This window comes from Trematomus bernacchii, unplaced genomic scaffold (assembly GCF_902827165.1).
Source record: "Trematomus bernacchii unplaced genomic scaffold, fTreBer1.1, whole genome shotgun sequence".
Taxonomy (NCBI): domain Eukaryota; kingdom Metazoa; phylum Chordata; class Actinopteri; order Perciformes; family Nototheniidae; genus Trematomus; species Trematomus bernacchii.
In genome coordinates, this window is record NW_022987558.1 from 61,272 (window position 1) to 188,778 (window position 127,507).

Below are 127,507 nucleotides of genomic sequence, written 5' to 3' on the forward strand. Positions count from 1 at the left end.
AGACGGCAGCTGTTCCTCTGCACCGACCGGATGAATGGCTCAGATGCGATTTAGGGTATTCAAAGAGAAGAAGGGGGGAATTTTTAAATGTTTCCCTCACCTAGGATGCCAGATGATGGTGTCGGTCTTCATGAGCTGCTCTGTTCCCTCAAACACTCGCAAGTTGTGATCGCCCAGAATGACCTGCATGGAATAGGGACTGAGAGAGGAGGTACAACGTTATAGAAACATGTGGAAGCAGTGAAAGTTTTCACTATTCTGTACTCTAATATCTCTACAACACTCTTAATCTCTAAATGTTCTGCATTTTTCAAAGACTAAATTCTTTTTTTTAAGATATAAAGCTAAACACACATTTAACGTGTCTGCGATACAGCTCATTGATTGATCTTAAGATTTTTTTTTTAAATGAAGAACAAAAAATGCATAATAATAATAATCTATAAAAAAAATTACAGATCTTTGGAACAAATTCCATACCGCATATTTTATTTGAGAGTAATATTTTTCCCATCAATGCTTACTTACTTGTACCAACAGTGGGCAACAGAGAGCACCCACTGATTGTTGATCAGCACCCCGCCACAGAAGTGGTACCCGTAGTTGAGGGAGGCCATGTATGGACGAGAGTGAGGCGAACACTCATAACCGCCAATGATCCTGCCATCTTCACGGGGAACTGCAGCAGCTGTTGCAGCTGTTGCCGCTGTTGCAGCTGTTGCCGCTGTTGCAGCTGTTGCAGCTGTTGCCGCTGTTGCCGCTGTTGCCGCTGTTGCCGCTGTTGCAGCTGTTGCAGCTGTTGCAGCTGTTGCCGCTGTTGCCGCTGTTGCCGCTGTTGCAGCTGTTGCAGCTGTTGCCGCTGTTGCAGCTGTTGCAGCTGTTGCAGCTGTTGCCGCTGTTGCCGCTGTTGCCGCTGTTGCAGCTGTTGCAGCTGTTGCCGCTGTTGCAGCTGTTGCAGCTGTTGCCGCTGTTGCTGCTGTTGCAGCTGTTGCCGCTGTTGCCGCTGTTGCCGCTGTTGCAGCTGTTGCAGCTGTTGCAGCTGTTGCCGCTGTTGCAGGTGTTGCAGCTGTGGCAGCAAAAATCAATGCAGGTGTTGCCGCTGTTGCAGCTGTTGCAGCTGTTGCCGCTGTTGCAGCTGTTGCAGCTGTTGCCGCTGTTGCAGCTGTTGCAGCTGTTGCAGCTGTTGCCGCTGTTGCAGCTGTTGCCGCTGTTGCCGCTGTTGCCGCTGTTGCAGCTGTTGCAGCTGTTGCCGCTGTTGCAGCTGTTGCAGCTGTTGCAGCTGTTGCCGCTGTTGCCGCTGTTGCCGCTGTTGCAGCTGTTGCAGCTGTTGCCGCTGTTGCAGCTGTTGCCGCTGTTGCTGCTGTTGCAGCTGTTGCCGCTGTTGCCGCTGTTGCCGCTGTTGCAGCTGTTGCAGCTGTTGCAGCTGTTGCCGCTGTTGCAGGTGTTGCAGCTGTGGCAGCAAAAATCAATGCAGGTGTTGCCGCTGTTGCAGCTGTTGCAGCTGTTGCCGCTGTTGCAGCTGTTGCAGCTGTTGCCGCTGTTGCAGCTGTTGCAGCTGTTGCCGCTGTTGCAGCTGTTGCCGCTGTTGCCGCTGTTGCAGCTGTTGCAGCTGTTGCCGCTGTTGCAGCTGTTGCCGCTGTTGCCGCTGTTGCAGCTGTTGCAGCTGTTGCCGCTGTTGCCGCTGTTGCAGGTGTTGCAGCTGTGGCAGCAAAAATCAATGCAGGTGTTGCCGCTGTTGCAGCTGTTGCCGCTGTTGCCGCTGTTGCCGCTGTTGCAGGTGTTGCAGCTGTGGCAGCAAAAATCAATGCAGGCGTTGCCGCTGTTGCAGCTGTTGCAGCTGTTGCCGCTGTTGCAGCTGTTGCCGCTGTTGCAGCTGTTGCAGCTGTTGCAGCTGTTGCAGCTGTTGCCGCTGTTGCCGCTGTTGCCGCTGTTGCAGGTGTTGCAGCTGTGGCAGCAAAAATCAATGCAGGTGTTGCCGCTGTTGCAGCTGTTGCAGCTGTTGCCGCTGTTGCAGCTGTTGCAGCTGTGGCAGCAAAAATCAATGCAGGTGTTGCCGCTGTTGCAGCTGTTGCAGCTGTTGCCGCTGTTGCAGGTGTTGCAGCTGTGGCAGCAAAAATCAATGCAGGTGTTGCCGCTGTTGCAGCTGTTGCAGCTGTTGCCGCTGTTGCAGGTGTTGCAGCTGTGGCAGCAAAAATCAATGCAGGTGTTGCCGCTGTTGCAGCTGTTGCCGCTGTTGCAGCTGTTGCAGCTGTTGCCGCTGTTGCCGCTGTTGCAGGTGTTGCAGCTGTGGCAGCAAAAAACAATGCAGGTGTTGCCGCTGTTGCAGCTGTTGCCGCTGTTGCCGCTGTTGCAGGTGTTGCAGCTGTGGCAGCAAAAATCAATGCAGGTGTTGCCGCTGTTGCAGCTGTTGCAGCTGTTGCCGCTGTTGCAGGTGTTGCAGCTGTGGCAGCAAAAATCAATGCAGGTGTTGCCGCTGTTGCAGCTGTTGCCGCTGTTGCCGCTGTTGCAGGTGTTGCAGCTGTGGCAGCAAAAATCAATGCAGGTGTTGCCGCTGTTGCAGCTGTTGCAGCTGTTGCCGCTGTTGCAGCTGTTGCCGCTGTTGCCGCTGTTGCAGCTGTTGCAGCTGTTGCCGCTGTTGCAGCTGTTGCCGCTGTTGCAGCTGTTGCAGCTGTTGCAGCTGTTGCCGCTGTTGCAGCTGTTGCCGCTGTTGCAGCTGTTGCAGCTGTTGCCGCTGTTGCAGCTGTTGCCGCTGTTGCCGCTGTTGCCGCTGTTGCAGGTGTTGCAGCTGTGGCAGCAAAAATCAATGCAGGTGTTGCCGCTGTTGCCGCTGTTGCCGCTGTTGCAGGTGTTGCAGCTGTGGCAGCAAAAATCAATGCAGGTGTTGCCGCTGTTGCAGCTGTTGCAGCTGTTGCCGCTGTTGCAGGTGTTGCAGCTGTTGCCGCTGTTGCAGCTGTTGCAGCTGTTGCCGCTGTTGCCGCTGTTGCAGGTGTTGCAGCTGTGGCAGCAAAAATCAATGCAGGTGTTGCCGCTGTTGCAGCTGTTGCCGCTGTTGCAGGTGTTGCAGCTGTGGCAGCAAAAATCAATGCAGGTGTTGCCGCTGTTGCAGCTGTTGCCGCTGTTGCCGCTGTTGCAGGTGTTGCAGCTGTGGCAGCAAAAATCAATGCAGGTGTTGCCGCTGTTGCAGCTGTTGCAGCTGTTGCCGCTGTTGCAGGTGTTGCAGCTGTGGCAGCAAAATTCAATGCAGGTGTTGCCGCTGTTGCCGCTGTTGCAGCTGTTGCAGCTGTTGCAGCTGTTGCCGCTGTTGCCGCTGTTGCAGCTGTTGCAGCTGTTGCCGCTGTTGCAGCTGTTGCCGCTGTTGCAGCTGTTGCAGCTGTTGCCGCTGTTGCAGCTGTTGCAGCTGTTGCAGCTGTTGCCGCTGTTGCCGCTGTTGCTGGTGTTGCAGCTGTGGCAGCAAAAATCAATGCAGGTTTTGCCGCTGTTGCCGCTGTTGCAGCTGTTGCCGCTGTTGCAGCTGTTGCCGCTGTTGCAGGTGTTGCAGCGGTGGCAGCAAAAATCAATGCAGGTGTTGCTGCTGTTGCCGCTGTTGCAGCTGTTGCCGCTGTTGCCGCTGTTGCCGCTGTTGCAGCTGTTGCCGCTGTTGCCGCTGTTGCCGCTGTTGCAGCTGTTGCTGCTGTTGCAGCTGTTGCAGCTGTTGCTGCTGTTGCTGCTGTTGCTGCTGTTGCCGCTGTTGCAGCTGTTGCCGCTGTTGCCGCTGTTGCCGCTGTTGCCGCTGTTGCAGCTGTTGCCGCTGTTGCAGCTGTTGCCGCTGTTGCCGCTGTTGCCGCTGTTGCCGCTGTTGCAGGTGTTGCAGCTGTGGCAGCAAAAATCAATGCAGGTGTTGCCGCTGTTGCCGCTGTTGCAGCTGTTGCCGCTGTTGCCGCTGTTGCAGCTTTTGCCGCTGTTGCCGCTGTTGCCGCTGTTGCCGCTGTTGCAGGTGTTGCAGCTGTGGCAGCAAAAATCAATGCAGGTGTTGCTGCTGTTGCTGCTGTTGCAGCTGTTGCCGCTGTTGCAGGTGTTGCAGCTGTGGCAGCAAAAATCAATGCAGGTGTTGCCGCTGTTGCAGCTGTTGCCGCTGTTGCAGGTGTTGCAGCTGTGGCAGCAAAAATCAATGCAGGTGTTGCCGCTGTTGCAGCTGTTGCCGCTGTTGCCGCTGTTGCAGGTGTTGCAGCTGTGGCAGCAAAAATCAATGCAGGTGTTGCCGCTGTTGCAGCTGTTGCAGCTGTTGCCGCTGTTGCAGGTGTTGCAGCTGTGGCAGCAAAATTCAATGCAGGTGTTGCCGCTGTTGCCGCTGTTGCAGCTGTTGCAGCTGTTGCAGCTGTTGCCGCTGTTGCCGCTGTTGCAGCTGTTGCAGCTGTTGCCGCTGTTGCAGCTGTTGCCGCTGTTGCAGCTGTTGCAGCTGTTGCCGCTGTTGCAGCTGTTGCAGCTGTTGCAGCTGTTGCCGCTGTTGCCGCTGTTGCTGGTGTTGCAGCTGTGGCAGCAAAAATCAATGCAGGTTTTGCCGCTGTTGCCGCTGTTGCAGCTGTTGCCGCTGTTGCAGCTGTTGCCGCTGTTGCAGGTGTTGCAGCGGTGGCAGCAAAAATCAATGCAGGTGTTGCTGCTGTTGCCGCTGTTGCAGCTGTTGCCGCTGTTGCCGCTGTTGCCGCTGTTGCAGCTGTTGCCGCTGTTGCCGCTGTTGCCGCTGTTGCAGCTGTTGCTGCTGTTGCAGCTGTTGCAGCTGTTGCTGCTGTTGCTGCTGTTGCTGCTGTTGCCGCTGTTGCAGCTGTTGCCGCTGTTGCCGCTGTTGCCGCTGTTGCCGCTGTTGCAGCTGTTGCCGCTGTTGCAGCTGTTGCCGCTGTTGCCGCTGTTGCCGCTGTTGCCGCTGTTGCAGGTGTTGCAGCTGTGGCAGCAAAAATCAATGCAGGTGTTGCCGCTGTTGCCGCTGTTGCAGCTGTTGCCGCTGTTGCCGCTGTTGCAGCTGTTGCCGCTGTTGCCGCTGTTGCCGCTGTTGCCGCTGTTGCAGGTGTTGCAGCTGTGGCAGCAAAAATCAATGCAGGTGTTGCTGCTGTTGCTGCTGTTGCAGCTGTTGCCGCTGTTGCCGCTGTTGCAGGTGTTGCAGCTGTGGCAGCAAAAATCAATGCAGGTGTTGCCGCTGTTGCCGCTGTTGCAGCTGTTGCCGCTGTTGCAGGTGTTGCAGCTGTTGCCGCTGTTGCCGCTGTTGCAGCTGTTGCAGCTGTTGCCGCTGTTGCCGCTGTTGCAGGTGTTGCAGCTGTGGCAGCAAAAATCAATGCAGGTGTTGCCGCTGTTGCAGCTGTTGCCGCTGTTGCAGGTGTTGCAGCTGTGGCAGCAAAAATCAATGCAGGTGTTGCCGCTGTTGCAGCTGTTGCAGCTGTTGCCGCTGTTGCAGGTGTTGCAGCTGTGGCAGCAAAATTCAATGCAGGTGTTGCCGCTGTTGCCGCTGTTGCAGCTGTTGCAGCTGTTGCAGCTGTTGCCGCTGTTGCCGCTGTTGCAGCTGTTGCAGCTGTTGCCGCTGTTGCAGCTGTTGCCGCTGTTGCAGCTGTTGCAGCTGTTGCAGCTGTTGCAGCTGTTGCAGCTGTTGCCGCTGTTGCCGCTGTTGCAGGTGTTGCAGCTGTGGCAGCAAAAATCAATGCAGGTTTTGCCGCTGTTGCCGCTGTGGCAGCTGTTGCCGCTGTTGCAGCTGTTGCCGCTGTTGCAGGTGTTGCAGCGGTGGCAGCAAAAATCAATGCAGGTGTTGCTGCTGTTGCCGCTGTTGCAGCTGTTGCCGCTGTTGCCGCTGTTGCCGCTGTTGCAGCTGTTGCCGCTGTTGCCGCTGTTGCCGCTGTTGCAGCTGTTGCTGCTGTTGCAGCTGTTGCAGCTGTTGCTGCTGTTGCTGCTGTTGCTGCTGTTGCCGCTGTTGCAGCTGTTGCCGCTGTTGCCGCTGTTGCCGCTGTTGCCGCTGTTGCAGCTGTTGCCGCTGTTGCAGCTGTTGCCGCTGTTGCCGCTGTTGCCGCTGTTGCCGCTGTTGCAGGTGTTGCAGCTGTGGCAGCAAAAATCAATGCAGGTGTTGCCGCTGTTGCCGCTGTTGCAGCTGTTGCCGCTGTTGCCGCTGTTGCAGCTTTTGCCGCTGTTGCCGCTGTTGCCGCTGTTGCCGCTGTTGCAGGTGTTGCAGCTGTGGCAGCAAAAATCAATGCAGGTGTTGCCGCTGTTGCTGCTGTTGCAGCTGTTGCCGCTGTTGCCGCTGTTGCAGGTGTTGCAGCTGTGGCAGCAAAAATCAATGCAGGTGTTGCCGCTGTTGCCGCTGTTGCAGCTGTTGCCGCTGTTGCAGGTGTTGCAGCTGTGGCAGCAAAAATCAATGCAGGTGTTGCAGGTGTTGCAGCTGTTGCAGCTGTTGCAGCTGTTGCAGCTGGTGCAGCTGTTGCAGCTGTCTCACACACACACAGACACACACACACACACAGACACACACAAACAGAAAGAAATACATTTGTGTTTTAGAGTTATCTTCAACCACAACCATTAATCTTTTTTATTTAATATCTTACACTACAGTATGTTTTCTATGTACTGTTTACTGTTTGTGTGTGTATCTTTGTGAATGTGTGTATTATAGTGTTAATTGCGTTGACTAAAACTATGACGAAATATGTTCTACAACAAACTTTTTTTCCATGACTAAGACGAGACGATGACGAGACGGCACCGACGTCAGTAAACAGTAACTGTAACGAAATGAACATGCAATATCGTTGACGAAAAGTGACGAGACAAAATGTAGTTTACTAAATAAAAACGTTGCCAAAATCTCTCTTTACTTTCGTTGACGAAAAAGGAGGAGACGAAATATTATCAAAGATAACGTTACATCTGATAGTCAGTTTTTCACCCAGCAGTTCCATTTCCGGTGCTGCGGCTGGTCAGCAGTTGTGTGTAGTGATGGGAATTCCGTCTCTTTTTAGTGAGCCGGATCATTTGGCTCGGCTCACCAAGAAGAGCCGGCTCTTTCGGCTCCCAAACGGCTCTTCATTTGACCACATATACCTTTTATAATTGAATCAAATGTAGCCCTGTTTTGACAAATGATTTATATGTGTACACATATATCACTTAAATTATTCAATACATCCTTTGTAATGAAGTATTCAAAAGTAAAAATTACATTTTTAATATAAATGATTAAGATGATAAGAAATGACAGCTACTGTATCGACCTTTTAAAATTGTATTTAAAGAAAAAGCCCTAACAAAACAGCAGGGCTCTATTTCAGTATTAACTAAAAGGTCAGCTACAGCTGACATCAAATCTTCGCTGAGCCTAAAGATAATCATAAATAAATATCATAGTGAAAATAAATATATTGCAATGCTCAAAACAGCAGCATCCAACCGTCTCTAATCCTTGGATATGACATGTCACTGCATGCATGCAGCACCCGTAGCGCGGAGATCATCATATCATTCTGTCTAATATTCCCCCCGTCCGTCAGCGCGAGTGAGTGACGAGTTGTGTACAGACCCGACAGGTAATAATGGATTATGACGGAAATGTTACGATCCTGTCCGTCAAAATGACTGACAACAAAAAAGTCTAACGCCACCACTGCTTGGGAGAAAGAAACGAGGCGATATTTGGGCCCATTTTCGCTACAATGAGGCGGAGAAAAAAAGTGAATGCATTGTTTTATCAGAAGGGAAGCAATGTGGCCATAACACAGCTGGTAAAAACATCACAAACCTGACCAGATAATCTCTGCGAAGCTGCATTCTTAATCATTCAACCTGTGTTTTTCATCAAATAAGGATAAGATATAATCTTATTGGGAAATAAGTTTGACTAAAATGACAAATTGTTGGTTTTGGCTAGACTAGTTTGACTGAAGTTTTCTATATAATCTGATGACTAAAAAAGACTCAAATGTCAACAGTTTTCATTAACAAAAAGTAGACTAAAATGCTCAGACTTTTAGTTGACTAAATCTTGACTAAAATAGTTACTGTTTTCTTTGACTAAAATATGACTAAAATGCTCAGACTTTTAGTCGACTAAAATTTGACTAAATAAAAACAGGATGAAGGTGACTAAATATGACTAAAACTAACAAGGACATTTGATACAGGACTAAGACTAAGACTAAATAAAAAAATAGCTGACAAAATTAACACTATTGTATTACTGTGTATTTACCAGCAGCTCCGATCAGCAGCAGCAGAGCCAGGAGTTTCATGGTGTCAGGTGAATGTTCAGAAGACTCCTGCACACACACCTCGGCTCAAATTTATATCCCAGCAGCCCTACAGTGCTCGTCCCCCTCACCTGACCGCCCCCCGCCTCCCCGTGGTTATGTCATCTGTGCCCCTTGATTAAAATGTGGACCAAGGTCTCCAAACATGAAACACCTGCTTTTTGTTTTTCATGGGTCACTCATTGTTGGCAGGCTACAATATCATACAGAACATTTTGTGCTGTCATTTTATTGAATGTGTTTGATTGGAAAATGTTAGAAAAAAGCTGTAAAATAACAGTATTCTCCCTGTAGAACTTTAGGTTCTGTATTTATTTTAGTGTTTGATCATAAACATCTAATAAAGAAAATGTAAAAAACAGTTTTTCTCATCAGAACTTTATTTAAGGTATTTGAATGTAACATTTTAAGTCAATGGATTTTGAAAAGAGAGGAAACATCTGTAACATTACAGTGTTTTCCTGTAAAATCTTTAAGGACAATTCCTGTATATTAATTGCTTTTACTTACATTTATTACTTTAATTTCTTTTTACTTTAATTTTTTTTCTGCCAGTCATTTCACCGTAGTGAAAGTATTAGTGCTGTACTTTTATTAAAGGTTATTGATTTTAAAAAGATAGGAACAATCTGTAAAATTACAGTATTTGCACGTCGAAGTTTTTGTGCTGTAATTTTATTAAAGGTTATTGACTGTAAAAAGATAGGAACAAATCTGTACAATTACAGTCTTTGCCAGTAGAAGTATTAGTGCTGTACTTTTATTAAAGGTTATTCACTGTAAAAAGAGCAGATAAATCTGTACAATTTCCTGTAAAATCTTTAAGGACAATTCCCGTAAATTAATTGCTTTTGCACTTTATTTCAGTTAAAGTATTTTAATTTAATTTAATGGTTTTTGCTGCCAGTACTTTGACAGTTTTCTTACGATTTTGTTTTTTTACAATGTAACTATCTTTAGCTCTTGGCCCATATACAGTGTACACTGTAGCAGGAAAAAAGATAAGATGTCCTTGAGTAAAAGCCAGAGAGGTGAGAAATAAATCATCTGTTGTCTCTGAAACCTAAAACAACTTGTTTTTTCTGTTTCTGTGTCAGACAGCATCAACACCCATTAAGCTTAAACATTTTGTGCTTTTGTAGATCCACGTTGAGCTGTAAATTGTAATGCACATGCAATGATGGTAACTTGGCAGACTGAATATGCAAAATCAGACAAATATTGTTGCAATTGCCCCTACAGTATAACTTCAGGCTGTTTATCATCTGTTTTGCAAAGGCATTTATTTTGACAATTTTCAGAAATGTTGATGCACTTCTTTACACTAAAATACAGGGAAACATTTGGAGGTGTTGTTATTTATCATGCAATGGTTTTACTCGTCAAGGCCACAAAATAAAATTGGGATGAATGTGGCACGTGAACAAAAAAGTGTTTAACAATGCTGATCTCTGCTCTTACGTTCCACCATTATGAAATAAAAAATGTCTGCTAAAAAAAAAGGGAGTTACACACCACTTAAAAAAAATAGCCCCATGTATATAGGTGGTAGGTGCAGAAAATGATCTGTCAAAAATAGAGTATGGAAAGCAGTCTGCAAGGCCAAAACGATGCAAGATGTGGCTCACTTATTAACTGAACGGATGAACGTGGCACATAAGAAGATAAGGTTATTTTTCAGGGATTTGGGTGGGAGGATAAACCAGGGGGGGCAGGTGGGTAGAATTGTGTGGAAATATGGAGGAGTGGAGTAGGAGGGAGTTTATTGACAGATACAGAGGGTATATAAATTGAGTGAGTGACAGATCTTTCACCTCCAGTCTGGTCGCAGGAAGGCTTGAGTAAAGATGATTGGCCTGATTGTTCTCGCACTCCTGGGCGCTGCAGGTAAAGCACATCTGCACAACAATTTTAGAATAAGTAAGAAATGTAACTTTGATAAATATATGGATTATTGTTATTGCTTAATACCACAGCTGCAGCACCTATGGATGACAAGATTGTGGGTGGATTCCAGTGTATAGCCCACTCTCAGCCCTGGCAGGTGTCTATCAATCTCGGCTACCACTACTGCGGCGGCTCCCTCATCAACGACCAGTGGATAGTCTCTGCTGCCCACTGCTGGCAAAAGTCTGTGTTGTCAGAATCAGAAATCCTTTATTCGTCCCACAGTGGGGAGATGTACAGTTTTAGAGCTAAGGGACAGTGCAGACAAAAGGCATAAATAGGATTAGCAGAGTAACATATTAAATAAAGAATTTGAAATCAAATATGAGGTGCTTTATAAATGGAACCCATTATTATTATTATTATTATTATTATTATGTTTATTATTAAAGAGGCGTTAATAAAAGGATATCAAATGAGTAAACATCCATGGAACAAAAATACGTAGCAGCATTATAAAAAAGTAATAGTAGTAGTAATAGTAGTATAGGTAGCAGCAATGGACAACATTTATAGTGTGTAAAACGTAAACAGTGTATAGTACACATAGCACAATCATCCCTTTAACAGTAGTGAAACAGTCTGAGGTAGTGAGGTGGCGTACAATAGTAAATATTGTACATAAGTGTTATTGCAGAGCAGTGTGTTAGAGTCCGTATAATTGAGTGGTTGTACAGTCTGACCGTTGCAGGCAGTATTTATATTAACATATACAAATGTTTTTGTCTGTTCTGTGTGTTAAATAAACTATGCTAATGTTGTTCTGTGTATCTTCTCTTAGCCCTTATTCACTGATTGCCATTTTGGGTGACAACCACATCTGGATGAACGAGGGCACGGAGCAGTTCATGTCCGTGGACGCCATCTACTGGCATCAGAGCTACGACTACCAGACCCTGGACTACGACATCATGCTGATGAAGCTGGCGCACCCCGTCACCGTGAACCAGTACGTGAAGCCCGTCGCTCTGCCCAAGGCCTGCCCTGCAGCCGGGGACATGTGCATGGTGTCCGGATGGGGAAACATCTACACTGATCAAGGTGAGTTGTGCCTGATCCTCACATTAAAGGTCATCAATATGTAATTTCATCATTTTTATTCTGTTGTGATCCTATTGTTTCTCCTTGCTGTGGTTGAGATTGCGGCAAGAAAAAAAAAAGGGTAAAATATTGCACCCATGGCCTTCCATAGCTTTAAAACGTATTATAACAAAAGCCTTTAATAAACCATTGAGTATGGATAACAGTAGTTTCTTAACTGCTGTTAATTCATCTACCTCGGATGCAACAGACCACCATAGCTACTGGCGCAAAAACCTATAAAACCTTTATGAAATAAAACATGTACCAAGAGGAAAACATATAACAGTAAGCAATCATCTAATGCTTAAGACTGTCTCATAAGAATGTATTTGAGAGCAAACATGATGTATAAAGTTTGCTTGATGGCAAAAAGAATATTGTAGCTCACCCTATGATGAGAGGAAACATTAAAGCACATTTCCCTACCGTTCAAAAGGATTCACCCAGCTTTTATAATGGCTGCTGGATCCTTTCCCTCAGTTAGGAACCATCCTAAAAAACTAGTGAAGCCAGTATAATGTTGGCAATGCACTTGATGGCTACACATACTGCATGAAATGACTATATAGTATTCAAAATCCAAAGCTCGCCAGGCTTGTCCTACCTAGTTATGGTTACTGTATGATGGCAGATTATTTAAAACCAAATAAATGGTGATGTTGGCCATTTAAGGTAAACATATTTACAGAAAACAAGTAAATTGAGAAATCAAGCTGGAATAGAGTGATGCTATAAACAGCACAGTCAATAAATGTATGTTTCTGATAGTCTGGAGTCACTCATGCCTCGGTGCATTTTAACCCCTGATATAAGGCTGAATTGGGGTGTTTTTTGTGTCCCTCCTAATCATTTTGTCTCGCTCTTATCTGCAGTGTTCAACCCGTTTTACCTCCAGTGTGTGGAAGTCCCCATCCTTTCTCACAAGGACTGCGATGGCTCCTACCCCGGCCTGATCACTGACCGCATGGTGTGCGCTGGATATCTGGAGGGAGGAAAGGATGCTTGCCAGGTATTTTTGAAACAATTACAACGCACATAAAATGAGTTTATATTGAATGAGGTGGAGGGAATAAAGTGATGTCTCTCTCCTGCTCAGGGTGACTCTGGCGGTCCTCTGGTGTGTAACGGAGAGCTGCAGGGTGTCGTGTCCTGGGGCCAGGGCTGCGCTCAACCCAACTACCCTGGCGTTTACACCAAAGTCTGCTCTCTGATGCCCTGGATCAACGATATTCTCTCCACATACTCCTAGGCTGTGATCTCCCATCACAGAACTACAGGAGAGGGGAAATCAGAGGGAGATTGAAATTGAAGGAGACAGGAGGCGGCGGTGGGACGTGTTGAAGAGAGAGGCAGCGGAAGAGAGGCTGAGAGTGAGACACAAGGAGAAGCAGAGGGAGAAAGAAAACAACATGCGAGATGTGAGATGTCAAGGCTCAATCAATAAAAAAATTTACATTTTGTGATGCAACAGTGTGTTTATTATTGTCTATCTGCTCCCAGTGTAGATGTACTGTTTTATGAGTACTGGATTTCAATTCAGGGGTAACATTTCCAACAAAAAACAAATATAAACCACAGTCAAACAAGAACAGCTAATGTCAATAAACAGAAACATTTCACAAAATTGCATTAGCTTGAGGGCAAATTAAGTGGTTTTGAAAAGATAAGCTAAGATAAGTCTATTAAATGTTCATTATCTCAATTTGTTTTAAAGATTTTCTTAACGAGTTTGTAGTTTCAAAACATATTTTTCAGTCTTCAATACAGCAAGATGTTCCTTTAGTAATCTATGGTCCCATTTAAAGTACATAGACAATAAAGGATGTGCATGGCTTCCTCTCCATGTTTATTCCTAAAACCTTAATCCCTTTTACAGTGTTTTATTTAGTTAATTAAGGTGTATTGTAAAATGTCTTGTTTCAGTGTTGGGTTATACTTAGCTTCAGCCTCTCGTGTCATATCTGGTTAAAAAACAAACAATATGTCAATAGTCCAAATGCCAAACTCAAGGCTTATTCTGCAATCCACTGACTTCACAGTGATTATGTCCAATTCTTATCTAAAGTGTATTGTGCTTTTCCTTAAACACACGTTGCCAAACAACCTCTCAATAAGATTTCCATCAAAATAAGACACACAAACTGTAGCTTTTACCAGTTAACCTCTGCATAGATACGGTCTATCTGAGAAGTCTTGTCAACTACAAACATTGACAGTAGTTGAAAGACCACTGTTTTGGTCAAAATGAGATTAAGTACCTGATAAGAGAGTGATTTATGACCCCCATAAACCTTAGTCCCACCTCCAAATCCCTTTGATGTGGCACCTGTCCCACAGAGAAGCGCCTCTTCATCTTACCTGCTTCTTGCGTATCACAGGAATGAAATGACCAGCCAGCCAAACTACACATATTTGAAGCTTTGGCTTTGCAGCCAGGTGTTTTTATTTACATGAAGGAGTGCATGTATGGCTGTGTATGTCTGTTTGCTAAAGAGACATTTTCAAAGGACTTTGAAGTTCCAAACAATTCAAAACATCGAGGTCAAGCTGGGTCAAGATCATACATATGTTTACCTCAAAGACCAACACACTCTCACTCCATAAACGTCCAGGAGCGACGCTTGGTCAGGGTCCCGAGGCGTGCAGTTGGGACGCTCCTAGGCTCCTTCAGCTTCATAAACAGACGCAAATAGCTTTCAACTGATTGCAATGTATTCCCATCTGCGGCGGGATTTGACGCTCATGGAAGCACGGCATTAGTTTGTGTCAGAGGCTTTTAAAGGCAATGTGAGCGTCCATTCCCATTGGATAACGGAGAATTGTACACCCGGAAGTAAGTATTCCCCTTACTGTCGATTGATTTGACAGTGATATCTCCACTACTCATCAACTCAAAAACACCAGATTATCCTTGTTAATTAAACAACATTGATAGGTTTTAGTGTGTGTACAATGCTTTTGTCACGTTTTCCCCTTCAATTCTGAGAAACAAGTAGTTTTCTATGAGTTTTGGATGGCCGAAGACATTACATTACCCACAATCCTCTGTAGCAACCATAGACTCTATATTGCAACGGCAACAGCTTTGGTTCATGTTAATTTACAAACTCTTCAACTACAACCCGTAGTTATATTTAAAAACATGTTAGAAGGCCTCACGAAATACTTTAATGTAAATTAAAATGTAAATGTGAAGGAATGTGTGTATATTAACTGTGGGTTTTTCTCTGGAAGTTTTTCCTTGTACGATGTGAGGGTCAAAGGACAGATGATGCCGTTTTTCTCATACTAATATTTCACTATGCACGCTGGGATTTGGTGTTTATGCGATGTGAAATCCGAAAACATTTAAAGAAAATTAAATAATACATTATTCCGAGTGTGCTTGCTTTTCTCTTTGAAAGTCATCACATAACGGCATTGTAATACACGTTTCGGCTGCATTAAATATTACATATCTGCTGTAGTTGTCTATTTATAGAGCCCTGATGACAAGACTTCTAGACAAACAGGAACTGCTGCCAAAACTGAAAACTTGACGTGGATCTTAAATATATAAGCAATTAAACAACATCTTACATTTCTTTTCACACAATACGTCTCCTTGCAGTATCAACACTAATTCGGCTGACTTTTATATTTGATCCAATTGGTAGATAGGCTGTATTTACGCCATAACGGTGCACAGCTGATAGAAAGGGACACCTACTGGTTAAAGCACGTTATTGCATTTTATGATTTTATTATTAGATATTAATAGGATCCCTATAAAGTATATTCTTTACTCGTCGTTATTCTCTACTAATAGTTAATTAAAGACTGTATATAATGACTATTTTGCACATCCCATTCAAGATTTCAAGATTTTCTAATGTTTATTGACATTAAAGACTGTATATAATTACTATTTTGCACATCCCTTTCAAGATTTCAAGATTTTCTAAGGTTTATTGACATATCATATTATACACAACTACGGTGTAGTTATGCAATGAATGAAATACTTGGGTCGCAGGTTCCTCCACAGTGCATTACAAGACATCTATCAATATGTGTGTACCATATGAAGAATTAATTTGCAAACATTGATTAAAGCCAATCTTAATATTATTAAACAAACGCCTGTTTGATATGGAGGACGGAACATGACTTAAGTATAAATAAATAAATGTGTAAATAAATGTATGAAGAAATACAGGAATAAATAAATAAATACGTAAATAAATAAATAAATACAGGAATAAATAAATACAGAAATAAATACAGAAATAAATAAATGTTGAAATAAATACACAAATAAATAAATAAAATAATAAATGAATAAATAAATGCATAAATAAATATGGAAATAAATACACCAATGTATAAATAAATAAATAAAAGTCGAAAATAAAACAGAACACACGTTATTATATATCTTTCATATATTTCTACATTTACGCGACATACATTTATTTATTTATTTATGTGTCCATATGCTAATGAGGTGGGCAGTCCTAACCTCAGTCTGAAGCAGGATTCGCCAATTGTTGGAGCCAGGCAGAAGCAAGAGATTCGTGGCAAGTCACATCTGTTCATTCTGTGTACAGTGTACACCCACGGCAACTCGCTAATAATGGCTTCTTTAATAATTGTTCTTTCGCACACCCGTTCGCGATGTCCCCAGCGGTGTGCCCCCAACAAAGATGTGCTTCAATAACGTTTGGGGGCAACATGTAAGATGGACGCCCAAGGGTCGCCTCCTCTGTTTCCGAGAGGATTTCAAGTTGGCGGGCAACCTCTTGAAGACTCTCAAACACAGCTGGGTTAACATCTACATCCATGTCGAGCTGAGCCAAGTCCTCTATACATCGTTCCACATGAAACTGGACATAGAGAGGACATAGTCTTTTGGATCTCCGTTCTCTAAATGGTCCGCGAATGATCTCCAATGGCTCTTAAACCAATAACCATAAATAATCCTTACAACTGTGGATAAACCATGGATGTATAAAGATAAGGGCTAAACAGTAAAGCTCCTGCATTCGAATCAGCGCGGTTAGCCAGGCGTTAGTATAGCCCTCTGCCAGAAATGATCACACACTCCTGTAACCAATCCTGCTTCAGACTGAGGTTAGGACTGCCCACCTCATTAGCATACGGACACATAAATAAATAAATAAATGTATGTCGAGTAAATGTAGAAATATATGAAAGATATATAATAACGTGTGTTCTGTTTTATTTATTTATACATTGGTGTATTTATTTCCATATTTATTTATGCATTTATTTTTTTATTTATTCTTTTATTTATTTATTTGTGTATTTATTTCAACATTTATTTTTTTATTTCGTCATTTATTTATTCCTGTATTTATTTATTCCTGTATTTATTTATTCCTGTATTTATTCATTTATTTACGTATTTATTTATTTATTCCTGTATTTCTTCATACATTTATTTACACATGTATTTATTTATACTTAAGTCATGTTCCGTCCTCCATAGTTTGAGACTCCTCAGTGCTTGGAGAAATAAATATACAGATATGTTATTGAAAGCCACCTTGAATATATTGTCTTAATGTTATGACATGTATTCTCATAAATGACACACACACAAAAAAAAACACACACACAAACTGTGACTCTAAATAGCAGTTTGTGATTTTAAGGCAGTGAAACTAGGCAGTTGTTTTGATACATTTACTGATTTTTGCTTAATTCTCTCACCAAGGTACTGAAATATACACTTGTACTGTATGTATGTAGGCAAAACCTTAAAACTAGAAAAAATAAGTACTTAGATGTTCTTTAGGAATATGATTCTTAAAGCACTTTGTGATTTTTAACAGTTTTTCAGTGAAACATTGCCGTTTTTGATAACTTTAGTGATTTGTTGCTGTTTTGTGTTACTAAGATACTTTCAGTTACAGTGGCGAGCCGTGAGCTTTATACCTAGGCCCTCTGACCCCCACCAATTCCCTCGAAAAAAAGAAGTTATTACGTCACAGCGTATACTTCAGCGGAATATCAAAACAACGGCCCAGGGTGCAAAACGCATCAATGACAGCGACCCTCTACCACACAAAACAACACCTGTGAACCCAATTTGTGTTCTTTGACATTGAAAATGATATTGCATTGTGTTTGTTACTTTCGTTGCAGTTGTATGTCTTAAGTGTAATTTGGCATGCTTTTATTTTGAAGGCGAGTTCACGCTGTTGACAGGAAGTTGTTGTTGCTATGGAAACAAGAAAAGTTTCACAGCAGGCGGAACTTGTCATAAAGTCCGCGATAATAAAACCCACCCATTTAGAGGGAAGATATGATTAGTCAATTGTACTGTCATTTGACATTACTCTCTCGTTCAGTTACTATAGCGGGCCCTCTGTTAATCGCAGAGAGGGCCAGACGAGCTTCTTTCATGTAACCCTTCACATTCAACAGAGACTGAACAGGCAGATTCGAAGGATTTATTTCTTTGGAAATGTTATTTTAAATACAATTAAATCAAGTTTTTTTTCGGTAAAACTAATGAAAAATATAACAAAAATAATATTAAACAAATATATATTTAAAAAAAATATATATTTTTTAAATGTTTTTAAATATTATTTTTTAGAATATCTTAGGCCCTCACAGAGGGCCTAGAGGGCCCTGACGGCTCGCCACTGTTCAGTTACATTTTGATGTATGTAAAACTTTACATATGGTAGAATATGAAGTACTTTGTAAGGAACGGGGTTTCCTTAAAGGTAGGGTAGGTAAGTTTGAGAAACCGGCTCGAGATACACTTTTTGTTATATTCCATGGAATGCTCTTAACATCCCGATAGCAATGAATATCTTAAGTGCTTTGACAAAAGATCCATAAAAAAATGTCATCTGTGGAAGCCGTAATACTGTAAAAAGCACGACCAATCATTTTAGCCGGCCCGGCTAAAATAACTGGATGGCCTACCTGCCTGTCAGCCTTCCATCTGTGCACAAACTTATCTCGTGCCTTCATTGGTCATGTGCGCGTTCGTGTGTGTTGGAGGAGGGGCTCTGTAAGGAAGTGGCAGATTTTCTCCAGTTGTGTATTTTCAAATTCTTGCGATCTCGAGCCGGTTTCTCAAACTTACCTACCCTACCTTTAATGGCAGTTTGTGATTTTTAACACTTTTTCAGTGAAACATTGAAGTTTTCTTTTGATAACTTTACAGATGTCTTGCTGTTACTAAGATACTTTCAGTTACACCTTAATGTATGTAAAACTTTACATCTGGTAGAAATATAAAGTAACAGTGTTAGTGAAAATCGTTTCCCTTTAGTCTTATCAATGTTTTTGAGAGAACAGTGTCTCCCATTGTCTCCCCACACACACATAAACACACATACAGTACACACACACATGGGCGCCGCAGCCATTATATGAGGGTGGGACAAGTCCCCCCCACTTTTTCAAATGGTTAGTTTAGACCCCCCCACTTTTACTATGCGGAAAGTCCGTGAATCGGTCTATCCACTCGCCGCACTTTGTAGAGCGCTGTGTCAGTGCTTCACTATCAAATGAAATCCATTCCACTTGCTTATTGAGAGAATGCCCAAATCAATGAAACTCCGTACCATGTTTTCACTGCTACTTTGTACCAAGCCAGATTCTCACATAGCGCGCGCATGTTCAAGGAGTGTTGTCATAGTTGGACAGCTCAGATCTGTTGTATGAAGCGATGCCGGTAGCGGAGGTAAGGCACACACACCAAATGTTCAGGAAATGGTTAATACAGCGAAAATCAAAGCTGACGATCTCTTGGTTTGATATGTTTTCTCCCCCAGACAACATGGACATAAGAACATTTTTTTCAAAGAAGAGGAAAATAAGTCATCAGCTGGTAGCAGTTAATCAGTTAACAGTGATGGCGGCGTCTCACTTCTGGAGAGGAGTTTCGTCTTTATGTCATGATAGAGAAATACAAATACTGAATAGTTTAGATGAGAAAAAGGCATCGAAATGCCAGGTTACTAGTATTTATCATGTAAACAGGGAACATGAATAACCCGATCTCTCTGTGCTCATGTAAACACCATATCCCCAATATGATCATAAGCAGGATAATACTCATACACGGCTTACTGATGTCCATGTAGAGACGCAGTCAGTGTGTTTTACTGGAGCCTCAGTTCGATAAGAGATTATTTTCTGAGTTCTTTAACTTAGGTACTCTCTCTCAAAATGGTAATGTGCATTATGTTTTAATTATACTTCTTATCATTCAGAAGCTTTTTGTGTGTGTTTATATTTTACTGAGTGCTTATAGGCTATTTCCATCCCAGTATTCAGTTAACTATTTATTTTCTGTGCACATTACATAGAATATTCTACCTACTGCTTGGGACTTTGAGTCTTCAAAATGTCCAATGTCACAGACTGCGACTTACTTTAGAGTCAGTTGTATTTACATTCAGTATGACTTGTTATGATTCAATGTGAAAGAATATACTGCTCAATAAATAATTATCACTTCACCACCTCTCTTGACATCTAGGCACTTGAGAGTGAGTCAGAGGCAGAATACAGGGACAGTGGAGAGAGGTCCATTGCTGAGGTGAGTGATGAAAGGGAAATGACAGTTGAGAGTAAATTGTGATGTGGACTCTCATCCCAGGATTTTAAGGAAATCAGTGGGGATATTGAACAGGAAACATTTCAGTCAAGGGGCATCATATGGCCAATATAGACAGAAGAGCAACATTTATTTGAACATTTAAGTCAATGATACCATTCCTAGGTGAACTTAACATCCGTATGGAGTCAGATCAGTCTCAATATTAATAAATGCTCACAGAAGGATTCACAAATGTATTTTGCGATTTATATATAAATGACTCTCCACAACAATATCTCTCAATGCACTCACAAATAATTATTGTTGTATATAAATGTACAAAAAATGGGCATTTAAACTGCTTTTTATTAATTCAAAGACGGCTCTGAATTAATAATCAAATATGTTTCCTTTCTTTACTACTGGATGAAATTACAAAATGTACCCATCATTTTCCTCATGCTAGTATAGCCACATAAAAGTATCAAACCACCTGTTAAAATGCACCAGAATACAGGAAATCTATATTTGTTTTCGCCCCCACACCCCCCGTTAAAAATGTCCCCCCCACATTCAGGATGCTTCCTACGCCCATGCACACACACACACACACACACACACACACACACACACACACACACACACACACACACACGCACACACTAGACTGTTACTCTAAATGGCTAGTTTTGTGATTTTAACACTTTTTCAGTAAAATTGCAGTGTTTTGATAACTTTACTGATTTTGTGTTACTAAGATTCTTTCAGTTACATTTTGATGTATGTAAAACTTTACATCTGGTAGAATATGAAGTACTTTGTAGGAAGGGGGTTTCCTTAATGGCAGTTTTTTTATATATACATTTAATGATTTTTGCTTTTTTTCTCTCACCAAGGTACTGTAAGATACACTTGTATGCAAAACCTTAAAACTAGAAAAAACAAGTACTTAGTCTGAATAGATGTTCTTTAGGAATATGACTCTTAAAGCACTTTGTGATTTTTAACAGTTTTTCAGTGAAACATTGCCGTTTTTGATAACTTAGTGATTTGTTGCTGTTTTGTGTTACTAAGATACTTTCAGTTACATTTTGATGAATGTAAAACTTTACATCTGGTAGAATATGAAGTACTTTGTAGGAAGGGGCTTTCCTTAATGGCAGTTTGTGATTTCTAACCCTTTTTCAGTAAAACATTGCAGTTTTTTTGATAACTTTACAGATTTCTTGCTGTTTTAGTGTTACTAAGATACTTTCAGTTACACCTTAATGTAGGTAAAACTTTACATCTGGTAGAAAATTAAGTACTTTTCTGAATAGATTTTCTTTAAAAATCCAACTCTAATTGGCAAGTTAGTGATTTTAAGGCTGTTTCAGTGAGACAATGCAGTTTTGATAACTTTAATAGCCTGACTTTTTTTAAGTGTTTTTTTTAGATGCTTTACTGTGACTTCTTTCATGTTATTTTAACATAACATTACTTTTTCAACATGCTGTTTTCATTTTTTACAGAGATTTTTATCAACATACAAATATTACAACATACAACTCACTTTTTATGACATTTTTCAACAGACTTTACTTGTACCTTCTTTCCTTTTTTTTTAACTTAAATACGCTATGCAACGTTGGCTAAATACTGAGAAGTATGGTGTGAATATAAAAACAACACAGAAATAAAAGCTAGGTCGGGGCTAACGTAATTAGCAACTCTTGTGTGGTATCAGACCCTGACCACCAGAACATAAACACAAACCATTTGGTCACTGTCAGTCATCAGTTCCAAGCTTCAAGTAGTTCGATATGTCCCGACATATCCAAGATGCCCGACCGCAAATACTTGTCAAAGTCATGATACCTGGATATACCATACTATTACTTATTGTTTTTGTTGTTGATACATTCTAAAATATTATAATGACTATTTGACATATACCAGGGCTATGCGATTGGCGAAGGTAATATATACCGGCCCTTTGAGTAGAATGTTAAAAAGTTTGCAAAAATAAAATGTCATGACTTTTTAAAGATCTTTTTGACAAACTATACTATGACTTTCTTTCATATTTGTGCTATGTTAAATCTCTGTTGTGTTCCTCTCCTGCGCTAGCTGCTCCATGTTTTGATTGACCTTTTATGCTCCAAGTACTGTAGATGCAAGCCAGGTCGGAGCAGGTGCGGTTTTGCTCCAGCGTGACAACCAAGGGGTTGTGAGACCAGTCAGTTTCTTCTCAAAGAAGCTTAACAGTTACCAAAAATATGACTCTGTTATTGAGAAGGAAGCGTTGTCACTAATTTGGGCGTTGCAGCATTTCAATATGAATGTGGGAGCAGGAGGACCAATTTTGGATTACACAGATCACAATCCGCTGACTTTTTTGCATTCTATGAAATGTCCCAACCAAAGACTCACAAGGTGGTCTTTGTTTCTTCAGGCTTACAACCTTGATATTAGGCATATTAAAGGATCGGAAAATGTTATTGCTGACGCGCTATCAAGTGCTCCATTGCACTAGGTAGCTGTTAGTTTGGCCTTGAGTTTAATGTATTGATTTTCATACTGTTTGATAATCTTTCTCGCTCTGCCCATCTTGTTAAAATGTGCTTTTTAGGTACCTGTCATGCTGAAGATGTGGCTGGTAGTTGAAGGGGGGGTTTGCAGGTGGTATATATATATACAATTGTGGCTTCCTTGTAAGTAAGGTGCCATGTGTATTTTTTGTTTTGTATTACTGTTTGTTTGTTATTGTTTGGGATGGGATGGGATTGGTGTGCCGGTGAACACCAACTTTAAGGGGGGGGGGGGGGGGGGGGGGGGGGGGCGTAACGACCCCTGCTTTACTCTCTCCTATTGTGTGTGTATGGCCCTAACGGTCTCCCTTCCTCCCTATCAGCGCTGATTGAGGGCACCTGGCCGCCGGCACCGGAGGAGTGAAAGGCTGGAGGATCTGTTTTTGAGAGCAGCTACCTGACTTATATACTTTTGTTTCCCTTCCTCTTAGTTTTGGCATTCAACACCTTGCACCACACCACGTTCACACACCTACACTACTGATCTTACTGATTAATACATCCCTTTGTGGTAGCTCTTTTGTTTAGTTGTTTGGTTTACAATAAATATCTTCCTTATATCGTGTCCGTTACACGTTTTTGTCATGGCCAAGAGCCAGGCCATGACAACTGACATTTCCGACATGCTATATAATATATATAATATATATATATATATATATATATTAATTATTTTCTACATACTGTACTAGGACTTTTTTTTTCAAGATACTTTTGACATACTATACTAGTACTTTTTTTCCGACATTCTACAGTGTGACTCTTTTTAGATGATATATTTGAAATACTATACTATTTTTAGTTTTCAACATACTTTACTATGAAATGTTTTCATATTTAAAAAGAATGATGTATGTATAACAATTTTCTTAATATTTTAACATTTGTCGTAACCTCTTTATGATATTTTGACTTTCTTCATGACATTTTCATAATACTATTATTTCACTTCTTTATCTCTATTTTCAACACACTATACCATGACCTTTTTTGGACATACTTTATTATTTACCTTTTTTAGATATAAATATGTCTTTATTCAAGATATTTTCGACATACTGTTACACACATTTCATCAATATATATATATATATATATATATATATATACTATACTATACTATACATATACACACACTATCAGTGGCGGCACCAGAGTATTTTTGTTGGGTAATCTATGGTAGGGCTAACCCATACAGTGGTGGGGCTCAAGTCAGTATTTGCAATGTAATTACATACACGCTATATCGCAACCCTTGACAGTGAAACGCCACGCGTGAGGTTTAGATGTATTCCCTGTCTCAATCCAAATGGAACTGTATGAAATAAAAAGGCACATTTGTCTTGTGGTAAATAAAAAGGGCGACCTGGAGCCAATCCTGCAATTTCCCCACAGGTGAAAGAGTTGACATGCTGAAAACCCAACCCCTGCAGGGGGGTCTGGGGGGATTATCCCCCAGGAGATTTTTTGAAATACTAACATAAAATACACATTCTGGTACTCTCTTGAGAAGATAAATAAATAAATCTATTACTACACATTTAAAAAAATGAATGCCATTTTTGTTTTTTGTTACTTACTTTGTTCTGAAAGCTGAACCTGCTGCTCCTCACAGAGAGAAGAGGGAAGAGGCTGTGTGAATTACTTTACATTGTGGATAAGGGTGGATAGCCCCCATTGTTCTGTGTGTCAAAATAAAAGACAGCCCACACACCTATCAATCATCAAACCGTGGGGTCTTATTTCATTACGTGTTGATTTCTATCAACACGTAATGTTGTATCGATGTATATAGAGGTGTACTACCGCAAAATAATTATCCGTCGGGACTTCCTGCAACAACACCACGCCGTTATCGTAATTCTGATTGGCCAGAAGACATTATCAAAGATGTTTTATTGAGAAGACGATCACTACGTGACAAAAGTTTTAAAAACCGTTTCTAGTCTTCGGTATTTCCAGACAAGTGGCTACTGAATTCAATCTTACTAACTGCTGTCTGTGCAATTTACTTTGCGCGAGTTGGCGGACTTTATTTTGCTTACTTTAACATCATTTTTCATGGTGGGGCTAAGGTGGGGCTAAGCCATTTCTTGGTATGGCTGTAGCCTACCCCAGCCATACCCTGGCGCCGCCACTGCACACTATACACAAGTAATTTTTTAGGGGCCAGATTAGACTTTAGTGGAAAGTGACAATGTTAAAAGGGGGAGATAGAGGGGGTGACACGTGTAAAGGGGCAGGATGGATTTGAACCTGCGTCCCTTGCCGCAGGATTTAATATTTTTAGACGTGTTTTATTTTATGTTTTTTCATGATATTTATGAAATACTATACTTTGACTATTTATTTATTTTCAAAATGTTTCAACATAGTAGACCATATCATTTTCATGATTTATTTTAAATACGATATTATCTTTTATTTATTTTTTATTTTCAACATGCATTATGTACAATCTCTTTTTGTGTGTAGGTGCAGCAGCGTGGCTCGGACCCTCCAGCCCAGTCAAACAGAGACAAAGACGCAAACAGAGGGAGGAATGGAGAGGGGGGGGCTCAGAGAAGACAAATGTGACCTGGAAGAGATGACGAGAAGAATGTCGTCCTGACAGAAGAGCACCTTTGCAAGATAAAGACTCTAAATCAAAGCGAGAAATACCTGAAAATCAGCCCTCAGTGAAAGTAAAAATAATTTCTGGTGTCATGTTTAGCTGTAATGAGTGGGTGGGACTGACAGGAAGATTTCTCACTGAGGCCTCCTACTGTTCAATAATTACACTGCCATTATCTCAGCAGTAGGTTCAGCACTTATTCTTTATAATGAAAGCATTTTATGAGCCCCCCTTAAATAATGGAAATCATTGAAATGCTTGACATTATAATTATAACCCTAACGGACCGTCCACACAGCAGCGTTAAAAAAATCTTGGAGGTGGGCGTATCTGAAGCTTGGGGATTTTTTGCGAGCAAGGCACCAACAACCAATCACATGAATCTCCCACCCCCGACATATGAAGCAAAACATTTTGAAGTAAACTGGATATAAACTCCCCAAACAGGCGAAAACATACCACTGTCTCTGCCACCTCCCTCCATGCCTGGCTCCTCCGGTTTATATCCCGGTAGGTAAATAGGGACTGGTCATAAAGCACCGGGTGATTCCCTACCGCTAATTTCTCCTCCATTTTTTGGAATATGAGGAAATGACCTGCGGTATGTCTCTCCCAGCATACACGCGGTTTGATTGGCTAGCGCTTGAACTGTCAGATTTGCATACACAGGATTTGATTGGCTGACGCTTCCACCTCAGCTTCAAAAGTTGAACATTGCTCAACTTTGAATCCTGAAAATCCTGAAAATCTCCGCTCGCCTGCCCACAATGCAGTTCGGCGAAAAGTGAGGCAAAGTGACGTCACCCCATTCAAAGTGAATGGGCAGAAGCGTTTCAAGATTTTTTAACGCTGCTGTGTGGACGGTCCGTAACCCTTATGAAAAAGGAAGGGAGCTATCACATGACTGGGGAGAGAAATGTGCTACCTCACTGTTTAACCCATACCATGAATATGTTCCTTATAACAGCTTTTAAACCCTCTACTGCAGTGGTTCTCAACCTTTTTACACTAAGTACCACCTGAGAAAATAGTTATCTCTCCAAGTACCACCATATGACCAATGTTAAAATACAGTCTATGCACAGTTCATGCAGGACTCGGAGGCAAATGTATTCATAATAACATTATTTATTGTCAGCCACAGCTACATGTACAAAGGGCAGTCTCTCTCTCTCTCTCTCACTCATCACTCACTCGCTCACTCGCTCACTCACTCACTCACTCACTCACTCACTCACTCACTCACTCACTCACTCACTCACTCACTCACTCACTCACACACCACAAGTGAGAATATAAAGAACAAAATAATAACTTATTTTCACACAACGAATGACAACTGTACATACATGTCATTTCCTATACCAAAGTGTGAATGTAGGCCTCCTGCAACAACCTATATTGTAACAGAAAATGTCCTATTGGGAATTCAGTTCCACAATAATAATGAAAGCCTCCAGGAGCAGATGAGCCTAAGGGCTAATAGCTCATCTTCAGTCTGCTGATGTTTGCTATTGCCATTTCTGTGGTGGCAAAGAAAAAGAAAAAAGATAACAATTAAGGACAAGTGTGTGCTTTTTCAGCTTTTGACCTCGGTCACAGCCTTCTCTCCATTCTTTGCGCAAATGCCTTCTTCCTGAGTCACTTCTCTCATCCATCACAGTGTTGTGACTGTGCATATCACTTTTGCGTTGCTGGCGGAGCCTGCGCTTGTGCTCGGTTGATGACTGTCCTCCTCCTCATTTACTTTCGCTGGTAATATTCTCCTCTGTACCTCTCTCACAACATCATTCAGCTTTCTTCTTTCTTTAGCTTGCTTGCAACGTTCGCTAATCGTTCGCGGGTATTATAGTCGTTATAGAGTGCCACAGTGACGCGTCCTAAAACCCGGAAGTAAGCTTCTTCCGGTTCCCTCGACAAAAAAGCAATGCAATTTCTCCATAGGATTTTGGAAAATAGCTCGAAATAAGGTCTGTGGTTGACACACATTTAAGAGACGGATCACGTTTTGTTCAGTCGGATAATCTCCACATGTCTACCCTACTTTTATAATTTTCTAATCATGAATCTAATCGATAGATTTATGATTAGAAAATTCCGGGTTTTAGGACGCGTCACTCTGGCACTCTATTAGCAACGCCAGAAATACATTTAAAAAACGTTTTCGTTTCTAAATCTAGAAACAACAATAGCCTATTAGAACTTATTTAAACCACAGTTTCAATTATCTCAAGCTTATTTTCATTCGTTGTAGTATTTTGATAGTATGATTTATTTTTTAATTAATGTTATTCAATCAAGCCTCAAACTGATGGCACTTGTCCCTTTAGCCTGTTTTAAATTGAAGTTGTCTGAGGTCCTTACCACCAGCTGCTCTCGCAGTAACAAGTAGTGTACCTTACTGTCCCAAATGTGCACAATGTAGGGACTGCTTTTCGTCTTTTTGTTTACTTAGTTGTGTTCTCTGTACTTTATATGTCTGTGTTATGTGTAAGAATGTGTAACGTTGCTGCCTTCTTGGCCAGGTCAGCATTGTAAATGAGATGTTGTCTCATTGTTTTCATCTGGTTAAATAAAGGTTAAATAAAATGTAAAATTATTATTTATATGTCAGATTCCTCCGCGTACCACTAGCGGGAGCTGGCGTACCACCAGTGGTACGCGCACCACAGGTTGAGAACCACTGCTCTACTGTATATCAAAGCGATATAGCACCATCAAACTGTATTAAATCAAATACATAAACCTGTACCTAACACATACTTGAGCTTATAAGTGATTAGTGTATGTTTTCACATTATAGACATGAACAGACAAGTGAATACCAAGTGATTTTATTTAGTTTTCAACATTCTGGCACATGTGTGTTAAGAGTCTTGATTGGCACCAGAGAGAAGACAGAAAAATAAAAACCAGGGCTGTGAACCAGTGGGAGAAGTGAAGAAAATAAACTGGTAATTTCTTTAGACTCCCAGGACCTCTTCAAACCAGGAGTGGAACTCACACAGTTTGACGTAGACCCCGGGGTAGTTCGGCTCTGCACATCCCTGACCCCATGACACCAGGCCGTGCACCTCTCCGTCACACACCAGAGGGCTGCCGGAGTCACCCTGGGGATGAAACACAGAGTGTGTGAGCATATGATTCTTCCACACACACACAGCTGAGAAGAAGTGACTGTAAGACTCACGTTGCATGCGTCTTTGCCTCCCTCCATGTATCCGGCACACACCATCCTGGGGGAGATCATGCCGGGATAGGCGTTCTCACAGACCTGCTGGTCCACTATGGGCACGTTCAAACACTGCAGGAGGGTGGGCATGTAAACTGTAACACACGCAACAGAGGACGTCATAGAAAACTTTAGAAGATAGAAGATTTTTAAATGTAGTGAAGTAGAATTTTAAAGGTCACCTATTATGCTATTTTTAGGCAATAGCATAGGTCTCAGATATATAAAAAAAATATAAAAAACATGTCTAGCCATGCCTCATATCCCTCTAGTTCTCTTCCTGTTCCAAAAGTGCTGATTCTGGGTATAAACAGGTCTCTCTTGAGAATGACACTGTGTCTCGATGAGATTTTCACCTGTATTAAAGAAAAAATAAATGATTATTTTTCTTTTTTAAACTGAAAAATAATAAAAAAATAAGAGGGGGCGGAGCTTATGCGGGACCTGGCAGATACTGTCTAAAATGCTGCGGTGATGAAACGCAAGGATTATTAGATCAAGGATTATTTCACCGACCATATTACGTCCAAAACAGTCAGGCATTGTTTCTGATAGCAACGTTTCTGATAGTGCTGTGGGTCCGCTGCCGATATTACGTCATATCGGCCGCAAATCTGGATCAGCTCCGTTGTATCCCAGTTTTTAGAGATTTGGGTACGGAGGAAAAGAGAAAGGGTTTTATTTTCTGACGCTGCGTGAGTTCCCTGACACACCAGGGACACATATTTATGTATAAAATACATCAAAAAGTGCACTTTTACACATGTTTAGTTTGAAGGTAACAGCTTGCAGGCCGATTACCTTCAATTAAATGTACCTTTGTTAAAAATCTATAAAGCACAATGTGATTCAGTGAAGTTTCTGGAAAACAACGGAGGTCAATGACGCACAAGAAAAGCTTTATCAGACTTTGACTTGTTTTTTTGTTTTTTTTAACAATAAATTCACTGCTGCATTTGAGCTTTTCATGGACTTTTTGACAGTGAGAAAGAAATACAGACTCTGGCCAGACTCAGTTAAGCTTAAAAGGTCAACTTTGACACCCCCAGTGGAGGATTGTATGGAAAGAAAAACACTGTTAAACCTTGCTGTCCAGCTTTGACCTGGGGAAATGAATGGTTTGAAAACAACATCATGATCTGTTCACTGGGATGGTCTCATTAAAGGTCCCCTATTATACTGTTTTTCATCAATATATTACAGGTCTCAGATAAAAAACATGTCTGTGAAGTGTTTGGCTGGAAATAGCAAACAGATCATTGTAGCATCCCATAATCCCCTCTGTTTCAGCCCTGTTTCAAAAGTGCTGATTCTCTGTCTGTTACTTTAGGCCCCGGCTCCACGAGGACGAAAACTGGTTGAATCCACATATTTCTCATGCGTATAGCCCTCTAAGCTCCACGACGCCGTAAGGGAAACGTAGAAACAGACCCCGCAAACGACAACGGGTCCAAAGGTGGATAGATCTGGGAACAGAGCGCTCTGGGGGGTCCAACGGGGCCGTGGAGTCGCCTATACGGTCATTCTTTTTATAGCCCCGCCTCTCCCCGCCTCTCCCCCGCAGGGTTGCTATCGTGCTCCAGTCGCTACTGACCATGCTACAGTTCTTTGTGCAACATCTACAGGAGCTCCTCCTTGAATTCAGATTATTTATCTTTATCTCGATATGGACATAAACGCGAGTGAAGTCTAATCTGACAGGACGGAGACACGCAGCTCCTGCCGCTGTGATGCAGCGGGAGCAAAACACACAGTTCAAGTCAGATCATCACCCTTAGCTATTTTAATTACCTCTCAAACTACCTAAACTAGTTATAAATATGTTCATTTTTACTGTCGGGTCACTCATTACAGGATCAGCTGCTGCATGAGACAGACACTGACGCTGTGAGAAGAGAGGAAAAAGAGACAGGCTCTGTGTATTTGATGATTATATATCATTATATAGTCGTTATTCATTTGTTTTAAAGCTCAATAAATAACAATGAAGACCTTTGACCGGCACTTTTATAATTTTGTCCGGAAGATTTCAACTTTAACACACGCTGACCGGCGAAAAACTCTGCCCGGTTCTGTCGGCCCCCACCGCGGAGAATACACAGAAGTGCAGCCATGACAACCATTCTTCTTCGCTGATTTTGTGGAGGAAGTTGCTGCTTTTGTGGAGGAAGTTACAGCGCCACGTACAGGTTCGGCATATGTACTGTAGCTTTTCCAGCGTTTGGATGTAAACGGAGCCGTCTCGTGGAGCTTGACACAATCCGGTGTATATTGCGTGGGGACGGAAGGTTTTTTGTGGTTGCATTTGCGTTTCTCCGATGCGTTTTGCCGTATTTGTCCTCGTGGAGCCGGGGCCTTAGATGAAAATAAGGAGCCCCTCCCCACGCCCCTCTGAGAGATATTTGGTTAAAAAGAACTCAATGGTGCTCTAGGAGGAGATTCAGGTGAAAAGGTGGCGGGGGGTTACCTTGGTTGGTGATTGGCTAATGGTTACACAAGACAAAAAATTCGTAATGACATCATAAAGTGGCCAAAATCTGATCAGCTCATTTTCAGACAGGTTTTTATATAAATGGATCAGGACAAAAAGTGAGAGAATCTTTTTTCCTGAAACTTTCAGAATCTCTTTCCACAGAGGGGACACATGTTGATGTATAAAAGATATGAAAAAGTGGATTTTGCATAATAGGTGACCTTTAAGTCTGTTGTTAAGCTGTACAATACAACACATAATAATCAACCCACCCTCTCCTCCAAGGTTGGTGTTACCCCAGCCGGACACAGAGCAGGAAAGCCCTGCATAGGGACGCCCTGTGGGCAACGGGATGGGGGCGACCGCCTCCGTCACCTCCACTGGGTGGTACAGCTTGATCAGCATGATGTCGAAATCCAGAGTCTGGTAGTCATAGCTGCATACAGAAAATACAACACACGCTTTAGACGGCAGCTGTTCCTCTGCACCGACCGGATGAATGGCTCAGATGCGATTTAGGGTATTCAAAGGGAAGAAGATTATTTATTTTTTTCACTCACCTAGGATGCCAGATGATGGTGTCGGTCTTCATGAGCTGCTCTGTTCCCTCAAACACTCGCAAGTTGTGATCGCCCAGAATGACCTGCATGGAATAGGGACTGAGAGAGGAGGTACAATGTTATAGAAATCTGTGGAAGCAGTGAAAGCTTTCAATATTCTGTTCTCTCATATCTCTACAACACTTCATCTCTCAATTTTCCAAAGACTACACTATATTTTCTTTCATAAAGAAAATAAATGCATACATGTCGAGCAAAATAAGCTGTACAAAAAATGTACATGTTACACATCAACATGTACAATATTTGAAAGTAATATTTTTCCCATCAATGCTTACTTACTTGTACCAACAGTGGGCAACAGAGAGCACCCACTGGTTGTTGATCAGCACCCCTCCACAGAAGTGGTACCCGTAGTTGAGGGAGGCCATGTATGGACGAGAGTGAGGCGAACACTCATAACCGCCAATAATCCTGCCATCTTCACGGGGAACTGCCGCTGTTACACACACACACACACACACACACACACACACACACACACACACACACACACACACACACACACACACACACACACACACACACACACACACACACACACACACACACACACACACACACACACACAGAGAATAAGATACATTTGTGTTTTAAAGTTATCTTCAACCACAACCATTCATCTTATTTCTTAAATATCTTACACTACAGTCTGTTTTCTATGTACTGTTTACTGTTGGTGTGTGTATCTTTGTGAATGTGTGTATTACTGTGTATTTACCAGCAGCTCCGATCAGCAGCAGCAGAGCCAGCAGTGTCATGGTGTCAGGTGAATGCTCAGAAGACACCTCCACACACACCTCGGCTCAAATTTATATCCCAGCAGCCCCACAGTGCTCGTCCCGTCCCCCTCACCTCACCTCACAGCCCCCCCGTCTCCTCCTCTCCTCTCCTCTCCTCCCTATTTCTCTGGACCCAATCTGTGTCCTCACAGTCTTGGCACTCAGTTTCAACCCAAATATACTTTCTTATCACACACCTCATTTTGTGTTTGCCCACTTCGGCCCAATCGTAGCACAACACCCCGTGGTTATGTCATCTGTGCCCCTTATTTAAAATTTGGATCAAGGTCTCCAAACATGAAACACCTGCTTTTGGTTTCTCATGGGTCACTCATTGTTGGCAGGCTACAATATCAAACAGTGAAAACTGTTTTATAACCGTCTTTTAGCTCTTGGCCCATACAGCAGGAAAAAAGATGTCCTTGAGTAAAAGCCAGAGAGGTGAGAAATAAATCATCTGTTGTCTCTGAAACCTAAAACAACTTGTTTTTTCTGTTTCTGTGTCAGACAGCAATCAACACCCTTTAAGCTTAAACATTTTGTGCTTTTGTAGATCCACGTTGAGCTGTAAATTGTAATGCACATGCAATGATGGTAACTGGACAGACTGAATATGGAAAATCAGACACATATTGTTGCAATTGCCCCTACAATATAACCTCAGGCTGTTTGTCCTCTGTTTTGCAAAGGCATTTATTTTGACCATTTTCAGAATTGTAATGCACTTCTTTAGGCCTACACTAAAATACAGGGAAACATTTGGAGTTGTTGTTATTTATCATGCAATGGTTTTACTCGTCCACGCCACTTGAGATAAAATTGGGATGAATGTGGCTCGTGAACAAAAAAGTGTTTAACAATGCTGATCTCTGCTCTTATGTTCCACCATTATGAAATAAAAAATGTCTGCTAAAAAAAAAGGGAGTTACACACCACTTAAAAAAAATAGGTGGTAGGTGCAGAAAATTATCTGTCAAAAATAGAGTATGGAAAGCAGTCTGCAAGGCCAAAACTATGCAAGATGTGGCTCACTTATTAACTGAACGGATGAACGTGGCACATAAGAAGATAAGGTTATTTTTCAGGGATTTGGGTGGGAGGATAAACCAGGGGGGGCAGGTGGGTAGAATTGTGTGGAAATATGGAGGAGTGGAGTAGGAGGGAGTTTATTGACAGATACAGAGGGTATAAATTGAGTGAGTGACAGATCTTTCACCTCCAGTCTGGTCGCAGGAAGGCTTGAGTAATGATGATTGGCCTGATTGTTCTCGCACTCCTGGGCGCTGCAGGTAAAGCACATCTGCACAACAATTTTAGAATAAGTAAGAAATGTAACTTTGATAAATATATGGATTCTTGTTATTGCTTAACACCACAGCTGCAGCACCTATGGATGACAAGATTGTGGGTGGATTCGAGTGTACAGCCCACTCTCAGCCCTGGCAGGTGTCTATCAATCTCGGCTACCACTACTGCGGCGGCTCCCTCATCAACGACCAGTGGATAGTCTCTGCTGCCCACTGCTGGCAAAAGTCGGTGTTGTCAGAATCAGAAATCCTTTATTCGTCCCACAGCGGGGAGATATACAGTTTTAGAGCTAAGGGACTGTGCAGACAAAAGGCATAAATAGGATTAGCAGAGTAACATATTAAATAAAGAGGCATTAATAAAAGGATATCAAATGAGTAAACATCCATGGAACAAAAATACGTAGCAGCATTATAAAAAAGTAATAGTAGTAAATAGGTAGCAGCAATGGACAACATTTATAGTGTGTAAAACGTAAACAGTGTATATTACACATAGCACAATCATCCCTTTAACAGTAGTGAAACAGTCTGAGGTAGTGAGGTGGTGTACAATAGTAAATATTGTACATAAGTGTTATTGCAGAGCAGTGTGTTAGAATCCGTATAATTGAGTGACTGTACAGTCTGACTGTAGCAGGCAGTATTTATATTAACATATACAAATGTTTTTGTCTGTTCTGTGTGTTAAAGAAACTATGCTAATGTTGTTCTGTGTATCTTCTCTTAGCCCTTACTCACTGATTGCCATTTTGGGTGACAACCACATCTGGATGAACGAGGGCACGGAGCAGTTCATGTCCGTGGACGCCATCTACTGGCATCAGAGCTACGACTACCAGACCCTGGACTACGACATCATGCTGATGAAGCTGGCGCACCCCGTCACCGTGAACCAGTACGTGAAGCCCGTCGCTCTGCCCAAGGCCTGCCCTGCAGCCGGGGACATGTGCATGGTGTCCGGATGGGGAAACATCTACACTGATCAAGGTGAGGTGTGCCTGATCCTCACATTAAAGGTCATCAATGGGTCATGGTACAATTATTTTTATTCTGTTGTGATCCTATTGTTTGTCTTTGCTGTGGTTGAGATTACTACAAGAAGAAAAAAAAGGGTAAAATATTGCACTCATGGCCTTCCATAGCTTTAAAACGTATTATAACAAAAGCCTTTAACAAACCATTAAGTATTAATAAACAGTAGTTTCTTAACTGCTGTTATTAACTAAAACGTACTTAAAGTGGACTTCGTCACCTGCAACCAACAACCATATCTACTGTCACAAAAAATTCTCAAACTTTTGATGAAATAGAAAATATATCAGGCACAAAGACACGATGATAACAGTAAGCAATCATCTAATGCTTAAGATTGTCTCATAAGAATGCATTTGAGAGCAAACATGATGTATAAAGTTTGCTTGATGGCAAACAGAATATTGTAGCTCACCCTATGATGAGAGGAAACATTAAAGCACCTTTCCCTAGCGTTCAAAAGGATTCGCCCAGCTTTTATAATGGCTGCTGGATCATTTCCCTCAGTTAAGAACCATCCTAAAAAGCGAGTGAAGCCAGTATAATGTTGGCAATGCACTTGATGGCTACATACTGCATGAAATGACTATATAGTATTCAAAATCCATAGCTCGCCAGGCTTGTCCTACCTAGTTATGGTTACTGTAGTATGATAGCACTTATGGTAGATTATTTAAAACCAAATAGATGGTGATGTTGCCCATTTAAGGTACACATATTTACAGAAAACAAGTAAATTGAGAAATCAAGCTGGAATAGAGTGATGCTATAAACAGTACAGTCAATAAATGCATGTTTCTGATAGTCTGGAGTCACTAATACATCGGTGCATTTTAACACATGATATAAGGCTGAATAGGGGTGTTTTTTGTGTCGCTCCTAATCGTGTTGTCTTGTTCTTATCTGCAGTCTTCAACCCGTTTTACCTCCAGTGTGTGGAAGTCCCCATCCTTTCTCACAAGGACTGCGATGGCTCCTACCCCGGCCTGATCACTGACCGCATGGTGTGCGCTGGATACCTGGAGGGAGGAAAGGATGCTTGTCAGGTATCTTCAAACAATTACACGGCACATACAATGAGGTTATATTGAATGAGGTGGAGGGAATAAACTGATGTCTCTCTCCTGCTCAGGGTGACTCTGGTGGTCCTCTGGTGTGTAACGGAGAGCTGCAGGGTGTCGTGTCCTGGGGCCAGGGCTGCGCTCAACCCAACTACCCGGGCGTTTACACCAAAGTCTGCTCTCTGATGCCCTGGATCAACGATATTCTCTCCACATACTCCTAGGCTGTGATCTCCCATCACAGAACTACAGGAGAGGGGAAATCAGAGGGAGATTGAAATTGAAGGAGACAGGAGGCGGCGGTGGGAAGTGTCGAAGAGAGAGGCAGCAGAAGAGAGGCTGAGAGTGAGACACAAGGAGAAGCCGAGGGAGAAAGAAAACAACATGCGAGATGTGAGATGTCAAGGCTCAATCAATAAAATATTGAACATTTTGTGATGCAACAGTGTGTTTATTATTGTCTATCTACTCCCAGTGTAGATGTACTGTTTTATGAGTACTGGATTTCAATTCAGGGGTGACATTTCCAACAAAAAACAAATATAAACCAAAGTCAAACAAGAACAGCTAATGTCAATAATCAGAAACATTTCACAAAATTGCATTAGCTTGAGGGCAAATGAAGTGGCAACCCTTGGTTTTGAAAAGATAAGCTAACAAAAGTCTATTAAATGTTCATTATCTCAATTTGTTTTAAACATTTTCCTAACGAGTTTGTAGTTTCAAAACACATTTTTAATGTACAGCAAGATGTTCCTTTAGTAATCTATGGTCCCATTTACAGTACATACACAATAAAGGACTTGCATGGCTTCCTCTCCTTAAGCTGGCTACACACCAACCCGATTTTGGGAGTCAGAGGCCGTCAGAGGCAGTCGGGCATTCGCGGTGCCCTGCTCAGGTTGGTCTGTCCCGCACCGTTGTCTCTTTACGGCACCTTTTCACACCTTTCTCTTTCTCTGACCTCTGGAGGTCACAGAAAGTCGGCCCAAGCAATCACTCTGATTGGCTGTTCACACTACCGCTGCCTGCTTGTAAGGACAGTTATTGCCACTCGTCGACTGAAGTATTTGCGGTGTGTTCGTAGGCGGGCGGCGTAGCGGGCGGCGTAGCCGACGCAGGCGACGTAAAAGTCGGGACCCCTTCGGTACGCGTTCTTTGGTCTCAGGTGGGTGTGTAGTGGCCTTAAGACCTTAATCCCTTTTACAGTGTTTTAGTTAGTTAATTAAGGTGTATTGTAAAATGTCTTGTTTCAGTGTTGGGTTATACTTAGCTTCAGCCTCTCGTGTCATATCTGGTTAAAAAAAAACAATATGTCAATAGTCCAAATGCCAAACTCAAGGCTTATTCTGCAATCCACTGACTTCACAGTGATTATGTCAAATTCTTATCTAAAGTGTATTGTGCTTTTCCTTAAACACACATTGCCAAACAATCTCTCAATAAGATTTCCATCAAAATAAGACACACAAACTGTAGCTTTTACCAATTAACCTCTGCATAGATACGGGCAATCTGAGAAGTCTTGTCAACTACAAACATTGACAGTAGTTGAAAGACCACTGTTTTGGTCAAAATGAGATTAAGTACCTGATAAGAGAGTGATTTATGACCCCCATAAACCTTAGTCCCGCTTCCAAATCCCTTTGATGTGGCACCTGTCCCACAGAGAAGCGCCTCTTCATCTTACCTGCTTCTTCCGTATCACAGGAATGAAATGGCCAGCCAGCCAAACTATACATATTTGAATCTTTGGCTTTGCAGCCAGGTGTTTTTATTTACATGAAGGAGTGCATGCATGGCTGTGTATGTCTGTTTGCTAAAGAGACATTTTCAAAGGACTTTGAAGTTCCAAACAATTCAAAACATCGAGGTCAAGCTGGGTCAAGATCATACATCTGTTTACCTCAAAGACACATGAAACAGCACAAATGAAAAACAAAATGCCATGAGAGCATACTTACTCCTGTCTCATTTTCACACACACTCACTCACACACACACACACACACACATACAAGGTATAAGGAGGTTTAATATGTACGAGTGTGTATGAGTTTGGGAATGAGGGAGGGAGAGAAAAAGAGACAGAGAGAGAAAGAGAGAGAGAGAGAGAGAGAGAGAGAGAGAGAGAGAGAGAAAGAGATATGAGGCGAAAACTGCGAATTGCTTTAAACCAAATCTACTGTATATTGTTGTCTCTGTACACACACACTGTACATACAGACACACACACACAAACACACACATTTATCAGCTGATACCACTCTTCCACATCCATACTAACACACCTACATCATATTAGTTGCATATGTAACAGAGTTATAAAGGTTGGTGTAAAATCCTGGTTAAATTGGAGAATTACGCCATCTGGTGTAAAACGTAACACCAGATGCCGGGCGCTGTACAATAGCTGCCCACTGCTCCTAGTACTAGACTCCTGGTACTAGGATGGGTTAAATGCAGAGGCCAAATTTCACTGTGTGTGCTGTGTGCTCTGCATGTGTGACCATTAAAGAGGGTTTCATCCCTCCCAATTCTATTCTATTCTATTCTAAACGTGTGCCTGCATTACTGTAGCTTTGTTACGGCAATGGATTGTGGGAGATTCTCATAGCGCGTGAGGATCTCTTGAGAGTAAGGTGCTATTGTATTATGTCGGTGGACAAAATGTATGTTTTTATTTTATTAGGACAATATCGTTCTATTGTGTTTGTTTAGTTTAATGTTAGTCGTTTAATGCTCACAGCCACATGTTTTTGTGTGATTGGCTATTTGTTTTATATGATTTATTAATGTAATCATCAATAGCTAATCTGAGCTAATAAGCTAATGTGAGCGTGGTGCTATTTCTCCTACAGAACGCAGCTCACGTGTCCTTTTTATGTTGTCCATTGAAACGCAGGAAATAAACGGAAGTAATCACCAGCTCTGAGTGATCTGTTGCCGAGGGGACACTACACCGGGGTTACACATACATGTATTTCAATGGCTGGCAGGGCCCCATTATACAACAGACTCAGAAACCAAGAAATGACAAGCATGTAATTCAACACATCTGGTGATATACAGTAAAAAGGACAAATTGAACTATTTTCCTCCAAAATAAAACCCTGACATTACAAAATGCATGATTATATACCGGTATGGCAGAGAGATCAAAAGATGTGGTTATAATGGGAGTCAATGGGACATTTTTGTCCGCGAGTGGCTAATATGTTTACCGAAACAAAACACAAGTCTCACAAGAAGCGTCTAAATGAGCCCTGAGCGAAAAAATGCTAACGCACTCTAGGTATAAATCAATCGATATACTTATCGGATATGCACAAACAAGCTTAGCTAACAAGCTGAGATTCCACAGATTCTAGAAATATAAGTATCATCACTGAGCGATCAGAACTCGCGACAGGGGAAGCAAATACAGACATCACACAACGTAGCTTTAGGTAGCAAAACACGGAGATATGCTCACTTTTTGCTGTTATTCTGATCAAAAACGAGAAAAACGCGGCTGAAGGTTAATCCATAGGTTAATCCAATGTGTCTGTCACTTTGAACAAATTATTGATAATCCATAATTCAATTTTTATGTCAAAAACGGAGTTTTCATAATAGCTGCTAATGATAGCTTCCAGAGTGTATGACAGCTTCCTGTTTTGTCTCCTTGGATACGAGTCCAAACAACTCACAGATTGCACCGGGCGCCGACGTAGGCGCCCCTGTGACCATCAGATTTGACGACGCTGATTGGCTGAAATTATGTTTCGGCGGCATAGTTTAAAGATAGCAACAGTTGGCTTCTGCTGCACTCTCGTCTGGGCGCTCTGCATAGCGCCCAGACGAGAGAGGGTAATGATACACGGGCAAGGCCAGGCAGGAAACATGTGACTTATCAGTAACTTTAGACATCGTAACGCAATTTTAAACGAGATTTTATTGTAGATTATACATTTTACTGATACCAATTATATAATATTTACCTTGTTTATTAAAAATAAAAATAAAAATAAAAAATATATTTTTTAAATATATATTTTTTAATTTATTTATTTTTTTAATGTGGGAAGAGGGGGGGTGGCGCCCCTAGCGCCCCTATGGGCCGGCCGCCACTGGATGTGCAACTATATTTAACTTTTTGTTTTACATAATTTTTTTATAAATGATTATGGGAAGTGCCCTTTTTCTCACTTGAGCACCCGCCCCCCAAAATGTCTGTGCACGTCCCTGCTCCTCAGTGCACGCAAAAACCTAACTTGGAGAAATAAATATACGGATATGTTATTGAAAACCACCTTGAATATGTTGTCTTAATGTTATGACATGTATTCTAATAATTAATTATATTTCAATAATTGAAATGGAAACTGAGCAATCTGGTGCCACTAAATGTTTTTAAAGCTCGGTTGGATGCTACTGAATCGGAAGCTGTTGGTACCTGTTCATGTGGATAGTTATGTAAATTGTAATCCCTGTAATGATACTGTATGATGTCCTTTTGTTGCTCTGTTTATGTTTTTAATGTTTCATGTGGAACCTACTTGAGCAGGTCTCCCTTGAAAAAGAGATCAATGATCTCAATGGGATACAACCTGGATAAATAAAGGTTTGAAATGAAATTCTCATAAATGATACGGGAGCATCGTGGGCAGCACTCCCTGGCGAGGGCTACCCCGCAGGAGGAGTCGGAGGATCGGGAGCTCGACGTCGTGGACGTGGGCGATTCGGAGAGCGAGGAGACGTCGTTCCGGTCCTCTCTTCCATGGGACCAGACGGGCTCGGTTCCGATGGAGGACGAGGAGGACGCCTCGCTGACCGGAGGTCCAGCTTTCAGGTCCAGCTCTCAGGTCTGCGCGGAGGGATTTCCCGGCGGTGATGACTCTGGCGGCGGAGCGTGTAGGTTTACCGCTCCCCCCACCGCTGCCACCGAGGCCTGTAAACCGCCTGAGATTGGGGTTTTACGGCCCGGTGCGTCCGGCGCAGCCGACCTTCGTTTCACCCCAGCTGCCAGAGGTATGGCGGTGTGTGGAGGCGACATGGCAGCAGCCATTAAGAACGAAGGCCCCGATAGCCGCCATGGCGGGTATCATTAAGGTGGTGGATCGCTCGGACACGAGATGTCCAGGTGTGCCCCCCCTCGATGTGAGCCTAGCGGCCCATCTACTTCCGCGGGCGGCTGGTTGGGCGGAGGGTATACGTCCTCTGCCCCCGCTGCCCCGGGACCGAGATACCTTGGAATATCTGGATAAAATGTTCAAGGTCGGTACGCAGATGGCGGCTGCGGCCAATAATCTTGGCATGTTGGGCGTCTCCCTGATCACCCCTCAGGCAGATGCCCCCGCCCTCACGTCTCAGGACGAGAGCGATTATTCGGACCGCACTGTCAGTCAGATGAATAATCTGATTTATGGCGTGGCCACCGCAGCAGGGCGGATGATTTCCCTGGCCACAGTGGCGTCTCGTCACGTGTGGCTAGGACTCACTGCCCTATCTAAGAAGGACCGTGAAGATCTCCTCGGAGCCCCCGTGTCCACGGAGGGGCTCTTTGGGTCGGTCTCCTCTAGTGATGGGAATTATGGCTCTTTGAAGGGAGCCGGATCTTATGGCTCCGTTCCTTTCAAAGAGCCGTTCAAAAGAGCCGTTTTTTAAAAGGGGGCTGGGTTACTAGGTTTATCTGCGAAATAATCACCAGGATAATGATTGACTGTATTGCCAGACCTAATGTCAATAATCGGCATTGTAAACATGACACAATGTGGCGCCATATCCATGTCATCATGTCAGTGAATGTACTTTGAATTTACCCTCTGTATGTGTTAAGTAAATAAAGTTGCCTTGCCTTGAATGAAATTCACGCAACTCTTAATATTAGATAGTGTGTTTTTAAGTGGCGATGGAGATTATTTGTTGACCCTGCTTTAAAGGATATTTTGCCTTTACAAATGGTGCGCTTTATCACTGCCTGGGTTTTGGTTGAAGTGCATCCAAATGCTGCTGCGTTTTCGCGTTTGGCTCATTTTCCATCCGAAAAACACGTCGTCTACCTGTCCTGTACCACTTGTTATGACTTCTCTCTCTCTCGCGTATTCCGTTAAGACCAACCCCATCTCACTCCTCGTGCTGAAACCTACCAATCAGAGTAGGGGCGGGTCTTCACAGAATACGTTTGGGGGAAAAAATCGAGGCGAGTGGATTTTGGCAGGCAGTGAGTGCGGACCAACGATTGAACAATAACAAGAACGGCTCTCACCAAGTAGGACTCGGTTCCCCTCGTTCGTACCAAAGAGCCGTTCAAAAGAATCGGCTCGTTCGCGACTGACACATCACTAGTCTCCTCGGTCACCCAGCGCTTCAGCCGCCTATAGGAGGAGAGAGTCCAGCTTAGCCGCATGCTACCGCTGGCTCCTCCTCAGGCCCCGCTACGTGCCCCCCCTCGCGTTGCCATGCAGGGGAGGGAGCGTAGTGCGACAGTGAAGCGGAGGGAGAGGCGCCGGCACAGGGGTCCCGTAGCTGCGGCGCCCTCCACCTCTACGGCCCACCCCGTGGCACCGACATACCGGCAGTCACAGGGAAGGGCTGCCCGACCGAGGCAGGCTCTGCAACAGCAGAGAGCACCCGGGTGGGGAGCTCCATCGTCGCGGAGTTGTCTAGCGGGGGGAGGTAGCGCCTCGGTGGGGGGGAGATTCTCTCTACCGGGGACGCAAGGGCGAATCCCGCCTCCTCCCTAATGCCCAGATCCCTGTCAAAACTTTTAATAATAAAGATGGTGTTGATCTATATCCAAGTCTGAGTGTCCTTTGTTTCCACAATACACTTGCACATGTTGATGACTGTACAAATTCCCCACTCGCCGCCCCAGCTATAGCTCCCGTTAGGGGGGAGGCTAGTGGGAGTGCGCAGATGAGAGTGATAAACCGCAGGCAGCACTGTAACGGCCCCTACACACGGCGGCGTGCGGTGACTCTTCAACGCTTCTGCCCATTCACTTTGAATGGGGTGACGTCACGATTCGCCGAACTGCATTCTGGGAGCAAAGCGTAGCTTTCCTCGCGGTGCTCGCTGCAAAAGTAGAGCATGTTCTACTTTTGAAGCTGAGGCGGAGGCGGCAGCCAATCAAATCCCGCGTATGCAAATCTGACAGTTCACGCGCTAGCCAATCAAACCGCGTGTATGCTGAGAGAGCCAGACCGCAGTTCATTTCCTCATATGCCAAAAAATGGACGAGAAAATAATCGGAGCGGTAGGGAATCACCCGGTGCTTTCAGTCCCTGTTCACCTACCGGGATACAAACCGGAGGAGCCAGGCATGGAGGGAGGTGGCAGAGACAGTGGGTGAAACTGCTAGGTTTTCGCCTGTTTGGGGAGTTTATATCCAGTGTACTTCGTTTGAATGGACAGCAGGCATAGACAGTATATTTAGCCACCATGCAATGTTGCATAAAATAGCACCATAGACATTAATTAAAAATCGCTTTTTAGACATTAATGTCTATGGTGAGATTCATACACGGGAGCCTTTTAAAGCCTTTTTACCCCGCTGCAAACAGAACCCCCCCCCCTTCCCATCACAAACTTTGCACAGACCCCCCCTTCCAATTATCAACTTCTGTATTGTTTCCGCAAACTCTTGTGTCCTGCAGCAGCTAAACGTTTTGCAAGCCCCCGTTCGTTTAGTACCTAAAATAATAGACATCGCTTTTTCCAGCTGACAAACGCGACTTTCTGGTCACTTCTTCAATTTTCCAGCCCTTGGGGAGAGACACGGGAGATTCATGTGATTGGTTGTTGGTCGCGTTCCTCGCGTAAACTCTCCAAGCTCAAGACACGCCCACCGCCAAGCGGCAACGCACGCCGCCGTGTGTAGGCTGCGTTATAGTGCGGTGCGGGTACAGGGACATTATGGCCGACGTTTTTTCTGTTAGAAAATACTCTATGCCTGAGGCTAAAGGCCCGGACACACCAGTCCGATTTTGGGAGTCAGAGGCCGTCAGAGGCCGTCAGGCATTCGCGGCGCCCTACTCAGGTTTGTGTGTCCCGCACCGTCGTCTCTTTACCGCACCTTTTCACACTTGAATCGGCCGCGGGAGGCGTCGGGAAAGTCATGTAAATTTTGCAAGAAGTGGCCATTATTCAGATAGTGTTTCTGTCTGCCCCTCTATTCTTTCTCCCATTATCCTCCACAATCTGCCTAGAAGTATTTTAACGTTGTAGCTGTTCAAGATGGTCATTTTAAAATGTGTTAAAAATATACTGTTAGTAGCAGCGACGTGCAGTCAGTGGAGGCAGGGGAGGCAGAGCCTCACCTGTCATACTCCAATGTAACGGAAAAACAATTAAAGAAAAACGAAATAATAATAATAATAAAATGTCTCCACTGATCTTGTGTAAATGTGATTTCTGTATGATTCCAATCGCATTTTATAGTCAAAATCAGCAAATTTGCCGAGCTCCGCTACGGGAGCGATGTAAGCCCACAGTAACTTGCTGGAGCGCGGGCACTAATTTAGCGCGGCCACTTATTTTGTGAGCGCGCTCAAGCCATTTACGTAGCCGACGCAGCCGACGCAGGCGACGAAGCTGACGTAAAAGTCGGGACGCCTTCGGTACGCGTTCTTTGGTCTCAGGTGGGTGTGTAGCGGCCTTAAGACTCCAAATAATGCTGTTTACCATAGTGATAGGGGCTGCATTATAGCAACGCCCGCACTTGGAAAAAGGCGCGTGGCGGTGCGTTCAGGGGCCTTAGTAAAACACACTACGCCGGTAAAAGCTCCGGTTAATGCTGTTTTCCATAGTGATGAAAATAGCATTATTATGATGGAGCGTGCGCTCACACGTGAGCGTGCGGCGGTGCATTCAGGGTCCTCAATAGATAATCGTCCCTTTCTGTTTCGACCCCCCACGGGCAAATCTTCCCTTTACGGGGAGTTTTGCGGTGGAGCGGGTCATCAGAGAGTATCACAGCTTTATAGCTGCGGCCCCACAGCTGAGGGCTTGCCCATTAACACAATGTTATGGGGAATGGAAACTCAGCTGTGTACTGACAAGGTGGATGGACAGGACGCTGAAACGGGGCTAGTCAGTTTTGCAGCGTCCCACCTCCTTTTATGGGCATGCGAGAGGTAAATCTGTCTTCCCAGGAGGAGATGGGTTTCCTCTCAGCAGAGATTCAGGCTCGGGTGCAGAAACAGGCTGTGTCTGTTGTGCATCCTCAGCACAGAGAAAGGGGTCTTTATTCCATGTATTTCCTGGTTCTCAAGAAAACAGGGGAATTCAGACCTATTCTAGATCTCCGCGGCCTGAATCGTTATATTTCCAGCAGGAAATTCCGCATGTTAACTGTGAAACAGTTACTGGGGCTTGTGCAGCCAGGCGATTGGTTCACCACCATCGACCTGAAAGACGCATACTTTCATGTGGAAATTGTTCCAGAGCACAGAAAGTATCTGCGTTTTGCCTTCCAGGGAATAGCCTACGAGTACAACAGGCTGCCGTTCGGTTATTCCCTAACCCCACGCACATTCAGCAAATGTGTGGCCACAGCGCTTCAACCGCTGCGCGCACACGGCATGAGAGTTTTCTTTTACATAGACGACCTCATAGTCATGGCTGGGTCCCGGGAACAGGCAATGTTTTGCACAGCACAGTTGATCACACACCTAACCAAATTAGGTTTTGCGATCAATTGGAAAAAGAGCACCCCCATACCTCGCCAACAGGCATTGTATTTGGGTGTGGTGCTCGATGCAGACGCGCTGTGTGCCACCCTGTCAGAGAGCAGACGTGCGTCCCTTCTCAGGGCGGTGCACAGGCTGCGACAGGGGGCAACAGTGACAGTTTTAACTGTCATGCAGACTCTGGGTCTCATGGCGGCTGCTCACATGGGTTACTACATATGCGCCGCCTGCAGAGGTGGTTCTCCAGCCTGCGTTTGGACCCCAAGAGGCACAAATGACGGCTGTTGACCATCCCCCCCTCAGTGGAGGGCAACCTCAGGTTTTGGGGGTCTCCGGACCACCTCCGGAGGGGGTCTCCACTGGGACGGGTGACCTCCTACATCACAGTGTTCACGGACGCATCCAGAACAGGATGGGGAGGGGCCTGCCTGAAGAGGGCTATAGGTGGGCGCTGGGCTCTGACAGAGTCTCGACACAGCAACCTCCTAGAGCTACGGGCAGTAGTGTTAGTCCTCCGGCATTTCATGCCCCTAATTCAGGGGAGACATGTAATGGTCAGGAGCGACAACAGCACCACAGTGGCTTATATCAACAAGCAGGGCGGAGTCCGCTCCGCCTCCTTGTTGACCACAGCGGAGGAGCTGTGGTTATGGGCCTCAGAGGTGGTGTTATCTCTGAGAGCCCTCCATGTCCCGGGACTGGAGAACAGAGGGGCCGACCTCATGTCGAGGGGCGGCCCCCTGCCAGGCGAGTGGGTGCTTCACCCGGAGGTGGTGAAGCAGATCTGGGCCCAGTTCGGGAGAGCGGAAGTGGACTTGTTCGCCAGCCGGCGCAACAGCCACTGTGCCCTGTGGTTCTCCATGGCCCTGAGCGACGACCCGCCCTTGGGGGTGGACGCGTTTGCACACGAGCCATGGCCAAGGAAGCTGATATACGCCTTTCCACCGCTGCGTCTCATTCTCCCTCTCCTGGGGAGAGTGAGGCGAGAACGTCTGTCAGTCATCCTAGTGGCTCCGGACCGCGTCGGGGCACCGTGGTACTCAGAGATGACACAGATGAAGGTGGGCCAGCCCTGGGCGGTTCCCCAGTTCTGGGGGGCAATGTCTCAAGAGGCAGGTGCAATCGGGGCGTTACCCATGCTCGGCCAACCTCTCCAGGCTTGGCTCCTGAGAGGGACAGGCTGAGACAGGGTGGATTGTCTGATAGTGTTATTCAGTCTATCCAGGCAGCTAGAGCTGGATCCACCACAGCCTGTTACAGGCCAAAGTGGCTGGGATTCCAGCGATGGTGTGAGGAGCAGAGAATAGAGCCCCTATCTTGTGAGCTAGGCTCTATTTTGTCCTTCTTACAGTTATTGGTGGACAGAGGGCTGGTGCATTCCACAGTGAAGGTGTATGCAGCAGCCATCTCGTCCTGTCATGAGGGATTTGGTGGCAGGTCAGCCTTTAGTCAACCACTGATGTCGCAGTTTTACAGGGGGTTAGGAGACTGCGCCATGTAGTGCACGTCTCCACCCCGCAGTGGGACCTGCCCCTAGTGCTCGAGGCTCTGGCCTCGGGGCCATTTGAGCCTCTGGAGCTCTCCCCTCTGAAAGCATTGTCGTGGAAAACAGCTTTGCTTCTTGCCTTAACGTCAGCCAAAAGAGTGTCCGAGTTAACTGCTCTGTCGGTGCACCCGAGTTGTTTACTAATTCGGGGTGACGAGAGCGGCGCAACACTTAGACCGAACCCCTCCTTTGTGCCTAAAACCTAAGGAGTGCGTTCAGGTCAAGGGCTATTCAGTTAGGGGGTTTTAGTCTCCCCCCATGGTGGGGCCGGGGAGGCTAAACTGCACCTCCTCTGCCCGGTGCGTGCGCTAGCATGTTATGTGGAGCTACGGCTGCCCTTAGACGCACCGAACAGCTGTTCGTGTGCTTCGGGGGCGGGGTGATCGGGAAAGCTCTGTCCAAGAAACGCCTGGCAGGCTGGCTCTGCGAGTGCATTGCACATGCCTATGGACACGCAGGGAGAGCCTGCCCCACGGGGATTTGTGCGCACTCCACACGGGCTGTAGCTGTGTCAACAGCGGCCCCCCCTGCCGAGAGGCAGGGGGGGGGGGTAGCCCCCCCACATTTTAGTCCTCTCACACTCTGCACGGGGTCAGTGCTTGAGTGTGAGGCATGGGCGCTGGCGCTCTCCCTGTTATCCTTAGGGATTCAGGAAGGCAGGTGCGTAGTAAGCCCATACGGGGCCGAGGGGGCTCTCCCCCCCCGTCCGGGGGGGGGGGGTCCCCCGGCACTGTTTTTTGAGCACATTTTTTGAGCACACTTTCTGCGCGGTAAGCGCAGCAGGGTGTGCTCTGTCAGCCGCAGCCCAGATTTCTCCTCGGTCACAACCGGGTTAAAGGAGAATGTGGGGCAGCAGCTGCTGACCAGAAATGGTGTTGTTGGACGACAGTGCGCGTATACATCAGGGCTCCACCCACTGTACCCATAGAGTCCAGTAGAGGGCGGAGCCTGTGAGAGATATAACGGGGGGTTACGTATTGTAACCCTAGTTATATAAGCACAGACGGAGCCCTCTACTCAGGGCACTGTCTGTCCTATTCCGCTCGCTGAAGAGAGGTATAGGATGATAGTCAGGAGGCAAGGCCTCCTTTTATACGGTGTGATGCGCGTGCATTCAGGTAGGCCCGCCCTGGGCCGGCTATGTCTATAGAAGTCTCAGTGGGAGAATGCACGCAGGATAAGGTAGTACCCATAGAGTCCAGTAGAGGGCTCCGCCTGTGCTTATATAACTAGGGTTACAATACGTAACCCCCCGTTTTGATACATTTACTGATTTTTGCTTAATTCTCTCACCAAGGTACTGAAAGATACACTTATATGTATGTAGGCAAAACCTTAAAACTAGAAAAAATAAGTACTTAGTCTGAATAGATGTTCTTTAGGAATATGATTCTTAAAGCACTTTGTGATTTTTAACAGTTTTTCAGTGAAACATTGCCGTTTTTGATAACTTTAGTGATTTGTTGCTGCTTTTTGTTACTAAGATACTTTCAGTTACATTTTGATGTATGTAAAACTTTACATCTGGTAGAATATGAAGTACTTTGTAAGGAACGGGGTTTCCTTAATGGCAGTTTGTGATTTTTAACACTTTTTCAGTGAAACATTGCAGTTTTCTTTTGATAACTTTACAGATTTCTTGCTGTTACTAAGATACTTTCAGTTACACCTTAATGTATGTAAAACTTTACATCTGGTAGAAATATAAAGTACCAGTGTTAGTGAAAATCTTTTCTTACATGTCACAGTTTACCCCTTTACAATATTTTTGAGAGAACAGAGTCTCCCATTGTCTCCCCACACATACATAAACATACATACAGTACACACACACACACACACACACACACATACACACACACACACACACACACACACACACACACACACACACACACACACACACACACACACACTAGACTGTTACTCTAAATGGCTAGTTTTGTGATTTTTAACACTTTTTCAGTGAAACATTGCAGTCTTTTGATAACTTTACTGATTTTGTTTTACTAAGTTACATTTTGATGTATGTAAAACTTTACATCTGGTAGAATATGAAGTACTTTGTAGGAAGGGGGTTTCCTTAATGGCAGTTTTTTTATATATACATTTAATGATTTTTGCTTTTTTCTCTCACCAAGGTACTGTAAGATACACTTGTATGCAAAACCTTAAAACTAGAAAAAATAAGTACTTACCCCTAGATTCCACCGGGTCCGTCTGCGGCGCGTTACGGACGCGTTACGGCTGCGCCGCGGTGCTCAAGGTGATCGCGGCCACTCTAGTCAATAGGCTTGTTTGAGACAAGCGAGACCTGCGCAGACCTGCGCAATTGAGATCAACGTCTTGCTAGTGCGTTGCATGATGGTTAGTCATTTTGTCCGACTTGCTCTGGAGGCTCGCCTACATGAGACGTTGAAATCTCGCGGGACAAAGACGCCCGCAGACTTGAGAGCGAGGCGCGGCGAGGCGGCGCAGTTTCTCTCCACGGGCTGCGGAAGCGAAATGCTTGATGGGAAACGACTTGCTGGTATCTCGAGCTGAGCGCTCATTGGTGGGTTTTACCCCGTGCTGGTGATGAAACTCTCCATTGGCTCGGCAAAACTGTGTTGTTGTTTTGTGTCAGTTTTACGTCGCCACTTCCATTCACATTTTTCATCATTGTTCCACAATGTTTATCATCATTAAATTAATATCTATATATTTGTATACTATACTTGCACTGCTTACCGTTGTCATACTTTATATATCTTAGCATATTCATACAACACACTGTTCATACTAGGCTAGGCTACTGTGTATATAGTGTATTCATACCCCTCACTGTTTATTCATCATTCAATTCATTCTATATTTTATTCTGTAGATTGTGTACATTACTTTTCACTTTACTGCTTTATGCACTCCTGGTTAGAAGCTAAACTGCATTTCGTTGTCTCAGTACCTGTAATCTGTGCAATAACAATAAAGTTGAATCTAATCTTGAGCAGGAACAAATGTATTTACTTAGTACATATCTGACATTAACGATTAAACACATTTGTCCATTCTTTATCAATCAATCAATCAATCAATGTTTATTTATATAGCCCAATATCACAAATGTTACATTTGTCTCAGTGGACTTCACAGTTTGTACAGAATATCAGTATGACAATACGACACCCTCTGTCCTTACGTTTCACATCATACAAGGAAAAACTTCCAGAGAAAAACCCACAGTTTAAAGGGGAAATGGGAGAAACCTCAGGGAGAGCAACAGAGGAGGGATCCCTCTCCCAGGACGGACAGACGTGCAATAGATGCCGTGTGCATTTATAAATGCAAACCGAGTAAAGCCGACTCCGGAGGTGGCAGTATGCACCTTAAAGTTGTTTGAAATCCGCCAAAAAACCGAGAGAAGAAGAAGAAGAAGAAGAAGCCGACTCCGAGCTGTCCGACTTCAGGCGAGCTTTTTTGGACCTCCCCCGGCTGCGATCGGCTATTCTCGTCTACTTTCGAGGCGAGCCGCAGCTCGTCTCAAACAAGCCTAATGGGTGCTATTCCACCACACGCGGGGCGTTACGGCTCAGACGCGTCCCAGAAGCGTCCCAGAAGCGGCTCGGCGCAGGGCTTTTCTAAAATTAGGATCGAATCCTATTTTTGTCGCGGCGCAGCCGTAACGTAAGGTCGGGCAGGCAGGAAGTGGAACGTTCAGAGCTATATAGACCTATATATATACACACCAGCCGCGGCGTTATGGGTGGGCCTACTGGGCCTAGGCCCACCCACTCTATCACTGGGCCCACCCATTCATTGATAAAAAATGACTGGGCGAAAATATAGTTTCCAACATTTTTATTTTTGATTATCAAAACTAACGATTACATAATAAAATAAGAGCAAACATGTGTTTCCCTTTAAAAAAACTTAGAAAAATAAAAGCAACATGAATTAATGTAATCGGGCAACGCAAAATGTGAATTTGGACCGAACTCATAGTGGAAGCGCGGGAGCAAACACATCGTAGAACGTCTCGCGGGCGCGCGCAGATGGAGGACAGTGGACTGGACAGACACAAAAAATATACCGCACTCACTAACGATGTCACAACAATCGATGTTCAGGTTTTCATTTTAAAGAGTAAGACGAGTCATCCTCACAGCAGGTGCCGCCTTAGAGAGACGAGAGTGTGTTTAATGTTGTGCCCCGCTGAGCTCAGTCCCTCTGCGGAACGTAGCACCCGTTGCAGGTCAACAGAAAATAGCATCCCAGTGCCGGACCTCTCAGCCATAGATGACCCGGCGGCTACACAGCCAAATCTCATAAAGTACCCTCAGACACTTTTCGGACAAAAGAAAAGGAGCTCCGCTGCCCACTGGTATGTCAAGAACACATTCTTGGAGTATAGCATTAGCAAGGACAGTGTGTTTTGTAAAATGTGCCGGCATTTTAGTGAGAGGCGGGGCCGGCGGAAAAGATACATTCAGTCGCCATGGTTACAGGGACTGGAAACATATCGACTATGCTCTCAGTAAACACGAATGCAGCTATGGAGAGAAATACAAACTACAGACAGTGCGAGAAGTCTGACCATGGAACCATCCTCCATCAGCTACTCAACCCAGAGGGCCGACAGGGAGACATCATTGAGAAAAATCGGGAACACGTAAAGTTTTACCGGACATAATTGTCACATGTGCAAAGCAAGAGATTCCTCATTTCATATTGAGACTAAATATCTAGGAAAATGATTAAGAAACGTAGAGCTAAAATGTGGTGCCATTTGCAACTACCAGAGCGCACCCAGACGCGGCAGGCATTCTCCAGCCCAAATCAGCAAAGCTTATGAGTGTGAAGCAACAGTATCTGCTGCCCAGCTGCTTTATGAAACGTATACTTCAGCTCATGAAAGCTCTGCAGTATCAGAAGGAAGTAGCCTAATGATAAATCTGCAGCCTCTGAAAAGTGCCGCGTCAGAGAACCAGTGCCTTTTACGCACGGCCGCTCACTTCGCTAGATCCGCTAAAGGACAGCACGCTGCGGTCTAACCACACAGACACACATCAGGTGTTCGCTCATTATTCCATATTCTACCGTTGTATGCTCTTTGTTTCTAAACGTATCAATGTATTGTGAACCAAAACTAAATAACATGCAGTATAACATTTATTTTCACTCATTGCGGCGTGCCGCTTAATCATTTAAATAATATTTAAGCTTCTCATAAGTGAAAATGTTTAAAAGAGAAGGGTTTTGAAAAAGTGTCTTTACTATAGGAAATATGCATTACACAGTTGCCTACAATGATATGCAGGCATTTATTTTTATTACATTTTTGTTAACGAGAAACATCTATTAGAACAGGCCCAGCCGAAATGACATTGGCCCACCCACAATTGAAATCCTGGCGCCGCGGCTGATACACACACACAAACTAATTTTGCAGACCCTATCCCTCCGTAGTCTTTCAAGTAGGAGGAGAAATGCCAGCGTTCTCCTCCGGTTTACAGGCACTGTGTAAATTATATATATAGAATAATTATGATGATGAATGCATTTTTTTTACCACTGAAATACAGCAACACATCTTTGATTCATGTCGTTTATAACTGGAATATTACAGTTATTATTAACTTTGTCTGTACAAAGTAGCCTGTCCAGGAAATATGCCCAAATCAACAAAAACTGCGAGCCGGCAGGCAAGACTCCGCTTCTGAAATGCTTCTGAAACGCGCCTGGTAGGGTATGACGCCGGAGGAGGCCGGACCAAAACCGCGGCGCAGCCGTAACGCGGCGCAGACGGACCCGGTGGAATCTAGGGGTAAGTCTGAGGCCCCGGCTCCACGAGGACGAAAACGGGTTGAATCCGCATATTTCTCATGCGTATAGCCCTCTAAGCTCCACGAGGCCGTAAGGGAAACGTAGAAACAGACCCCGCAAACAACAACGGGTCCAAAGGTGGATAGATCTGGGAACGGAGCGCTCTGGGGGGTCCAACGGGGCCGTGGAGTCGCCTATACGGTCATTCGTTTTCATAGCCCCGCCTCTCCCCCGCAGGGTTGCTATCGTGCTCCAGTCGCTACTGACCATGCTACAGTTCTTTGTGCAACATCTACAGGAGCTCCTCCTTGAATTCAGATTATTTATCTTTATCTCGATATGGACATAAACGCGAGTGAAGTCTAATCTGACAGGACGGAGACACGCAGCTCCTGCCGCTGTGATGCAGCGGGAGCAAAACACACACTTCAAGTCAGATCATCACCCTTAGCTATTTTAATTACCTCTCAAACTACCTAAACTAGTTATAAATATGTTCATTTTTACTGTCGGGTCACTCATTACAGGATCAGCTGCTGCATGAGACAGACACTGAAGCTGTGAGAAGAGAGGAAAAAGAGACAGGCTCTGTGTATTTGATGATTATATATCATTATATCGTCGTTATTCATTTGTTTTAAAGCTCAATAAATAACAATGAAGACCTTTGACCGGCACTTTTATAATTTTGTCCGGAAGATTTAAACTTTAACACACGCTGACCGGCGAAAAACTCTGCCCGGTTCTGTCGGCCCCCACCGCGGAGAATACACAGAAGTGCAGCCATGACAACCATTCTTCTTCGCTGCTTTTATGGAGGAAGTTGCTGCTTTTGTGGAGGAAGTTACAGCGCCACGTACAGGTTCGGCATATGTACTGCAGCTTTTCCAGCGTTTGGATGTAAACGGAGCCGTCTCGTGGAGCTTGACACAATCCGGTGTATATTGCGTGGGGACGGAAGGTTTTTTGCGGTTGCATTTGCGTTACTCCGATGCGTTTTGCCGTATTTGTCCTCGTGGAGCCGGGGCCTGAATAGATGTTCTTTAGGAATATGACTCTTAAAGCACTTTGTGATTTTTAACACTTTTTCAGTGAAACGTTGCAGTTTTTGATAACTTGGTGATTTGTTGCTGTTTTGTGTTACTATAATACTTTCAGTTACATTTTGATATATGTAAAACTTTACATCTGGTAGAATATGAAGTACTTTGTAGGAAGGGGGTTTCCTTAATGGCAGTTTGTGATTTTTACACTTTAGTGAAACATTGCAGTTTTGTTTTTTTACGTTTATACATTTACAGATTTTTGCTTTTTTCTCTCACCAAGGTACTGAAACATAAACTTGTATGAATGCAAAACCGTAAAACTAGAAAATGAAGTACTTTGTAGGAAGGGGGTTAAACAAATACATAAACCTGTACCTAACACATACTTGAGCTTATAAGTGATTGGTGTATGTTTTCACATTATAGACATGAACAGACAAGTGAATACCAAGTGATTTTATTTAGTTTTCAACATTCTGGCAAATGTGTGTTAAGAGTCTTGATTGGCACCAAAGAGAAGACAGACACATAAAAACCAGGGCTGTGAACCAGTGGGAGAAGTGAAGAAAATAAATTGGTAATTTATTTAGGGATTGGCTGCCAGGACCTCTTCAAACCAGGAGTGGAACTCACACAGTTTGACGTAGACCCCGGGGTAGTTTGGCTCGGCACATCCCTGACCCCATGACACCAGGCCGTGCACCTCTCCGTCACACACCAGAGGGCTGCCGGAGTCACCCTGGGGATGAAACACAGAGTGTGTGAGCATATGATTCTTCCACACACACACAGCTGAGAAGAAGTGACTGTAAGACTCACGTTGCATGCGTCTTTGCCTCCCTCCATGTATCCGGCACACACCATCCTGGGGGAGATCATGCCGGGATAGGCGTTCTCACAGACCTGCTGGTCCACTATGGGCACGTTCAAACACTGCAGGAGGGTGGGCATGTAAACTGTAACACACACAACAGAGGACGTCATAGAAAACTCCTAAAAAAAACGATTTTTTTAAGGAAAAGGCTGTCAGATTTTTAAATGTAGTGAAGTAGAATTGTAAAGGTCACCTATCATGCTATTTTTAGGCAATAGCATAGGTCTCAGATATATAAAAAAAATATAAAAAACATGTCTATGAGGTGTTTTGGTCAACAACAAAAAACAGATCACCCAATCTAGCCATGCCTCATATCCCTCTAGTTCTCTTCCTGTTCTAAAAGTGCTGATTCTGGGTATGAACAGGTCTCTCTTGAGAATGACACTGTGTCTCGATGAGATTTTCACCTGTATAAAAGAAGGAAAAAAAATGATTTTTTTTCTTTTTTAAACTGAAAAATAATAAAAGATAAGAGGGGGCGGAGCTTATGCAGGACCTGGCAGATACTGTCTAAAATGCTGCGGTGATGAAACGCAAGGATTATTAGATCAAGGATTATTAGATCAAGGATTATTGGATCAAGGATTATTAGATCAAGGATTATTTCTGAAACAGTATGGAGCTCAAAGGCTTTCTCTCTTGTCGATTATACCACAAGGTGAGTTCCTTTTCATTTCCTGCTTCTTCACACACATGCTCTGTCCAGTACAGGTTAGCTCTGAGTGTTAGCGATGCTAATGTAAACACCGACCATATTACGTCCAAAACAGTCGGGCATTGTTTCTGATAGCAACGTTTCTGATAGTGCTGTGGGTCCGCCGCCGATATTACGTCATATCGGCCGCAAATCTGGATCAGCTCCGTTGTATCCCCGTTTTTAGAGATTTAGGTACGGAGGAAAAGAGAAAGAGTTTTATATTCTGACGCTGCGTGAGTTCCCTGACACACCGGGGACACATATTTATGTATAAAAGATATCAAAGAGTGCATTTTGCATGATAGGTCCCCTTTAAAATAACATTTAAATGTAAAAAGTACCTCAAGATTGTACTTATTTACTTGAGTAAACTGTACTTGTTTAGTTTGAAGGTAACAGCTTGCAGGCAGATTACCTTAAATTAAATGTACCTTTGTTTTGGTTTGTTGCTATAATAATAAAAATACTGTACATTTTGTATAAAACCATCATATTTGTACACTCCCACATTGATAAGAGTATTAAAAACTTCCCTTAGGCCTATAGGTACATTTAAAACAGATTTTAAAAATTGCAATTAATCGCAAGTTAACTTTGGAAATCATTTGATTAATCGCATTTAAATATTTTAATTGATCCCAATAAATATAACCTATATAACAGGTCAGAAATATATACCATCTCAGGAAGCTGAAGTTGGTTTTTTTTGTACACGTAACAAAATCAAGAATACATTTATTGGGGACTATTTTGTGTTGTTGATTGATACACATCTGGCTCTATTAGTATCAGTTGGATGATGTATGTAGAGGGATCTAAAAATCTATTAAGCACAATGTGGTTCAGTGAAGTTTCTGGAAAACAATGGAGGTCAATGACGCACAAGAAAAGCTTTATCAGACTTTGACTTGTTTTTTTTAACAATAAATTCACTGCTGCGTTTGAGCTTTTCATGGACTTTTTGACAGTGAGAAAGAAATACAGACTCTTGCCAGACTCAGTTAAGCTTAACCTCTTAAGCACGGTGGTCCCCCCATTGGACCCCTCCCACCGTTTTGTTTTCGAGATAATGTCTCAGGGCTTCTTAACATTTATGAAACTATTAATGTGTAGCACCAGATTAACGGGAAGAATCTCAGCTAACTGAAGATATGAACCATTTTTACCAAAACAAAACACAAGTCTCATAAGAAGCGTCTAAATGACCCCTGAGCGAAAAGATTCTAACGCACTGCGGCACACAATTCAAGATAAAAATACCCTTATTACTTATCGTAGCTGCACATACAATATAGCCGATTAAAGCTGAGACTCCACTGATTATTTAGGTATAGTATCATCACTGAGCGATCCGAACTTGCGACAGGGGAAGCAAACACAGACACAACACGTACCTTTACGGAGCTTTTACGGCAGATCGTCTCACCGTAGCTGTCAATTAGGTCAAAAGACGTGTTCAATGGCATTAAAACGGAAAAAAAAAATGCTACAACTGTTGATCCATAGGTTGATAATGTACCTGTGCCTTTGAAGAAATTATTTATAATCCATAATTCCATTTTTTATGTAAAAATCGGAGCGGCAAAGTTAGCTGCTAATGGTAGCCACCAGAGTGTATGCAGCTTCCGGTTTTGGTAACGCGTCACTCTCACTCCTTATTTGTTAACGTTTTGGTGTGTATATAACTTTCCCTCGATTCCATTGGCTCTAGCGGTTATAAAGAGATTTCATTCATCAAAATTGAGCAAGGGGGGCCAGAGATAGGTCAAATCCACCCAAATGACCCCAGAAGTGGGGGTTTTTGGCTAAATCTCTCTAAAAAGGTCAAATTTCACTTGTTTTGCATCAATCTTGATACAGGGTACTTAATATATGTTGTACTTTGGATTCCTAAAGCTTTTAGTCTACTAACCCATCATCCAAGGGTAGTTTTCACTATAAGTAAAAAATTATTTTTGGACAGACACTATAATTTACAGTTTTTTACTATGTAAAATCTGAATTTTCTTTAAAATAAAAAACATCTATATTGATTCTGACTTTTCTACATCCAACTCACAGGTTTATCATTATTTTGAGAATAAAGATTATTAATTTAACCCTTTTAGAAGGGAAAATATGGTCATTTGTTCTGGGAATGTCATTTTCTAGCCTGAGACCTGAAAAACAGGCTCAGGGCTTAAGAGGTTAAAAGGTCAACTTTGACACCCCCAGTGGAGGATTGTATGGAAAGAAAAACACTGTTAACCTTGCTGTCCAGCTTTGACCTGGGCAAATGAATGGTTTGAAAACAACATCATGACCTTTTCACTGGGATGGTCTCATTAAAGGTCCCCTATTATACTGTTTTTCATCAATATATTACAGGTCTCAGATATATACAAAACATGTATCTGAAGTGTTTGGCTGGAAATACCAAACAGATCATTGTAGCATCCCATAATCCCCTCTGTTTCAGCCCTGTTTCAAAAGTGCTGATTCTCTGTCTGTTACTTTAGATGAAAATAAGGAGCCACTCCCCACGCCCCTCTGAGATATTTGGTTAAAAAGAACACAATGGTGCTCTAGGAGGAGATTCAGGTGATAAGGTGGTTACCTTGGTTGGTGATTGGCTAATGGTTACACAAGCCAAAAAATTCGTAATGACATCATAAAGTGGCCAAAATCTGATCAGCTCATTTTCAGACAGGTTTTTATATAAATGGATCAGGACAAAAAGTGAGAGAATATTTTTTCCTGAAACTTTCAGAATCTCTTTACACAGAGGGGACACATGTTTATGCATAAAAGATATGAAAAAGTGGATTTTGCATAATAGGTGACCTTTAACCTGTTAAGCCCGAGAGACCCCGGTACCGGGGCACTGCCGCAACATCTTGCAGGAAACAGTGTCTGAGGGCATGTTCATTTAATAAAACTATGAATGTTTTATATCTATGTAACGGGAAGAAACTTATCTAATTGATCATTTTTTTTTTTTTTTCAAACGAAAACCCACAATGCTAACACTGAGCCTCTGAATTAGCAACGAGCGAAAAATGCTAACACCTTACTGCACCGAAAATCACTCACAAAACCTTATTATTTATCTCTTCTCTACATCCATGACATCCTTTCACATCGTGAGGTGACACAGAATCGATGGACACCCACATTAATTAATTAATTAATTAATCTCTCTAAAAAGGTCAAATGTCACTTGTTTTGCATCAATCTTGATACAGGGTACTTATTATATGTTGTACTTTGGATTCCTAAAGCTTTTAGTCTACCTTACCATCATCCAAGGGTAGTTTTCACTATAAGTACAAAATAATTTTTGGACGGACACTATAATTTACAGTTTTTTACTATGTAAAATCTGAATTTTCTTTAAAATAAAAAACATCTATATTGATTCTGACTTTTCTACATCCAACTCACAGGTTTATCATTACTTTGAGAAAAAAGATTATTAATTTAACCCTTTTAGAAGGGAAGATATGGTCATTTGTTCTGGGAATGTCATTTTCGAGCCTGAGACCTGAAAAATAGGCTCAGGGTTTAACAGGTTAAGTCTGTTGTTAAGCTGTACAATACAACACATAATAATCAACCCACCCTCTCCTCCAAGGTTGGTGTTACCCCAGCCAGACACAGAGCAGGAAAGCCCTGCATAGGGACGCCCTGTGGGCAACGGGATGGGGGCGACCGCCTCCGTCACCTCCACTGGGTGGTACAGCTTGATCAGCATGATGTCGAAATCCAGAGTCTGGTAGTCATAGCTGCATACAGAAAATACAAAACACGCTTTAGACGGCAGCTGTTCCTCTGCACTGACCGGATGAATGGCTCAGATGCAATTTAGGTTATTCAAAGGGAAGAAGGGGGGGATTTTTGTATTTTTCACTCACCTAGGATGCCAGATGATGGTGTCGGTCTTCATGAGCTGCTCTGTTCCCTCAAACACTCGCAAGTTGTGATCGCCCAGAATGATCTGCATGGAATAGGGACTGAGAGAGGAGGTACAATGTTATAGAAATCTGTGGAAGCAGTGAAAGCTTTCAATATTCTGTTCTCTCATATCTCTACAACACTTCATATCTCAATTTTCCAAAGACTACACTATATTTTCTTTCATAAAGAAAATAAATGCATACATGTCGAGCAAAATAAGCTGTCCAAAATTTGAAAGTAATATTTTTCCCATCAATGCTTACTTACTTGTACCAACAGTGGGCAACAGAGAGCACCCACTGGTTGTTGATCAGCACCCCTCCACAGAAGTGGTACCCGTAGTTGAGGGAGGCCATGTATGGACGAGAACGAGGCGAACACTCATAACCGCCAATGATCCTGCCATCTTCACGGGGAACTGCCGCTGTTACACACACACACGCACGCACGCACGCACACGCACACACACACACACACACACACACAAACACAAACAGAGAATAAGATACATTTGTGTTTTAAAGTTATCTTCAACCACAACCATTCATCTTATTTCTTAAATATCTTACACTACAGTCTGTTTTCTATGTACTGTTTACTGTTGGTGTGTGTATCTTTGTGAATGTGTGTATTACTGTGTATTTACCAGCAGCTCCGATCAGCAGCAGCAGAGCCAGCAGTGTCATGGTGTCAGGTGAATGCTCAGAAGACACCTCCACACACACCTCGGCTGAAATTTATATCCCAGCAGCCCCGCTGTGCTCGTCCCTTCCCCCTCACCTCATCTCACAGCCCCCCCGTCTCCTCCTCTCCTCTCCTCTCCTCCCTATTTCTCTGGACCCAATCTGTGTCCTCACAGTCTTGGCACTCAGTTTCAACCCAAATATACTTTCTTATCACACACCTCATTTTGTGTTTGCCCACTTCGGCCCAATCGTAGCACAACACCCCGTGGTTATGTCATCAGTGCCCCTTATTTAAAATTTTGACCAAGGTCTCCAAACATGAAACACCTGCTTTTGGTTTCTCATGGGTCACTCATTGTTGGCAGGCTACAATATCAAACAGTGAAATCTGTTTTATAACCGTCTTTTAGCTCTTGGCCCATATAGCAGGAAAAAAGATGTCCTTGAGCAAAAGCCAGAGAGGTGAGAAATAAATCATCTGTTGTCTCTGAAACCTAAAAAAACTTCTTTTTTCTGTTTCTGTGTCAGACAGCATCAACACCCTTTAACCTGTTCCACTCTGAGCCTGTTTTTCAGGTCTCAGGCTCGAAAATGACATTCCCAGAACAAATGACCATATCTTCCCTTCTAAAAGGGTTAAATTAATAATCTTTTCTCAAAGTAATGATAAACCTGTGAGTTGGATGTAGAAGTGTCAGAATCAATATAAATGTTTTTTATTTGAAAGAAAATTCAGATTTTACATAGTAAAAAACTGTAAATTATAGTGTCCGTCCAAAAATTATTTTTTACAGATAGTGAAAACTACCCTTGGATGATGGGTTAGTAGACTAAAAGCGTTAGGAATCCAAAGTACAACATATAATAAGTACCCTGTATCAAGATTGATGCAAAACAAGTGAAATTTGACCTTTTTAGAGAGATTTAGCCAAAAACTGGGCCATCTGGGGTCATTTGGGTGGATTTGACCTATCTCTGGCCCCCCTTGCTCGATCTGGTTGGTTGACATACCCTTGTGACCGTTAGAGCCAATAGAATCGAAGAAGGATACTCACATAGACACACATTGTAAAGAAAAAATGTTGCCGCTTCGCGTGTGGAAAGCGAAACTAAACTGGAGGAATGTCTCCTTCTGGAGTTTGGAAACTAAAACGCAGTTGTATTGCTTATGGATTATCAGAAATAATTTCAAAGAAGGCACAGACACATAGGATGAACCTATGGATTAACTGCAGCATCGTTTTTTAATCGTTTTAATGCCATTGAAGACCACTTTTGACCAAGGTAAGCCATATTTATATGTTTAGCTTCTTGGCTCCACATGTGATGATGTACGCTTTCGTTGATAGCGTCGCGAATGTTTATCACTGAGTGTTGAGGTGGGCACCGTTAGATTCAGTGTCTCCAGGACACCAAAAAATAGTGTTTGGTTGTGCATCTAGGATAAGTAATAAGGGAGTTCTGAGTGAGTTTATGTGCCTTTGTCGGTCCCGTTTTTTCGATCGAGGCTAATTCAGAGGCTGAGTGCTAGCATTGTGGGTTTTTTTTTGAAAAAAAAAATTAAAAAGATCAGTTAGCTGAGTTTCTTCCCATTACATGGATATAACACATTCATAGTTTTATTCAATATTAAGATTCCTTAGACGTTGTTTCCTGCAAATGACGCGTTTATCCGCCCGGTACCGGGGGGAAGGCGTGAAACAGGTTAAGAGTCCAGCAGCAAGTCCTCAAAAGAAAAAATGACAACAATTATTTTTTTTATCTTTAGGGTCTCCCATTAATGAAATTGATTGTTGTTAAATTTTATTTTGGGGGAAAAAATGTTTTTTTGGCTATTCTTTAGAACTACCCCAATCCCTGAAAAAGAGCCAAATTAGATCAGGCCGAATATGGGAAAGGTGACAAAAAAGCCCATAACTTGAGAATGACCACTCTTTTCCTCTTCAGATTTGCTGAGGTATGAACCAGGTGGCTGTCCTACATCACCAAATAGTCAGACAATTATTTAACTAAAGAAATACTGAATTATAGTCCTGTAAACTTAGCTTTAGTTTAGACGGAAATTGTACTTTTTGGTGATAGGAACATAGGACTCAATCACTTTTATCTAATTTATCAGAAAAACAGAAATCCCTAAAATATATACCATTACTGAATTGTCTAGGGTGCTATTGAACACTAACCAGTAGTTGTATGGAAATATCTGGTACAGTTCTATTGCAAATGAGATTTCTTTAGACATAGGCCTACCTCTTCTCTGATACAGTCAAATTCCGAATGGGAGATAAGTGGCATAATAGCCTATAAATTAAGAATGCTCACTCTGATGGTCATTATATTTGGAGAGGGAAATACCAGGTGGCTGAACTACATCACCAAATAGTCAGAATAAGAGTAACCCAATACAATAAAGTGTATTAGTTCTAAATTGCAAGCCTCTAAAACATAGGTGTAAATAGTACAGGTTTTATTGAAACTGGAACCTTAAAGGTAGGGTAGGTAAGTTTGAGAAACCGGCTCGAGATCGCTAGAATTTGAAAATACACAACCGGAGAAAATCTGCCACTTCCGTATAGAGCCCCTCCTCCAACACACACAAACGTGCACATGACCAATGAGGGCACGAAATAAGTTTGTGCACAGATGGAAGGCTGACAGGCAGGTAGGCCATCCAGTTATTTTAGCCGGGTCGGCTAAAATGATTGGTCGTACTTTTTACAGTATTACGGCTTCCACAGATGACATTTTTTAATGGATTTTTTGTCAAAGCACTTAAGATATTCATTGCTATCGGGATGTTAAAAGCATTCCATGGAATATAACAAAAAGTGTATCTCGAGCCGGTTTCTCAAACTTACCTACCCTACCTTTTATTCAAAGTACAGTATACAATTCATCAAATAATTCTATGAGAGGTCAAGTATATAGATACTAGAATATAATGTTAAATGTCAGGTTCCTCAGAAACGTTAGGGGACACATTTTGACATTCTGCACAGCAGGCGCAGAACTCTGTACAGGGAAGGCCAACAGAGAGGCACTGGCACTTTCCACTCTCTCCACACTTTGCATCTTTGCAATACAAGTGAGTAATGTCTCTCACTTCTGTAGGTGCTGGGGGTTTTGTAAATAGCACTGGTTGAATGGCCCCATCTCTGACAATCCACCCCTTGCCAACAGGACTCCATAACAAGGGTTTGGGCTGTGACACCATATCGCTGTCTGAAACATTGCTTTTTACATGTTATTGAAATGCATCCTCTGTTGGCGGCAGAATTTCCGAGGCTGCATCTGTTGTTGATGCAATTATGAACCTCAGTTAATCCAAGTTTGTGCACATCAGTCCAATTTCCTTTTTCTTTTTTCCATAGAGCAGAAGCGCAAATTCTCTTGCGACTGGCAAAGACTCTTCCAAGCTGGCAGAGAGTCCAAAATGGGCCAGATCTTTGAGCTCGCTGAGATGGGTCTTGAGTTTGGTGAATGCTGTTGTCTTTCCTATTCTGTACAAACTAATTGTTGTGCCACAGCCAGTGAGTGCATGACATGCTGGTAGACATCATTGTAGTTGCCGCCCAGCTTCAGGACCATCTCCAACTAAACGGCCTCTTTGAGAAATTCCAGTCCGGTTTCCGTTCCGCCCAAAGCACTGAAACAGCTCTGGTCAGGGTCACAAACGACCTGCTGATGCTGATTCTCTTTCTTATTCTGTACAAACTACTTGTTGTGCCACAGCCAGTGAGTGCACAACTTGCTGGTAGACAGTTAGACATGTATTTTCCAATTTTCTCACATAACTCGCAAAACAAATGTTCCAAACTACAGGAAGTACTTGAGGAGTAGTGGAAACAAGACTGCACTGTGCATGTTTGTGAGCAACTACATTGTCACTGCTAACCCACAGAGACTACACTCAGGATTTGACGAAGGGGAGGAGGTGCACAGCAGGAGTCAGCAGTTTGACATCACAGTGATCAGGAGGAGACAGACACAAGGATGGTGCTCCATGCCATACATCTTGCAGAGTCATATTACCGCATCATTGTGAGGTCTGATGACACAGGTGTGGAAGTACTGCTCATATATTATGCAAGCAAATACATGTTTGGTTCATCTCTAGTGTACATGCATGCAGGCCATGGAATGAGAGAGAGATATGTCCCCATCAACACCATATGTGATAAAATTGGAAAATACATAATAATAATAATAATAAATTGTATTTGTAAAGCACCTTTCATTGCTAAAAGCAATCCCAAAGTGCTACAGGAGGCGTAAGAAACAAACCAAATAAACAAAAGTTTAATCAAAGGCTTTTTTAAAAAGAAAGGTTTTTAGGCCTTTCTTAAAGGTGGGGTAGGTAATTTTGGAGAAACCAGCTCGAAAACTTCAATGTTTCACTGAAAAAGTGTGAAAAATCACAAACTGCCATTAAAGGTAGGGTAGGTAAGTTTGAGAAACTAGCTTGAGATCGCTAGAATTTGAAAATACACAGCCGGAAAAAATCTGCCACTTCCTCACAGACCCCCTCCTCTAACACACACGAACGCGCACATGACCAATGAGGGCACGAGATAAGTTTGTGCACAGATGGAAGGCTGACAGGCAGGTAGGCCATCCAGTTATTTTAGCCGGGCCGGCTAAAATGATTGGTTGTGCTTTTTACAGTACTACGGCTTCCACAGATGACATTTTTTAATGGATTTTTTGTCAAAGCACTTAAGATATTCATTGCTATCGGGATGTTAAGAGCATTCCATGGAATATAACAAAAAGTGTATCTCGAGCCGGTTTCTCAAACGTACCTACCCCACCTTTAAATGCTTCAGTGGTCTGTGGAGTCCTCAGGTGGTCTGGGAGGGAATTCCACAGGTGAGGAGTAGCTACACAGAAAGCCCGATCCCCCATTGTGCGGAGTTTGGTCCTGGGGGGGCGAAGCAGATGGTTTGTTGTGGAACGGAGGTTGCGTGTGGAGGTTTGTGATGTGAGTAGTTATTTTAGGTATGAAGGAGCATTCCTGTGGATGCACTCATGGGCGAGCAGTGAGATCTTGTATTCAATCCTGAATGAGACAGGAAGCCAGTGGAGGGAATGAAGGACGGGTGTGATGTGGTTGTACTTTCTCACCCTCACCAGGATCCTAGTGGTACTGTTCTGTATGTATTGGAGCTTCTGAAGGCTCCCGCTAGGAGTCCCGATGAGGAGAGCGTTACAATAGTCAAGCCTTGAGGAAACAAAGGCATGGACCAGTTGTTCAGCATCTGACAGGAGTTTTGCAATGTTCCTGAGATGGTAGTAGGAGGTTTTGCACAGGTGTTTGATGTGGGTGTCAAAGGTCAGATGTCGGTCAAATCTTACACCCAGGTTGGTAACTGATGTGGAGAGGGGTATGTTTTGGCCAGAAAAGGTGATGTGGGTTATGGGGGATGACTGGACCTGGTTTGGTGTGCCAACTAAAATAGCCTCTGTTTTGGAGCTATTTAGCTGCAGGAAGTTTTGTTGCATCCAAGTCTTTATCTCCTCAATGCAGGTGTTAAGGGATGTTGATGGGAACGGTAATGATGATGGTGACAGTGAGGAAGCATGTGGGATAGGGTCTGTCTTTATATATAGCTGCGTGTCATCAGCGTAGCAATGGAATGATATTCCATGCTGGCTGATGACACGGCCAAGGGGCAGAGTGTACAGGGTGAACAGAGTGGGCCCGAGGACCGACCCTTGAGGGACACCACAGGTGACAGGGTGTGTCTGGGACCTCGCACCTCCCAAGGAGACGTACTCTGTTCTTCCAGACAGGTAGGACTGGAACCAGCTCAGGGCGGAGTCAGAGAGTCCGATGGTGTATTGGAGGCGCTGAAGGAGGATGTTATGGCCGACAGTGTCGAATGCTGCAGTCAGATCCAGGAGGATGAGGAGAGATGGGGAACCAGTGTCAGCCGCCATCAGCAGGTCGTTTGTGACCCTGACCAGAGCTGTTTCAGTGCTTTGGGCGGAACGGAAACCGGACTGGAATTTCTCAAAGAGGCCGTTTAGTTGGAGATGGTCCTGAAGCTGGGCGGCAACTACAATGATGTCTACCAGCATGTCATGCACTCACTGGCTGTGGCACAACAATTAGTTTGTACAGAATAGGAAAGACAACAGCATTCACCAAACTCAAGACCCATCTCAGCGAGCTCAAAGATCTGGCCCATTTTGGACTCTCTGCCAGCTTGGAAGAGTCTTTGCCAGTCGCAAGAGAATTTGCGCTTCTGCTCTATGGAAAAAAGAAAAAGGAAATTGGACTGATGTGCACAAACTTGGATGAACTGAGGTTCATAATTGCATCAACAACAGATGCAGCCTCGGAAAATCTGCCGCCAACAGAGGATGCATTTCAATAACATGTAAAGAGCAATGTTTCAGATAGCGATATGGTGTCACAGCCCGAACCCAAACCCTTGTTATGGAGTCCTGTTGGCAAGGGGTGGATTGTCAGAGATGGGGCCATTCAACCAGTGCTATTTACAAAAACCCCAGCACCTACAGAAGTGAGAGACATTACTCACTTGTATTGCAAAGATGCAAAGTGTGGAGAGAGTGGAAAGTGCCAGTGCCTCTCTGTTGGCCTTCCCTGTACAGAGTTCTGCACCTGCTGTGCAGAATGTCAAAATGTGTCCCCTAACGTTTCTGAGGAACCTGACATTTAACATTATATTCTAGTATCTATATACTTGACCTCTCAAATAATTATTTGATGATTTGTATACTGTACTTTGAATTAAGGTTCCAGTTTCAATAAAACCTGCACTATTTAAATAATAATAATAATAATTCATTTATTTTATATAGGCGCCTTTCAAGGCTCTCAAGGTCGCCGATTTACACCTATGTTTTAGAGGCTTGCAATTTAGAAGTAACACACTTGATTGTATTGGGTTACTCTTATTCTGACTATTTGGTGATGTAGTTCAGCCACCTGGTATTTCCCTCTCCAAATATAATGACCATCAGAGTGAGCATTCTTAAATTATAGGCTATTATGCGACTTATCTCCCATTCGGAATTTGACTGTATCAGAGAAGAGGTAAGCCTATATCTAAAGAAATCTCATTTGCAATAGAACTGTACCAGATATTTCCATACAACTACTGGTTAGTGTTCAATAGCACCCTAGACAATTCAGTAATGGTATATTTTTTAGGGATTTCTGTTTTTCTGATAAATGAGAGAAAAGTGATAGAGTCCTATGTTCCTATCACCAAAAGGACAATTTCCGTCTAAACTAAAGCTAAGTTTACAGGACTATAATTCAGTATTCTTTTAGTTAAATAATTGTCTGACTATTTGGTTATGTAGGACAGCCACCTGGTTCACACCTCAGCATATCTGAAGAGGAAAAGAGTCGTCATTCTCAAGTTATGGGCTTTTTTGTCAGCTGTCCCATATTCGGCCTGGTCTAATTTGGCTCTTTTTCAGGGATTTGGGTAGTTCTAAAGAATAACCAAAAAAACATTTTTTCCCCCAAAATAAAATGTGACAACAATCAATTACATTAATGGGAGACCCTAAAGATAAGAAAAATCATTGTTGTCATTTGTTCTACCTCGGGTAGGGGTATCTCAAAATCTGAGGGCCCTTCCTGCTAGACTATTAAGCTTAAACATTTTGTGCTTTTGTAGATCCACGTTGAGCTGTAAATTGTAATGCACATGCAATGATGGTAACTGGACAGACTGAATATGGAAAATCAGACACATATTGTTGCAATTGCCCCTACAATATAACCTCAGGCTGTTTATCATCTGTTTTGCAAAGGCATTTATTTTTACCATTTTCAGAATTGTAATGCACTTCTTTAGGCCTACACTAAAATACAGGGAAACATTTGGAGGTGTTGTTATTTATGATGCAATGGTTTTACTCGTCCACGCCACTTGAGATAAAATTGGGATGAATGTGGCTCGTGAACAAAAAAGTGTTTAACAATGCTGATCTCTGCTCTTACGTTCCACCATTATGAAATAAAAAATGTCTGCTAAAAAAAAAGGGAGTTACACACCACTTAAAAAAAATAGCCCCATTTATATAGGTGGTAGGTGCAGACAATTATCTGTCAAAAATAGAGTATGGAAAGCAGTCTGCAAGGCCAAAACTATGCAAGATGTGGCTCACTTATTAACTGAACGGATGAACGTGGCACATAAGAAGATAAGGTTATTTTTCAGGGATTTGGGTGGGAGGATAAACCAGGGGGGGCAGGTGGGTAGAATTGGGTGGAGGTATGGAGGAGTGGAGTAGGAGGGAGTTTATTGACAGATACAGAGGGTATAAATTGAGTGAGTGACAGATCTTTCACCTCCAGTCTGGTCGCAGGAAGGCTTGAGTAATGATGATTTGCCTGATTGTTCTCGCACTCCTGGGCGCTGCAGGTAAAGCACATCTGCACAACAATTTTAGAATAAGTAAGAAATGTAACTTTGATAAATATATGGATTATTGTTATTGCTTAACACCACAGCTGCAGCACCTATGGATGACAAGATTGTGGGTGGATTCGAGTGTACAGCCCACTCTCAGCCCTGGCAGGTGTCTATCAATCTCGGCTACCACTACTGTGGCGGCTCCCTCATCAACGACCAGTGGATAGTCTCTGCTGCCCACTGCTGGCAAAAGTCGGTGTTGTCAGAATCAGACATCCTTTATTCGTCCCACAGCGGGGAGATGTACAGTGTTAGGGCAAAGGGACTGTGCAGACAAAAGGCATAAATAGGATTAGCAGAGTAACATATTAAATAAAGAGGCATTAATAAAAGGATATCAAATGAGTAAACATCTATGGAACAAAAATACGTAGCAGCATTATAAAAAAGTAATAGTAGTAAATAGGTAGCAGCAATGGACAACATTTATAGTGTGTAAAACGTAAACAGTGTATATTACACATAGCACAATCATCCCTTTAACAGTAGTGAAACAGTCTGAGGTAGTGAGGTGGCGTACAATAGTAAATATTGTACATAAGTGTTATTGCAGAGCAGTGTGTTAGAGTCCGTATAATTGAGTGACTGTACAGTCTGACTGTAGCAGGCAGTATTTATATTAACATATACAAATGTTTTTGTCTGTTCTGTGTGTTAAAGAAACTAGGCTAATGTTGTTCTGTGTATCTTCTCTTAGCCCTTACTCACTGATTGCCATTTTGGGTGACAACCACATCTGGATGAACGAGGGCACGGAGCAGTTCATGTCCGTGGACGCCATCTACTGGCATCAGAGCTACGACTACCAGACCCTGGACTACGACATCATGCTGATGAAGCTGGCGCACCCCGTCACCGTGAACCAGTATGTGAAGCCCGTCGCTCTGCCCAAGGCCTGCCCTGCAGCCGGGGACATGTGCATGGTGTCCGGATGGGGAAACATCTACACTGATCAAGGTGAGGTGTGCCTGATCCTCACATTAAAGGTCATCAATGGGTCATGGTACAATTATTTTTATTCTGTTGTGATCCTATTGTTTGTCTTTGCTGTGGTTGAGATTATTACAAGAAGAAAAAAAAGGGTAAAATATGGCACTCATGGCCTTCCATAGCTTTAAAACGTATTATAACAAAAGCCTTTAACAAACCATTAAGTATTAATAAACAGTAGTTTCTTAACTGCTGTTATTAACTAAAACGTACTTAAAGTGGACTTCGTCACCTGCAACCAACAACCATATCTACTGTCACAAAAAATTCTCAAACTTTTATGAAATAGAAAATATATCAGGCACAAAGACACGATGAAAAAATATAACAGTTGGTAATCATCTAAGGCTTAAGATTGTCTCATAAGAATGCATTGGAGAGCAAACATGATGTATAAAGTTTGCTTGATGGCAAACAGAATAGTGTAGAATATTGTAGCTCACCCTATGATGAGAGGAAACATTAAAGCACCTTTCCCTAGCGTTCAAAAGGATGCTTGATCAAGCCATGCTTGATGGCAAACAGAATAGTGTAGAATATTGTAGCTCACCCTATGATGAGAGGAAACATTAAAGCACCTTTCCCTAGCGTTCAAAAGGATGCTTGATCAAGCCATGCTTGATGGCAAACAGAATAGTGTAGAATATTGTAGCTCACCCTATGATGAGAGGAAACATTAAAGCACCTTTCCCTAGCGTTCAAAAGGATTCGCCCAGCCAAAAAATTCTCAAACTTTTATGAAATAGAAAATATATCAGGCACAAAGACACGATGAAAAAATATAACAGTTGGTAATCATCTAAGGCTTAAGATTGTCTCATAAGAATGCATTTGAGAGCAAACATGATGTATAAAGTTTGCTTGATGGCAAACAGAATATTGTAGCTCACCCTATGATGAGAGGAAACATTAAAGCACCTTTCCCTAGCGTTCAAAAGGATTCGCCCAGCTTTTATAATAGCTGCTGAATCATTTCCCTCAGTTAGGAACCATCCTAAAAAGCTAGTAAAGCCAGTATAATGTTGGCAATGCACTTGATGGCTACATACTGCATGAAATGACTATATAGTATTCAAAATCCAAAGCTCGCCAGGCTTGTCCTACCTAGTTATGGTTACTGTAGTATGATAGCACTTATGGCAGATTATTTAAAACCAAATATATGGTGATGTTGCCCATTTAAGGTACACATATTTACAGAAAACAAGTAAATTGAGAAATCAAGCTGGAATAGAGTGATGCTATAAACAGTACAGTCAATAAATGCATGTTTCTGATAGTCTGGAGTCACTAATACATCGGTGCATTTGAACACATGATATAAGGCTGAATGGGGGTGTTTTTTGTGTCGCTCCTAATCGTTTTGTCTCGTTCTTATCTGCAGTGTTCAACCCGTTTTACCTCCAGTGTGTGGAAGTCCCCATCCTTTCTCACAAGGACTGCGATGGCTCCTACCCCGGCCTGATCACTGACCGCATGGTGTGCGCTGGATACCTGGAGGGAGGAAAGGATTCTTGTCAGGTATCTTCAAACAATAACACGGCACATACAATGAGGTTATATTGAATGAGGTGGAGGGAATAAACTGATGTCTCTCTCCTGCTCAGGGTGACTCTGGTGGTCCTCTGGTGTGTAACGGAGAGCTGCAGGGTGTCGTGTCCTGGGGCCAGGGCTGCGCTCAACCCAACTACCCTGGCGTTTACACCAAAGTCTGCTCTCTGATGCCCTGGATCAACGATATTCTCTCCACATACTCCTAGGCTGTGATCTCCCATCACAGAACTACAGGAGAGGGGAAATCAGAGGGAGATTGAAATTGAAGGAGACAGGAGGTGGCGGTGGGAAGTGTCGAAGAGAGAGGCAGCGGAAGAGAGGCTGAGAGTGAGACACAAGGAGAAGCCGAGGGAGAAAGAAAACAACATGCGAGATGTGAGATGTCAAGGCTCAATCAATAAAAAATTGAACATTTTGTGATGCAACAGTGTGTTTCTTATTGTCTATCTGCTCCCAGTGTAGATGTACTGTTTTATGAGTACTGGATTTCAATTCAGGGGTGACATTTCTAACAAAAAACAAATATAAACCACAGTCAAACAAGAACAGCTAATGTCAATAAACAGAAACATTTCACAAAATTGCATTAGCTTGAGGACAAATGATGTGGCAACCCTTGGTTTTGAAAAGATAAGCTAACAAAAGTCTATTAAATGTTCATTATCTCAATTTGTTTTAAACATTTTCCTAACGAGTTTGTAGTTTAAAAACTAATTTAAAGTCTTCAATACAGCAAGATGTTCCTTTAGTGAACTATGGTCCCATTTCCAGTAAAATAAACAATAAAGGACGTGCATGGCTTCCTTTCCATGTTTATTCCTAAGACCTTAAAGGTAGGGTAGGTAAGAATGGACAAACCGGCTCGAGATCGCTAGAATTTGAAAATACACAACCGGAGAAAATCTGCCCCTTCCTTCAGACTTCCTTACAGAGCCCCTCCTCCAACACACACGAACGCGCACATGACCAATGAGGGCACGAGATAAATTTGTGCACAGATGGAAGGCTGACAGGCAGGTAGGCCATCCGGGCCGGGCCGGCTAAAATGATTGGTCGTGCTTTTTACAGTACCACGGCTTCCACAGATGAAATCTTTGTATGCATTTTTTGTCAAAGCACTTAAGATATTCATTGCTATCGGGATGTTAAGAGCATTCCATGGAATATAACAAAAAGTGTATCTCGAGCCGGTTTCTCAAACTTGCATACCCTACCTTTAATTCCTTTTACAGTGTTTTATTTAGTTAATTAAGGTGTATTGTAAAATGTCATGTTTCAGTGTTGGGTTGTACTTAGCTTTATTCTTGTGTCATATCTTGTTCCAAAAAAACAATATGTCAATAGTCCAAATGCCAAACTCAAGGCTTTGAAATCTTATTCTGCAATCAAGCGAGACCGACCCTATGAGGTGTGATTTGTGCCAAAGAACGAACTAACTGAGCAGCCAATCGTGTCGATCGTCGCCTACCATGCCGTGAGCTATGCCGCGAGAGAAGTAACGTGACACTCTCGTCGCCACCCCTCTCGTCTGAGAAGCTACGTGACGTCTGCGTCTGAAGTTACTTTACTTTGGTAGTTATCACCAAATAACCCAGTAATGTTACAGCTACTTACAGTAGTTGCTGTTCAAGCTAGACTCTATTTCAATATAGTTTTGGTATTAAAATAATGTTACACCTCTCGTATGCCCTGAATGCAAAAACAACCACAGACAAGAATATATATTTTTTATTATCAAAATGATAACAAAGGCTGAAAAAACAGGAGAAGCCTGTCTTCCCTTGGTCTCCAGGAGAAAACGCCACTGTATATCACCAAGTCTTCACATAGTTTTGTGTGTGAAATAGATCGCTGCAGTGAACACAACTTTATGTATTTGTTTATGGTTTATTTGATATGGAGGGATGCAGTATACATAGAAGTTCAGAGAAGAAACAACCCCTATATAATGTTTATTTTATTTCATTTCATTTTGGCACCATGGCAGAGGCAAATATAGAGTTAATGTGCGGAGATTATAATGTCCCATTTACTAAAATATGTATTGTTTTATGATGTTTAGTTGACAAAATAGTCACTGTGCTACATTTTGCTGCACTCAAGCATACATCTGAAGACAAGAGTTGTGTCCCCCTTTGGCCACAAGGGGGAGTATTGTATATATATATATATATTTTGTATAGATGTTGCAACTATACAGAGCTTTGGCAATACTATATGTAACTGAGGTCATGCTAATAAAGCTATTGAATTGAATTGAGTATACCTTTAAGTGAGCTGTCAGGAGGAAACAAAGGTTCGCCAACACATTGCACTTTAATGCTGAGAAAAGCTGTACAAAGACGTGAAACGATGTGCTGCAATGTCTGTGTATTTTTGAAGAATGCCAAGTAAAGGAAGAAAGTAATAACTCGCACTGAGTCTTAATACATTACTTTATTTCTATTATATAGAAACACTATCCAATGATTTATTATGTTTGTGTTACACACACACCATTACTGAATTCATTCTAAAACCAAGAATAACCTACATACAACAATAGGGAGCCCTGGCTCAAGGACGGACAAAACAAGGACACCACACATGATTATTTTCCAATTACAGTATATTTATTTAAAGAGAGTAACTCAATTGTGATATCAGTTAATCAGTAATGTGTGTAGTGTACGGGTGTGTGATGTGTTAGCAGAGCCGGACTGGGACCGTAGGTCAGGCCGGGAATTATACACCCAGCCAGGCCACTACCAGTTTTGTTTGGGGGCGTTTTGCTGGATGTATCGTCAATATTTACAACGTTGCTGCCCTTAGTAATAGCCCTACAGTTTGAATCTACTACTTAAATAGAAACATATGGACATAGGATATTGTTAAAAAAAAGTGTGCATATGTATTTGGGAACCTTTCCATGTGAACATGTTTTATTTTTACTTTGCTGTACTGCACAAATATGTATTGGTGTTTATAAAAAAAACTATTAATTCTAATGTTTTACATTCAACACATTGTGTAGCATATCTTTGTAATGTAATTGAGTGCTACACCAACATTATGGATGTGTGCAAAATAAGGAGCAATTGATTGTATTTTATACTGAGGAGCAGGAAATAGTTCACACCTTCATGGAAGAATGAGTATGTAATGAAGATATGATGAGGGCAAACAAAGGCAAAAAACGGAGGGAATCATCATTTGAAAGTCAAGGTGTAGGACTTTATTTACTCAGATTGCACATTATTCAAAACTCAACAACAACAGTGGAGAGGATGATGGAAGAAAGGCAGCAGAGTAAGATGGTGGTCGCAGGATCAGACTTAATAGCTGGCCATGGTGGTCTCCAGCCAATCGTTGAAGAGGCAGACCTGTGAATGGAGACACAGTGAGGTTTGTTAGGATGTCAGCAATCAACAAATATTTTAGTCTAGCATGCAAATTGTGAAATGTAGGTTTCATGTCTTCTATTGTAGAGATATTTTGGGTTTACCTTGGCGTAGACACCGGGGTTGTCCCTCTCAGCACATCCGTAGCCCCAGGACACAACACCCTGCAGCTCTCCGTTGCACACGACGGGTCCACCAGAGTCTCCCTGAGAGAGAATTCATTTGTGAAGGAATATACACATTTTCTGTATATGCAACTAAGATGCATTGGTATAGGAAAAGGATTCCTGCAGAGTTGTTTTGTTACACACCTGGCAGGAGTCCTTGCCTCCCTCCAGGTATCCAGCGCAGAACATGGCATCAGTGATCATGCCGGGGTAAGAGTTATCACAGTCCCTGTCGGACAGGATGGGTATGTTCAGGCACTGCAGCTTGTTGCCGTCAGCAGCTGTAATTTTGTAAAACAGGGTTAGAATAGCACAAATGACACAAACATAAAGTGTAACTCCAGCTGCTAAAATGCAGGTCTTACTCACTGGAGCTCTGGGTGCTTCCCCAGCCGGAGACGGTGCACATGGTGCCAGCGGGGGCACAGCTTCTGGGCAGAGCCACAGGCTTCACGTACTGGTTGAGGGTGGCGGGCTTGCTCAGCTTGATCAGCATGATGTCATTGTCGATGTTGTAGGAGTTGTAGTTGGGGTGACGGATGACACGAGAGGAGCTGATGAACTGCTCGTTTCCCTCGGTGACCTTGATGTGGTGCTCTCCCATACGAACCTCCACGCGGCTAATACCAAATGGAAATGACTGGATTAGTAACAAAATACAGATAACTAATCATCATATATTAATGTGCGTGCCCCACAGGTTAGTCAATCAATCATATGACCCTGGAAAACATGAGGAATGTGCTTACGACTTGTAGCAGTGAGCAGCAGACACCACCCAGTTCTCGTTGACCAGGGAGCCTCCACAGAAGTGGTAGCCAGAGTTCAGAGACACCTGATGGGGCATGGAGTAGGGAGTGCACTCCTTCCCTCCGACAATCTTGTCCTCCTCCGTGGCAACTGAGAAAACACACATCAGCATCAAGTTAGTTGTTTGATACTATACTCTTTAAAAAAAGTTACAATAGAACAGACATCTATTTGAATGTAGAACAAGTGTGCATTGTTCATTGGAGAACTTTGGGTGGTTAAAGATCATAGTTGTTCAAATTAAAATCCTTGGCTTTAGGCACATGGTCTGGTTATTCTGCACTAAGTTTTGGGATAAAGGCCCACAGACTGTCAGCAGAAAGGAAGGCAATCAGCTCGATAAGAGCTTCACACTCACAGGCAGCTCCGATGAGCAGAACGAAGACCAGAGACCTCATGGTTGCTGTGTGATTCTGTCGATGATAGCCTTCACCTGCAGACCTGGTTTATATCCTCAGTCAGGAGAGCTGCCCTGCTGTCCAGCCTTCCTCATTGGTTAGCAAGGAGCCAATCTCTGCTGCAGGAGGTTGGAGTTAGGAGAATTACATAAAAAATATCTTTGTTGAAGTAAGGATAGCTTTCTTGTTAGAACATTGGGAAAAGTCAAAGGGGAAAGTATGGATAATATTGGGTCCTTTTATTATTTATTTATTACTTTATGACAATACAAGTCCAAATAATTCTTATACGATCTCCAATATCTACACAATGTAATAGTTGAACCTGTTTTTTGTTGTTTTGGGTGGTTAGGCCAAAGGACCCTGACCAAGCGTCAGTTTTTGACAGGCAGGGAGTGAGACTGTGTTGGGTTGGGAGAAGACCAGGGGACGACAATTTAGGACAAAAGACAGGAACATGATCTTATAAAGTTATTGTAAAAAACTACAGTATTACTACATATTTTTATATGCCACATTTGACATGAGATTCAACACTCACAGACCAATGTATTGCTAGGAATGGCTTTTGTCTTGACTGTCAGGATGACACAGAAGTTGAGGGTAAAATGCAGTTTTTTAATCCACTTAATTTATCTATAAGCTATAAATACACAATATAATTATGGTTTGGATGCCAAATAAAGGATTTAGCCCTAGAAAATGATTTATTGGTATGAAGCAGTACAGTATATGATGCTTGATATAGCACCACTTTGTCAAACTCGTCTCTAAATAAAAACATCAATCATTTAAATTAGGTTGCTATGGAACCATTTCTCACAGTGAGTGTTTCTGCTCCTTCTTTTATTTTGCCTAAAAAACTAAAACATTTGCGACTCATAACTTTGTAAAGGTTTGAATCCACCTCTTAAAGTTGGCTTGTGTTTCTCGGTCAGATTGCACAGGTAAACAGGTCCCCTCTATATTTAGATGTGTGCTCACTGTATCTCACAGCTGTGGGTTTCTCAGCATCTGCAAGCTACGTTTAAATGATGATACAAGGGATGGGGAAATGATAGTTAATTAAGAAGAATCTTTTATTCGCTTTATTTCTTTGGCAGCCTGTGTCCTTTATATAAACTCACTATCAATGGATACGATAACAAAAAAAAATATTATCTTAATATTTAATGACATTTGTACTTTCTTATACAAGTTATGGCAAAGTTAAAATTGCATCAACTAGAAATACCATTTAAATTAAAGGAACAACATATTGCAAAGACAAAACAATGATTAATTTCAATCAATTTATTTATTTCACTATAAATCCAGCAAAGACAGTTAGCATTAGGACAGAGAGTATATGTGTGTCTGCTGTGGAGGTTGGATGGTGGAGTTAATAGGTAGCCATTGTGTTGCGCAGCCACTCAGTCTGCACACACACCTGAAAATAAAAAGATATCAGTCAGTTCGTTGCAGTGAAACATGACATACTTTAAGGAGTGTGATATTTCTCTATTTTTAGGAGATGCAGGGAAGTTACCTTGGAGTAGACACCAGGGTGGTTCTGCTCAGCACACCCGTAGCCCCAGGACACAACACCCTGCAGCTCACCGTCACACACCACAGGACCACCAGAGTCTCCCTGAGAGATGTCATTTTAGAGAGTTAAAAAAATGTAGTCCTAGTAGAAAATAAAGCAGTATAAAGTAAATCAGAGATACACACCTGGCAGGAGTCCTTGCCTCCCTCCAGGTATCCGGCACAGAACATGGTGTTGTCGGTCATGCCGGGGTAGGAGTTATTACAGTCTTCATAAGAGAGGATGGGGACGGCAACACACTGCAGCCTGTTGCCATCAGCAGCTACAGCAATGCAACAACAGAGAGGGGTGCAGGGGCTTGTTGTAGATTACGTTTTTTACACATAGCAGAGCAAGAGCAGTTATAGCACGACTACCTAACCAACCATAAAGCTATAAGCCATTTCAGAGAAGTTTTAAAAACAAAACAGACACTGGGAGCGAGAAAGTCATAATGGGTGGTGTAAATGGGCCTGGTACACTGAAAAGGAAATGACACATGATGAATGTTCAATTTAGCAGAATCTCCAACAACACTGCTGACTGTATCCCAGAAAACATCATTTTGAAGGGGTTATTACCAGGTACTACTTAAGATATTGCATTCAACTCTATCTTAAAAGTCACATTATTTAATAAAAAGTTGTATCTAATGGGATTTACTTTTTATATATTCTATACATCAACTGATCGGTGTTCTTTATCATATTTCCTGTTTATTTGTTAAGGACTTTGCTGCACTGCACACATATTTATTGGTGTTGATAAAAAAAAACGATTACACATTGTGTAACATATCTTTGTAATGACAAGAGTGCTACACCAACATTATGGATGCAAAATAAGGAGCAATTGATTGTATTTTATACTGAGGAGCAGGAAATAGGTTCACACCTTCATGAAAGAATTAGTATGTAATGAAGATATGATGAGGGCAAACAAAGGCAAAAGAACTGAGGGAATCATTATTTGAAAGTCAAGGTTTAGGATTTTATTTACTCAGATTGCACATTATTCAAAACTCAACAACAACAGTGGAGAGGATGATGGAAGAAAGGCAGCAGAGTAAGATGGTGGTCACAGGATCAGACTTAATAGCTGGTCATGGTGGTCTCCAGCCAATAGTTGAAGAGGCAGACCTATGAATGGAGACAGGAGAGCTGCCCTGCTGTCCGGCCCTCCTCATTGGTCAGCAAGGAGCCAATCCCTGCTGCAGGATGTTGGAGTTAGTTGATTTATTTCCAGAATTACATATTATCATTGTTGAAGACAAAATTGGGAAAAGTAAAAACGGGGAGTATGGATAATATTGGGTCCTTTTATTATTTATTTATTACTTTATGACAATACAAGTCAAAATAATTCTTATACGATCTCTAATATCTACACAATGTAATAGTTGAACCTGTTTTTTGTTGTTTTGGGTGGTTAGGCCAAAGGACCCTGACCAAGAGTCGGTTTTTGACAGGCAGGGAGTGAGACTGTGTTGGGTTGGGAGAAGACCAAGGGTCGACAATTGAGGACAAAAGACAGGAACATGATCTGAAAAGGTTATTGTAAAAAACAAAAAAACTACACTAGTAGTACATATTTTTATATGCCACATTTGACATAAGCAGCCTGTCCTACAAAAAACGACCAAATAGGTTGATTGTTCAGCAGCTTATTACGACCCATAGTCATGTTTTAAAGTGTAGCACCTCTAGTGGTCATGAAAGAAACAACATGCTCCCGTTGATTGCAAACGCTCCGGAGGGTCGTTTATTCACAAATAACCCTCTCTGGAAAATCCTAAATTGTGGAATAGTTTGGCCATTAAAATGCTTTTTGATTAGATTTCTATCAAGAACTGTATATTGTACTTTTAGAATCTACGTCCAGTGGATGTGTAGGATCTATAGTTTGATAGATATTACGAAGATGATTTGAGGTCTTGCCAGGAGAACGTGTACGTCTTTCCGCAGCGTCCATGTAAAGTTGGCGTCAACCCTCACGGGGTGAAAACAGTATTTCCGATCTCGAAGTTTTCATAATAAAATCGGAAGCATTCCCCTCACTGTCAAATGATTACACAGTGATATCTGCATTACTCATCCACTAAAAACATCAGTTTATCCTTGTTAATTACACAATATTGATTGGTTTAAATTGTGTACAATGCTTTTGTGTTTTTAACCTTCGATTCGGAGAAACAAATAGTGTTTTCGGAGTTTAGACACTACAGAGTTTCCGAAAGACACTACACCACCCAGAATCTTCAGCTATCGTTTGGGACTACAACATCCGCTTTGCTTTACAAACCCTGTGATTAGTCCTCAAGCTCTGTGATTGGATGTTGGAGTGGCAGTGTGACAAGGTTACGCCGAGCGTCAAACAGCTCTTTGAAATAGAATGTAACCAGGGCAGACTATCCAAAACTGGACTCGGACGGGTATAAGATATACTTTATTGATCCCAAGTTGGGAAATGTTTTTGTTACAGCAGCATGTACTACTTTGTTCTACTCCACTACAATTCAGAGGTTAACCTGGTATTTTTACTCCACTACATTTATTTTAGTTACTTTGCAGATTCTGATTAAAGATGTGAAATATATACAACCCTTAAATCAGATTTTAGTTACACCTGAGTCAAATTCAGGGAAGGTGATTGTCAAGTGCCAAAATAAACTATGCAATATATTAGACGTTAAGTACTTTGTCAGACTTAATATTTATCTGTTGATACCCCCAACGTTTTTTTCTTATTCAAAAGAAGACCTTAACTTAAAGTATTCTTTAATGTTTAACCTGTTTCACGCCTTCCCCCCGGTACCGGGCGGATAAACGCGTCATTTGCAGGAAACAACGTCTAAGGAATCTTAATATTGAATAAAACTATGAATGTGTTATATCCATGTAACGGGAAGAAACTCAGCTAACTGATCTTTTTAATTTTTTTTTTCAAAAAAAACCCACAATGCTAGCACTCAGCCTCTGAATTAGCCTCGATCGAAAAAACGGGACCGACAAAGGCACATAAACTCACTCAGAACTCCCTTATTACTTATCCTAGATGCACAACCAAACACTATTTTTTGGTGTCCTGGAGACACGGAATCTAACGGTGCCCACCTCAACACTCAGTGATAAACATTCGCGACGCTATCAACGAAAGCGTACATCATCACATGTGGAGCCAAGAAGCTAAACATGTAAATATGGCTCACCTTGGTCAAAAGTGGTCTTCAATGGCATTAAAACGATAAAAAAACGATGCTGCAGTTAATCCATAGGTTCATCCTATGTGTCTGTGCCTTCTTTGAAATTATTTCTGATAATCCATAAGCAATACAACTGCGTTTTAGTTTCCAAACTCCAGAAGGAGACATTCCTCCAGTTTAGTTTCGCTTTCCACACGCGAAGCGGCAACATTTTTTCTTTACAATGTGTGTCTATGTGAGTATCCTCCTTCGATTCTATTGGCTCTAATGGTCACAAGGGTATGTCAACCAACCAGATCGAGCAAGGGGGGCCAGAGATAGGTCAAATCCACCCAAATGACCCCAGATGGCCCAGTTTTTGGCTAAATCTCTCTAAAAAGGTCAAATTTCACTTGTTTTGCATCAATCTTGATACAGGGTACTTATTATATGTTGTACTTTGGATTCCTAAAGCTTTTAGTCTACTAACCCATCATCCAAGGGTAGTTTTCACTATCTGTAAAAAATAATTTTTGGACGGACACTATAATTTACAGTTTTTTACTATGTAAAATCTGAATTTTCTTTAAAATAAAAAACATTTATATTGATTCTGACACTTCTACATCCAACTCACAGGTTTATCATTACTTTGAGAAAAGATTATTAATTTAACCCTTTTAGAAGGGAAGATATGGTCATTTGTTCTGGGAATGTCATTTTCGAGCCTGAGACCTGAAAAACAGGCTCAGAGTGGAACAGGTTAATGGTGGAGGTATACACACATATTGATAGATGTCTTGTAATGCACTGTTGAGGAACCTGTGACCCAAGTTTTTCATTAATTGCATAACTTCAACATAGTTGTGTATATGATATGTCAATAAACCTTAGAAAATCTTGAAAGGGATGTTGTTACGATATCCGATAGGACCCAAACGCAGGACACGGCAGAGTGTTGGAAAAAGGTTTATTGTGAGGTGGAGGAGCGTGGAGAGTAATCCTGTAGGAATGAAGACTGGTGAGTGTGGAGAGTAATCCGGTTGGAATGATGACTGGTGGCGGCAGGTGATGGTAACAAGGCGGCTGGATAGTGATCCTGGAGCATAAGAGAAACAGATGAGAAAAGTATTCCGTGTACAGAGAAATAGTTTTAAATCGGCTAAGAAGGCTGAGAGTTACCACTGGGGATTAAACAACGATCTGGCGCTGACATGTTGTGGAGCCTCCGCTGATATACCATTAGTAAATGGCTGAATGGGAATCAGGTGTGTAAAGCTGATTGCACCAGGTGGAGATTTGCAGCAGGTGGAGATTGAGCCGGGAGCCAGGAGTGACAGCCACCACGCCCACACAGACAGGGAAAGGGAACACACACACTCACAAGGGAGGTGGCTGAAGAGTAGAGCCACCACAGTACCCCCCTCTTAAGGGACGCCTCCAGGCGGTCTACCAGGTCTACCAGGGTTATCCCGGTGGAAGTCCCGAACCAGGGACGCGCCCACGATGTTTCGCCGGGGAACCCAAGACCTCTCCTCTGGACCATAGCCCTCCCAATCCACAAAATATTGGAATCCCCTTCCACGGCGACGAACGTCCAACAATCGCCTGACGGTGTAGGTTGGGTGATCATTGATGATGCGGGGGGGGTGGGGGAACACTCACTGGAGGAGACAAGGGGCTGCTGGCAACAGGTTTTAACAGAGAAACATGAAATGTCGGATGAACCTTCATGTGTGGGGGAAGCTTGAGTTTTACTGCAGATGGGTTGATAACTGAGTCGATGATGAAGGGGCCGACATAACGTGGCGTGAGTTTCTTCGACTCTGTCTTGAGTGGGAGATCTTTGGAGGAAAGCCAAACACTCTGACCTGGTAAGTAGTTGGGAGCCGGGGTCCTGTGGCGGTCTGCGATGAGGCAGTTGCGGGCAGCGGAGCGGAGCAGGGCGGCTCGGGTATCCCTCCACACCTTATGACAGCGACGAAGGTGGGTCTGAACGGAAGGAACAGCAACCTCCTCTTCCTGGGATGGAAACAGGGGTGGTTGGAAACCCATGGCACAATGAAAGGGTGAAATACCTGTGGCTGCATTTGGCAGGGAGTTGTGGGCATATTCGATCCATGGCAGATGTGGGCACCATGACGAAGGGTTCCTGAAAGCCACACAGCGAAGAGCCGCCCCCAGATCCTGGTTGGCCCGTTCCGTTTGCCCGTTCGTCTGAGGATGATATCCAGATGACAGGCTCACTGATGCTCCCAGAGCCTGACAGAAGGCTTTCCAAACGTGGGAAATGAACTGGGGACCCCGGTCAGAGACGATGTCGGTGGGAATCCCATGGAGTCGAACAACATGATTGACCAGAAGATCTGCAGTCTCTCGGGCTGTGGGAAGCTTGGGAAGAGCAACAAAGTGTACCATCTTGGAAAATCTGTCCACAATAGTTAGGATGATGGTATTTCCTTGTGACAGTGGAAGTCCAGTGACAAAATCCAAGGCCACATGCGACCAAGGACGCCTAGGTACCGGCAGCGGCCGAAGCAGGCCAGAGGGAGATTGGTGGGAGGACTTGGCGCGGGCACATACTGTACAGGCAGCAACAAAGGCCCTGGTGTCTTGAGCCATGGAAGGCCACCAGAACCGTTGTTTTAGAATAAACAGTGTGCGATGGACACCAGGATGACAGGAGAGACGGGAGGCGTGTGCCCACTGCAGGACCTTGGAGCGAACAGGGGTAGGCACAAAAAGACTATTAGCTGGGCAGTTACCTGGGTTAGGTTGCGCCCGCTGAGCCTCCTTAACCAATGACTCAATCTCCCAGGTAACAGCCGCCACCACGCAGGAGGCAGGCAGGATAGTGTCTGGATTGGCAGCTGGTCCTTCGGAAGCGAACTGGCGAGAGGAATCAGGGTGGATGAGCACAGGGGCAGTGGTGAAAAGTCTCTTTAGCTCCGAGAAGGCTGCATCGCACTCTGGAGTCCAGAAAAAACCAGTTGTAGGGGAAGTGAGTCTGGTTAAAGGGCCCGCCACTCTGCTGTAGTCTCTGATGAAGCGCCGATAAAAATTGGCGAAACCAAGAAACTGTTGAAGCAGTTTAACTGAGGTTGGTTTGGGCCACCCCGCCACCGCTTGGATCTTCTCAGGGTCGGTCCTAATCTTTCCTTCCTCAACGATGTAGCCCAGGAATGAGACTGTGTTGACATGGAATTCGCATTTCTCCGCCTTCACAAAGAGTCTGTTTTCAAGGAGTCTCTGCAGCACCTGCCTGACATGGATAATGTGCTCCTCCTTGTTACGGGAGAAAATGAGAATGTCATCCAAGTAGACAAAGACTGACCGGTTGAGGAGGTCACGGAGTACATCGTTCACCATTGACTGAAAAACTGCTGGGGCATTCGTCAGTCCAAAAGGCATCACCAGATACTCAAAGTGACCGAGTGGTGTGTTAAAGGCAGTCTTCCACTCGTCCCCTGCACGGATTCTGACGAGGTGGTAGGCATTGCGGAGGTCCAGTTTGGAAAAGATGGTGGCTTCCTGGAGGGGTTCAAAGGCGGAGTTAATGAGGGGTAATGGATATTTGTTTTTTATAGTGATGGCATTGAGACCCCTGTAATCAATGCAGGGCCGCAGTGAGCGGTCCTTCTTGGACACGAAGAAGAACCCAGCACCGACCGGGGAGGAGGATGGGCGGATGACACCAGCAGCCAGGGAGTCATGGATGTAACTCTCCATGGATTTTCTCTCAGGGCGAGACAGGTTGAACAGACGTGAGGAAGGCAGAGGGGCCCCGGGAAGGAGGTCAATGGGACAGTCGTAGGGTCGATGAGGAGGAAGAGAAAGAGCTCGCTGTTTACTGAACACCTCTCCTAGGCTATGATATTCCATGGGGACAGATAACAGGTCAGGCGGCTCGATCTTGGGTGGTGGAGCGGCGGCCTCTGCTGGCGGTAGGGCAGACTGCAGGCATGAGGATAAACAAAAACAACTCCAACTAATGATTTTGCCAGTTATCCAATCAATCTGGGGGTCGTGTGTTCTTAACCAGGGATGACCCAACACTATGGGAGCATGAGGTGAGGAAATAAGGTGAAACTGAATAAACTCACGATGGTTTCCAGACAGAATGAGGTTTACTGGCTTGGTGCGGTGAGTGACTTGGGCCAGGAATTGTCCATTAAGAGCATTGGCATTAAGAGGTGAATCCAACACTTCGCAGGGAATTCCTGCCTGAGCTGCGATGTCAATGTCCAAAAAATTCTCGTCTGCCCCCGAGTCCACTAAGGCGAGCAGGGGTAGTGACTGTTGGTTGCAGCAAAGAACGGCTTCTAGCTGCGTTCTGGGTCGGGGGTTGAGAGAGGAGGAAGGGCTCGCCAGAATCCCCACAGCTACTGACGAGCCTGACCTTTTGGCAGATTAGGACAGGAGGAAACTAGATGACTGGTTTGGCTGCAATAAACACATTCCCCAGCCTGGATCCTTCTAGCCCGCTCAGATGGTGAGAGGTGGGCCCTTCCCACTTGCATGGGCTCATCTTCGGGGGGTGAAACCGAGAAAGGAGTCGGAAAGGATCTGGAGATTGGGGCAGTGGCAGTGCCAATTCGGGGATCAAGTGAGGAGTAGCTGGGATTGGGGTGACGGCTATTCCTATCCCTGCGTCTCTCTCTGAGGCGATTATCAATCTTGATAGCTGTGGCAATTAAATTATCCAAGCTAACTGGATCATCCCTAGCAGCTAGCTCGTCTTTAATTGCTTCGTTCAGCCCTTGAAGAAAAACATCTTGCAATGACTCGTTATTCCAGCCTGAGTCAGCAGCAACTGTTCTAAACTCAACTGAAAATTCGGCTACACTACGGGAGCCCTGCTGGAGAGAAAGAAGGCGCCTAGAAGCGTCCCTCCCCCGTACCGGGTGATCAAAAACTTTTTTCATTTCGGAAATGAAAGTATCAAATGATGAGCAAATGTGTGGCTGGCTCTCCCTAACGGCTGTAGCCCAATCTAGAGCACTCCCCCTCAACAGACTCATTACATATGCTACCCTAGCCCCATCTGTGTGATAAGTACTAGGCTGCTGCTCAAAGACTAACGAACACTGGAACAAAAAGGCTCTACAAATACCCAAATCTCCAGCGTATCGCTCCGGTGTAGGAATAACAGCCTCTCGTAGCTGATGGAGAGGTGCGGCAGGAGCGGGGGGAGGAGCTGTCGGCTGTGCAGCGGGCTGCGGGGGAGAAAACTGGGAGGTGAGCAGTTCCACTTGTGTGCCGATCCTTTGCACGTTAGTGGAGAGGTTCCGGAGAGTCTCCACAACCTCACGGAGAACCACGTCGTGATGCCCCACGAGAGCACCTTGATTGGCCAGGGCTTGGCTGAGTTCGTCCGCAGTCTTGGACTGGTGGCCTGTGTCCGCTGAGTCCATACTGGCCAGATCGTTCTGTTACGATATCCGATAGGACCCAAACGCAGGACACGGCAGAGTGTTGGAAAAAGGTTTATTGTGAGGTGGAGGAGCGTGGAGAGTAATCCTGTAGGAATGAAGACTGGTGAGTGTGGAGAGTAATCCGGTTGGAATGATGACTGGTGGCGGCAGGTGATGGTAACAAGGCGGCTGGATAGTGATCCTGGAGCATAAGAGAAACAGATGAGAAAAGTATTCCGTGTACAGAGAAATAGTTTTAAATCGGCTAAGAAGGCTGAGAGTTACCACTGGGGATTAAACAACGATCTGGCGCTGACATGTTGTGGAGCCTCCGCTGATATACCATTAGTAAATGGCTGAATGGGAATCAGGTGTGTAAAGCTGATTGCACCAGGTGGAGATTTGCAGCAGGTGGAGATTGAGCCGGGAGCCAGGAGTGACAGCCACCACGCCCACACAGACAGGGAAAGGGAACACACACACTCACAAGGGAGGTGGCTGAAGAGTAGAGCCACCACAGATGTGCAAAATAGCTATTATATACAGTTTTTAATTAACTATTAGTAGAGAATAATGAGTAATGAATATACTTTATAGAGATCTGCAGATAAATGTTTAGTCTTCTCAAGCACCAACTAATATCTCTCCTGATTGTTGGCACTTGACAATCACCTTTCCCTGAATTTTACTCAGGTGTAACTAAAGTCTGCTTTAAGGGTTGTTTATATTTCACATCATTAATCAGAATCTGCAAAGTAACTAAAATAAATGTAGTGGAGTAAAAATACCAGGTTAACCTCTGAATTGTAGTGGAGTAGAATTACAAAGTAACAATGAGCTGGCATGTGGGTATATATTAATGCTTCCCATAATGGACACAAGCGATTTTCACCCATTTATGAATTACATATTTTACATTTGTACACACCAATTTGTTTCCTATCCCCTAAACCTCCAGGGCTGTACACAGTTTAATACTGTCAACTTCTAATTTTGGGAAAAACGAAAACGTCTTTTAAAACTACAATTCCCAGTAGAGACGTGCCATAGAACATGTTGCGAAACACAATAGCCAGCATGTGTAGTTCTGGGGGGGGCGTTCGAGTCCAGTTTTGGAAAGTCTGCCGTGGTTTCGTTCCATTTAAAAGAGCTGTTTGGCGCTCGGCGTAACTTTGGCGCACTGCCACTCCAACATCCAATCCCAGAGCTTGAAGATTAATCACGGGGTTTGTCAACGGGACTGTAGTCCCAAACGATAGCTGGGGATTATGGGTAGTGTAGTGTCTTCGGCCATCCTAAACTCTGATTTTTCTTTCAGATTTCATATCGCATTAACATTATCCCGACGTGCATTGCGGCTAAAACATCCAATCAGCGAGCTGAGGATCTTTCCTACGTCACTTTACAGCCCCGCCCACTTTTGGGGAAACCAGCTGTCATTTGAACGGCGATCAAGCCTGAAGCCACAGAGCTCTTCTGTTGTATACTGTCCTTTCTTCTTAGAGGAAGTACAGAAACACGTAACTCTGGATTTGTTTTAATGTTTGAGGTGCAATAAACGATACAGCAGCTTTTTGGCATGTTAAAACTATTATTTTCTGCCTCGCAGTTGGCGAAATTACAGCCTCGCCTACTGATTTTAATTTAACCATAGGATATCGAGCCCGATCGTCGATTTCAAATGTGTGCTCTAAAATGATATTTATAAATGACTATTATCATTATTATAAGCAAGACAATAAATGTCAAAGATATGTAGAAAATAAACGTATTTGAGATAAGTTCATAACAAACGTAACGTGGGAGAAAATATGTTTCTAGAAGATATGTAGAAAATAAACGTATTTGAGATAAGTTAATAACAAACGTAACGTGGGAGAAAATATGTTTCTAGAAGATATGTAGAAAATAAACGTATTTGAGATAAGTTCATAACAAACGTAACGTGGGAGAAAATATGTTTCTAGAAGATATGTAGAAAATAAACGTATTTGAGATAAGTTCATAACAAACGTAACGTGGGAGAAAATATGTTTCTAGAAGATATGTAGAAAATAAATGTATTTGAGATAAGTTCATAACAAACGTAACGTGGGAGAAAATATGTTTCTAGAAGATATGTAGAAAATAAACGTATTTGAGGTAAGTTCATAACAAACGTAACGTGGGAGAAAATATGTTTCTAGAAGATATGTAGAAAATAAACGTATTTAAGATACGTTCATAACCAACGTAACGTGGGAGAAAATACGTTTCTCGCTAAACGTAATTGAGAATGCAGTTTAGTTCTGTGGGAACGTAATTTTTAGGAGACAGGGTTGGTATTTCATAACTCATTATATTCATGTATCTTCAATTCTGGTCCACTTAAAGAATTTTTCTTTTTTTAACCTCCCTAGCAGTGCGTGGAACCTTGGGTGTACGAACATGTAACAATTACTCCTTCCTTTATCAAGGATTTAAAAACAGAAGTAATTTCATCAATGGTTTGTAGTTGAATTTAGGAATTATCACTTAGGGTAGGTATGTTTTTACTTTTTAACATCTCTAAATTTCAATTCATTACTAATTAAATGGATGACCATTAGGAGGTGGTGACGCTTGTCTTTTAAACTCATAATCTGGTGCCGTGCGCTCCCTGTGAAGCTGCAAGTAAGATTTTAAAAACCACTGCAGGGTGGGTTGAGTGACCCATTCTCCTTATTGGTTGTCAATAATATGCACCTTTACAATGGGTGATCCAAGGCCCCACATTTTTTCCAATTATATTGCTTTTTCAAAATTAAATGTGCTGTTTTTTATTTTAATTTAATTTTAAACTCTACATTTTGGTTGTGGTTAAAGCACGTTATTGCATTCTTTTGTTGATACGTTATATTTGATGAAAACATAAAAATATTAAGAGTACATACAAATTAGGGGGAAAGTAGAAGGTCAATGATAGAAATATAGAATAGGACATATCAATAAGATACTGTAAGTGATCTTTACAATAAAACAGTTTAGTGCAGGACATCCAAAGATATTAATCGGATGTGCAAAACAGACAAACTAATTAGGCTTTATTTAAACATTAAAGAATACTTTAGGTTAAGGTCTTCTTTTGAATAAGAAAAAATCTTTGGGGGTATCTACAGATACATATTAAGGCTGACAAAGTACTTAACGTCTAATATATTGCATCATTTAGTGGGAATGCTGATACAGCATTCCAACTATATGTTATTCTACGGACAAAATATTTATTATTCCACCGGAATTTTGCACCTCTTCTCCTCCTGCATTGAACATCGCAGAAACTCCGTTCAAACATCAAAACGTTCAGCTCGGTCGGGAATCGATGGCTATTACTTTTCTCATTCATAACTTTCATAATTCCAGAGATACATCCCATAATACATCACATTTCTAACATGGATTTCAATGGAGAAATTCTTCAGACTTCAACAAATCTTCATGCGACTTCAACTGCTAACTGTTCATTCATACTTTCACTCAGAAACCTCATTCCAACTTTAAAATGTTACACATCTTTCTGACATTATTCGTGTAACACAACTTTTAAATCTGATTCTTACTTTTAGAGATATTAAACATTGTTCAGACCTTGGTAAAGAGGTTTTCTTCAGATTTGAACATTAACTAGAGTGCGTGATGTCACAGCTAGAGGGTAGGAAATCTGAAATTTGCCTTCATATTTCTTTTTAAAACTGCCATAATTCCCAAACCTTACATTCCTGAGACATAACTTTTCATGACAAACGTAGGAAAACATCTCGTAGCTTGAAAAAGGACAAATAATTAAACAAAATGCCTCTTGAGGGCATGAAGTGACAAAAACATTCAACATGTCTGCATTAACACCCATTGTACTTTCAGGCTGATATTTCCTCACAGCAGCAGCCGCACACTTTTAGTTAAACTGCCAAAAAGGCCACATTATTAACCCGATAGTACACAAAAAGCACACTTCAGATACTCAACTTCCTTGACATGCTTCAAATTCTCTAAAGCAACTACTATGAGCTGCTCCGACCCTCGGTCCTGACGGACTCCAACTTGTGTTTATTAATCAAACAAATAAATAAACACAAGGATAATTGTGTCTTATTGTTGAGTAAATAACAGTGTGTGGTTTAGAAAATAATACAAAATTAGAAGGAAAAAACGAGGAAACAATACAGATTTCAGTTTTCTGAGCCCCTACTCTCCCCCTAACTGACAGCAACAAAAGTCCGAAATTATTCAATTAAAATAAAGAAGTAAACACAATAAGTGTGGCTTGATATTGAGTAAGAAAAAGGTTGATAAACGCTGTGAGAATGGATCTGCGGAGAGCATTTCGCCGCGATCCCAACTCGTCTATTACCAACGTTCAGGGAGTTCTATGCAAGTCAATGGGACTCCCTGATAGTTGAAACTCGATGCTAAAGGGCCCCCCCTTGCATTGGAAAGTGACGACAGGGACCCTGACATAACGTCAACATACAGTAGGCCGAGTTGGGAGTGAGAATGTGTTGGAACAATCAACCTATTTGGTCGTATGAGTTGGAGGACTTGTTGGACATAAGATTCAACACTCACAGACCAATGTATTGCTAGGAGTGGCTTTTGTCTTGACTGTCATGGTGACAGAGAAGTTGAGGGTAAAATGTTAAACAGAAAAATGTCCGTTTTTTAATCCACTTAATTTATCTATAAGCTATACATACACAATATAATTATGGTTTGGATGCCAAATAAAGGATTTAGCCCTAGAAAATGTTTTATTGGTATGAAGCAGTACAGTATATGATGCTTGATATAGCACCACTTTGTCAAACTCATCTCTAAATAAAAACATCAATCATTTAAATTAGGTTGCTATGGAACCATTTCTCACAGTGAGTGTTTCTGCTCCTTCTTTTATTTTGCGTAAAAAAACTAAAACATTTGCGACTCATAACTTTGTAAAGGTTTGAATCCACCTCTTAAAGTTGGCTTGTGTTTCTCGGTCAGATTGCACAGGTACAGTAAACAGGTCCCCTCTATATTTAGATGTGTGCTCACTGTATCAGCTGTGGGTTTCTCAGCATCTGTTACCTACAAACTAAATTAAGATAGGAATGGAGAGGCTGACCTGAAAAAACAAGGTATCTTTATAAACATTTTTAAAAGTCACTTTTCAATAAATAGCTAGAAAGCAGTTGGAGGAAGTCCTCAGATTCTTCACACGAAGGTATCAAACAACAATGAAATAATACTGCTGTCAGTAAAATGTAGTTTAAGTAGATAAGTATTTCTAGACAAATGGATTTAATGTGTCAAAAGTAAAAGGTACACATTGTGCAGAATAGACCATACTAGAGTATTAAGTTGAAGAGTCCAGAAATATAAAACTTCAGAGTCAGAGTTGTTGTGAGACAAGTTACAGCTTAATCCTTTTTATTAGTAAATGTTGATTTCATGTGAATCCCAGCATATCTTTGCACAACTCTTCCCTAAATATAGTTTTGCAGCCATATGAAATACTTTTGTGGTTAAGCATAGTGTTTTAATCTATAACAATGCAAAGCAAAAAGTAAGTAAATATTTTTTGTAATACGAAATACAGTTAAATAATTAGTTTTTCAAATGTAGTGGATTAGAAGTGTGAAGTAACATTAATGGTACATACTTAAATTAGGTTGATGTAGATGTGGCTCAAACCCACAGCACCTCACACTCTGGGACATTGGACTCATTTACAATGTCTTTATTTACTATCGATTACATCTGTATTTATCTATATACGTTTAAACCCTGCACCTCATATTGGTTCTGGGAATTCATTGAAAACTAATGCGCTTTGATCACTATTTGCACTTTCTGATTGGATGCAAACTGTATTTCGTTGTACTCTGTGCAATGACAATAAAGTTGAATCTAATATACATTAACATTATCCTTAAGTACAGTATTTGAGTAAATGTCAGAAGTTAGAAAGCACTTTGCAACAGGAAAATGTAAAAGCTTATATATTATGCATTATTAAGAACATGTTAAAAATGATAATGGCACAAACTACTGCCGTCAATGCAATACAACACGAGTACTTATATTGGAAACAAGAGGCAAGGCAACCAAAACTAAATAAGTAAACTAAACAATTATTAAAGAAATACCTAATAACACAAAAGTGTTTTGAAAAAACACTTAAAAAGATACAAATTCAGCAAGCCTGAGTTGTTTCACAGAACAGATATAATTTAGAATAATGGGTCATACATTTTTCGGCCCCCACTGGGCATATAAAGCAGCATTTTGTATTTTATTTAACCGCTATTGATGGTCTTATATTTATAAAGATATATTGCAGAACTGTTCAACATTTTTATTTTTATTAATGCAGATAGAAGAGATGGTGAAGTGATGACTCATTTATCAAATTAATAATAACTTTATGGAAATACTTTTTGAAAGTTGCTTTCCTTGATATATTAATATTTTATAACTTTATTAATTGTCCGTTCACAATTCTTATCTCCGAGACCTGCTGAAAACCTCAAAAGATTGTTTAGAAAAGTCATCTAATTAAGTTCTATTAATTAGTCATATTTAATAGTGATACAATAATAATAATCCAAAAACAAAACAATGGTTTATTTCAAACCCTTTTTCTTATTTTACTATAATATAAAACAATTGTTATAGAGAGTCCACATGAAAGAAATGTGTGCATTTGTTTCTTTATTAGTCCACATTGGGTATATAAAGCACCCAAAGATCAGGTATACTTTAAAATAACCACTACTGATGGTCTTACATTTATAAAGTTGTTTTGCAGCATTGTTGTGCTACGAGTGAAAAGTAACCTACGTTTAAATGATGATACAAGGGATGGGGAAATGATAGTTAATTAAGAAGAATCTTTTATTAGCTTTATTTCTTTGGCTGCCTGTGTCCTTCATATCAACTCACTATCAATGGATATGATAAAAACAAAAACAATGATTCATTTCAATCAATTTATTTATTTCACTATAAATCCAGCAAAGACAGTTAGCATTAGGACAGACAGTATATGTGTGTCTGCTGTGGAGGTTGCATCGTGGAGTTAATAGGTAGCCATTGTGTTGCGCAGCCACTCAGTCTGCACACACACCTGAAAATAAAAAGATATCAATCGTTGCAGTGAAACATGACATACTTTAAGGAGTGTGATATTTCTCTATTTTTAGGAGATGCAGGGAAGTTACCTTGGAATAGACACCGGGGTGGTTCTTCTCAGCACACCCGTAGCCCCAGGACACAACACCCTGCAGCTCACTGTCACACACCACAGGACCACCAGAGTCTCCCTGAGAGATGTCATTTTAGAGAGTTAAAAAAATGTAGTCCTAGTAGAAAATAAAGCAGTATAAAGTCAATCAGAGATACACACCTGGCAGGAGTCCTTGCCTCCCTCCAGGTATCCGGCACAGAACATGGTGTTGTCGGTCATGCCGGGGTAGGAGTTATTACAGTCTTCATAAGAGAGGATGGGGACGGCAACACACTGCAGCCTGTTGCCGTCAGCAGCTGCAGCAATGCAACAACAGAGAGGGGTGCAGGGGCTTGTTGTAGATTACGTTTTTTTAGACAGTGTCAGACTGTAGCAAAGAAAACCATTTTACTAGAAGAACAATATTATCAATCAACCATTGGTTCAATCTTTTGATCATATAAACCTGGAACAGCTCTTTTTAACCCTGAAGGACTAAATTATATTTTCCTGCAGTACATCCAGAGCTGATTTATCTCTACCCCAGCCTAGCTAGACTTTCCCTACAAAAACAGAACCACTCTTCTTGTCTCCTTTCCATGTAATTTGTCATTTGGCAGGAGGCGTGTGGTGCAGTGGGTTGTGCGTTGGTGTTCGGATCAGGGGGTCACAGGTTCAAACCCCACTGCAGTCAGCATGTCGTTGTGTCCCTGGGCAAGACACTTCACCCCAAATTGCTCCTGTGGGGATTGTCCACAGTATTGAGTATGTAAGTCGCTTTGGATAAAAGCGTCTAACAAGTGACATGTAATGTAATGTAATTTGTTAGACGCTTTTATTCAAAGCGACTTACATACATCCAGTACAGTGGACAATCCCCACAGGAGCAATTTGGGGTGAAGTGTCTTGCCCAGGGACACAACGACATGCTGACTGCAGTGGGACAGTGATATCAACTGAGCCACAGCCTCATATAACCCAAGTGATGTTTTTTTTGTGATTATTTCTTCAACATGTGCTAGTATTATGCATGTTTGTTGTCAATACTTTTTCTTTTGTAAACTTTTTTGATATCCATTGTGTAATTAAATAATAGAAAATAAATCAATTAAAAAGAATAATATTAAATAAAATGACAGTTTCAAAAATCTAAGCTTGTCTGAACTTTTTCTACTCACTGGAGCTCTGGGTGCTTCCCCAGCCGGAGACGGTGCACATGGTGCCAGCGGGGGCACAGCTGCTGGGCAGAGCCACGGGCTGCACGTACTGGTTGAGGGTGGCGGGCTTGCTCAGCTTGATCAGCATGATGTCATTCATGAGGCTGTAGCGATCATAGTAGGGGTGTGTGATGACACTGAGGGAGCTGATGAACTGCTCGTTTCCCTCAGTGACTCCGATGTGATGCTCTCCCATACGCACCTCAATGCGACTGAGAGAGAAGTTGGTGATTAATGGGGGCTTGTTTGTTTATTAAAGCATCAGATGAATATTAATGGCCTTAAACATGTGCTTACGACTTGTAGCAGTGAGCAGCAGACACCACCCAGTTCTCGTTGACCAGGGAGCCTCCACAGAAGTGGTACCCAATATTCAGAGACACCTGATGGGGCTGGGAGTGAGGTGTGCACTCATACCCACCGACGATTTTGTCATCTTCCGCAGCAACTAAAAACAATTAAGACAACAATAAGAGAGCCAAAATGCTAAATGAATACTGCTGTACCGTAAATATATAAAAGTGCATGATGCATTAAAAACAACCTACTCACAAGCAGCTCCAATGAGCAGAACAAAGACCAGGGACTTCATGGCTGCAAAGTTTCATCCAGTCAGTACACTTGCATTCATATTTTATATCTCTTCCGAGCGCCTGATTGGTCCAATAGTTGCCAATGAAAATAAAAGTTGATACACTGGCCGCCAGGTGTAGGTGGTTCATTTCAGGTGACTGACCTTAAAGAACTTTGACTGAAAAAAAAAGTACCCTAAAATAGCTGTAACAGCTGGATTATTCACAGAGAGCCTTTGCTCAAGGCCGACTCGCATATCGGTAATGTAGCAGTGAATCGGGATATCATCAAGAGTGCATGAGGCTTAACAAAGAAACTGGCATATAATGAGTGTACAGTTAATAATGAAATTAATCGTTTTACAGCTATTACTTTTTCATGTTCAGCGCAGAAAAATAACAAATTCTTGTATGAATTATTGAACATTATTTAACAGTCAATGCCAATCCCTTTTGTGTATCAGCTGACCTGGTCCCTGAATCGGCCACTGTATAAGCCAATATCTGTCAAACACTTATATTCTGCAGTGACACGTACAACTGAAACACTGCCATTCAAGCACATCTTTAAAACTGAGCATCACAAATGCCACCATTCAACAACAACACACTCTAGTTTCCAAATCCTCCCAAACACAGCATGGATTTTGAATCTTCAGACTGCACCTGTTAATCTTCTTCATGTCACTCATGCATATTTATCATGTGAAATTGAAGCTGCTCTGCTGTTACATCAAAGCAGCCAAATGTAACTCAGGTTGATTCAAGCTTCACCAGCAGCAGATTTGCACAGAATTCAACACACAATTGACTGCGTTATTGTGCAGAATTCTTCATTATTAAATGGTCTTTTATACTTCCATGTAATGATCTTAATTGTTAAATAACACTTTTGACCCTACCATCTTTTATAATGCAAGTAAAATGCATGTTTTTGAGTTTATCACTGTAAAGTTTCCTTTATTATATTTTCTGATAGTAATTGTGATCGAGTGATTTTATTTTTTTTGTGTTTGCCTCTTGTCTCTTCACTTTATCAACATTTTGTTAGGGTCATTCTATCTAAAGACACGTGGTTTGGTTTTCTTGTGAAAGCCAAATCCAACAACTGTGGTTGTGAACCAAACCATCTGCACACCAGCAAATGTAAAAGTTGAATAAATAATACAATTTCCTGGCAGGCAGTATATCGACCACAATACCTGGAGTTACTTTTCCAAGAGTCCTGATTGGTCACAAACAACCTTTGGGGCGTGTACAGGATGGAAAGATGAGCATATAAACCAGGTCTGCAGGTGAAGGCTATCATCGACAGAATCACTCAGCAACCATGAGGTCTCTGGTATTCGTTCTGCTCATCGGAGCTGCCTGTAAGCATATATTTTCCTGCTGTGTTTTAATAATTTAATTAAAATAAAAGTCACTTTTTTCTAACTATTGAGTCTTCTGTGTGTTTTATCAGTTGCGACGGAGGAGGACAAGATCGTCGGAGGGAAGGAGTGCACTCCTTACTCCCAGGCCCATCAGGTGTCTCTGAACTCTGGCTACCACTTCTGTGGAGGCTCCCTGGTCAGCGCGGACTGGGTGGTGTCTGCCGCTCACTGCTACAAGACGTAAGTCACATCTCATATTACGAAGACAAGATTTTGACTGCTTTTAACAGGCATTATGAAACTTAATTGCCACTCAACCGCTCTTTCCTCTCCAGCCGTGTGGAGGTTCAGTTGGGAGAGCACAACCTTAGAGTCACCGAGGGAAACGAGCAGTTCATCAGCTCCTCCCGTGTCATCCGTCACCCCAACTACAACTCCTACAACATCGACAATGACATCATGCTGATCAAGCTGAGCAAGCCCGCTACCCTCAACCAGTACGTGAAGCCTGTGGCTCTGCCCAGAAGCTGTGCCACCGCTGGCACCATGTGCACCGTCTCCGGCTGGGGCAACACCATGAGCTCCAGTGAGAAAGACCTGCATTTTAACAGCTGGAGTTACGCTATGTTTTTGTTTTCATTTGTGCTATTCTAACCCTTTTCCACCCTCTTTGTTTGATGTGTTACAGCCGCTGACAGCAACAAACTGCAGTGCCTGAACATCCCCATCCTGTCCGACAGGGACTGTGATAACTCTTACCCCGGCATGATCACTGATGCCATGTTCTGCGCTGGATACCTGGAGGGAGGCAAGGACTCTTGCCAGGTGTGTAACAAAAAGACTACTTTTCATATTCCAGTGCACCAAATCCAGAATATGATTACATTTCTTCACAAATGAATTCTCTCTCAGGGAGACTCTGGTGGACCCGTCGTGTGCAACGGTGAGCTGCAGGGTGTTGTGTCCTGGGGCTACGGATGTGCTGAGAGGGACAACCCCGGTGTCTACGCCAAGGTAAACCCAAAAGATCTCGACAATAGATAATCTATCTGCAAAATAAACTTCTATTTTAATTTTGGAATTCAAAGTTTAATCTTCCTAACAAACCTCATTGTTTCTCTATTCACAGGTCTGCCTCTTCAACAATTGGCTGGAGACCACCATGGCCAGCTATTAAGTCTGATCCTGCGACCATTTTACTCTGCTGCCTTTCTTCCATCATTCCATCTTTCATCATAACTCCACCATTGTTGTTGAGTTTTGAATAATGTGCAATCTGAGTAAATAAAATCCTATACCTTGACTTTTAAATCGTGTTTTCCTCAGTTTGTTGTTTGTGTTTTTGTACATCATATCTTCTTCAGAGTAGTATAATGTTTACTGGGATTTTTGGGATACAGTAAAAACAAGGCAATTACTTCTTATCTTGTATATATATATATAGATACAAAGGTTTAACTCTCCTAAATTGATTTCTTTATCAACAACAATACATATTTGTCCAGTGTACCTTATTATTAGATCTAGATCTTCAGCAACTGGCTGGGGAACACAACTAAGTGATCCAAACAAGCAAATTCATTCCAACAGCTCAACATAATCTGGATCCATTAGTAATATGACAAATAAACAATTTGGAATAATATCCAAGAATGAATTATAAAGCTGGAGTGTGAAAAAAACGTCACGAGGGCCAATACCAGACCACCAACTTGTCCAATCCATCCCACTGGATGACTTGTGGCAGGTATTGTCGATAAGATTGTCGATAAGATCTCAAATGCTTAAGTACAGTTTACCGGACCCACTATCGTTGCAAATTGGACTGCATTTTTTCAATTTTCGTGCTTTATTGCCATGCCATGCCGTGGGTTATTAACAGGATTGCAACCGTTCACATTGCGAGTATAATAATTCTCTCTCTCAGCAGGACTCACATTTCACCGCATATAAATTGAAATATCACATTCCTTAATGTATGTCATCTGTCGTTAAGCGAGATCTAAAAAAGGGGGAGCAGGTCTGATTGGGGGTCAAATCGTACCACAGCCTGGGAGCTGCTACAGCAAAAACCCTCTCCCCCCGCTAGTTCAACCTCGACCTCTAACCACAAGGAGAAATATCTCAGTAGACCTCAGTGACCTTGAGGATGTATAGGATTGTAGAAGTGCTGCCAGGTAAGGTGGGGCCAAACCATTAAGAGCTTTGTAGGCAAACAATACAATTTTTTATTTGATTCTAAACTTTATCGGTAGCCTAGTGTAGAGATGCGAGTACAGGTGTAATGTGCTCATGCATTTGGTTCATACTGTATTGTCCTTATGATACTAGTATGTGCAGTTGATATTAAGTACTTGGTTACTTGGTCTAGTATGCATAGAATACAAGATATTACAGCTTCTTACATTTATTTAACTAAAATGTAACATTTTATACTTCTACTCCACGATAGTTAAAAGAAAACTATTTCACTTTTTTTTTCAGGAATAGTTACATTTGTTACAAGTAGAATGACTTACTACTTATAATGTGTTATTATAAATTCAAGGTGCAGACCGACAATGAAAGTTATTTTGGCTGATAAACTAAATTCAGGTTGGAGTTGTGCAAAGGTCAGCTATGATTCATATGAAGTCTGCAAGAACTAATATTGAGAATAAAGTAATTATTTGTCTCAAAAGAGTATATTTTGGGATTTATGCAACTCTGCAATGGGCTGTTCTGCATGGAAAGAATGATTTATTTTTCTTATTTTAAGTAGATTATTCTGGTAATACTTTTCTACTTTTACAGAGATATAATTTAAGTTGCAGAACCTTTACTCTAAATAGGGTTAGTTCTTACTCAAGCACTGCTTTCTAACTATTTATTGAATTTGAAAAAAAGGCAAAAAATTGTTTTCAAGGTAAGTAACAGATGCCGAAAAACCCACAGCTGTGAGATACAGTGTCCATACATCTAAGTATAGAGGGGACCTGTGTACGCAATCTCACCAGAGAAACACAAGCCAACTTTATGAGGTATGTATAAGAAATATTGTAAGAATCACTCATTGTGAAAAAGGTTTACAAAGCAGGCTTGCATTTAAATCTGTGATGTTTTTGTATAAGAATAAGACAAAGTGGTGCTAAATCAAACTCCATATACTGCTGAGTAGCAAAACATTATGTTCTAGAGCTACGTGTAGATCATTTATTTTGCATCGAAAACCATAATTTTACTGAGAAATAGATACATTGAAAAGTTTTTTTCTGTAATTCTGGAAATGAATCACCTAACTCCAACCTCCTGCAGCAGAGATTGGCTCCTTGCTGACCAATGAGGGGGGCTGGACAGCAGGGCAGCTCTCCTGACTGAGGATATAAACCAGGTCTGCAGGTGAAGGCTATCATCGACAGAATCACACAGCAACCATGATGTCTCTGGTCTTCATTCTGCTCATCGGAGCTGCCTGTGAGTGTGAAGCTCCTATCGAGCCGATTGCCTTCCTCTCTGCTGACAGTCTGTCGGCCATTATCCCAAAACTTAGTGCAGAATAACCAGAGCATGTGCCTAAAGCCAAGGATTTTTTTTAATTAGAGATCAGCTCTTGGATCTTTGTCAAACCTCAGTACTCAAATGAACAATGTGCACTTGTTCTACATTTAAATAGATGTCTGTCTGTCTGTTTTTTTAAAGAGTAGTATCAAACAACTAACTTGATGCTGATGTGTGTTTTCTCAGTTGCCACGGAGGAGGACAAGATCGTCGGAGGGAAGGAGTGCACTCCCTACTCCATGCCCCATCAGGTGTCTCTGAACTCTGGCTACCACTTCTGTGGAGGCTCCCTGGTCAACGAGAACTGGGTGGTGTCTGCTGCTCACTGCTACAAGTCGTAAGCACATTCCTCATGTTTTCCAGGGTCATATGATTGATTGACTAACCTGTGGGGCACGCACATTAATATTTGATGATCAGTTGTCTGTATTTTGTTACTAATCCAATCATTTCCATTTGCTTTTAGCCGCGTGGAGGTTCGTATGGGAGAGCACCACATCAGGGTCACCGAGGGAAACGAGCAGTTCATCAGCTCCTCCCGTGTCATCCGTCACCCCAACTACAGCTCCTCCAACATCGACAATGACATCATGCTGATCAAGCTGAGCAAGCCCGCCACCCTCAACCAGTACGTGAAGCCTGTGGCTCTGCCCAGAAGCTGTGCCCCCGCTGGCACCATGTGCACCGTCTCCGGCTGGGGAAGCACCCAGAGCTCCAGTGAGTAACACCCGCATTTTAACAGCTGGAGTTACGCTTTATTTTTGTGTCATTTGTGCTATTCTAACCCTGTTTTACAAAATTACAGCTGCTGACGGCAACAAGCTGCAGTGCCTGAACATCCCCATCCTGTCCGACAGGGACTGTGATAACTCTTACCCCGGCATGATCACTGATGCCATGTTCTGCGCTGGATACCTGGAGGGAGGCAAGGACTCTTGCCAGGTGTGTAACAAAACAACTCTGCAGGACTCCTTTTCCTATAACAATGCATCTTAGTTGCATATACAGAACATTTGTACATTTCTTCACAAATGAATTCTCTCTCAGGGAGACTCTGGTGGACCCGTCGTGTGCAACGGTGAGCTGCAGGGTGTTGTGTCCTGGGGCTACGGATGTGCTCAGAAGGACAACCCCGGTGTCTACGCCAAGGTAAACCAAAAACATTTCTACAATGGAAGACATGAAACTTATATTTCGCAATGAGCATGCCTAGTAAAAATTAATCATATTTGCAAGTTTTCTAAAAACCTCATTGTGTCTCCATTCACAGGTCTGCCTCTTCAACGATTGGCTGGAGACAACAATGGCCAACTATTAAGTCTGATTCTACGATCACCATCTTAGTCTTCTGCCTTTCTTCCATCATTCTAACTCCACTGTTGTTGTTGAGTTTGGAATAATGTGCAATCTGAGTCAATAAAGTCCTACACCTTGACTTTTAAATCATGTTTACCTCAATTCTTTGTTTGTGTTTTTATAAATCATATCTTCTTCCCAATACTTTTAAATTACTTCTTAAAAGATTTGCTTAAAGGGATTTTTGGGATACAGTAAAACATGGCAATAACTTAAACATTAATAAACATCCAAAGCATTGAAATAAAAAACGTTGCAATGTTAACAAAACATGTTGTTAACATTGAATGTTATATTTGATGAAAACATTTAAATATTAAGAGTAGCCTACATACAAAATAGGGGGAAAGTAGAAGGTCAATGATAGAAATATAGAATATAAAATATCAAGAATATACTGTAGTGATCTCTACAATAAAACAGTTTAGTGCAGGACGTCCAAAGATATTAATAGGAGGATGTGCAAAACAGACAAACTAATAAGGCTTTATTTAAACATTAAAGAATACTTTAAGTTAAGGTCTTCTTTTGAATAAGAAAAAAACGTTGGGTATCAACAGATAAATATTAAGTCTGACAAAGTACTTAACGTCTAATATATTGCATAGTTTATTTTGGCACTTGACAATCACCTTCCCTGAATTTGACTCAGGTGTAACTAAAGTCTGCTTTAAGGGTTGTATATATTTCACATCTTTAATCAGAATCTGCAAAGTAACTAAAATAAATGTAGTGGAGTAAAAATACCAGGTTAACCACTGAACTGTAGTGGAGTAGAACAAAGTAGTACATGCTGCTGTAACAAAAACATTTCCCAACTTGGGATCAATAAAGTATATCTTATCTTATCTTATCTTAAGATGATCGATGGCTACTGCCATATTTGCAAAATGTGCCTCTGAACCTTGACAAGTGCATGTTTCAGGCTTATCAATTAACAACAGGAGGGGTCACAGACATAAGACCAGCTCTTAAATAAAGCTCTTCTGACCTTAGCTGTCATGTGGGTATATTAATGCTGCCCATTATGGACACAAGCAATTTTCACCCATTTATTAATTATATGTTTTAAATGTGATAACACCACTGTGTTTCCCATCCCCTAAACCTCCAGGGGTGTACACAGTTTAATACTGGTAACTTCTAATTATGGGAAATACGAAAACGTCTTTTAAAATTACAATTCCCAGTAGAGACGTGCCATAGAACATGTTGCGAAACACACAATATCCAGCATGTGTAGTTCTGGGGGGGGGGGGGCTGGGCTGGACGCGTCCGAGTCCAGTTTTGGATAGTCTGCCGTGGTTCCATTCCATTTCAAAGAGCTGTTTGACGCTCGGCGTAACCTTGTCGCACTGCCACTCCAACATCCAATCACAGAGCTTGAGGACTAATCACGGGGTTTGTAAAGCCAGGCGGACGATGTAGTCCCAAACGATAGCTGGGGATTATGGGTAGTGTAGTGTCTTCGGAAACTCTGTAGTGTCTAAACTCCGAAAAAACTATTTGTTTTCACCCCGTGAGGGTTAACGCTAACTTTACATGGAAGCTGCCGCATATACACGTTCTCCTGGCGAGACCTCAAATCATCTTCGTAATATCTATCAAACTATAGATCCTACACATCCACTGGACATAGGTTATAAAAGTACAATATACACTTCTCGCTAGAAATCTAATCAAAAAGCATTTTAATGGCCAAATTATTGCACAATTTAGGATTTTCCAGAGAGGGTTATTTGTGAATAAAAGAATCTCCGGAGCGTTTGCAATCAACGGGAGCATGTTGTTTCTTACACGACCACTAGAGGTGCTACACTTTAAAACGTGACTCTGGGTCGTAATATGCTGCTGAACAATCAACCTATATGGTCGTTCTTTGTAGGAGGACAGGCTGCTCTTTAACGTCTAAATGCTACCACTGGCTTAGATAACGAAAAACAGCTTCTTCAGAGTACTGCTGCCCGAGTCCTCACTAACACTTAGAAAGTGGATCACATCACTCCAGTTCTGAGGTCTTTGCACTGGCTTCCTGTCTGTCAAATAATTGATTTCAAAATACTGCCGCTGTTTTATGAAGCACTGAATGGTTTAGGGCCAAAATACATTTCTGATCTACTGCTAAATGATGAACCATCCAGAACTCTCAGGTCTTCTGGGACTGGTCTGCTTTCTGTTCCCAGAGTCAGAACTAAACATGGAGGAGCATTGTTTAGTTAATATGCTTCATATCTGGAACAGACTCCCAGAAACCTGCAGGTCCGCAGCAACTGTTCTATTTTTAAATCCACGCTGAAGATTTTTCTTTTTGCCGCTGCTTTTAATTGAACTATTCATAACACTGCACTGTAACTTTTGTTCATGTATTTTATACCTGTAATATTCTATATTAACTTGTTTAATGTTTATTTTATTCACTTCGCTTTTTAATGACTGTTTTTAAATGCCATTTTATAGTATGTTTCCGCTGCACTATTACTTATTGCCCTTAAAGTTGTTAATATTTTTGTAAAGCACTTTGAATTGCCTTGTGTTAAAAAGTGCTATATAAATAAACTTGCCTTGCCTTATAAAAGTGAGACCATCAGTTCAAGTATATTTGATTTTCTTCCTCATTTGGGCGCTTTGTATGCTTTGTAGGCCCATTGTGGACTCTACCTTTTTTCAAAATAGGCCAACACATCATAATTTAGTTTTTATGTAACAGAAGCTGAGAAACCCACAGCTGTGAGATACAGTGTCCATACATCTAAATATAGAGGGGACCTGTGCACCTATGCAATCTGACCAGAGAAACACAAGCTAACTTTAAGTAGTATATAATACATTATATTAGTTGCAAAGTTAGTTATTTTTAAGCAAAATAAAATAAGTAGCAGAATCACTCATTGTAAAAATGCTTCCAAAGCAGGCTTGCATTTAAATATGTTATGTTTTTGTATAAGATAAGACAAAGTGATGCTAAATCAAACTCCATATACTGATCAATAGCAATGAATCAGGTTATAGAGCTAGATCATGTATTTTGCATCCAAACCATGATTCTAGTGATAAATTCCAGATTAAAGATCAAATAAGAAGATTAAAACACTGAACTTTAACTCTGATCGTTTCATATTGAACCCTTCTCTGTCATCTTGATAGTCAAGCTAAAAGCCACTCACATGAATACAACAATTAGATGTGCTATAAATGTTGAACATATGTCATGGGCAGAGATGGGGTCGTTACTAAAAAAAAGTAATATATTACATATTACTTTAAAAAAAAGTAATATATTACACTACTTCGTTACTCTCTACATAAAGTAACTCGTTACTTTACTCGTTACTTTACTCGTTACTTTACTCGTTACTTTACTCGCAGGGCTGGCCCGCCCCTCCCTACAGGCAGATCACGCAGACTGCTAAAGTTTCAAATGCTCTCTTTAGTTCAGTTTCCATTGTCGCATAAGACTGATCCAGATAGCTCTGACCATGGCTGTCCTCTGTCTCCTGCTATCTGTATTTTGCGCAGTATATCTCTGAACGATGCGATGGTGATTCCACTGTGCAAATGGGCAACATTACCTCTACTATGAAGGATGCTACAAGCCTGTCCATCTCTGCTTTGGTTACCGGTCCTCCAAATTCTTGCGGCGGCGCACTCACAACATCCTCACTCTGGGTTCGGGGGTCCGGTCCTTAGCTATTAGCTTCACCTTAGCATGTGTTCTTTGCAGGTGTTTGTTGAGGTTTGACGTGGTGTTTGCAGCAGTGTATAACAGCTTCTGGCCTGGACACAGTTTGCACCTCACTGTCACATTCCTGTCTATTCTTCGGACGAACTCAAAATAATGGGCATACCTCCACCCCTCGAAAGTTATCGCTGACTCAGCCATGTTTATGCAGCACTGCACGCGGAGATGTGGACGTGCAAGTCGCGCAGATTACGTACATATAAACCTGCGGCGGAAACCCCTCTTGTCTGTCAGTGTGATTATGACAGATTTTATAAAAGTAACGAAGTAACGCGTGTCGGGGCAATGTTAGTAACTGTAGTGTGATTACTGAATTATAAAAGTAACGCTTTACACTACTCCGTTACCGACAAAAGTAATATTATTACAGTAACGCGTTACTTTGTAACGCGTTACACCCAACTCTGGTCATGGGTGGCCATTAGTAATTTAGTCTTTTATAATAACGCCATTAGATTATGTTTTTATTATAGTATTGTTTTTTTGTTCTACATTGTTGAGCTTTAGTCTAAGCACCCATAACAAAAACAGGTTAAAACAATTGCATAGTGCAGATATTAGTCATTATAGAAAACGTATTTTGACATGTATTGTCATGAAGTAAAAAATACATTTATGGAAAAGGGCACAATATTCTCCATACTCTCCCTTTTACACTTTTACAAATTTAGCTGACGAAAAAAACATGCTTATTTCTACGATGAAAAGTGTTTTTGATGTGATTCTGGAAATAAATCACCTAACTCCAACATCCCACAACAGAGATTGGCTCCATGCTGACCAATTAGGAAGGCAGGACAGCAGGGCAGCTCTCCTGACTGAGGATATAAACCAGGTCTGCAAGTGAAGGCTATCATCGACAGAATCACACAGCAAACATGATGTCTCTGGTCTTCATTCTGCTCATCGGAGCTGCCTGTGAGTGGGAAGCTCTTATCGAGCCGATTGCCTTCCTCTCTGCTGACAGTCTGTCGGCCATTATCCCAAAATTTAGTGCAGAATAACCAGAGCATGTGCCTAAAGCCAAGGATTTTTTTTAATTAGAGAACAGCTCTTGGATCTTTGTCAAACCTCAGTACTCAAATGAACAATGTGCACTTGTTCTACATTTAAATAGATGTCTGTCTGTCTGTTTTTTTAAAGAGTAGTATCAAACAACTAACTTGATGCTGATGTGTGTTTTCTCAGTTGCCACGGAGGAGGACAAGATCGTCGGAGGGAAGGAGTGCACTCCCTACTCCATGCCCCATCAGGTGTCTCTGAACTCTGGCTACCACTTCTGTGGAGGCTCCCTGGTCAACGAGAACTGGGTGGTGTCTGCTGCTCACTGCTACAAGTCGTAAGCACATTCCTCATGTTTTCCAGGGTCATATGATTGATTTACTAACCTGAGGGGTATGCACATTAATATTTGATGATCAGTTGTCTGTATTTTGTGACTAATCCAGTCATTTCCATTTGCTTTTAGCCGCGTGGAGGTTCGTATGGGAGAGCACCACATCAGGGTCACCGAGGGAAACGAGCAGTTCATCAGCTCCTCCCGTGTCATCCGTCACCCCAACTACAGCTCCTCCAACATCGACAATGACATCATGCTGATCAAGCTGAGCAAGCCCCCCACCCTCAATCAGTACGTGAAGCCTGTGGCTCTGCCCAGAAGCTGTGCCCCCGCTGGCACCATGTGCACCGTCTCCGGCTGGGGAAGCACCCAGAGCTCCAGTGAGTAACACCCGCATTTTAACAGCTGGAGTTACGCTTTATTTTTGTGTCATTTGTGCTATTCTAACCCTGTTTTACAAAATTACAGCTGCTGACGGCAACAAGCTGCAGTGCCTGAACATCCCCATCCTGTCCGACAGGGACTGTGATAACTCTTACCCCGGCATGATCACTGATGCCATGTTCTGCGCTGGATACCTGGAGGGAGGCAAGGACTCTTGCCAGGTGTGTAACAAAACAACTCTGCAGGACTCCTTTTCCTATAACAATGCATCTTAGTTGCATATACAGAACATTTGTACATTTCTTCACAAATGAATTCTCTCTCAGGGAGACTCTGGTGGACCCGTCGTGTGCAACGGTGAGCTGCAGGGTGTCGTGTCCTGGGGCTACGGATGTGCTGAGAGGGACAACCCCGGTGTCTACGCCAAGGTAAACCAAAAACATTTCTACAATGGAAGACATGAAACTTATATTTCGCAATGAGCATGCCTAGTAAAAATTAATCATATTTGCAAGTTTTCTAAAAACCTCATTGTGTCTCCATTCACAGGTCTGCCTCTTCAACGATTGGCTGGAGACAACAATGGCCAACTATTAAGTCTGATTCTACGATCACCATCTTAGTCTTCTGCCTTTCTTCCATCATTCTAACTCCACTGTTGTTGTTGAGTTTGGAATAATGTGCAATCTGAGTCAATAAAGTCCTACACCTTGACTTTTAAATCATGTTTACCTCAATTCTTTGTTTGTGTTTTTATAAATCATATCTTCTTCCCAATACTTTTAAATTACTTCTTAAAAGATTTGCTTAAAGGGATTTTTGGGATACAGTAAAACATGGCAATAACTTAAACATTAATAAACATCCAAAGCATTGAAATAAAAAACATTGCAATGTTAACAAAACATTTTGTTAACATTGAATGTTATATTTGATGAAAACATTTAAATATTAAGAGTAGCCTACATACAAAATAGGGGGAAAGTAGAAGGTCAATGATAGAAATATAGAATATAAAATATCAAGAATATACTGTAGTGATCTCTACAATAAAACAGTTTAGTGCAGGACGTCCAAAGATATTAATAGGAGGATGTGCAAAACAGACAAACTAATAAGGCTTTATTTAAACATTAAAAAAATACTTTAAGTTAAGGTCTTCTTTTGAATAAGAAAAAAACGTTGGGTATCAACAGATAAATATTAAGTCTGACAAAGTACTTAACGTCTAATATATTGCATAGTTTATTTTGGCACTTGACAATCACCTTCCCTGAATTTGACTCAGGTGTAACTAAAGTCTGCTTTAAGGGTTGTATATATTTCACATCTTTAATCAGAATCTGCAAAGTAACTAAAATAAATGTAGTGGAGTAAAAATACCAGGTTAACCACTGAACTGTAGTGGAGTAGAACAAAGTAGTACATGCTGCTGTAACAAAAACATTTCCCAACTTGGGATCAATAAAGTATATCTTATCTTATCTTATCTTAAGATGATCAATGGCTACTGCCATATTTGCTAAATGTGCCTCTGAACCTTGACAAGTGCATGTTTCAGGCTTATCAATTAACAACAGGAGGGGTCACAGACATAAGACCAGCTCTTAAATAAAGTTCTTCTGACCTTAGCTGTCATGTGGGTATATTAATGCTGCCCATTATGGACACAAGCAATTTTCACCCATTTATTAATTATATGTTTTAAATGTGATAACACCAATGTGTTTCCCATCCCCTAAACCTCCAGGGGTGTACACAGTTTAATACTGGTAACTTCTAATTATGGGAAATATCTATCTATCAAATATCTATCAAACTATAGATCCTACACATCCACTGGACGTAGGTTATAAAAGTACAATATCCACTTCTCGCTAGAAATCTAATCAAAAAGCATTTTAATGGCCAAACTATTCCACAATTTAGGATTTTCCAGAGAGGATTATTTGTGAATAAAAGAATCTCTGGAGCGTTTGCAATCAACGGGAGCATGTTGTTTCTTACACGACCACAAGAGGTGCTACACTTTAAAACATGACTCTGGGTCGTAATATGCTGCTGAACAATCGACCTATATGGTCGTTCTTTGTAGGAGGACAGGCTGCTCTTTAACGTCTAATGGCGCATTTCCACTACAGCGCGGAGCCCCGTTTAAGGGAGCTGTGACGTCAGCGGCCCGTCTTTGGTTGCGTTTCCACATGGCCTAGTACCGGCTAGCGGGTCCTAATTCACAATTTTTCTGGCCCCATAAAATCGTGGTTCTAGGGCCAGGAACAACGAGGCTGAGTCGGGCTGAGTATGCTAAACTAGAGAGAGAATCGCTAGCAAGAGGGCTACAACTACAACAAGATGGACATATTTGACCGTGATTTAATTGTAATACACGTTTCAAAATGATGCCGAAGTAACAACATACTGATACCGGTTAGTAAAAACCATAAATTAATGCTTTGACAAGTCTGCAGACAGACGGCAGGCGAAAAACCTTTTAAAATGCGTGTTTTCTAAATGGAGATTGGCTAAGCTAACGCAGTATATGCTCCGACCGTCCACACTCACAACAACGGCCTATACAGACATAAATAAACCAGCAACTGTATTCACCATGACACAGACAGTCTGTCGTTTGTACTTGTTTAACTTTTGTCTAGTTTCTGAACATATATGAGGAGCTGTGAGCTCTGAGTGCTAACAGCTAACGGCTGTGTTGTTTTTCTGGGGTTCTCATTGAAGATGACGTCACGGCTCCGCCTACACTGCGTTACTATAGATACTACCCCAGTTCCTAAACTGTAATGGAAATGCGCCAAAAAGTGAGCCAGTCCTAACGAGGCCTAGCCATACCGAGCGAGGCCGAGTGAGGCCGTGTAGTGGAAATGCGCCATAAATGCTACCACTGGCTTAGATCAGTGGTTCTCAAATGGGGGTACGCGGACCCCTAGGGGTACGTTGGAGTACTGCAGGGGGTACGTGAGATTTATTTTATGTTAATGAAAATAAAAAACATAAGTAATGCATTTAAACAAACTACTAATAGTAGATTAACTACTTTATTCAAAGGTTTACAGTCATTCTGGATAATAAAATGGGAAAAATAAACGGGGTGCTCTTTTTTCCTCTCCATCCTGACAGCCGGTCAGTCTCGTGCAGCTCGCTGAACCAGTAATGAGTGACCCGACAGTAAAGAATAAATATATTTATAACTAGTTTAGCTAGTTCCAGAGTAGATAAACTAGCTAAGTGTGTTAGGTCTAACTCTTAGTGTATTTTGCTCCGCTCAACGGTCCGTCACAGTGGGCGGAGCTGTGATCCGGAAGAGCTGCGTGTTCTCCGTCAGCAGCAGCTGATCTGATCTCTGATCTCTCTCTTGTGTCCGGTTATACTTCACTCGCGTTTATATCCAAATCTATCAGATCTAGCTAGTTCTAGCTAATGATATGACTGCCTGCTTATCAAAGGACCTAAACAATAAGCGTTGCTTGGCAACGGCGTGTGGCCGCAAAGTATAGCGCAGCATTTTGCATATGAGGGGTCAAAATCCCATGCTCATAAAATGCTCATATATTTTTCTCTCTTCATTCCCCACGCCCCAAAATAAATAAATATACCAATTTTAGGAAAAGTAACGAAGTTTGAGCAGTGTGGGTTTTATATGAACAGAGTTACACATATTTCAAAACGCGAAGTGTAATAACTGCAGTTTGCCTCCCTGTCAGAATGACAAAGATCCTCAGTGAAGCACAAGCCCATGTTTCTCACTAAATTGTAAGTAGAACTTATTAAAAAGATCAGTTCAATGCAACTAATGTCGTCTTAGTGTTATTGCATGATGTTGAAATTGGTTTGCCATGAATTTAGTGATGGATTGTAAACATTTGAAATGTAGCATTTAAGTGTTTCTCAGTTACAAGGTTGTTGTTTTAATAAATCAGACACCGATGGTGCAGCGCTGTATACTGTACCTCTTTATATAGTCATTTCTTCCCTGACAAATTGTTTTTGAGCTGATCAGGGGGTACTTGGCTGAATTCTTTTTTCAAAGGGAGTACATTATTGAAAATAGTTTGAGAACCACTGTCTTAGATAACGAAAAACAGCTTCTTCAAAGTGCTGCTGCCCGAGTCCTCACTAACACTTAGAAAGTGGATCACATCACTCCAGTTCTGAGGTCCTTACACTGGCTTCCTGTCTGTCAAATAATTGATTTCTGCTGTTTTGTGAAGCACTGAATGGTTTAGGGCCAAAATACATTTCTGATCTACTGCTAAATGATGAACCATCCAGAACTCTCAGGTCTTCTGGGACTGGTCTGCTTTCTGTTCCCAGAGTCAGAACTAAACATGGAGGAGCATTGTTTAGTTAATATGCTTCATATCTGGAACAGACTCCCAGAAACCTGCAGGTCCGCAGCAACTGTTCTATTTTTAAATCCACGCTGAAGATTTTTCTTTTTGCCGCTGCTTTTAATTGAACTATTCATAACACTGCACTGTAACTTTTGTTCATGTATTTTATACCTGTAATATTCCATATTAACTTGTTTAATGTTTATTTTATTCATTTTGCTTTTTAATGACTGTTTTTAAATGCCATTTTATAGTATGTTTCCGCTGCACTATTACTTATTGCCCTTAAAGTTGTTAATATTTTTGTAAAGCACTTTGAATTGCCTTGTGTTAAAAAGTGCTATATAAATAAACTTGCCTTGCCTTATAAAAGTGAGACCATCAGTTCAAGTATATTTGATTTTCTTCCTCATTTGGGCGCTTTGTATGCTTTGTAGGCCCATTGTGGACTCTACCTTTTTTCAAAATAGGCCAACACATCATAATTTAGTTTTTATGTAACAGAAGCTGAGAAACCCACAGCTGTGAGATACAGTGTCCATACATCTAAATATAGAGGGGACCTGTGCACCTATGCAATCTGACCAGAGAAACACATGCTAACTGTAAGTGGTATATAATACATTATATTAGTTGCAAAGTTAGTTATTTTTAAGCAAAATAAAATAAGTAGCAGAATCACTCATTGTAAAAATGCTTCCAAAGCAGGCTTGCATTTAAATATGTTATGTTTTTGTATAAGATAAGACAAAGTGATGCTAAATCAAACTCCATATACTGATCAATAGCAATGAATCAGGTTATAGAGCTAGATCATGTATTTTGCATCCAAACCATGATTCTAGTGATAAATTCCAGATTAAAGATCAAATAAGAAGATTAAAACACTGAACTTTAACTCTGATCGTTTCATATTGAACCCTTCTCTGTCATCTTGATAGTCAAGCTAAAAGCCACTCACATGAATACAACAATTAGATGTGCTATAAATGTTGAACATATGTCATGGGTGGCCATTAGTAATTTAGTCTTTTATAATAACGCCATTAGATTATGTTTTTGTTATAGTATTGTTTTTTTGTTCTACATTGTTGAGCTTTAGTCTAAGCACCCATAACAAAAACAGGTTAAAACAATTGCATAGTGCAGATATTAGTCATTATAGAAAACGTATTTTGACATGTATTGTCATGAAGTAAAAAATACATTTATGGAAAAGGGCACAATATTCTCCATACTCTCCCTTTTACACTTTTACAAATTTAGCTGACGAAAAAACCATGCTTATTTCTACGATGAAAAGTGTTTTTTATGTGATTCTGGAAATAAATCACCTAACTCCAACATCCCACAACAGAGATTGGCTCCATGCTGACCAATGAGGAAGGCAGGACAGCAGGGCAGCTCTCCTGACTGAGGATATAAACCAGGTCTGCAGGTGAAGGCTATCATCGACAGAATCACACAGCAACCATGATGTCTCTGGTCTTCATTCTGCTCATCGGAGCTGCCTGTGAGTGTGAAGCTCCTATCGAGCCGATTGCCTTCCTCTCTGCTGACAGTCTGTCGGCCATTATCCCAAAACTTAGTGCAGAATAACCAGAGCATGTGCCTAAAGCCAAGGTTTTTTTTTTAAGTAGAGATCAGCTCATTGATCTTTGTCCAACCTCAGTACTCAAATTAACAATGAGACTTGTACTACATTCAAATAGAGTAGTTTATACTTTTTTTAAAGAGTTGAATCAAACAACTAAGTTGATGCTGATGTGTGTTTTCTCAGTTGCCACGGAAGAGGACAAGATCGTCGGGGGGAAGGAGTGCACTCCCTACTCCATGCCCCATCAGGTGTCTCTGAACTCTGGCTACCACTTCTGTGGAGGCTCCCTGGTCAACGAGAACTGGGTGGTGTCTGCTGCTCACTGCTACAAGTCGTAAGCACATTCCTCATGTTTTCCAGGGCCATATGACTGATTTATTAACATTAGGCATATACAGACAATATCTAATGATAACCTTTCTGTATTCTGTCACTAATCCACCGTTTTCCATTTGCTTTTAGCCGTGTGGAGGTTCATTTGGGAGAGCACAACCTTAGAGTCAAGGAGGGAAACGAGCAGTACATCAGCTCCTCCCGTGTCATCCGTCACCCCAACTACAGCTCCTACAACATCGACAATGACATCATGCTGATCAAGCTGAGCAAGCCCGCTACCCTCAACCAGTACGTTCAGGCCGTGGCTCTGCCCAGCAGCTGTGCCCCCGCTGGCACCATGTGCACCGTCTCTGGCTGGGGAACCACCCAGAGCTCCTGTGAGTAACACCCACATTTAAACAGCTAGGAGTCACACTATGTTGTTTTTTTTTCATTTGTGCTATTCTAACCCTTTTCCACCCACATTGTTTGATACATTACAGCCGCTGACAAGAACAAGCTGCAGTGCCTGAACATCCCCATCCTGTCCGACAGGGACTGTGATAACTCTTACCCCGGTCAGATCACTGATGCCATGTTCTGCGCTGGATACCTGGAGGGAGGCAAGGACTCTTGCCAGGTGTGTAACAAAACAACTCTTTCCTTTTCCTATACCAATGCATCTTAGTAGCCAATACAGAATATTTGGGAATTTCTTCACAAATTCATTCTCTCTCAGGGAGACTCTGGTGGACCCGTCGTGTGCAATGGTGAGCTGCAGGGTGTTGTGTCCTGGGGCTACGGATGTGCTCAGAAGGACAACCCCGGTGTCTACGCCAAGGTAAACCCAAAATAGTTCTACAATAGACGATATGAAACTTATATTTCACAATGAGCATGCCCAGTAAAAACAATGATATTTGCTAGTTTTCTAACAAACCTCATTGTGTCTCCATTCACAGGTCTGCCTTTTCAACGATTGGCTGGAGACCACCATGGCCAACTATTAAGTGTGATCACCATATTACTCTGCTGCCTTTCTTCCATCATTCTAACTCCACTGTTGTTGATGACTTTTGAATAATGTGCAATCTGAGTCAATAAAGTCCTACACCTTGACTTTAAAATCATGTTTCCCTCAGTTTGTTATTTGTGTTTTTATACATATAATTATAATTTTTTTTTTTTAACTAATCTATATCTACTGTCACTTTTCACATTGAACATGTGCTCTTTTATTAAATACACTAAATGCTTTCATTTTAAGTTTTGAGTTTAGTGGGTTTTTTTGGACCCTAAGAAACACTGATGATAATCAATAACAATAATCCACAGCTCCTCTCTCTGCTCCAGAGGATTTAAAAAAAAAAAATATCCCAATGCCCCCCCCCCCCCCCCCCCCCCCCCCCCGTCGAGGACATCTAAATACTTCTTATTAATCATCACTTTATTTGCACTTACATGAGCACATAAATACACTTTTGTTTGACTCTTAATGGTCTCCTTTCATGAAAATTGCAGTTTTGTACGTATTTTATACATAAATATGTGTCCCCCGGTGTGTCTGACAAAGTGTCCGAAAATACAACCCTCTCTCTTTTCCTCCTTAACCACATCTCTAAAAACTGGGGTACAACAGAGCTGATCCAGATTTGTTGCCGATATTACGTAATATCGGAAATGTGGGCTGGCTTTACGCCCACGGCCCTATCAGAAACAATGCGCTACGTGTTTTGGAAGTAATATGGTCTGTTTTTACATTAGCAAGCATCGCTAACACTCAGAGCTAACGCTGTACTGGAGAGAGTATGTGTAAAGAATCAGGATATAAAAAGGTACTCAACTTGTAGTAAACCCGCAAGAGAAAAAGCATTTGACATCCATACTGTTTCAGAAATAATCCTTGATGTGGTTTGGAACATAGCATGGCGTGTAATCACGGCAGCGTTTAGCTGAGTATCTGGGCAGAATTCTCCTGCCTGAGCTCTCAGGCTCGTGAGATGAGCGAGACCGACGCAGACCTGCGCAATTGCGACCGCCGTCTTGCTAGTGCGTTGCATGATGGTTAGTAATTTTGTCCGACTTGCTCTGGAGGCTCGACTGCATGAGACGTTGAAATCTTGCGGGACAAAGACGCCGGCAGCCTTGAGAGCGAGGCAGAGCAGTTTCTCTCCACGAGTTGCGGAAGCGAAATGCTTGATGCGAAACGACTCGCTGGTATATCGAGCTGAGCGCTCATTGGTGGTTTTTACCCCGGGCTGGGGATGAAACTCTCCAATTGGCTCCGCAAAAGTTTTTGTTGTTGTTTTGTGTCAGTTTTAAATCGCCACTTCCATTCACATTTTTCATCATTGTTCCACAATGTTTATCATCATGAAATTAATATCAATATATTGTATACTATACTTGCACTGCTTACCGTTTTCATACTTAATATAGCTTAGCATATTCATACACACTGTTAATACTGTTCATACTGCTCATAGACTACTGTGTATATCTAGTTTATTCATACCCCTCACTGTTTATTCAACATTCAATTCATTCTATATTTTATTCTGTAGATTGTGTACATTACTTTTCACTTTACTGCTTTTTGCACTCCTGCTTAGAAGCTAAACTGCATTTTGTTGTCTCAGTACCTGTAATCTGTGCAATAACAATAAAGTTGAATCCAATCTTGAGCAGGAACAAATGTATTTACTTAGTACATATCTGACATTAACGATTAAAAACATTTGTGCATTCTTTATAAATGCAAACTGGTCAAGACCACTAACAGAAGTAGTTTTGAAAAGTAATAAGTGGTTCTGTCTTTTACATGTAGGATTCAACCCCCCTTGTATTGATTTGTTTTAAAATGAACAGACACTTGAGTCATTCATTTGTAGTGAGGTGTTATTTCTAGCAATTCTCATATACCATTAAAGTTAAACCAAATCATTACAATAAAATCTATTGTAATGTAATAATTTGGTTTAACCGGTTTAACCTTATTTATTGAATAAATCATTTAAAAAGGCACGCCAACGCAATTTCCGCCATTGCAAACAGAGTCAAGCCGACTCCGAGCTGTCCGACTTCAGGCGAGCTTTTTGAGACCTCCCCCGGCTGCAATCGGGTATTCTCGTCTAATTTTCGAGGCGAGCCGCAGTTCATCTCAAACAAGCCTATTGTCTCGGCTCTAGTTTTTTTTTTTTTTTTAAAGCTGCGGACCCGGAATCAGCACTTCTCTAACAGGGCTGAAATACAGGGGTATGAGGCATGACTAGAATGGGTGATCTGTTTGGTAATTTGAGCAAAACACTTCATAGACATGTTTTTTATATATCTGAGACCTATAATATATGCCTAAAAATAGTTTAATGGGAGACCTTTAAAGCAGCAGAACAGTGCTGCAATATAACCTTATGACTAGGCCTGCTGGAAAACTGGTAGGGATTTTCAGCAAGAGTTCTACATTGGTTTGAATCCTACTTAAAAGGACAGGAAAAACGTTTGTTTCTATGGTTAACTAAGCATCCGAGTTAACAAATATGACATGTGGAGTTCCTCAAGGCTCCATCCTGGGGCCTATTCTGTTTAATATCTACATGCTGCCACTGGCTCAGATAATGAAAAAATAACAAAACAAGTTACCATAGCTATGCAGACAACACACACATTTGCATAACCATTTAACCAGGAGACTATGATCCAATTCAAGCACTGAGTAAGTGCATTGAACATATCAATGACTGGATGTGTCAGCACTTCTTCAATTAAACAAAGATAACACTGAGAAAAATTGTTTTTGGAACCAAGGAGGAATGAATATAAGTCAGCACTGATCTTCAGTCGGCAAAGTTCAAAACAACAGAAAAAGCCAGAAATCAAGACGTAGTCATCGACTCTGACCTAAATGTCAATAATCACACTAGTGTTGTAGTCAATACCACCTTTACCAAGACCAAGTCATGACCAAGACTTTAGTTAACATTAAGCTGTCTTTGGCTATTTTCTGCTGTAACAAATGTAACATTCCCCTCTGTGGGACGAATAAATGTATTCTGATTCTGAAGAGGTCTAGGCCAAGACCAAGACTTCAAGGTTCAAGGTTCTTTATTTTGTCATACGAACATAGGTCATCCGATGGACATCTTAGGTCACAGGCTTCTCCAACAGTGCAACACAATAACACAGATAAACAGAAAAATATAGTGCAAGTAAATAGTAAATAGTAAATACAAAAAGAAAAATAGTTTGAAAAAGTGAAATAGTGCAATAAGAGTCTATATGCAAGTTATTGGAATATGGTATATTAGGTAAATAGATAAATAATTTCTAAGTAAATAAATAAGAGAGGTTGAGACCAAGTCAAGACCAAGATCAAGGCAGGGCGAGACCGAATCTAGACCGGAACTAGACTAGTGTGAATCCAACAGTACATAATACATTTTCAATAAAATGTGGAAGATGCCATAGTGAATATCATAAAAAGACCCACATACAAAGCGTAAGATATAAATTCAACTTCATCATATTTATTCAACAAGTGATCATTTTCATTTAAAAACAGTACATTTGTGACATTGTTGTGTTTTTTTTAAGCCAAATGTAATTATCAATGAATTTCCCGAAGTCTGCACTTCAAGACCGTTTGAGTGTGTGTGTCTTTTCGGTTCTTGATTTCAGTTCTTTGAGAGGGTAAAAATAAGTCCCATGCCAATTTCACTGGGAGAAAAATATATTTATGAAAACATTTAGTCAAAATCCGTATTTATATTTACAAATCAAATCACTTCATACTGTTTATTTTGGTTGCTGTTGTCATGGCCTGGCTCTTAGCCATAACAAAAAGCGTGGGAAGGACAAGAATATGTAAAAAAGGTATTTATTTAACAACACTTAATGTGTCCGGAGACAAACAAAAAGGCAAAGCAAAAAAACATAGGCGACGTGGCTGCTCCGAGGTCAGGTCCTCTGCGGGAGAGAGAGATCGAGACTCTGGCTCAGGCCTCTTAATCCTCCGCCAGCCGTCAGGTGTCCTCAATCAGGGCGTCACAAGCAGAGGAGAAACATTAAAAGGGCCATGCACTCCACCGGAGACAACAAGGCAGGGGTCGTCACACTGTTATTGAATACAATTATTTAAAAATCATATCTGCATTGTTTTTGCATTCACAAGTTAGTTCTAAGTTGTGCAATTTGAGAATTTACAGTTCCCCCAGTCTCCTGTTTTTTTTATATATTTTTTTTTCTACGTTTTTCATACATTATATAATTACACCGTAGTTTTATGTTATGACAATAAACCTTTGAATCATGATTTTTCAAGGTAGCCCCACACATCATATCTGAATTGAGCTTTTAAGTAACAGATGCTGAGAAACCCACAGCTGTGAGATACAGTGTCCATACATCTAAATATAGAGGGGACCTGTGCACCTATGCAATCTCACCAGAGAAACACAAGCCAACTTTAACCCTTAGATGCACGAGTGACTGGACCCTACACTCTTCCATAAGTGGGTAAAAAAGGACCCGTATTAGAATAATATGTGTTTTCATGCCATTTTTGTCATTTTGGTTAAGAAAAATCACTTGTGTACTATCACTTGTATAGTATTATATTTTGGTTCACACTAGAAATATTTTATATTACATTTTTCACTATTTATAATTTTAGACATTCTTTTTACATTTTGAAAAAAAACGTTTTCCCAGAGGATTCCATAGAAAATGCATGCGGGTCATTTTTGACCCACTTATGGAAGCTTGGGGTAGTAATACAAAAACTACAATTTCTTGAAATGTAAATTAAAAATTTGAATATTTGATGTTTTTATATAAACGATAAGTTTGATAAAGTGGAGCTAAATCAAACTCCATTTGCTGCTTAGTAGCAATACATCATATTCTAGAGCTAGATCATTTGTTTTGCATCCAAATCATAATTCTGAGAAATTCCAGATGATAGATAAATATAAAGGATTCAAAATTTGATATTTTTCTGTGATGGTTTAATATGTAATCCTTCTCTGTCATGGTGGTAGATAAAAGCCACTCACAAGAATAAAACAATAAGTTGGGCTATGAGTGTTAAACATATGTCATGGGTGGCCATTAGAAAAGGTGTAATAATAATGTAGTCATTAAGTATTTTATAATAACGACATAATAGATTATGTTTTTGTTATAGTATTGTTCTTTTTTTCTGCATTTTCGACACTTGCTGTTCTCTTAGGAACTCACAACTAAATAACCTTCCAACGATTACATTGTGTAAAAATGTAAGATCATATAAAAAATATGTTTGACGTGTTGTGTCATAAATTAATAAATAATAAAAGGACCCAATACAACCTATACTTTCCCTTTTACTTTTCCAAATTTTGCTGACAAGAAAACCATCCTTACTTGTACAATCATAAGTATTTTTTACGTAATCCTGGAAATGAATCACCTAACTCCAATATCCCGCTACAGAGATTGGCTCCTTGCTGACCAATGAGGAAGGCCGGACAGCAGGGCAGCTCTCCTGACTGAGGATATAAACCAGGTCTGCAGGTGAAGGCTATCATCGACAGAATCACACAGCAACCATGATGTCTCTGGTCTTCATTCTGCTCATCGGAGCTGCCTGTGAGTGTGAAGCTCTTATCGAGCCGATTGCCTTCCTTTCTGCTGACAGTCTGTGGGCCTTTATCCCAAAACTTAGTGCAGAATAACCAGAGCATGTGCCTAAAGCCAAGGTTTTTAATTAGAGAACATCTGATTGATCTTTAACCACCCAAAGTTCTCCAATGAACAATGCGCACTTGTTCTACATTCAAATAGATATCTGTTCTATTGTAACTTTTTTTAAAGAGTAGTATCAAACAACTAACTTGATGCTGATGTTTGTTTTCTCAGTTGCCACGGAGGAGGACAAGATCGTCGGAGGGAAGGAGTGCACTCCCTACTCCATGCCCCATCAGGTGTCTCTGAACTCTGGCTACCACTTCTGTGGAGGCTCCCTGGTCAACGAGAACTGGGTGGTGTCTGCTGCTCACTGCTACAAGTCGTAAGCACATTCCTCATGTTTTCCAGGGTCATATGATTGATTTACTAACCTGAGGGGTATGCACATTAATATTTGATGATCAGTTGTCTGTATTTTGTTACTAATCCAGTCATTTCCATTTGCATTTAGCCGCGTGGAGGTTCGTATGGGAGAGCACCACATCAGGGTCACCGAGGGAAACGAGCAGTTCATCAGCTCCTCCCGTGTCATCCGTCACCCCAACTACAGCTCCTACAACATCGACAATGACATCATGCTGATCAAGCTGAGCAAGCCCGCCACCCTCAACCAGTACGTGAAGCCTGTGGCTCTGCCCAGAAGCTGTGCCCCCGCTGGCACCATGTGCACCGTCTCCGGCTGGGGAAGCACCCAGAGCTCCTGTGAGTGACACCCGCATTTTAACAGCTGGAGCTACGCTTTATTTTTGTGTCATTTGTGCTATTCTAAACCTGTTTTACAAAATTACAGCTGCTGACGGCAACAAACTGCAGTGCCTGAACATCCCCATCCTGTCCGACAGGGACTGTGATAACTCTTACCCCGGTCAGATCACTGATGCCATGTTCTGCGCTGGATACCTGGAGGGAGGCAAGGACTCTTGCCAGGTGTGTAACAAAACAACTCTCTCCTTTTCCTATACCAATGCATCTTAGTTGCCAATACAGAATATTTGGGAATTTCTTCACAAATGAATTCTCTCTCAGGGAGACTCTGGTGGACCCGTCGTGTGCAACGGTGAGCTGCAGGGTGTTGTGTCCTGGGGCTACGGATGTGCTCAGAAGGACAACCCCGGTGTCTACGCCAAGGTAAACCAAAAATATTTCTACAATAGACAATATGAAACTTATATTTCACAATGAGCATGCCCAGTAAAAATGTATCATATTTGCTAGTTTTCTAACAAACCTCCTCGTGTCTCCATTCACAGGTCTGCGTCTTCAACGATTGGCTGGAGACAACCATGGCCAACTATTAAGTCTGATTCTGCGATCACCATATTACTCTGCTGCCTTTCTTCCATCATTCTAACTCCACTGTTGTTGTTGAGTATTGAATAATGCGCAATCTGAGTCAATAAAGTCCTACACCTTGACTTTAAAATGATGTTTCCCTCGGTTTGTTGTTTGTGTTTTTATACATCATATCTTCTTCACAATACTTTAAAATGACTTGTTTAAAGATTTGCTTGCTGGGATTTTTGGGAAACAGTAAAAAAAAGGCAATAACTTAAACATAAATAAACATCCAAAGTGTTGAAATAAAAAACAAAATATGCTACACAACCTTTTGCATGTAATGAGTATAATTGCATTTTTTTAAATACCAATACATCGTTGTCCAATGTACCTTATTATTAGGTCTGTATCTTTAAACACTAGTTCAAGAACACCTCTGTAAGCTCAAAGTTATCAAACAATCAGCACAACGTAATTTTGTACCATCATGTACTCAGCAATCTGGCAATCAAACAATATAAAGCAAATTATTTGTTCATACATTATGTGAAATAATATCTAACATTGAATTCCATAGCCAGGGTGTGAAACAAACGGCACAGGGGCCAATAACAGACCACCAGCTGGTCCAATCCATCCCACTGGCTGACTTTGAAAAAAGGATAAAATGGATTTAAAAAATAAATCTATTAACGTAATACATATAAATATGTTTTCTTAATTTATGGGTCATGAGTTGATGTCGAAGACAGACACATCTAAATACTTATTAATCATCACTTTATTTGCACTTGTATGAGCATATACATACAGTTTTGTTTGACTCTTAAAGGTCTCCTATCATGCAAAATGCACTTTTGCATGTCTTTTACACATAAATATGTGTCCCGGTGTGTCAGAAGACTGACAAAGTGTCCGCAAATACAACCCTCTCTTTTCCTCCTTAACCACATCTCTAAAAACGGGGGTACAACGGAGCTGATCCAGATTTGTTGCCGATATTATATAATATTGGAAATGTGGGCTGGCTTTACGTCCACGGCCCTATCAGAAACGTTGCATCAGAAACAATGCGCAACTTGTTTTGGAAGTAATATGGTCTGTGTTTACATTAGCAAGCATCGCTAACACTCAGAGCTAACGCTGTACTGGAGAGAGTATATGTAAAGAATCAGGATATAAAAATGTACTCACCCACCTTGTGGTAAACCCATGAGAGAAAAAGCATTTGAGCTCCATACTGTTTCAGAAAGAATCCTTGATGTGGTTTGGAACATAACATGGCGTCTAATCGCAGCTTCTTTTTTTTTAAAGCTACGGACCCGGAATCAGCATTTCTCTAACAGGGCTGAAATAGAGGGGTATGAGGCATGGCTATAATGGGTGATCTGTTTGGTATTTTTAGCAAAACACATCATAGACATGTTTTTTATATTTCTGAGACCTATAATATATGCCTAGAAATAGTTTAATAGGAGACCTTTAACACTAGAACCGCCAGAGATTTTTTTATACCTAAAACCGCCACCTGGGTCAAATTGACCCGCTATTAGAATGCATTGATTTTCAAGGTAAAATATTCTTTTATTGAACAGAGAGTTTTGATCGCACAGGGATGAAACGTATACCAATATAATCTGTGGACTCTCAGGGCTCGACATTATAAATGGCCCGCTGGCCCGGAAGCATTATTTAGACACCGCGGCCAGCATAACGTACTTTCAACTCGCCCCACAGCTGTTTGCTGCGGAGCTCAGCGCGAGCAGTCTCCCGTGAGCGGGAGCGCACTCCTTCACTACAGACTGTCTCTATCTCTCTCTCTCTCTCTATCTGTAACTATCTATCAATATATCTATCCATCTATCTCTCTCTCTCTCAATCTATCTCTCAATCTATAAGGAGGAACCGCAGTAGACAAAAGGCGTTGCTATAGCAACACGTCATGTTTATATGAAAAGGGGTGGGGTCAATATGACCCGCTTGGCGGAAATAGGTATAAATGGCAATTTTTTGGGCGATTTCTTCAATCTGACTTCATATTGACAATTTTTAACAACATAGGGTGCTACATAACACACTTTCAGGAAAAGTCACGGACTGGAAGACTTTAATATTTTATTGAAAAAAAGTTACACACAAAAAAAAACAGCTCTGGGTCAAATTGACCCGGTTGGCGGTTCTAGTGTTAAAGCAGCAGAACAGTGCTGCAATATAACCTTATGACCAGGGGTGCACATAACTGGTACGCAGGTACGCATGCGCGGCAACAATCTGAAATGCGTACCGTCACTTGTGTCACAAAGCGCATTTGCGTACCGACGTACTTGTGAAGCTTTTCCAGAAGGCGGTTAGATCACCGGACGACAGAGTCGGTCTCCGTGTGCACAGACAGGGCTGCTGTTAACGTCGGTCTGTACAGCAGCCCTGCGCTAAAACAGCTGATCACAACGTTCACACGCTCCGCGGTCACAAAGCTCTGTACTCCACTACCCCCCCCCGTTGACAATCGTGAAGCGCTGTACTCCACTACCCCCCCCCCCCCCCCGCATTGCCAATCGCCAGAAGTTGGAGTACCAAACACTGACTCCAGGTACTCATCTGAGTACCTCACTGAGACAGTTGTGTGCACCCCTGCTTATGACTATGCCAGCTGGAAAACTGGTAGAGATTTTAACCCTCTGGAGTCAGTGGACGCGCCAGCGCGTCCAGGTGTGCATCATTTACGTAATTAATCATATCTTTTTTATTATAAGGAGTAGAAATATGATTCAGATATCCGCGGAATTGCTGGAAGTATAGCTTTCCAGCAGTACCTCCTGTGAGACTGTAACCAGGGCACAGCAGCCAATATGTCCACTCAAAGCAGCTTGACTCGGCGTTACACTGTGTGGGATTGGTGGATTGGTGTGTCCGTCAAGGAAATCTCGGCCGGTAGCCATGTTGGTCTGAAATGACCAATGGACATCGAGAAATCACTAAGGACCTACCCACCAAGAGAAAAAAAACATAAACCACGTGTCTCCCATCAGTTTACGTCTGTGAGGAAGAGAGAGAGAGACAGAGAAAATGGCTAAAAAAAACTTTACAGTTGTGGACTTCGCTAGAGATTTTTTTCGCTAGCAGCAGTGAAGATAGAGCCTCAGAACATGAAGTCTTCGACTCTTCGGAAGAAGAAGAAGAAGAATACAAAGACAACAACAACATTTGGACATGGGTAAGTGTAAATATTACAGTAATAGTGTACTTGCAATGTGTGTAGGGAATACCGCGAAAATGAACAATAGGTTTATTGATATTTTTTTTTTATCGATATTCATGAACTTTTTCTTGGGACAAAATAGACTCTCCATTAGCAAATGTTTACTCTGTGTTATCGTGTTTTATGTGTAAACGTTATTTTGGTGGGTAAAAGTGAGATTACATGTGTAGATGATTAAAATAATCATTTATTCGTCCCACAACGGAGACATTTACAGTGGCTATAGACATGTTTTTGCCATCGATTATTTTATCATACTGTACAGATAAGACTTGTCATAGATGTATTTATATGTGTGCCTGTGATTATTTTACCGTCCTGTACAGATGAGAGTTTGTTATCAGATGTATGTATATGTGTGTCTGTGATTTTATACTGAATGTAAAGTAATTGGAAATACCTGTGTGTGTGAGAGAGAGAGAGAGAGAGAGAGAGAGAGAGAGAGAGAGAGAGAGAGAGACTCCTGCCCCACCTCCCAAACTTTCTTTTTATGTGTGCATTGTTATTTGTGCTTGAGCAACATTTTACTTGAACTTTATTTCAATGAAATTAGTAGTAATTATTGTCCTACATTTCAATTTGTTTTACACAGATGTTTCACAGCTGCCTGGGCCTAGTGGCCCACAGGCGGCGTTTATCCAGCAGCCAGAACATCTATCTGTGCCTGCCCCCAGGTCAAGATCTACCGTGGCTCAAGGGCCTTCACCAGAGCCATCACCACCAAGGACCAGAGTACCAGCATCACTACAGCTGCCTCCACCTCCATCTGTGCCTGCCACCAGGTCAAGACACACCTCAGCACAAAGGCTCCACCACAGCCATGACCATCAACCAAGCCAGCAAAGAGGTCTCGTGGAGGTCTCGTATAGCACTTGTACCGCCCACCTACACAGCAGCACCATCACCCCCACCTATACACAGCAGCCAGACCCACTGTTTTGGAAGACAGACAAAGACCTTGACACTGTCTTGACATTTATAATGAATAGTTGGTTGAAAGTTCTGATGTTCAATTTTGTAAATAGTGAGATTTTACAGTTTCTTATATTTATATAAATAGTTGGTTGAAAAAAAAATATTTATAATAAATTGTTGGTTGAAAAAAACAGTTTGAATGCTCAATTTGTATTTGTACACATCACATGAACCTTGGTATGTAATATTAAGTCATTATTCAGTCCTAATGTATCTCAGTCCCTGCTGTGGTGAAAGTAGAGTGATAAACACCTATTTTACTCAAAATTCGAATTTAATTTGTTTCATTTTAGACATGAATTACACATTTATATACAGTGTAATTCAAATATTTCACTACTTTTGTGATCCTAAGACTTTGGAAACCAAATCTAAAACACAAAAAAGAATTGATGAAATTAGTAAATTTGTGTTTTCACAAGAGTTTTAAAAATGTTAAGCTTTAGAGCTACTTATCTCATCACACAGTGTTCTAAGGTGAGTAATTTGCATTTATAGCAAGACCAGAGATTGTCTTGAACATTTTGATATGTAACACATGGGGTGCCATGTATAACAAGAACATTTAAAAGGTGATTTAAGGAAACATCTACAAATCGAGAAAATACCCTTAGACTCCAGAGGGTTGAGCAACAGTTCTAAATTGGTTTGAATCCTACTTAAAAGGACAGGAAAATGTTGTTTCTACGGTTAATTACACATCCGAGTTAACAAATATGACATGTGGGGTTCCTCAAGGCTCCATCCTGGGGCCTCTTCTGTTTAATATCTACATGCTACCACTGGCTCAGATAATGAAAAAATGAAAAAATAAGTTACCATAGCTATGCAGACGACATAACCATTTAACCAGGAGACTATGATCCAATTCAAGCACTGAGTAAGTGCATTGAACATATCAATGACTGGATGTGTCAGAACTTCTTCAATTAAACAAAGATAAAACTGAGAAAATTGTTTTTGGAACCAAGGAGGAATTAATAGAAGTCAGCACTGAGATTCAGTCGGCAAAGTTCAAAACAACAGAAAAAGTCAGAAATCTAGGTGTAGTCATCGACTCTGACCTGAATTTCAATAGTCACACTAGTGTTGTAGTCAAGACCACCTTTACCGAGACCAAGTCATGACCAAGCACGGAGTGTACCTAGACCAAGACAAGACCAAGACTTTAGTTAAAGGTCCCATGTCATGGCCATTTCTACTGATCATAATTCCATTGTTGAGGTATACTGAAATAGATTTATATTGTGCAATTTTCCAAAATCACATTGGTTTCTCATACAGCATCTCTGTATAGTATGTGTATTCACTCTGTCCTAAACGGCTTGTTGGAGCTCCTGCCCCCCCCTCCCTATGAGCCCAGTGGCCGTCTGCGAGACTGTGTCTGCGAGACTGTGTCTGCGAGACTGTGTGTGTGTGTGTGTGTGTGTGTGTGTGTGTGTGGTGTGTGTGTGTGTGTGTGTGTGTGTGTGTGTGTGTGTGTGTGTGTGTGTGTGTGTGTGTGTGTGTGTGTGTGTGTGTGTGTGTGTGTGTGTGTGTGTGTGTGTGTGTGTGTGTGTGTGTGTGTGTGTGTGTGTGTGTTCCACGGAAAATGGACCAATGGGTCCATGTGGGTATGGGCACGTCACTGTACCCAGGAAGAAAACAATGGAAAAAGAGAAATCTCCAACGAGGCATTCTGGGGCAGCATAGACAGGTATTTTCTGTGTTAGAGTTTTACTCGCTACAGGGTGTACTTTGAGGGTTTGTGACTTTGCAGACCGTTTACATGCATAGAAACCTTCATAACACACAAGGGGACGGGTAATAACCGGAAAAGCATGACATGGGACCTTTAACATTAAGCTGTAATTGGCTCTTTTCTGCTGTAACAAATGTAACATTTCCCCTCTGTGGGACGAATAAAGGTATTCTGATTCTGATTCTGAAGAGGTCTAGGCCAAGACCAATACTTCAAGAGGTTGAGACCAAGTCAAGACCAAGACCAAGGCAGGGCGAGACCGAATCTAGACTGGAACTAGACTAGTGTGAATTAGAGATGTCCCGATCCGATCACGTGATCGGGGATCGGAGCCGATCACGTGATTTTCAAAAGATCGGAATCGGGAGAAAAAAATCGGGGATCGGGAATTTTCCTCTTTTTTTTTTTATTATCTTTTATAAAATATTTTTATTTTATTTAATGTTACAAAACAAAAATGACCATGTTCACGTCTTAAAGTCATCCTGAGGCCTTAGTTTTGGTTTAAAATTACACATCATGTATGTGTTGCTTCTTTTGGGCTTGTTTTCATAGACCTGGTTGCTTATTTCTCTCAAAACTGGCAACAGAGTGGGCAGGGCGCAGTGTCTAATAGTAGCAGTAAGCTAACAAGAGGCTACGTTCAGCTGGTGCCTCGGGAGTCGGGACAGAGAAAATGTCAGGAGTTTGGAAGTATTATAAAATTGAAAGCGAAGGCAGTGTAACAGCCAGATGCAATGTTTGCAAGGCGGAGGTTCCGCGTGGTGGAAAGAACAGAGCTACGTTCAACATGACCA

General features: G+C 42.0%; 11 protein-coding genes across 16 annotated transcripts in view; 6 read left to right on the forward strand and 5 right to left on the reverse strand.

Moving 5' to 3' along the window:
• Positions 1-2,153, reverse strand: part of LOC117477238 (ice-structuring glycoprotein-like) — a gene marked incomplete at its 5' end in the record, with an annotated part of 4,416 nt that extends 2,263 nt beyond the window's left edge. Inside the window, 3 exons of the mRNA XM_034123902.1 lie at positions 101-199; positions 529-1,690; positions 1,820-2,153. Coding sequence (XP_033979793.1) covers positions 101-199; positions 529-1,690; positions 1,820-2,153 — 1,595 coding nt within the window. The remainder of the gene's footprint in view (positions 1-100; positions 200-528; positions 1,691-1,819) is intronic.
• A 7,896-nt stretch (positions 2,154-10,049) lies between these two features.
• Positions 10,050-12,753, forward strand: LOC117477249 (trypsin-2-like). Its single transcript, XM_034123915.1, has 5 exons — positions 10,050-10,142; positions 10,232-10,385; positions 10,984-11,243; positions 12,158-12,294; positions 12,382-12,753. The coding sequence occupies exons 1-5, from the start codon at positions 10,103-10,105 to the stop codon at positions 12,532-12,534; spliced, it is 744 nt and encodes a 247-aa protein (XP_033979806.1). The 5' UTR covers positions 10,050-10,102; the 3' UTR covers positions 12,535-12,753.
• Positions 12,754-27,859: 15,106 nt separating this feature from the next.
• Positions 27,860-32,302, reverse strand: LOC117477248 (trypsin-like). The gene is made up of 6 exons (XM_034123914.1): positions 32,088-32,302; positions 31,649-31,805; positions 31,307-31,405; positions 31,019-31,182; positions 28,232-28,368; positions 27,860-28,151 (listed from the first exon to the last, which is right to left on the reverse strand). Exons 1-6 carry the CDS (start codon positions 32,125-32,127, stop codon positions 28,005-28,007), a joined length of 744 nt encoding a protein of 247 aa, XP_033979805.1. The 5' UTR covers positions 32,128-32,302; the 3' UTR covers positions 27,860-28,004.
• Positions 32,303-33,294: 992 nt separating this feature from the next.
• LOC117477245 (trypsin-2-like) lies at positions 33,295-35,984 on the forward strand. Of its 2 annotated transcripts, XM_034123908.1 has the most exons (5): positions 33,295-33,437; positions 33,527-33,680; positions 34,186-34,445; positions 35,400-35,536; positions 35,623-35,984. In XM_034123908.1, exons 1-5 carry the CDS (start codon positions 33,395-33,397, stop codon positions 35,773-35,775), a joined length of 747 nt encoding a protein of 248 aa, XP_033979799.1. In that variant the 5' UTR covers positions 33,295-33,394; the 3' UTR covers positions 35,776-35,984. The 2 variants fall into 2 exon arrangements, with proteins under 2 accessions (XP_033979799.1, XP_033979800.1); XM_034123909.1 differs by lacking the exon at positions 33,527-33,680 and having other exon boundaries at positions 33,387-33,437.
• Positions 35,985-54,059: 18,075 nt separating this feature from the next.
• LOC117477244 (trypsin-like) lies at positions 54,060-59,960 on the reverse strand. Its single transcript, XM_034123907.1, has 6 exons — positions 59,775-59,960; positions 59,396-59,552; positions 59,086-59,184; positions 58,793-58,956; positions 54,438-54,574; positions 54,060-54,357 (listed from the first exon to the last, which is right to left on the reverse strand). The coding sequence occupies exons 1-6, from the start codon at positions 59,812-59,814 to the stop codon at positions 54,205-54,207; spliced, it is 750 nt and encodes a 249-aa protein (XP_033979798.1). The 5' UTR covers positions 59,815-59,960; the 3' UTR covers positions 54,060-54,204.
• Positions 59,961-68,137: 8,177 nt separating this feature from the next.
• On the forward strand, positions 68,138-71,232 carry LOC117477247 (trypsin-2-like). 2 transcript variants are annotated; one of them, XM_034123910.1, is made up of 5 exons: positions 68,138-68,222; positions 68,312-68,465; positions 68,971-69,230; positions 70,648-70,784; positions 70,871-71,232. In XM_034123910.1, exons 1-5 carry the CDS (start codon positions 68,180-68,182, stop codon positions 71,021-71,023), a joined length of 747 nt encoding a protein of 248 aa, XP_033979801.1. In that variant the 5' UTR covers positions 68,138-68,179; the 3' UTR covers positions 71,024-71,232. The 2 variants fall into 2 exon arrangements, with proteins under 2 accessions (XP_033979801.1, XP_033979802.1); XM_034123911.1 differs by lacking the exon at positions 68,312-68,465 and having other exon boundaries at positions 68,204-68,222.
• Positions 71,233-74,008: 2,776 nt separating this feature from the next.
• Positions 74,009-75,604, reverse strand: LOC117477250 (trypsin-1). The gene is made up of 6 exons (XM_034123916.1): positions 75,533-75,604; positions 75,114-75,264; positions 74,734-74,984; positions 74,509-74,645; positions 74,302-74,403; positions 74,009-74,179 (listed from the first exon to the last, which is right to left on the reverse strand). The coding sequence occupies exons 1-6, from the start codon at positions 75,570-75,572 to the stop codon at positions 74,132-74,134; spliced, it is 729 nt and encodes a 242-aa protein (XP_033979807.1). The 5' UTR covers positions 75,573-75,604; the 3' UTR covers positions 74,009-74,131.
• A 1,278-nt stretch (positions 75,605-76,882) lies between these two features.
• LOC117477251 (trypsin-1-like) lies at positions 76,883-94,820 on the reverse strand. Of its 2 annotated transcripts, none has more exons than XM_034123918.1 (6): positions 94,726-94,820; positions 94,471-94,621; positions 94,135-94,385; positions 77,286-77,422; positions 77,101-77,202; positions 76,883-77,001 (listed from the first exon to the last, which is right to left on the reverse strand). In XM_034123918.1, the coding sequence occupies exons 1-6, from the start codon at positions 94,763-94,765 to the stop codon at positions 76,954-76,956; spliced, it is 729 nt and encodes a 242-aa protein (XP_033979809.1). In that variant the 5' UTR covers positions 94,766-94,820; the 3' UTR covers positions 76,883-76,953. The 2 variants fall into 2 exon arrangements, with proteins under 2 accessions (XP_033979809.1, XP_033979808.1); XM_034123917.1 differs by lacking the exons at positions 76,883-77,001; positions 77,101-77,202; positions 77,286-77,422 and adding exons at positions 92,707-92,857; positions 92,952-93,053; positions 93,137-93,273.
• Positions 94,821-96,016: 1,196 nt separating this feature from the next.
• On the forward strand, positions 96,017-101,098 carry LOC117477278 (transmembrane protease serine 9-like). Its single transcript, XM_034123949.1, is given in 12 exon segments — positions 96,017-96,115; positions 96,208-96,358; positions 96,454-96,943; positions 97,031-97,132; positions 97,248-97,294; positions 99,082-99,138; positions 99,489-99,571; positions 99,842-99,992; positions 100,122-100,372; positions 100,461-100,597; positions 100,703-100,804; positions 100,926-101,098. Coding segments are annotated over 12 exon segments (1,659 nt in total). The 5' UTR covers positions 96,017-96,075; the 3' UTR covers positions 100,974-101,098.
• Positions 101,099-105,613: 4,515 nt separating this feature from the next.
• Positions 105,614-113,759, forward strand: LOC117477252 (trypsin-1-like). Of its 3 annotated transcripts, none has more exons than XM_034123920.1 (6): positions 105,614-105,668; positions 105,939-106,089; positions 106,219-106,469; positions 106,558-106,694; positions 106,800-106,901; positions 113,697-113,759. In XM_034123920.1, exons 1-6 carry the CDS (start codon positions 105,629-105,631, stop codon positions 113,742-113,744), a joined length of 729 nt encoding a protein of 242 aa, XP_033979811.1. In that variant the 5' UTR covers positions 105,614-105,628; the 3' UTR covers positions 113,745-113,759. The 3 variants fall into 3 exon arrangements, with proteins under 3 accessions (XP_033979811.1, XP_033979810.1, XP_033979812.1); XM_034123919.1 differs by lacking the exon at positions 113,697-113,759 and adding an exon at positions 107,023-107,195; XM_034123921.1 differs by lacking the exons at positions 105,614-105,668; positions 105,939-106,089; positions 106,219-106,469; positions 106,558-106,694; positions 106,800-106,901 and adding exons at positions 112,269-112,335; positions 112,603-112,753; positions 112,882-113,132; positions 113,238-113,374; positions 113,474-113,575.
• Positions 113,760-119,258: 5,499 nt separating this feature from the next.
• LOC117477254 (trypsin-1-like) lies at positions 119,259-120,837 on the forward strand. Its single transcript, XM_034123922.1, has 6 exons — positions 119,259-119,358; positions 119,629-119,779; positions 119,909-120,159; positions 120,248-120,384; positions 120,484-120,585; positions 120,708-120,837. The coding sequence occupies exons 1-6, from the start codon at positions 119,319-119,321 to the stop codon at positions 120,753-120,755; spliced, it is 729 nt and encodes a 242-aa protein (XP_033979813.1). The 5' UTR covers positions 119,259-119,318; the 3' UTR covers positions 120,756-120,837.
• Positions 120,838-127,507: the final 6,670 nt, after the last annotated feature.

What these genes read in the sequence shown, in the direction of transcription:
- LOC117477247 (XM_034123910.1), top strand. Translation starts at nt 68,180, where the DNA reads ATGATGATTTGCCTGATTGTTCTCGCACTCCTGGGCGCTGCAG. An exon ending in GCTGCCCACTGCTGGCAAAA is followed by an intron (nt 68,466 to 68,970) that starts GTCGGTGTTGTC and finishes ATCTTCTCTTAG; the next exon opens with CCCTTACTCACTGATTGCCA. An exon ending in AAACATCTACACTGATCAAG is followed by an intron (nt 69,231 to 70,647) that starts GTGAGGTGTGCC and finishes TCTTATCTGCAG; the next exon opens with TGTTCAACCCGTTTTACCTC.
- LOC117477252 (XM_034123920.1), top strand. Translation starts at nt 105,629, where the DNA reads ATGATGTCTCTGGTCTTCATTCTGCTCATCGGAGCTGCCT. An exon ending in TCTGCTCATCGGAGCTGCCT is followed by an intron (nt 105,669 to 105,938) that starts GTGAGTGGGAAG and finishes GTGTTTTCTCAG; the next exon opens with TTGCCACGGAGGAGGACAAG. An exon ending in ACCCCGGTGTCTACGCCAAG is followed by an intron (nt 106,902 to 113,696) that starts GTAAACCAAAAA and finishes CTCCATTCACAG; the next exon opens with GTCTGCCTTTTCAACGATTG.
- LOC117477248 (XM_034123914.1), bottom strand. Translation starts at nt 32,127, where the DNA reads ATGACACTGCTGGCTCTGCTGCTGCTGATCGGAGCTGCTG. An exon ending in GCTGCTGATCGGAGCTGCTG is followed by an intron (nt 31,806 to 32,087) that starts GTAAATACACAG and finishes TGTGTGTAACAG; the next exon opens with CGGCAGTTCCCCGTGAAGAT. An exon ending in ACCATCATCTGGCATCCTAG is followed by an intron (nt 31,183 to 31,306) that starts GTGAGTGAAAAA and finishes TTCTGTATGCAG; the next exon opens with CTATGACTACCAGACTCTGG.
- LOC117477250 (XM_034123916.1), bottom strand. Translation starts at nt 75,572, where the DNA reads ATGAGGTCTCTGGTCTTCGTTCTGCTCATCGGAGCTGCCT. An exon ending in GCTGCTCACTGCTACAAGTC is followed by an intron (nt 74,985 to 75,113) that starts GTAAGCACATTC and finishes ATTTGGTATTAG; the next exon opens with CCGCGTGGAGGTTCGTATGG. An exon ending in GGGAAGCACCCAGAGCTCCA is followed by an intron (nt 74,646 to 74,733) that starts GTGAGTAAGACC and finishes ACAAAATTACAG; the next exon opens with CTGCTGACGGCAACAAGCTG.
- LOC117477244 (XM_034123907.1), bottom strand. Translation starts at nt 59,814, where the DNA reads ATGACACTGCTGGCTCTGCTGCTGCTGATCGGAGCTGCTG. An exon ending in ACCATCATCTGGCATCCTAG is followed by an intron (nt 58,957 to 59,085) that starts GTGAGTGAAAAA and finishes TTCTGTATGCAG; the next exon opens with CTATGACTACCAGACTCTGG. An exon ending in CACCAACCTTGGAGGAGAGG is followed by an intron (nt 54,575 to 58,792) that starts GTGGGTTGATTA and finishes TGTGTGTTACAG; the next exon opens with TTTACATGCCCACCCTCCTG.
- LOC117477245 (XM_034123908.1), top strand. Translation starts at nt 33,395, where the DNA reads ATGATGATTGGCCTGATTGTTCTCGCACTCCTGGGCGCTGCAG. An exon ending in AAACATCTACACTGATCAAG is followed by an intron (nt 34,446 to 35,399) that starts GTGAGGTGTGCC and finishes TCTTATCTGCAG; the next exon opens with TCTTCAACCCGTTTTACCTC. An exon ending in GAGGAAAGGATGCTTGTCAG is followed by an intron (nt 35,537 to 35,622) that starts GTATCTTCAAAC and finishes TCTCCTGCTCAG; the next exon opens with GGTGACTCTGGTGGTCCTCT.
- LOC117477251 (XM_034123918.1), bottom strand. Translation starts at nt 94,765, where the DNA reads ATGAAGTCCCTGGTCTTTGTTCTGCTCATTGGAGCTGCTT. An exon ending in TCTGCTCATTGGAGCTGCTT is followed by an intron (nt 94,622 to 94,725) that starts GTGAGTAGGTTG and finishes AATTGTTTTTAG; the next exon opens with TTGCTGCGGAAGATGACAAA. An exon ending in GAGGCAAGGACTCCTGCCAG is followed by an intron (nt 77,203 to 77,285) that starts GTGTGTATCTCT and finishes GACATCTCTCAG; the next exon opens with GGAGACTCTGGTGGTCCTGT.
- LOC117477249 (XM_034123915.1), top strand. Translation starts at nt 10,103, where the DNA reads ATGATTGGCCTGATTGTTCTCGCACTCCTGGGCGCTGCAG. An exon ending in CGCACTCCTGGGCGCTGCAG is followed by an intron (nt 10,143 to 10,231) that starts GTAAAGCACATC and finishes TTAATACCACAG; the next exon opens with CTGCAGCACCTATGGATGAC. An exon ending in GAGGAAAGGATGCTTGCCAG is followed by an intron (nt 12,295 to 12,381) that starts GTATTTTTGAAA and finishes TCTCCTGCTCAG; the next exon opens with GGTGACTCTGGCGGTCCTCT.
- LOC117477254 (XM_034123922.1), top strand. Translation starts at nt 119,319, where the DNA reads ATGATGTCTCTGGTCTTCATTCTGCTCATCGGAGCTGCCT. An exon ending in GCTGCTCACTGCTACAAGTC is followed by an intron (nt 119,780 to 119,908) that starts GTAAGCACATTC and finishes ATTTGCATTTAG; the next exon opens with CCGCGTGGAGGTTCGTATGG. An exon ending in GAGGCAAGGACTCTTGCCAG is followed by an intron (nt 120,385 to 120,483) that starts GTGTGTAACAAA and finishes ATTCTCTCTCAG; the next exon opens with GGAGACTCTGGTGGACCCGT.